Here is a 144,179-nt window from a genome sequence, read left to right as displayed (position 1 = left end):
GGGGGATGCAAAAACTTCTGAGGAGGACCTAGTTGAATGGCTAACACAGGAAACCCAATCTTCTTCAGCTTCCGCTGCTAGTCCTCCTAACCTTGACGCACCATCTAAGTCCAGCTGTGCTTTGGGCAGGTCTCAAGTGACCAGTGACACTCCGCCGCCTGTCGCCACCACCAACACTAGCACCACAGCCGCTTCACTTGATCTGTCACAGGAGTTATTGACACATCATTTTGAAGAAAGGAGTGATGCGCAACCATCATTGACAGAGGATGTAGATAATAGTGATCAGTCTCAGTCAGGCAGCATTACCGACATGGAGGTACGGTGTGATGATGATGGTGATGTTGTACCCGCTGCTGCTTCCTTTCTTGATGTTTCAGATACAAGTGAAGCGGTTGATGATGATGTGTCGGTGGATGTCACGTGGGTGCCTGCTAGAAGAGAAGAAGAAGAGGGGGAAAGTTCAGATGGGGAGACAGAGAGGAGGAGGAGACGAATTGGAAGCATGGGGAGCTCTTCTCAAGGAGCAAGTGGCACAGTTAGACAGCATGCATCGGCACTCGGGGTCAGCCAGACAGCACGCCGACGCCCATCAACGCATGCTGTTGCCACCACCAGAATGCCGTCATCGCAGAGCTCAGCAGTGTGGCATTTTTGTGTGTGTCTGCCTCTGACAACAGCGATGCCATTTGCAACCTGTGCCAAAAGAAACTGAGTCGTGGGAAGTCCAACAGCCACCTAGGTACAACTGCTTTGCGAAGGCACATGGTCTCCCATCACAAAGGCCGATGGGAAGAACACATGAGTAGAAGCAGCACACAAAGTGAAAGCCGCCCTCCTCCTCCTGCTCCAGCATCTTCAGCCACGTCAACCAGTGCTGTCCTCCTTGCCCCCTCTCAACCATCCTCCACTCAGTCTCTCTTACGTAGCAGTTCCTGGTCATCTGCTCACAGTCAGGTGTCTGTCAAGGACATGTTTGAGCGTAAGAAGCCAATTTCTCAAAGTCACCCCCTTGCCCGGCGTCTGACAGCTGGCTTGTCTGAACTCTTAGCCCGCCAGCTTTTACCATACAAGCTGGTGGAGTCTGATGCTTTCAAAAAATTTGTATCTATTGGGACACCGCAGTGGAAGGTACCTGGTAGAAATTTATTTTCACAAAAGGCAATCCCAAACCTGTACTCTGTTGTGAGAAAGGAAGTTATGGCATGTCTGGCACACAGCGTTGGGGCAAGGGTCCATATGACCACGGATAGCTGGTCTGCAAAGCATGGTCAGGGCAGGTATATCACCTACACTGCGCATTGGGTAAACCTGCTGACTTCTGACAAGCATGGAATGCGTGGCTCTGCAGAAGAGTTGGTGACACCGCCACGACTTGCAGGCAGGCCTGCTGCTACCTCCTCTACTCCTCCTACTCCATCCTCTTCCATAACCTCTTCCTCGGCTGAGTCCTCTTCAACTTCTGCGTCTTGCTCCACATCTATGGCACCCCCCCAGCTCCCCAGGTACTATGCTACATCCCGGGTACGGCAGTGTCACGCCGTCTTGGGGTTGACTTGCCTGAAAGCGGAGAGTCACACCGCACCAGCACTCCTGACCGCCCTGAACGCACAGGTGGATCAGTGGCTGACACCGCACCAACTGGAGATTGGCAAGGTTGTTTCTGACAATGGAAGTAATTTGGTGGCGGCATTGAAATTGGGCAAGTTGACACATGTGCCGTGCATGGCACATGTGTGTAATCTGATTGTACAACGATTTGTCCATAAGTACCCAGGCTTACAGGACGTCCTGAAGCAGGCCAGGAAGGTGTGTGGCCATTTCAGGCGTTCCTACACGGCCATGGTGCACTTGTCTGATATCCAGCGTCGAAACAACCTGCCAGTGAGGCGCTTGATTTGCGACAGCCCGACACGGTGGAATTCAACACTCCTAATGTTTGACCGCCTGCTCCAACAAGAAAAAGCTGTTAATGAGTATTTGTATGACCTTGTCAGTCGCACCGAAGGCACCATCATACCATTTGTTTTCTTCCTGGAGCGTGCCCTGCGAAGAGTGCTGGATCAGGCAGTAGATGAGCGTGAAGAGGAAGAGTTGTGGTGTCCATCACCCCCACAAACAGCCGAATCAGCATCGCTTGCTGGACCTGCGGCAACACAGGAAGAGGATTGTGAGGAAGAGGAGTCAGAGGAGGAATGTGGCTTTGAGGAGGAGGAGGAGGAGGAGGAAGACCGAGCACAACAGGCATCCCAGGGTGCTCGTTGTTGTCACCTCTCTGGTACCCGTGGTGTTGTACGTGGCTGGGGGGAAGAAGATACCATCAGTGAGATCAGTGAGGAGGAGGAACGCGACATGATTAGCTCAGCATCCAACCTTGTTCAAATGGGTTCTTTCACTCTGTCGTGCCTGTTGAGGGACCCTCGTATAAAAAAGCTGAAGGAGAACGACCTGTACTGGGTGTCCACGCTCCTCGACCCCCGGTATAAGCATAAAGTGCCTGAAATGTTACCAAATTCCCGCAAGTCGGAAAGGATGGAGCATTTTCATAATAAATTAAAAACTATGCTTTACACAGCGTATAAGGGTGATGTCACAGCACCACGGGAATGTAACAGGGGAAGAGATGAAATTAATCCTCCTCCTCCCACGACCATGGCGGCAAGGACCGGGCACTTTCCTGACGTCTTGTTGATGGAGGACATGCGTACCTTTTTAACTTCCATGCACCATCAGAGCCTTTCGGGATCCAGCCTTAGAGAAAGACTCAACCGACAGGTAGCAGACTACCTAGCTTTAACTGCAGATCTCGACACTCTCAGGAGCGATGGACCCCTTGACTACTGGGTGTGCAGCCTGGACTTGTGGCCTGAGCTATCCCAATTTGCAATGGAACTTCTGGCCTGCCCCGCTTCAAGTGTCCTGTCCGAAAGGACTTTTAGTGCAGCAGGAAGTTTTGTCACTGAGAAGAGAAGTCGCCTAGGTCAAAAAAGCCTTGACTATCTCACTTTTATAAAAATGAATGAGGGCTTGATCCCGAAGGGACTGACATTGGGCGATACATTTGAATAAAAAACTACTGATGATGATATGAGCTGCCTTGGGCTACAACTGGTACACAGGCTGGCCTTTTTTTTTTTGGTTATAAAGACGGAGGACTTATCCGCCAACAACTAGTGTTCAAGCCACAAGCTTTTAGGGCACTTTATAAATGTTTTACAAACATCGATTTTTCTGGCCGCTGGTACAGCAGTTGCTCCAACAATACCCCAATGTTTCAGTCATTTGTACATTCCTAATTTTTCTGGCCTCTGCTGCATCTCTGTGGGTACAAAACTCAAATAAAAAAAATAAGGCACATAACACTAGTGATTAAACTGTTACGAATTGTACAACTTTACACACCACTCATATCCGGTGGACCATTCAATTGAACGCAAAATGCAACAAATTTGAAAGAGTAGGACCGACCAAGCATCTTTATCCGTCTCTTGGTTGCTCTAAATTATCTCCGTGTTCCATCTATGACATACCTGTACTCTATTGTGCAAAAGGGTGGCATATGTTTTGTTTCATGCTGTTGTGCCTGTTGCGGGTCGTGGCCCATGATATAAAAAGGCTGAAGGAGAATGACCTGTAGTAATGGTTGCCCCATCCAGTTTTTATAAAAATGTTCCTGGTTCCTCTCAATTATCTTTGGGTTTCTAAAATGGATGCCATACCTGTTCTCGCTTGTGCAAAAGGATGGCATATGTGGTGGTGTTTCCTGCAGTTGTTTCTGTTGAGGGTGCTGGACCCTCTTATAAAAAAGCTGAAGGAGAACGACCTGGAGTGGGAGTCCAAGCATGGTTTTTGGTGCTATTTCACTTTTACAAACAATTATCTGTGGGTTTCACAAATCAATGCCGTACCAGTATTTTCTATTTCTCATTTGACCAAAATTATCTCTGGTTTTGTAAAATCAATGCCGTACCTGTACTCTATTGTTCAAAAGGATGCCATACGTCCTCTTTCCTGCTGGTGTTTTTTTTGAGTGTCCAGGACCATCTTATAAAAAGGCCTAAGGAGAAAGAGGTGTACTGTTTGGCCACTCATTTTTATTTTTCTATTTAACATTTGACCAAAATGATCTCTGGGTTTGTAAAATCAATGCTGTACCTGTACTCTATTGTTCAAAAGGATGCCATACGTCCTCTTTCCTGCTAGTGTTTTTTTTGAGGGTCCAGGACCCTCTTATAAAAAGGACTAAGGAGAAAGAGGTGTACTGGCTGTCCATCGAATCATTTTTTTTATTCAAATTTACATTTTAAAAAAAAATTCTATGGGTTTCTAAAATCTATGACTTTCCTGTACTCTATTGTTCAAAGGTATGCCATATGTCCTCTTTCCTGCTGGTTTTTTGTTTGAGGGTCCTGGACCCTCTTATAAAAAGGCCTTATGGATAAAGAATTGTACCTGGTGTCCATCCAATCATTTTTTTTAATTAAAATTCACGTTTGCAACAAATTATCCCCGGGTTTCTAAAATCAATGCCTTTCCTATAATCTTTTTTTCACAAAGGATGCCATATGTCCTCTTTCCTACTGCTGGTTTTGTTGAGTGTCCTGGAGCCTCTGCTAAAAAGGCCGAAGGATAAAGAAGTGTACTGGGTGTCTATTCAATGTTTTTTTAGATTTCCCGTTTGTAACAATTTTTTTCTGTATTTCTAAAATCAATGCCTTTCCTGTAATCTATTTTTCAAAAGGATGCCATATGTCCTCTTTCATGCTGTTCTTTCTGTTGAGGCTCCGGGACACTCTTCTAAAAAGGCCTTAGGATAAATAAGTGTACTGGGTGTATAATCTATGTTTTCTTAGATTTCACGGTTGCAACTAATGATCTCTGTGTTTCTAAAATCAATGCCTTTCCTGTAATCTAATTTTCTAAAGTATGCCATATGTCCTTCTTTCATGCTGCTGGTTTTGTGGAGGGTCCTGGAGCCTCTGCTAAAAAGGCCTAAGGATAAATAAGTGTATACTTGGTGTGTAATCGAAGTTTTTTGTGATTTCAAGGTTGCAACTAATGATCTCTGTGTTTCTAAAATCAATGCCTTTCCTGTAATCTAATTTTCTAAAGGATGCCATATGTCCTCTTTCATGCTGCTGGTTTTGTGGAGGGTCCTGGAGCCTCTGCTAAAAAGGCCTAAGGATAAATAAGTGTACTTGGTGTATAATCGAAGTTTTTTGTGATTTCACGGTTGCAACTAATGATCTCTGTGTTTCTAAAATCAATGCCTTTCCTGTAATCTAATTTTCTAAAGGATGCCATATGTCCTCTTTCAAGCTGCTGGTTTTGTGGAGGGTCCTGGAGCCTCTGCTAAAAAGGCCTAAGGATAAAGAAGTGTACTGGGTGTATAATCTATGTTTTTTTAGATTCCACGTTTGCAAAAAATTATCCACGGGTTTCTAAAATCAATGCCTTTCCAGTAATCTATTATTCACAAGGATGCCATATGTACTTTTTGATGCTGTTGTTTCGGTTGAGGCTCCGGGAGCATCTTATTAAAAAGGCCTAATGAAAAATAAGTGTACTGGGTGTCTAATCAATGTTTTTTTCGATTTACCGTTTGCAACTAATGATCTCTGTGTTTCTGAAATCAATGCCTTTCCTATAATCATTTTTTCCAAAGGATGCCATATGTCCTCTTTCCTGCTGCTGGTTTTGTCGAGGGTCCTGGAGCCTCTGCTGCGCATAATAAAGAAAAAAAAATTAATTTATCTTGACTTAATAACTGAAGCATGACTTCAGGAGTCAGGTGTGGTCGTAGGTAGTGGTTGTTGTTAGCAGATTATTTTTTATTGCAAATTGCAATTGCCACAGCGTGCATAAAATGTGCGTCACTAGTCCAAATTTTAAGTTTTTTTTTTCCATTCATGATTAGTTTGGGGTACGGCGCAATATTGGAAAGGCAAAAAACAGGTCTCGGTACCCGTTGATATAAGGGGTGACTACTAGTGCTTTTACCAGGCTCCTCTTGGATAGCCCCAGAAAGTGTGAGTATGAATCCCAAAAAGAAAATTAAATTAAGGTTGAAAAATTACTCCTAAGTAAATTGTAAGACCTGGAGCTCCTCAAACACACGTCCTACCGCAACAGGTATAGGCTCCGCCCACCCAAATCTTACCTTTTTAATGCCAATTGATATTGCCACAGCTGGAATAACAGTAACTAACATGTGCGTCACCACAGTCTCCGAATCTATTGTCGGATGTATACAAAAACAACAATAAAGAATTCCTTTTGGGGCGCAAAGAGATGGCTACCGGAACACTCCAGGAACTTCAAAAAAGTGGCTGTCTTGTGTTTCTGGTGATGTTGTAGACATCTGGGTAGTGTACAGGGAGGGCAAAAATCCTCTCCATCTCTGTGCACCACAGGACAGGACGTCCTTGTCATCCATAAGCACATGAAATTGATGGCATTTTCGTTGCTTCAAGAAGTTCAGTTTTTGTGGTGATAGTACAGAATTAAATAAACTTTGGTTTCCTACCATACTCAAGACAATCTTGTAGTTCAAGCTTCGGACTTGCTGTGGGAAACAGTGGGCTGTCCATAGCAGGAAGATGATTTAGACACAAGTAACGGGCTCTGCTTGCAGGTGACACATGTTTATCGTCAATCATCAAAGGGGTTGCGTGCAGAATATGGCTGATGGCCCCTTATTCACATGTTTGTCCAGAGCAACAACATTTGCAAACAGCCAGAAGAGAGGTCGGTTCTCACCAGCCTTGAGTTGAGCTTCAATTACCAAATGCTGATATTCAATAAATAGACAAACAGTGCCTTAAAAAACACATTTGCAATATGGATTCACCAGAGCAAGGTCATTGCTAGTATTTCCCACTATAACAAAATTAAAATGACACAACTCCGTAATCTTCCCCTTCACATTATTATTGTCACACTCCATTGTACTCCTATGCCCACCTCCCTGCTCTTGTTTTTGTTGAGGGTCCTGGAGCCTCTGCTAAAAAGGCCTAAGGATAAATAAGTGTACTTGGTGTATAATCAAAGTTTTTTGTGATTTCACGGTTGCAACTAATGATCTCTGTGTTTCTAAAATCAATGCCTTTCCTGTAATCTAATTTTCTAAAGGATGCCATATGTCCTCTTTCATGCTGCTGGTTTTGTGGAGGGTCCTGGAGCCTCTGCTAAAAAGGCCTAAGGATAAATAAGTGTACTTGGTGTATAATCGAAGTTTTTTGTGATTTCACGGTTGCAACTAATGATCTCTGTGTTTCTAAAATCAATGCCTTTCCTATAATCATTTTTTTCAAAAGGATGCCATATGTCCTCTTTCCTGCTGCTGGTTTTGTCGAGGGTCCTGGAGCCTCTGCTGCGCATAATAAAGAAAAAAAAAATAATTTAACTTGACTTAATAACTGAAGCATGACTTCAGGAGTCAGGTGTGGTCGTAGGTAGTGGTTGTTGTTAGCAGATTATTTTTATTGCAAATTGCAATTGCCACAGCGTGCATAAAATGTGCGTCACTAGTCCAAATTTTAATTTTTTTTTTTCATTCAGGATTAGTTTGGGGTACGGCGCAATATTGGAAACGCAAAAAACAGGTCTCCGTACCCGTTGATATAAGGGGTGACTACTACTGCTTTTACCAGGCTCCTCTTGGATAGCCCCAGAAAGTGTGACTATGAATCCCAAAAAGAAAATTAAATTAAGGTTGAAAACTAACTCCAAAGTAACTTGTAAGACCTGGAGCTCCTCAAACACACGTCCTACCTTAACAGCTATAGACTCCCCAACCCACAAATCTTAACTTTTTCATGCCAATTGATATTGCCACAGCTGGAACAACAGTAAATAACATGTGCGTCACCACAGTCTCCGAAGCTGTTGTGGGATGTATACAAAAACACTGATAAAGTATTCCTTTAGGAGCGCAAAGAGATGGCTACCGGAACACCAGGAACTTCACAAGAGTGGCTGTATTGTGTTTCTGGTGATGTTTGAGACATCTGGGTAGTGTACAGGGAGGGCAAAAATCGTCTCCATCTCTGTGCACCAAAGGACATGACGTCCTTGTCATCCATAAGCACATGAAATTGCTGGCATTTTTGTTGCTTCAAGAAGTTCATTTTTTGTGGTGATAGATAGTACTGAATTAAATAAACTTTGGTTTCCTACCATACTCAAGACAATCTTGTATTTCAAAATTCGTACTTGCTGTGGGAAACAGTGGCCTGTCCATACCAGGAAGAGGATTTAGACAGAAGTAACGAGCTCTGCTTGCAGGTGACACATGTTTATCGTCAATCATCAAAGGGGTTGCGTGCAGAATATGGCTGATGGCCCCTTATTCACATGTTTGTCCAGAGCCACAACATTTGCAAACAGCCAGAAGAAAGGTCGTTTCTCACCAGCCTAAGTTGAGCTTCATTTACCAAATGCTGATATTCAAAAAAATAGACAAACAGTGCCTTAAATAACACATTTGCGATATGGATTCACCAGAGCAAGGTCATTGCAAGTACTAAGTTCCCACGATAACAAAATTAAAATGCCACAACTATGCAATCTTCACCTTCAGATTATTATTGTCACACTCCATTGTACTCCTATGCCCAGCTCCCTGCTCTTGTTTTTGTTGAGGGTCCTGGAGCCTCTGCTGAAAAGGCCTATGGATAATAAAGTGTACTGGGTGTCTGTTCAATTTTTTTTTTTATTTCCCGGTTGCAAGTAATTATCTCAGTGTTTCTAAAATCAATGCCTTTCCTGTAATCTATAATTCAAAAAGATTGACATATGTCCTCTTTCATGCTGTTGTTTCAGTTGCGGCTCCGGGACCCTCGTATTAACAAGGCCTGAGGATAAATAAGTGTAACCGGTGTCTAATGAATGTTTTTTTCTATTACACGGGTCATATAAATGATCTGTGGGTTTCTAAAATCAATGCCTTTCCTGTAATCTTTTATTCAAAAGTATGACATATCTCCTCTTTCATGCTGTTGTTTCGGTTGAGGCTCCGGGACCATCGTATTAAAAAGGCCTGAGCATAAATAAGTGTCACGGGTGTGTAATCAATTTTTTTTCTAATTTCACGGTTGCAAATATTGATCTGTGGGTTTCTAAAATCAATGCCTTTCCTGTAATCTTTTATTCAAAAGGATGACATATCTCCTCTTTCATGCTGTTGTTTCGGTTGAGCCTCCGGGACCCTCGTATTAAAAAGGCCTGAGCATAAATAAGTGTCACGGCTGTGTAATCAATGTTTTTTTCTAAATTCACGGTTGCAAATAATGATCTGTGGGTTTCTAAAATCAATGCCTTTCCTATAATCATTTTTTCCAAAGGATGCCATATGTCCTCTTTCCTGCTGCTGGTTTTGTCGAGGGTCCTGGAGCCTCTGCTGCGCATAATAAAGAAAAAAAAATTTAATTTAACTTGACTTAATAACTGAAGCATGACTTCAGGAGTCAGGTGTGGTCGTAGGTAGTGGTTGTTGTTAGCAGATTATTTTTATTGCAAATTGCAATTGCCACAGCGTGCATAAAATGTGCGTCACTAGTCCAAATTTTAAGTTTTTTTTTTTTCATTCATGATTAGTTTGGGGTACGGCGCAATATTGGAAAGGCAAAAAACAGGTCTCGGTACCCGTTGATATAAGGGGTGACTACTAGTGCTTTTACCAGGCTCCTCTTGGATAGCCCCAGAAAGTGTGAGTATGAATCCCAAAAAGAAAATTAAATTAAGGTTGAAAAATTACTCCTAAGTAAATTGTAAGACCTGGAGCTCCTCAAACACACGTCCTACCGCAACAGGTATAGGCTCCGCCCACCCAAATCTTACCTTTTTAATGCCAATTGATATTGCCACAGCTGGAATAACAGTAACTAACATGTGCGTCACCACAGTCTCCGAATCTATTGTCGGATGTATACAAAAACAACAATAAAGAATTCCTTTTGGGGCGCAAAGAGATGGCTACCGGAACACTCCAGGAACTTCAAAAAAGTGGCTGTCTTGTGTTTCTGGTGATGTTGTAGACATCTGGGTAGTGTACAGGGAGGGCAAAAATCCTCTCCATCTCTGTGCACCACAGGACAGGACGTCCTTGTCATCCATAAGCACATGAAATTGATGGCATTTTCGTTGCTTCAAGAAGTTCAGTTTTTGTGGTGATAGTACAGAATTAAATAAACTTTGGTTTCCTACCATACTCAAGACAATCTTGTAGTTCAAGCTTCGGACTTGCTGTGGGAAACAGTGGGCTGTCCATAGCAGGAAGATGATTTAGACACAAGTAACGGGCTCTGCTTGCAGGTGACACATGTTTATCGTCAATCATCAAAGGGGTTGCGTGCAGAATATGGCTGATGGCCCCTTATTCACATGTTTGTCCAGAGCAACAACATTTGCAAACAGCCATAAGAGAGATCGGTTCTCACCAGCCTTAAGTTGAGCTTCAATTACCAAATGCTGATATTCAATAAATAGACAAACAGTGCCTTAAAAAACACATTTGCAATATGGATTCACCAGAGCAAGGTCATTGCTAGTATTTCCCACAATAACAAAATTAAAATGACACAACTCCGTAATCTTCCCCTTCACATTATTATTGTCACACTCCATTGTACTCCTATGCCCACCTCCCTGCTCTTGTTTTTGTTGAGGGTCCTGGAGCCTCTGCTAAAAAGGCCTAAGGATAAATAAGTGTACTTGGTGTATAATCAAAGTTTTTTGTGATTTCACGGTTGCAACTAATGATCTCTGTGTTTCTAAAATCAGTGCCTTTCCTGTAATCTAATTTTCTAAAGGATGCCATATGTCCTCTTTCATGCTGCTGGTTTTGTGTAGGGTCCTGGAGCCTCTGCTAAAAAGGCCTAAGGATAAATAAGTGTACTTGGTGTATAATCGAAGTTTTTTGTGATTTCACGGTTGCAACTAATGATCTCTGTGTTTCTAAAATCAATGCCTTTCCTATAATCATTTTTTTCAATAGGATGCCATATGTCCTCTTTCCTGCTGCTGGTTTTGTCGAGGGTCCTGGAGCCTCTGCTGCGCATAATAAAGAAAAAAAAAATAATTTAACTTGACTTAATAACTGAAGCATGACTTCAGGAGCCAGGTGTGGTCGTAGGTAGTGGTTGTTGTTAGCAGATTATTTTTATTGCAAATTGCAATTGCCACAGCGTGCATAAAATGTGCGTCACTAGTCCAAAATTTTTTTTTTTTTTTCATTCAGGATTAGTTTGGGGTACGGCGCAATATTGGAAACGCAAAAAACAGGTCTCCATACCCGTTGATATAAAGGGTGACTACTACTGCTTTTACCAGGCTCCTCTTGGATAGCCCCAGAAAGTGTGACTATGAATCCCAAAAAGAAAATTAAATTAAGGTTGAAAACTAACTCCAAAGTAACTTGTAAGACCTGGAGCTCCTCAAACACACGTCCTACCTTAACAGCTATAGGCTCCCCAACCCACAAATCTTAACTTTTTCATGCCAATTGATATTGCCACAGCTGGAACAACAGTAAATAACATGTGCGTCACCACAGTCTCCGAAGCTGTTGTCGGATGTATACAAAAACACTGATAAAGTATTCCTTTAGGAGCGCAAAGAGATGGCTACCGGAACACCAGGAACTTCACAAGAGTGGCTGTATTGTGTTTCTGGTGATGTTTGAGACATCTGGGTAGTGTACAGGGAGGGCAAAAATCGTCTCCATCTCTGTGCACCAAAGGACATGACGTCCTTGTCATCCATAAGCACATGAAATTGCTGGCATTTTTGTTGCTTCAAGAAGTTCATTTTTTGTGGTGATAGATAGTACTGAATTAAAAAAACTTTGGTTTCCTACCATACTCAAGACAATCTTGTATTTCAAAATTCGTACTTGCTGTGGGAAACAGTGGCCTGTCCATACCAGGAAGAGGATTTAGACAGAAGTAACGAGCTCTGCTTGCAGGTGACACATGTTTATCGTCAATCATCAAAGGGGTTGCGTGCAGAATATGGCTGATGGCCCCTTATTCACATGTTTGTCCAGAGCCACAACATTTGCAAACAGCCAGAAGAAAGGTCGTTTCTCACCAGCCTAAGTTGAGCTTCATTTACCAAATGCTGATATTCAAAAAAATAGACAAACAGTGCCTTAAATAACACATTTGCGATATGGATTCACCAGAGCAAGGTCATTGCAAGTACTAAGTTCCCACGATAACAAAATTAAAATGCCACAACTATGCAATCTTCACCTTCAGATTATTATTGTCACACTCCATTGTACTCCTATGCCCAGCTCCCTGCTCGTGTTTTTGTTGAGGGTCCTGGAGCCTCTGCTGAAAAGGCCTATGGATAATAAAGTGTACTGGGTGTCTGTTAAATTTTTTTTTTGATTTCCCGGTTGCAAGTAATTATCTCAGTGTTTCTAAAATCAATGCCTTTCCTGTAATCTATAATTCAAAAAGATTGACATATGTCCTCTTTCATGCTGTTGTTTCAGTTGCGGCTCCGGGACCCTCGTATTAACAAGGCCTGAGGATAAATAAGTGTAACCGGTGTCTGATGAATGTTTTTTTCTATTACACGGGTCATATAAATGATCTGTAGGTTTCTAAAATCAATGCCTTTCCTGTAATCTTTTATTCAAAAGTATGACATATCTCCTCTTTCATGCTGTTGTTTCGGTTGAGGCTCCGGGACCATCGTATTAAAAAGGCCTGAGCATAAATAAGTGTCACGGGTGTGTAATCAATTTTTTTTTCTAATTTCACGGTTGCAAATAATGATCTGTGGGTTTCTAAAATCAATGCCTTTCCTGTAATCTTTTATTCAAAAGGATGACATATCTCCTCTTTCATGCTGTTGTTTCGGTTGAGCCTCCGGGACCCTCGTATTAAAAAGGCCTGAGCATAAATAAGTGTCACGGCTGTGTAATCAATGTTTTTTTCTAAATTCACGGTTGCAAATAATGATCTGTGGGTTTCTAAAATCAATGCCTTTCCTGTAATCTTTTATTCAAAAGGATGACATATCTCCTCTTTCATGCTGTTGTTTCGGTTGAGGCTCCGGGACCTTCGTATTAAAAAGGCCTGAGCATAAATAAGTGTCACGGCTGTGTAATCAATTTTTTTTTCTAAATTCACGGTTGCAAATAATGATCTGTGGGTTTCTAAAATCAATGCCTTTCCTGTAATCTTTTATTCAAAAGGATGACATATCTCCTCTTTCATGCTGTTGTTTCGGTTGAGGCTCCGGGACCCTCGTATTAAAAAGGCCTGAGCATAAATAAGTGTCACGGCTGTGTAATCAATGTTTTTTTCTAATTTCACGATTGCAAATAATGATCTGTGGGTTTCTAAAATCAATGCCTTTCCTGTAATCTTTTATTCAAAAGGATGACATATCTCCTCTTTCATGCTGTTGTTTTGGTTGAGGCTCCGGGACCCTCGTATTAAAAAGGCCTGAGCATAAATAAGTGTCACGGCTGTGTAATCAATGTTTTTTTCTAATTTCACGGTTGCAAATAATGATCTGTGGGTTTCTAAAATCAATACCTTACCTGTAATCTTTTATTCAAAAGGATGACATATCTCCTCTTTCATGCAGTTGTTTCGGTTGAGGCTCCGGGACCCTCGTATTAAAAAGGCCTGAGCATAAATAAGTGTCACGGCTGTGTAATCAATGTTTTTTTCTAATTTCACGGTTGCAAATAATGATCTGTGGGTTTCTAAAATCAATGCCTTTCCTGTAATCTTTTATTCAAAAGGATGACATATCTCCTCTTTCATGCTGTTGTTTCGGTTGAGGCTCCGGGACCCTCGTATTAAAAAAGCCTGAGCATAAATAAGTGTCACGGCTGTGTAATCAATTTTTTTTTCTAAATTCACGGTTGCAAATAATGATCTGTGGGTTTCTAAAATCAATGCCTTTCCTATAATCTTTTATTCAAAAGGATGACATATCTCCTCTTTCATGCTGTTGTTTCGGTTGAGGCTCCGGGACCCTCGTATTAAAAAGGCCTGAGCATAAATAAGTGTCACGGCTGTCTAATCAATGTTTTTGTCTAATTTCACGGTTGCAAATAATGATCTGTGGGTTTCTAAAATCAATGCCTTTCCTGTAATCTTTTATTCAAAAGGATGACATATCTCCTCTTTCATGCTGTTGTTTCGGTTGAGGCTCCTGGACCCTCGTATTAAAAAGGCCTGAGCATAAATAAGTGTCACGGCTGTGTAATCAATGTTTTTTTCTAATTTCACGGTTGCAAATAATGATCTGTGGGTTTCTAAAATCAATGCCTTTCCTGTAATCTTTTATTCAAAAGGATGACATATCTCCTCTTTCATGCTGTTGTTTCGGTTGAGGCTCCGGGACCCTCGTATTAAAAAGGCCTGAGCAAAAATAAGTGTCACAGCTGTGTAATCAATTTTTTTTTCTAAATTCACGGTTGCAAATAATGATCTGTGGGTTTCTAAAAACAATGCCTTTACTGTAATCTTTTATTCAAAAGGATGACATATCTCCTCTTTCATGCTGTTGTTTCGGTTGAGCCTCCGGGACCCTCGTATTAAAAAGGCCTGAGCATAAATAAGTGTCACGGCTGTCTAATCAATGTTTTTGTCTAATTTCACGGTTGCAAATAATGATCTGTGGGTTTCTAAAATCAATGCCTTTCCTGTAATCTTTTATTCAAAAGGATGACATATCTCCTCTTTCATGCTGTTGTTTCGGTTGAGGCTCCGGGACCCTCGTATTAAAAAGGCCTGAGCATAAATAAGTGTGACGGGTGTGTAATCAATTTTTTTTGCTAAATTCATGGTTGCAAATAATGATCTGTGGGTTTCTAAAAGCAATGCCTTTACTGTAATATTTTATTCAAAAGGATGACAGTACTACCAAAATACAGCCAATGAAGGGCCTTAGGAAGACTGAGCCAAGGTTGGATTGTAGTATTTGGTTAGGCTAATCATGATGGCCATGTAGACCACCACCACCGAGAGTCCTGGAAGTAACAGGGATGATGAGATGAAAGAGCTAAGAATAGTAGAACTTGAAACAACAGAGTTAGCCATGGGTGTTAGTGCAAAACCGCTTGGCTTTTTTTTGGCTTTGGGTGCGGCTATTCATGCAGGCCATATATACAGCTGACAACATTCGGTGTCGTATCAGCTATTAAACTAATAAGAACAGTACTACCAAAATACAGCCAATGAAGGGCCTTAGGAAGACTGGGCCAAGGTTGGATTGTAGTATTTGGTTAGGCTAATCATGATGGCCATGTAGACCACCACCACCGAGAGTCCTGGAAGTAACAGGGATGATGAGATGAAAGAGCTAAGAATAGTAGAACTTGAAACAACAGAGTTAGCCATGGGTGTTAGTGCAAAACCGCTTGGCTTTTTTTTGGCTTTGGGTGCGGCTATTCATACAGGCCATATAGAGCTGACAACATTCGGTGTCGTATCAGCTATTAAACTAATAAGAACAGTACTACCAAAATACAGCCAATGAAGGGCCTTAGGAAGACTGGGCCAATGTTGGATTGTAGTATTTGGTTAGGCTAATCATGATGGCCATGTAGACCACCACCACCGAGAGTCCTGGAAGTAACAGGGATGATGAGATGAAAGAGCTAAGAATAGTAGAACTTGAAACAACAGAGTTAGCCATGGGTGTTAGTGCAAAACCGCTTGGCTTTTTTTTGGCTTTGGGTGCGGCTATTCATGCAGGCCATATAGAGCTGACAACATTCGGTGTCGTATCAGCTATTAAACTAATAAGAACAGTACTACCAAAATACAGCCAATGAAGGGCCTTAGGAAGACTGGGCCAAAGTTGGATTGTAGTATTTGGTTAGGCTAATCATGATGGCCATGTAGACCACCACCACCGAGAGTCCTGGAAGTAACAGGGATGATGAGATGAAAGAGCTAAGAATAGTAGAACTTGAAACAACAGAGTTAGCCATGGGTGTTAGTGCAAAACCGCTTGGCTTTTTTTTGGCTTTGGGTGCGGCTATTCATGCAGGCCATATAGAGCTGACAACATTCGGTGTCGTATCAGCTATTAAACTAATAAGAACAGTACTACCAAAATACAGCCAATGAAGGGCCTTAGGAAGACTGGGACAAGGTTGGATTGTAGTATTTGGTTAGGCTAATCATGATGGCCATGTAGACCACCATGTACAGGGAGTGCAGAATTATTAGGCAAATGAGTATTTTGACCACATCATCCTCTTTATGCATGTTGTCTTACTCCAAGCTGTATAGGCTCGAAAGCCTACTACCAATTAAGCATATTAGGTGATGTGCATCTCTGTAATGAGAAGGGGTGTGGTCTAATGACATCAACACCCTATATCAGGTGTGCATAATTATTAGGCAACTTCCTTTCCTTTGGCAAAATGGGTCAAAAGAAGGACTTGACAGGCTCAGAAAAGTCAAAAATAGTGAGATATCTTGCAGAGGGATGCAGCACTCTTAAAATTGCAAAGCTTCTGAAGCGTGATCATCGAACAATCAAGCGTTTCATTCAAAATAGTCAACAGGGTCGCAAGAAGCCTGTGGAAAAACCAAGGCGCAAAATAACTGCCCATGAACTGAGAAAAGTCAAGCGTGCAGCTGCCAAGATGCCACTTGCCACCAGTTTGGCCATATTTCAGAGCTGCAACATCACTGGAGTGCCCAAAAGCACAAGGTGTGCAATACTCAGAGACATGGCCAAGGTAAGAAAGGCTGAAAGACGACCACCACTGAACAAGACACACAAGCTGAAACGTCAAGACTGGGCCAAGAAATATCTCAAGACTGATTTTTCTAAGGTTTTATGGACTGATGAAATGAGAGTGAGTCTTGATAAGCCAGATGGATGGGCCCGTGGCTGGATTGGTAAAGGGCAGAGAGCTCCAGTCCGACTCAGACGCCAGCAAGGTGGAGGTGGAGTACTGGTTTGGGCTGGTATCATCAAAGATGAGCTTGTGGGGCCTTTTCGGGTTGAGGATGGAGTCAAGCTCAACTCCCAGTCCTACTGCGAGTTTCTGGAAGACACCTTCTTCAAGCAGTGGTACAGGAAGAAGTCTGCATCCTTCAAGAAAAACATGATTTTCATGCAGGACAATGCTCCATCACACGAGTCCAAGTACTCCACAGCGTGGCTGGCAAGAAAGGGTATAAAAGAAGAAAATCTAATGACATGGCCTCCTTGTTCACCTGATCTGAACCCCATTGAGAACCTGTGGTCCATCATCAAATGTGAGATTTACAAGGAGGGAAAACAGTAAACCTCTCTGAACAGTGTCTGGGAGGCTGTGGTTGCTGCTGCACGCAATGTTGATGGTGAACAGATCAAAACACTGACAGAATCCATGGATGGCAGGCTTTTGAGTGTCCTTGCAAAGAAAGGTGGCTATATTGGTCACTGATTTGTTTGTTTTTTTGTTTTTTGAATGTCAGAAATGTATATTTGTGAATGTTGAGATGTTATATTGGTTTCACTGGTAAAAATAATTGAAATGGGTATATATTAGTTTTTTGTTAAGTTGCCTAATAATTATGCACAGTAATAGTCACCTGCACACACAGATATCCCCCTAAAATAGCTATAACTAAAAACAAACTAAAAACTACTTCCAAAACTATTCAGCTTTGATATTAATGAGTTTTTTGGGTTCATTGAGAACATGGTTGTTGTTCAATAATAAAATTAATCCTCAAAAATACAACTTGCCTAATAATTCTGCACTCCCTGTAGTAATAAGAACAGTACTACCAAAATACAGCCAATGAAGGGCCTTAGGAAGACTGAGCCAAGGTTGGATTGTAGTATTTGGTTAGGCTAATCATGATGGCCATGTAGACCACCACCACCGAGAGTCCTGGAAGTAACAGGGATGATGAGATGAAAGTGCTAAGAATAGTACTACTTGAAACAACAGAGTTAGCCATGGGTGTTAATCCAAGACCGCTTGGATTTATTTTTGTATTGGGTGCAGCTAATCATGCAGGCCATATAGAGCTGACAACATTCGGTGTTGTATCAGCTATAAAAATAATAAGAACTGTACTATCAAAATACAGACAATGAAGGGCCTATGAAGACTGAGCAAAGGTTGGATTGTAGTATTTTGTTCGGCTAATCATGATGGCCATGTAGACCACCCGTAACAGGGATGAAAGTGCTAAGAATAGTACTAATTGAAACAACAGAGTTAGCCATGGGTGTTAGTCTAAGACCACTCGGCTTTTTTGTGGGTTTGGGTGCAGCTAATCATGAAGGACAGATAGACCTGCCACCATTTGGTGTTGTAACAGGTATGAAAATGCAAAGAACAGTACTACATAACACAACCTACTTACCATGGGTCCCAGAACATATGTTTGGTTGTTATATCTTGTAAGGGTAATCATGCAGGCCATATAGACCTCCACCGATAGGGTGAGTATGAGTAACAGCTATTAAAATGCGAAGGACATTACTAATTAACACAACATAGTTACCATGGGTCGCAGACCAAGAGCAGATGTCTTATTATTATATTTTGTATGGGTAATCATCCAGGCCGTATAGACCTCACCAAATAGGGGGAGTTACAGAGATTAAAGTGCTAAGAATGGTAGTACTTAAAACACAACCTTGTTAAAATAGGTAGCAGACCACATGTCTTATTATTATAATTTTTCAGGGTAATCTGGCAGGCCATATAGAACTCCCCCGATAGGGGGGGGGGGGGAACAGGGATTAAAGTGCTAAGAAAAGTACTAATTGACACAAGCTAGTTGGGTCCAAGAACGCATGTTTGATTATTAGAATTTATTAGGGTAATTATATATCTAACAAATCTATCTATTTCTCTTCTATCGATTCTATCTAACTATCAATCTATGTATATCTATCTATCCTATCTATCACTATCAATCTATCTTCTGTCCGGGATGTTTTGAGACAGCCACTTTGGGAATGTTAGTTGATTTAGACCCATTATGGCTTAAAAGCAGACTCTGCATCAACTATGTAATTTTCCATGGGAGTTTTGCCAGGGATCCCCCTCCAGCATGCAACAGTCCAGGTGTTAGTACCCTTGAAACAAATTTTCCATCACTATTGTGGCCAGAAAGAGTCCTTGTAGGTTTTAAAGTTCGCCTGCCTATTGAATTCAATGGCGGTTCGCGCGGTTTGCGCGTTCGCGAACAATACCGGAAGTTCGAGTCCGCGGTTTGCGAACCGAAAATTTTAGGTTCGCGACATCACTATTGGTCACACCCAAAAAATACATGAAACAGAAGTTTCTTTTCGTAAAAATAATATAATAACTATTTATTTAAAGAACAAAAAGCAACAATAATAACAATTATAACTATTTTTATCCTAATAAAACTAATAGATTTACATAACAAAAAAAGTGCAGCATTTATCTTTAGAAAGGTTACATATTAGACATACTATTCTACATTTAACTAGTGATTTTGTTACATAGTAATGGGATGAAATATAAATGAATTACAATCTTTGAGAATATATATATTAGTAGTGTTAGCTGTGCTCAACAACCTTGGATATAGTGATGTGTTAAAAAAACAATTATCCATGACGATAAGTATTTACATGTGCTCATTCATCATGCAAAATTTATCGTTCCACCAAAAATTAAATATAATTGTTGTTGGTAACGGTTAGTCAGATAAACAATATTCTTCATTTTCAATGTATTAAAAAAAAAAAAAGAATCAACCAAAAACAATGCTACATTGTAAAAATAGTCATGCGTCAATTTGATTGACAAGTATAGTTGTGACGTCAGATACTAAAATGTCGCTACCGGAGCCTTTCACTGCTAGAGAAAATAGTCATCCTGGTATATGCTATGGAACGCTATTTTCCTCATCGTATGGGAGGAGTTAGATTGGTAAAGCAGGACAGTCGTGATCATATTATATATGAAATGATAAGAAGCATGTATAGAGTATCAAAGATAAAAAGGACAAGACGTCAATACCTAAGAAAGTACAGCGATTTTAGGCATAGGGAGACTAACTATTACAATTCAATTAAACGACTAATAAGAAACTGTAAGTATAACTGTTTAGCGTTATTGATAGTAAGTTTCAATTTTAAGCGTTATTGATAGTAAACTTAATAACTGCGCCATCTTTTACCTTTCTCCCTTGATTTAATTTCAGTAATAGTAGGAACAAGGAACACAACATTTGTCTTTCCGTATTCAGATCGAACTTTACATTTTAATTAACTTTTTAATTTGTTACTATTAGCAGATTTTATTCATTCTCTTGTTAACTTTTTTGAAAAACAATTATGCAATTTTAGATGTTAGAACAATTTTGTATTACAAAATGGGTTGTCCTTGATGATTGGTGGACAAATGCATCCACCAATGAAAAACAGTTGTACAGAGGAGTGAATTAAAACAAATAGATTTATGATTTTTTTTTTCAAATAAAGATATCAAATGATAATAGGAGTTAATTAGAAAGATGTTTAAAATTCAATGTTCTATCTGAACATTGAAAGACAAAAATTCTGTTCAGTGTTCCTTTAGCTTTAATAGACTGTATATTTTATTTTTAGCACCTTGCTTAGAGTAGTATATTGTTTTTCTAAATGTATCCACCAATAAGTAAGCTATATACTTGTTGATTAACCGAGAATGGACTGTCTACTAAGCTTTAAATTAATTATATTTACATCAAGATATCACAATATCAAATTTTACATTGATAATAGCATTCGATAAGCAATTAAATCATATAATTTTATTATTATTAATCATGAAATGAAATGTTTGTGTTTAGTATACCTTCAACTTGCATATATGAAATGAAAATTAACATGTATTATTCAGTAAAACTATAAAAAGAAAGTCAATTTTTACAAACAGAAAAAATCGAAATCAAAATCCCAAAAAATTCCACGTTATTTACGAGAAATAAGGATTGAAACTCCAAATAGTGGGATCACTTCACCACCCCTTCCTTTGACACTTATGGACATACCAATGACTCCAAAAAATAACAGAGCAGTGAAAAAATTGGCTGTCAACACTCAAAAAGGTACATAACTATAGAACAGGGTTAACAAGGTTTTAGAAATTGACAATAAAATCAGTAATAATTAAATAATTGCATCACAATAATTTTAAATTCATTAAATCTGTTCTATTTAATAATCTAATGCACATGTAGATATCCCGGAATGTTCTTATGAAGAGAATCCATCCTTTGAACAACAACAAAATTATTACTTTGATCTTGAGGTAGATGACCCATGCCCAAACGATGATGATACTAATTTTGGAAGAGGTATTAGATATATTTTTTTTTACGGGAAGTGAAATATCTAAAAAATAATGTGATATTAATTTTCAATTTTTCTAAATTTATAAAAAGGTCAATTTTTTGACAAAGCGGTACAAGTGGAAATAGAATTGGATGGCATGGGATCACCAAAAAATAATATGATGGGACAAAATATGGTTCCTCCTACAAAAAATCTGATAGACAAAGGTATATTATTTAGTTACCTTTGTCAAAACTGGAAAATATTTCAAAGCAATAAATTATAACTTAAAAATTATATTTATTTATATTACTATAGCCTCTGGTTCAAGCGATGTTTACATATTAGAGGAAAAAATTGTGCAGACAGAAAATTATATGGATATCATACCTCCCAAAGAAAATGAAGGTATATACAGATATCTATATATTATTTATATTTTGTTATGTGATTAATATGTAAATTTAATCTATTTTTTATTTATTTTAAGGTATTGAAGTTTTTGAAGAAAAAATAGATGAAAGCACACAAACTTTTATGAATGATTACTTCAAAATTAAATTGGCAAAAATAAGGTCAACAATGGGAATGTTGATGGAGCAAGTTGATTTTTTGTACAAATAATATGGCATTTAGAAGTATTTTTTTAAAATAAATTTTTTAAAGTACTTTGTGAAAACATGCAAAAAATAAGTGATGTGGATTTTATTTTTGAAAAATCAAAATTTTGTTTACCATTTAATATAAAAAAAATTATTTTCACAGAAAAAAAAATTGTATTCCTTGTTTTTTTCAAATTTTATTAAAAAAAAAAGGATAATAAATGTTAATTTTTTTTTAAAGATATTGGTGGAACTCAAAAATACAAAGTTATATTGAACAAAAATATAAAATAAATTAAAAAGTGCAAAATCAAAAACAGTGTGAACTAGAGGTATAAATAAAAAAAAATGAAGTCTATCACTCATGTCCTGGCCTATTGGGTTCCGAAGGACCCTGTCTTTCACGAATAATGGACAGGAGAGCATTCATTGTTTGTTCTGCGAGGCGTAATGAACGATTTATCTGTTCGTTGTGCTCCTTGTCCATTCGCCTCTGCCAATCAAACCTCTCTCTGTCTAATTGCAATTGTCTTTCTGCTAATGATGCACTTCGGTCCAGGTGTGCGATTATAACATTTTGTAACTCTCTATGATCCACCCTATATTGTCTAGCTAGAGAGATCATTTCATTGAGACAGACATCATCAAGTTGTTGTTCAATTTCAGAGTTGCCAGGTACCACTGGTCTTTCATGAGATTGTGGTTGTGCTGGCTGTACATTTCCTTGAAGTCTTGGTTCTTGAACTTCAGATTCATCAGGGACAGGTTGATGTATTTCCATTGGTTGTGCATCCATGATTTCATCCAAATATTCTGGGGTCTCACTTCCAGGATCCTTGGATTGAAGTTCCTCCTCCTCTGGTATTTCTGGTTCTACAGCAACCATGTTTAAAATTACCTCCCTCAATGATTCTTCTGTATCTGTGACAATTACAAATGAAGAAATAAATATATATGAATATATTAAGATATTTATATATATAAATATACTGTATATATATATATATATATTATAAAAAAATAACCAAAAAAACATATATATATATATATATATATATATATATATATATATATATATATATATATATATATATATATATATATACACACACATCTAACAGAATAGCACTCTAATATGTTTGTTACAATGTTTTAAGTTTATTAGTTAACGTTTTTTTTGGTCATAAAGAACCCGTCCTCAGGCTTACACGTGCGTCTTTGTAAGTCTGTGGATGGGTAGTTTGTGACACACAAATGTCGAATAATAAGCACTTTATATAAAACCTTTGTACTGCTACTCAGTTTGGTGTTTATACTTATACTTGATCAGCACCCAAGGCATTTTAGCAACATATTATCCAGAGTGCAAATTGTCTGTATATATATATATATATATGCAAAATAGAAATGGCTGCAGCACTCCAAGTTGTTTTTTTATAACATTTTTATTACAAGCAGTGAAATACAGGCGACGTTTCGGGCTTCTGCCCTTTCTCAAGCTTGGCTTGAGAAAGGGCAGAAGCCCGAAACGTCGCCTGTATTTCACTGCTTGTAATAAAAATGTTATAAAAAAACAACTTGGAGTGCTGCAGCCATTTCTATTTTGCATATTAATACCTGTCAAGGTGAGACAGCGGCTGCTTGCACCCTTACCGAGGACAGAATTGGTGCTGGACGTTAACTTGTTTATATATATATATATATATATATATATATATATATATAAAAATAATATATATATATATATATATATATATATATATAACGAAAAGTAATGTGTAGGAATGCACACCATATATTTAGTAGCAGCTGACAGGGTGCAATGTAAAAACAGTATGTACTATGGAAAAAAGGCAGCACTCACTGGTCATTTGTAAATAAAATTTAGCTTTTCATAAGACAAAATTTAAAAATCTTTCAGGAATTTTTTTTTTTAAAACAATATTTTAAGCTTTTGTATTATTAAACGCTAAATTTTAATTACAAATGACGAGTGATTGCTGCCTTTTTTTAATCTAAAATTTTAAATATATATATCTATCTATCTATCTATATATATATATATATATAAATTTCTATATATATATTTATATATATATATATATAGATTATATATATAGAGAGAGATATATATATTTTAATTTTATTTATATAAATATAAATCTATATATATAAAAAAAATTAAAATATATTTGAATATGTTTCATTGTCGATATAGATGGCTATAAAAAAAAAAATCATTGTTATGTATTAATAGTAGAGATACTCACCATCAAACAACCTTGGAGAACTTCCCGTCATGGTCCGAAAAAGATGTCCAAGGTCAGCTGTGATTACAAATAAAATAAAAATATTTTAACATATAATTTATTTATTTTATAAAAAAAAAAAAAAACGTCTGTTATATCAATGTTATCTATATGGCCTACGTGAGCTAGCTCTACCACGCTTTAAAAAAAAAAAAATGGCCTTCAAGGAATTAGATTTTTGGAGATAAACCTTATTAGGTTTGCTTTGACCAGTATGACCAGTGGAGAATGAAAAAAAAGGTGGAATATTTTTAATAAATAAATGATAAATAAAATTAAACGTTAATTATGTTTATATAAATACAAGATTAATAAACAAATAAAATGTTAAATATTAATAGTGGTTATTGAAAGGGACAGTGTAGCACACACAAAAGTATCCAGGTTGAATAATTTGAATTTAATAATACAAAAAAGTTAATATCTTTATAGTAACCAATGTTTAATATTAAACAAACCTTAATCCAAATTTTATTTAAGGACATTAAAACATTTTAGAGACACTCAAGGTTGTTTGTATTGAAAACATTTTTAAAAGCTTGTTGACACGTCATTGAATTTATTACTTTGTTAACAATTAACTGAAAACGAAAGAGTCGTCTGCTCATTTGCTAATTAAATGACAAGTTCAAAGACTACTTATAACAGCTTATTGATACATAATTGAATTTATTCACTTCTTAGGATTCATTGTTAACCCCTTAATGACAACTGACGTACCAGGTACGTCATGCATTAACAAGCAGTTAATGACAATGGACGTACCTGGTACGTCAGTTGTCTAACAGAGTGCTGGAAGTGATCACAATCACTTCCAGCAGCTCTGAGGGTATTGCAGTGATGCCTCGATATGGAGGCATCCTGCAATACCCCTTTACAAGCCTCCAATGCAGAGAGAGCCACTCTGTGGCCCTCTCTGCACCGGTAGTGATGGTGCCGATGGTGCCTTTGTCCGGTGGGAGGAGGGAGCGTGTGCGCGCGCGTGCACGTTGGCGCCCGCGTGCACGATGCGAGCGCACGTGCACTTGTGCGCGTGTGCACGTTGGCGCGCGTGCACTAGCCACACTGACACCAATGAAGGAAGGGGGAAAAAAAAAGTTAAAAAAAAAGTTAATTTTTTTTTTTTTTTTTTTTTTTACATATAAAAGGATCTGGGAGGGGTGGGGGTATTGTGGGGGGGCTGCTACACTACAGAAATAATTAAATATACAAATAAAAGTTATAAATAAAATTTAAATAGTTTGGTTTGTGGGGCCAAACTGGGTACTGGCAGACAGCTGCCAGTACCCAAGATGGCGGTAATTAGGTAGGGGAGAGGGTTAGAGAGCTGGAGGGGGGGATCAGGGAGGTTGGTGCTAAGGCGGGGGTCCATCACAACTAAAATATTTTATAATTTTTATTTAAAAAAAAAAAAACTTTTATTTAGTACTGTCAGACTTTCTGCCAGCACTTAAGATGGCGGTAACAATTGTGGGGTGGGGGAGGGAAGAGAGCTGTTTGGGAGGGATCAGGGGGTGGGATGTGTCAGGTGGGAGTCTGATCTCTAAAATTAACCCCGCAAGCTCCCTACAAGCTACCTAATTTAACCCCTTCACTGCTGGGCATAATTCACGTGTGGTGCGCAGCAGCATTTAGCGGCCTTCTAATTACCAAAAAGCAACGCCAAAGCCATATAAGTCTGCTATTTCTGAACAAAGGGGATCCCAGAGAAGCTTTTAAAACAATTTCTGCCATAATAGCACAAGCTGTTTGTAAATAATTTCAGTGAGAAACCTAAAATTGTGAAAAATGTAAAGTTTTTTTTTTATTTGCTCGCATTTGGTGGTGAAATGGTGGCATAAAATATACCAAAATGGGCCTAGATCAATACTTGGGGTTGTCTACTACACTACACTAAAGCTAAAATTAACCCTATAGCTCCCTACAAGCTCCCTAATTAACCCCTTCACTCCTGGGCATAAAACATGTGTGGTGCGCAGCGGCATTTAGCGGCCTTCTAATTACCAAAAAGCAACCACAAAGCCATATGAGTCTGCTATTTCTGAAAAAGGGGATCCCAGAGAAGCATTTACAACCATTTGTGCCATAATTGCAGAAGCTGTTTGTAAATAATTTCAGTGAGAAACCTAAAGTTTTTGACAAAATTTGTGAAAAAGTTAACTTTTTTTTTTTTTTTTATCGCATTTGGCGGTGAAATGGTGGCATGAAATATACCAAAATGGGCCTAGATCAATACTTTGGGATGTCTTCTAAAACAAAATATATACATGTCAAGGGATATTCAGGTATTCCTGACAGATATCAGGGTTCCAAAGTAACTAGCGCCCATTTTGAAAAAAAGTGGTTTGGAAATAGCAAAGTGCTACTTGTATTTATTGCCCCATAAATTGCAAAAAAAGCAAAGAACATGTAAACATTGGGTATTTCTAAACTCAGGACAAAATTTATAAACTATTTAGCATGGGTGTTTTTTGGTGATTGTAGATGTGTAACAGATTTTGGGGGTCAAAGTTAGAAAAAGTGTGTTTTTTTCCATTTTTTCCTCATATTTTATCATTTTTTTTTTAGTAAATTATAAGATATGATGAAAATAATGGTATCTTTAGAAAGTCCATTTAATGACGAGAAAAACTGTATATAATATGTGTGGGTACAGTAAACGAGTAAGAGGAAAATTACAGCTAAACGCAAACACTGCAGAAATGTAAAAATAGCCATTGTCATTCAGGGTAAGAAAATTGAAAAATGGTCCGGTCATTAAGGGGTTAAAGAAAGAGTGATTTCTTCATGTGCTAATGAAACGACAAGTTAAAAGACAGAATTCTATTCACTAGAATTCTTTTGTTCTTTGAAAGATTACATAACCTCAGGACTATTCTTTTATGTAAAGCCAAGTCCTCAGTATTTTTTAAATAATAGCATTTAAACACTGAATAATCCACTTTCACACCAATATCAGGTTAAGTCTAGACTATTTATTTAATACTAGCATTGTAGACAAACACTCATTAATCCACTGTAAAAGCAATATCTTGATAATATTGTTATCTATGTACGACCCCCACAAAAAGTGGGTGTGTATATGCATTTATAAGTGTATGCTATGTAGTCAGTGTTTCTACATGTATAATTTTAAGATAATAATTGTGAGTATCTGCATGTATAACTGTGTATCTTCATTTATTGAGAACATCTGCATGTATAGTGTGTGTGTATATGCATGAATTAAGTATACACTACTGTTGTGTGTATCTGCATGTGTAAGTGTATGATATGTAGTGTGTGTGTATCTGCATGTATAAGTGTATATGTTGTGTGTGTATACATGCGTGTCTAATGTATACTGTAGCGTTTGTGTTTCTGCATTTGTAGGTTTATACTATGCAGGTGTATATGCATTTTATTAGCATTTTAAATAATAAATAATACTAATTAGATTAATGTATTACCTCTTAGGTCGCTATCACAATCATCTGTGATCCCGACGATTACATAACATAAGTTATTTGGTAAGCTATACAAAAATCTAGCAGTAATAGGCCTAGATTTTACATAAATCAAAATTGTCGACAATAAAAATTGATTTGCCAAAATATCTTTAAATAATAAATATTTTGATAAACCGACTCTACTGGATAATTACAATATGATCATCATTAAATTTAAAAACGTTTTACCTCTTAGGTCGCTATCACAATCATCTGTGATCCCGACGATTACTTCTGGGCCTAGACGCTGCACCAGTCTCTGCTTGTAATCATTAAGATCATCGACATAAGCTGTTCCACCTCCGGTAGCACGAGTAGCATTTTTTTCTTGGGCAATTTGGCTTTGGCAAAACTTTTTATGTCGTTGTACCGTTTTTTGATTTGGTCAACGTCCTTTTTCCCAGGTCCCTGAGCACTGACAGCATCGCTTATCCGGGTCCATATACTTTTTTTACGGATACTCGAAGTTTGCTTCGCACAACAACCAAATAAATAGTCATACGAGTCTAGAACCATATCGACAAGAACCAGGTTCTGCTGATGTGAAAAGTGTGGATTCTTCGATTTGGATTGTGACTCAGATCGAGAAGTAGCCATACTTAATTTATCAATAACAATAAAAGTCAGTAAAGCTTCAAGTTCGGGAAATATGCAGTCTGACAAAATTGATAAATTCTACTTTATATAGTGCTGCAATATGTTCCCGCGACAAATCTGACGTTTCTGACACCTTACAGTCACGTGGGACAAACATGACTGACAAGTTGTAAGCGAATAATAGTACATTCGCAAATAGCAAGGCGTCATATGTATGAATCATTCGCCAGTGCTCGATGCGGATTAGACGCACGATTTTTTGGGATAGTTTTAGTACATATGGCGGGCGGGCAACATCTCGCTAGCTGCGAGTTCAAGCGAGTCGAGCAGACACGTTGTCGGCGAGAAAATTGACGCTTTAGTACATGGAGCCCTAAGTTTTTTTTTATTCAGAACTCTGCACAGCACTTTTTTTTATTGGTGGATGAATTTATCCACCAATCAGAAAGGACAACCCAGGTTGTTCACTTAAAATGGGCCGGCATCTAAACTTACATTCTTGCATTTCAAATAAAGATAGCAAGACAATAAAGAAAATTTGATAACAGGAGTAAATTAGAAAGTTGCTTAAAATGCTCTATCTGAATCACAAAAGAAAAAAAATTGGGTTCAGTGTCCCTTTAATGTTGTTAATTAATAACTTCATATACAGCCTGATTGTTTATCACTATATTCTGACTTGCCTTACCATCTCTGTTCACATACCGGTATAAGGTGAGTATCTACTAGATACGCCATAATCCCTAAGACTTATTCCCCTGAATTATACTTTATGCCTAACTTTATAATGGATGATGCACCCAGACAGAGTAGAGGTTACTGTATATTTCCTGCAAGTTTCCCTGATATTTTCCCATTTATCATAATTTCATGATGCTCTATATCTGCAGTTGGGGCGGGTGAGACTGGCATGCCTAATTAATGGTAGTGATAATTTTCTAAATGGGATATATTCACCTCATCAATTTTTAAGGAAGACTCACATTATTGTTGATGTTTAGTAACAACACATTAATAATAGTCCCCACAGCACCCCCATGTTATCTTATACCATGTGACACATATACTAATCACTGTCACTATTAGAAGTATACTAGATATTTTTGGCCTCATGACCAGAGTGTGCCAATGCTCTGAGTCTCCCTTCTAAGAGTTTACACAACATACACTACTACTGCATACTATGTATTATAAAATGATTCAGATACTGTTGCCCAAGTGTTTGAAAATACCATCCCCATTCCAATGTTATCTTAACTATGCTTCTTAACTATTCATAGACCCCTGTGATATAATATACAGCTATTTATTTTTGAGAATTTTGTTATCTACCTACTAAATTCATCCCAGATTGTTATCTACAGTTTTGTATGTGTAGCTGACATATAATATTAACTAACAGCTAATGCATGCGCAATATCTATCTACCTCCTGAAAATAACTAACACCTAACCCATGCGCAATATCTATCTACCTGTCAACCGCAATAACTAATAAAGTATATTAACCCCTAATCAGCCATTAACCGACATCACAATAAACGTAATAAATGTATTAACCCCTAACCTGCCATTAACCCACATCGCAATAAACCTAGTAAATGTATTAACCCCTAATCCGCCATTAACCCAAAACGCAATAAACCTAATAAAACTATTAACCCCTAATTTGCCAAACCCACACAACGCAATAAACAGAATAAAACTATTAACCCCTAATCTGCCAAACCCACACAAGACAATAATCCTAATAAATCTATTCACCCCTAATCCGCCAAACCCCCACAACGCAAATAACTAATTAAATTACTAAGACCCCTAACCTTGCACCCCCTAAATTAACCCCAGTTACCAAAATTAAAAAATACTAAGTTACAATTAAAATAAAAATGCAATAAACAGAATAAAACTATTAACCCCTAATCTGCCAAACCCACACAAGACAACAATCCTAATAAATCTATTCACCCCTAATCCGCCAAACCCCCACAACGCAAATAACTAATTAAATTACTAAGACCCCTAACCTTGCACCCCCTAAATTAACCCCAGTTACCAAAAATTAAAAAATACTAAGTTACAATTAAAATAAAAATGCTAACATTACTTAAAAATAAAAAAAATCTACGATTACAAAAATAAAAAAGTCTAACATTACATAAAATAATAAACCAAATGATCAAAAATAAAAAATAAACCTAATCACTATGAAAATAACCCCCCCAAAAATAAAAACACCCCCTTATCTAATACTAAACTACCTATAGCCCTAAAAAGGGCCTTTTGTAGGGCATTATCCAAAGTTAAACAGCTCTTTTACCTTAACAAACACTAAATCCCCCCTCTAACAGTAAAACCCCCCACCTACCAAACCCCCAAAATAAAAAACCTAATAAAGGGGCATTTGTATGGGAATTGCCCTTAAAAGGACGTTCAGCCCTTTTACTGCCCATAAAGGGACATGAAACCCACATTTTTTCTTTAATGATATAGAAAGAGAATGCAGTTTTAAACATATTTCTAATTTACTTATATTATCTAATTTGTTTTATTATCTTGATATTCTTTGCTGAAAAGCATATCTAGATATGCTCAGTAGATGCTGATTGTTTGCTGCACATAGAAGACTCGTGTGATTGGCTCACCATGTGCATTGCTTTTTCTTCAACTAAGAATAGCTAAAAAATTAAGCAAAATAAATAATAGAAGTAAATTGTAATGTTGTTTAAATTTATATTCTCTATCTGAATCATGAAAGAAAGATTTTGGGTTTAGTGGCCCTTTAAAAGGGCATTCAGCTCTTTTAAGAGTGCCCAATAAATCCCTAATCTAAACCCCCCCCCCCCAAAAGAATAATTAAAAAAACCCAAACTCTAACCCCCAAATAGGTACTCACCGTTCCTGAAGTTCAGCTGAGAAGGTCCTGTTCCAGGCGGTGAAGTCTTCTTCCAAGCGGCCGATATATTCTTCCAAGAGGGGACCACTTCCTTCTTCATCCAGGACCAAGCCGGAGCAGAGATGAGCGCGGAGCAGGACCAGCGACCGCGGAGCCATGGAGCGTGGAGGATCCTCTTCATACGATCGAAGTGAATTCAAGGTACGCGTTTAAATATGGCGTCCCTTGCATTCCTATTGTTCAAATCAGCCAATAGGATTTTAGTAGCTCTCACCTTATTTGCTGATTTGAATTTGAAGAATCAAATCAGCCAATAGGAATGCAAGGGACACCATATTTAAACGCGTACCTTGAATTAATTATTCAGTGTAAGGCAGAGATCATAAGAAGAGGAACCTCCACGCTACATGGCTCTGCGGTCGCCGGTCCTGCTCTGCGCTCATCTCCGCACCGCGCTGGCTTGGTCCTTATAAAGAAGGAAGTGGTCCCAGCTTGGAAGAAGATGTTGGCCGCTTGAAAGAAGACTTCATTGCCTGGAACAGGACCTTCTCCGCTGGACTTCAGGAATGGTGAGTATCTATTTGGGGGTTAGAGTTAGAATTTTTTTATTTTGGATAAATTTGTTTATTATTTTCTGTAATGCTAGACTTTTATTTTTAGTAATTTTAGATTAATTTATTTTAATTTAATCTTAGGTTTATTTTTCTTAGTACTGTTAGTATTTTTTATTTTAATTTAGTATTTTATTATTTTATGTAATTTGGGGTTAATTAAGTGGGTGTTAGGTTAGGGGGCTTAGTAATTAAATTAGTTATTTGCGTTGTTGGGGTTTGGCGGATTAGGAGTTAATATTTTTATTAGGATTATTGCATTGTGTGGGTTTGGCGGTTTTGGTATTAATAGTTTTATTAGGATTATTGCGTTGTGTGGTTTTGACGGATTAGGGGTTAATAGTTTTAATAGGGACTTTGCGATGTGGGTGAATGGCGGATTAGGGGTTAATACATTTATTTGGTAGTTTGCGATGTTGGGGTTGGTGGATTTAGGGGTTAATACATATATTAGGGGGATCGCGATGTGGGTGAATGGCGGATTAGGGGTTAATAGTTTAATGAGACATATTGCATTGTGGGGGGTTGCCGGTTTAGGGGTTAATACTTTTATTAGTCCGGATGTGGTGTTTGATGGCGGATACAGGGGGTTTTACATGTCAGGTTTATTTTTGGGAGGCGTGTTAGACTTTTACGGGAGATTTGACATTTTCTTTATTTTCTTAGGCGCCGTCAGTTTCTAACGTGCCGTAAGTTACTGGCAACTCCATAAATTTGTATTTACACTCATTTCTGGACATTGCTAGTTTATCCGACTTACGGCAGGTGAAATTACGGGCGGCGCGGGTTTCAGCTGTTGCGCTGAAGCTTGTGCCGCATATGTAATCTCGCCCCAGGAATGTAAAGTTTAGGAGCAGGACCATTTTTGGTTGAGTATGACAATCTAGTCCATTGTGTGGCTGATCTGGAGTTTAGTGAATATGAGAATGTTCCCTTGTGTGACTGAGCTGAACTCTACTATTACAATTTGTCTTTTGACAACCATGGTGACTATAACAATCTGCCCTTGAGCAACTGAGCTGGACGTTACTGGGAATAATAATCTAATTTATTGATGATTGATTTGCACGTTTTGCTTATTAAAGTATTTATGTGACCACAATGTGATGGAGTTTATGCTCCTAGCTCAGTTACTCAATTGCATATTGTATTTAAAGGGCCATAATACCCAAATGTTTAAACACTTGAAAGTGATGCAGCATAGCTGTAAAAAAAGCTGACTAGAAATTATCACCTGAACATATCTATGTAAAAAAAGAAAGATATTTTACCCCAAAAGTTTCTCAGTAGCCACATCCCATTGTGAAGGACTTCTAAGCAACAAATCAGTATGTCTGTCCCGGGACACCGGAAGGAGCAAACATTCGTGCACACTCATCTTATTTCCCTATTCAGTGTAAGGAAGTTTACAATTAAATCTCATGAGAGTTAAGTGAAATCTCGTGAGATCACAGTAAAAGAGTTCATGACCTCAGCACTGCTGATGCTTATTGGCTGCTGTTCATTTCTTCATTTTTTTTGAGCAGCAGCTGAATTATAACTTTTTACACAGAACTTACTCTGCTGAGCTGAGGAGATTGAGGTAAAATATCTTCCTTTTTTACATAGAGATGCTCAGGTGATATTTTCCTGTCAGCTTTTTACAGTTATACTGCATCAGTTTCAAGTGATTTAGCATATGAGTATTATGCCCCTTTAATATAATGCATGATCCAATAACACCAGGATTCAGCTCAGGTTAACAGGGTAGATTGTTAGTGTCACCCTGCTGTAATCAACCCATTCACTGGGCTGTTGTCACAATATAGGCTACAGCACAGGTACCGTGACATAAAACAGAATCCAGTTCATTCACATGAATCCATATTATCTATGTATGTTTATCTATATACTACAGTCTCTCAGTAAAGGTTCGTGTGTAAAGTTTACGCTATAGCTCTCGCACCGCCGTTGCCATCGCACTATGTCACGCATGACGACAACATGTACAGGAGCAAACACAACCCCCGGCCTATACCCCAACCATAGAAGGTTTGCGACATTATACAGAGCAGTATTCAAATGTGGACATCAGAGAATGAGGGCGTGGTTTAAACGCCGATACTCGTCTGATTGGCTCATCCATCATCTCGCTGAAAGTGGTTGTTCGGCTTTAGACCCTGTGCCTCCGCCTCTTCGCTAGTATTCGTAGAATTTTCCAGAATTGTCCTTCTTACTCTCTGTCCGCCGGTGGCTTCAGTGCCTTTTCTTGTCGCTTCCCTGTCAAAGAAAATTTTCTTTTTTCCCTTTCTCACAAAGTTCCCTGACGTTCGTTCCTCATTTATAGCTCGCTTGTGTTGCTCCTATAAAAGATTCACTGGGTAAGTGTCGGTGTCGCCAGAGTTCTGTGTCTTGTTAAATATCCCCAAGTTGTGTCGCCAATAAATGAACATTTGATGTAAACTCTGTATAAATAGTGAAAAGTCAGGTTTATCTTATACTCAATTACTAGACTTTGTAGGGGCGGATAAATTACTAACTTGCTTTTGATCTTACAGATAACGTTTATAATTTAAAACCAATTGTATCGTCTTTTTTTTTACGTCACTGCCAGAAATAAATCCATTCATTAAATATATTTTTAAACTTCTAAGTCTATTTCACGTTAAATACAACTTCCAAATAGTTGACCCCACTATACTAACAGTTTGGAAGCTCATAACTGTATTCATTATTAAACAAATAGCGGTTACGTTTTTTTTTTCTTCACAGGAAGAACTATGTTTTTGTCGTTACTCTTTATTTTCTGTAGGTGTACTGTGTACATAATTAATGGTGAGGATGAGACTTTAGTGTATGTTAGGAAACAATTTTTGTTGTTTGTTTTTTAACTACTATTTAATTAGCAGGAAATAAATAGATGTGCATATAAAATATCTGTAAACTGTATGAAACGGATATTATAATGCAAAAATGCTTTTGTTTTCATGCAAATTTCAGCATTAATGAGTGTTTCAAAGCTCCAAGCAGGCCTTTGCCTATGTGTTTAACCCCATTTGCAGGGTTTAAACACACAGTTATCACTGGCCAGTAATGCAAAGTTGCTAATGGCTTACAGCATACATTTTTTTTGTATTAGACCTCCAGCTCCTTATTGATTGACAGCGACAAGCATGCCCATGCCTGAAAAACAGGTTTATGCAGAACACCTTTTTGTCTATAAAACAGATTGCTATATGTTGCACAGAAGGGGGTGCTCGCTGAGATATCTTCCTTTTTGTTAAAAGGCCACTAAAGTCAAAATTAAAGTTTCATGATTTAGATGAAACATAAAATAAAAATAAAAAAAATTCCAGTTGGTTTAACATTGAAATTTGCCAGAAATTATTCTACTGCTCATTTCAAATTCAACGTAAGTGCATTTGCATTGTCTTTTTATTGTGTATTTGTCAATTATGAAACTACTGTATTTAGCGGTCCTTTAACCCCTTAATGACCAGCAACCTACCCTGTACGTTGCTGGTCTTTGAATGGGAACTACATAAAAGGGTAATTAATTTTAAAAAAAAATAAGCGTTTCCAAAGCCTTTTTATGACTGAAAGTCCCCATCCTTTACTTTATCATTCCAAATATTGTAACTAAAAAAGTTAAAGTTTACCATCACTTTAAAGCTCGACAGATTATTTAAAAATCTGTTCTAATAACATTTAGACTCTGATATGTAAATTTATTGATTTTTTTTTTTTATAGAAAAATGTTGTAATTACAAAGTCTTTACTGTCTCTTTAACCCTCTCAAAGGGGTTAACCCTTTGATGACAGGGTTAATTTGTCTACATCGGAACAACGTTCCGATGTAAACAAATTGAAATCCTGCGATCGTGAGATTTCAATGATGTGATCGGGTCAGGGAGCGTCCCTATGATGCTAGGCTCGCCCTCCAGACCGTGATCATATTATGAAAGTGCCGTTGGCTTTAGGACAGCTAAACGGTTATGACGTTCTATTTCTTCCTAACGGCGCTAAAGCACAGCACGGTTAGGGCGGAATAAAACGCCATTAAAGGTTAATTAAGTCATGTTCAGAAGCCACAGACCAATTCTAACTGCAAGCAAGAAATAGCTGGTGTGTCAGCAGTGGCTAATTCACAACTACGCCAGTCAACGATTGTGTTCCTCTAGTCTAGGGAGTTGTAGTGTTTATATCTCATGAACATGACATAAAGTTCCATGGTATGTTTGAGAAAAAACAAGACTCCCAATTATCTAAAGGTCTCTGGGCATTACTGTGAAACCTCTGTTGGAATTATCTAAAGGCAGACCTTGTCTCCAGATAGTCTCACTCTTATCCCCTTCACTCTACTCTTGACCATCTTCTCTTGTTACCTTCTTAAACTCCCGTCTCCAAGATTTCTCCAGAATGGCGCCTATCTTATCATCACTCCACAAGAAATGCTTCTTAGAAGTACATTAAATACTAAATAAATGATAGTTAGAATGATGCATTCAAAGAAAAGACTAGTCTGAAAATAACATGTAGATGTATTTGTTAAACCTTAAATCGTTGTTTAAATATTAACAAAATAAGGGTAAAGTTTTAGGGCTAGATTACAAATGTATTGCAAAATATCGCTTTTGAAAAAGCGATATTTGTGCTCCACTGATTAATACCAGCGCATGCAAATGTTTTCTGGTATTGCAAGTTAGCCGCAATTGTTCGCATTACTGGGAAGCAGTACTCTTATAACAGCGCTTCCATAGGCTTCAAAGGGAGCCTCGTTTTCATGCAGTGATACATGTTGGTATTTATCATTGCACTAGCAGTTCTGGTGAACTGGTGCAATGCCGCCCCCTGCAGATTCGCAGCCAATTAGCCGCTAGCAGTGGGTGTCAATCCATCTGATCGTATTCGATCTGGTTGATTTCTGTCCGTGGCCTCAGAGCAGGCGGCCAAGTTATGGAGCAGCGGTCTTTAGACTGCTGCTTCATAACTTCTGTTTCTGGCGAGCCTGAAGGCTCGCCGGAAACAAGGGGCATCAAACTCCATATGTAGCTTGATAAATCGGCCCCTATGTGTCGATTATGCAATTCGACTGTATTTACTGGTCCTTTAATAAATACTACGTTTGGTTTCTTTAAATGCCATACAATTTATTTTGACCACATGTATTCTGTCTTAGAAAAATATTTTGGAATATAGTTTATATTTAAAGTGAAGGTAAAGTTTTACATCCATCAATCATATTTAGAATCCTTTTACTAAGTTAAATCCAGTCGCTAGCTTTTTTTTTTTAAAAAAAAAACATTATTGATTTATGTCATTTTATACTTATATTTTTCTTACGGTTCCCTTCCCAATCTCCTCCCATTCACCATTTCCTGGTTTCTGATACTGTGACGTATAGAGTGGTCCCACCCGCTCTATACGTCTCTACTCAGCTCGTGCACATCGAGCATCGAATAACCGTGCATGCGCATCATGTTTCCTCTTTGTTGCCGTTTTACTTCTGATGCAGTCACAACTATGCCTAAAAAATCAAGTGGATAATGTGCATACGCGAAACGTGAACGCGCGTGCTTGGCAACTGCGATGTACAAACTGTCACGCATGTGCACCTTGAAGCATCCCATGATGACGTAAATTGACGGCCGCCTAACGGCCAAAGAATCAATTGGATGGCTGAACAACGTGATCGTTGTTTATATATAAAAAAAAAAAAATATTTTACGGGTTGATTTTCGGATAGCCGAATAGATGACAATAATATACGATATCGCAGGTAATATAAATATTTAGAAATATTCATGAATGAAAGTTATATTTATTTGGCTTGATAAGTTAAAATATTTAGAATAGACCGTTTTTGTTTACCTTCACTTTAAGCTGTTAAAGGGACACTCAGGTTAAATTAACTTTTCATGATTCAGATACAACATGTAATTTTAAACAATTTTCCAATTTACTTCCATTAAAAAAATGTGCACAGTCTTTTATAGTTACAATTTTTGAGTCACCAGATCCTACTGAGCATGTGCAAGAATTCACAGACTATATGTATATGCGTTTGTGATTGGCTGATTGCTATCACATGGTACAAGGGGAGTGGAAATATACATAACTTTGAAATTTGTTATAAAAAAATCTACTACTCATTTGAAGTTCAGACTAAGTGCTATTCCATTGTCTTGCTATCTTGCATTTGTTGATTATGCAAATCTAATGTGTTGACTGGTCCTTTAAACAGACACTAAACCCTAAAGGTTGCTAGAAGTAATGATTTATTGAAAACAAAGATTACCCTGAGAATAATATGCAGATTTTTGTTTTAATTTATATTAGTTGTATAAACATTTAGGAAATTAGTGTAAAGTTTTAGTTTCATCTTAGTAATGGGTGTTATTAAAGGTTTTTAAAAAAAAATGATTTTCTGATATGATCTCTCCTGCTAAATCCAATTAGGGACATTTGTAAATGAGCTGAAATGTAACAATCTCAGAAGGTTTGTAATCCCTTTAACCATGCTGATTGAAATATACATACATAATTATATGATGTATTGTGTGCATGCACATTAGCCTAGATTCAATACAACTTCCTAAAACTAATATCTCATTTGCGTAACTTCGCCATTCAAAAATTGCAGAGCTCAATATTTGTCACCAGCCCTTGTCAGATCAGCTAGTGGCAAGTTCAGCTACGTTGAAAACAATAAAGCCTCTTCTATACTGCAACCATTTACTTATTGCCATATAGAAAGAGTTCCACTGTCTATGTATACCAGCAACACAAAAAAAAAAACAAAGCGCTAAAAAAAACCCTAATAATAATGAAGCTAGAACATATTACAATAATTCTTAGTATTTACACAAAGGACTAGATTACAAGTTGAGAGCTAAATATCTAATACGCTAAAGCGATTTTGCACTCAACTGAGTATTACTAGCTGTGTGCTGGTATTAAAAGTGAGGTGCATTGTTTGCATTGCACGGAAGCATTGCACTCACAAGAGTGTGCTTCCATAGGCTCCAATATACACACAATATATACACACTTAAACACATAAATATATGTGTGTGTGTGTGTGTGTGTGTGTATATATATATATATATATATATATATATATATACAGAAAACACACAGTTCCCATAGACTGCAATGTAAAGGCACTTTTTAGTGCCGTTTTTTTTTTTTCTAACACCCCACACCCGCCAACTTTAACCTTTAACTCCTCATAACTTCTTATTGCCATTATTATATTAAAAGATAAAGATACTACTATCTTTATCTTTTAATTAAGAACATTACACTTTATTTTAGGGGCAATTGGGGTACATTTAGAAAATTAACCCGAGATCGGATCTCTGGTTTATTTTCTGAGCTCTAATTGCTACCGCCCGAGTTTGCTCATTTACATATGCGCAATAAATTAACGCTCCACTTGTAATCTAGCCCAAAGCGTTTATTATGGAATCTGACCCCAGAATATTTTACTGAAAATAGTATCTAATAATATTTTCTTAGTTCACTAGAAAGTTTTGTTGTGCTACAAGATAGCAATAATGTGTATTGAGGTTTATTTGTAGAGCTAAGCCAGTTACTGCCAATATAGATTTACATTATGTTGGAAAAATACCAGTCCAAATTAGTAAAGGTATTTTTAAACTTCACCTCACTCTTTCTCTGACGATATATGGAATGAATAAGTAAGTTTTTAAACAGTTTTATACTGGATTTTTATATCAGTATCTGTGCATCTTATTCTTTATAGTAGTGTCTATAACATGCAGTTATATGAAAATGGGTGTATACTGTTCTTTTAAAATGATAACAACTAGGGTTGCACCGATACCATTTTTTTAAGACCGAGTACAAGTACCGATACTCTTTTTCAAATACTCACCGATACCAAGTACTGATACTTTTTTTTATGTCATGACAGTTTAACAAGCACAATACAGACTAATGATTTAAGATTGCTTTTTTATAATTATGAACTGTATCTCAAAATACATTTTGAAATAATAAAACAGTTTTATGTGCTGCTTGTCACAAAGTTTACAGAACATGTTTATAAATACAAATATTGCAATAACAAATATTAATGATAACGACAATAAATAACAGCTGCAGCAGCTGGGGCTGGAAAGCTACAATTTAAAGGGTTGATTACTGGATGCAATTGGGTTGTAGGGTGCCTATATAACTCAATCTGACATTTGTACTTATTACAAAGTAATATAATTGATTCTGAAAATATTGGGGAAGGAGTATCCCAGTAATCCCCTTTGAGAAAAAGGGGGCATTTGCATTCTACTGACTTAACAGAAAATAGGGCTGGTCTTCATATTTTTAGGGCTGCTTTTTATTCCCAGTCCAGCCCTGAGTAAGGATGTTCCTCAGAGTACAGTATGTTTTGAGCATAATTGTGCAAGATGAGAACTAGCAGTATAACAGGCAATCTAACAATTAGAATAATTTTTCAAAAGTTAGTGGCAAGTTCTTATTAAGGAACAGAAGCATCTCTGCATGTTCAACTATAAGTCTGTTTCTTCTGTCAGTAAGAACGTTTGACGCTAAGCTGGACAGTCTTTCACTTTTCACACTACTGCATGGGTCAGAAATATATTTTCGGGCCATTAAATCTCAGTTTATTAACTGCCCAGTACTTCCGGGGTTTGTCTGAATGAGGTATAGTAATCTCTCCCAGGTAGGCTTCCAGCTGTAAAGTAGAAGCTTTTGGAGCACTGCTCTGACGTACAATAATACAAATAACAGCAATTTGTATTGGCAGAACAGAAGTGAACAATTTTTAGATACGTCTCCACTCCAGCTTAAAATTAAATGGGAACATGTAGTTTGAAAAACGCCACAAGATGGCGTATGGGTAGGAATTGGAGGTATCGGTTTAAGTATCGGTGCATTTTCACGAGTACAAGTACTCATGCAAATACTTGGTATCGGCACCAATACTAGTATCGGTATCGGTGCAACCCTAATAACAACTGCAAAACAAGTTACTTTATACTAACTTTATGACCAGGACTAGCCTTGTTGTCAGCAGACTAAATCCCTGATTGGCTCCTCCAATGAAGGCAAATGGTGGGTGATGTTTGACTATTGAAAAATAATGGCAACAAAAAGGATGTTAATTTGTTTTATAAACATTAAGACTTGGGTGATATGCTATTCTTTAGCAACACAACAGAAATGTCTTGTAACTACAAGGTGTTTACTGTTCCTTTAAATGTGAAAAATAAAACATTTAATTTCATGTCCTTTTATATTTATCTGGTCCATGAATCTGCAACACTTAATAACTCCTAAAGGACCGATAAACGTAGAAGAATAGCATAATAAATAAATGCATAATAAAAACACAATGCAAATATATACGTACGCAGAGATTACAAGTCACGTGCTGACTGCAGCGTGCTTGCGATATGTTTTTTCTTTAGGCTCCCTCTCTAGCCTCACCAGCCCTTATGTTATTAAATATTATTTAATAACATAAGGACTTGTCAGGCTAGACAGGCTGAAGACGCTCGAGGGAGCCAAAAGAGCAGTGCGCGACTTGTAATCTAGCTTTAGTTTTAATTAAAAATGAGTAGTAGATTTTTCTTTCTAATGACACGGTGAGTCCACGGATCATCAGTAAGTACTATTGGGAATATCACTCCTGGCCAGGAGGAGGAGGCAAAGAGCACCACAGCAAAGCTGTTAAAGGTACATTATACACTCATTTTTTCTTTGCATAAATGTTTTGTAGATGATCTATTTATATAGCCCATAAAGTTTTTTTTTAAAATAAATGTATAGTTTTGCTTATTTTTAAATAACATTGCTCTGATTTTCAGACTCCTAACCAAGCCCCAAAGTTTTATGTGAATACGGTCAGCTACCTTCTCCAGCTTGCTGCTGTTTGTATAAAGGTTCTTTTCATATGCAAAAGAAGGGGGGGGGAGGAGTGTCTTATTTGCTACTTGCAGTGGGCTTTCCAGCTACCTTTTCAACAGAGCCAAACTGACAGCTTCTAAGTAAGTTTTTAAATAGTTTTATACTGGATTTTTATTTCAGTATCTGTGCATCTTATTCTTTATAGTAGTGTCTATTACATGCAGTTATATGAAAATGAGTGTATACTGTCCCTTTAAGTATCACTTCCCTTCCCACAACCCCCAGTCATTCCCTTTGCCTGCATTGCAAGGAGGTGGTAAAGTTTAGGTGTCTGAAAGAAGTTTCTTCAATCAAGAGTTTATTATTTTGAAGCAGAGCAGGTTTGCTCTGTCTTCCTGGGGGTTTAGCCGTAGTCCACGTCAGTCTATTCAGTAGAGCAGTGGTGGCTTTTAAGCATCTGGGAACTTGTGGGGTATAATCCTCACTGCGCCTCCCAAGCTGTTGTTGCTGGCCTATCTTGGAAACCTGAGTAGGATTATTCAGTCTTCCCTTTTTTCCACATGTCCATGTGAGGGAGGAGACCCTCTCAAACCAGGTGAGCTGCCCGGCAGATGTAAATTCAGTTAAGTGCCTAATTTTAATTTCTGGGGACTCAGGAATACATGGCACTTTAACAGTTAAGTGGGACATGGAATACCACTAATCCTATTTAGGGTTAAAGTGAATGTAAAGTTTCATCAAGTAGTGCCCGGTTTTTAAAAATACTATTAAAAACAGGGGCACTTTCATTGATGAAACTTTACATTGCACCATATTTGTAGATCTTACCTCTTTGTCCAGCCTGTCGCAAGCCTCTTCTTACGTCAGCAATGATGATTCCGTAATCCTCCAATCACGGCTCCCCCCCCGGGGGCGGGAAACCTTGCCTAAGGCAACGCTGTGATTGGAGGAAGGCCGAAATCGTCATTTCTAACGTAGGAAGAGGCTTGTGACGGGCTGGCGAATCGCTGGAGCAGCTTTCTAGACGAAGAGGTAAGAATTTATACAAATATGGTGCAATGTAAAGTTTCATCAATGAAAGTGCCCCTGTTTTTAATAGTATTTTTAAAAACCGGGCACTTCTTGATCAAACTTTACATTCACTTTAATAGGATTGACGTAGGCAGTGGATGCAGGATCTGGGGACTATTTTTTTTTTTTTTATTCCGGGTAAATGTGTGTACCATTTTATAAACATACAAGCAAGCAGGTGTTTTACATTATGGAAACCATGATATATCAGTTAGCTCTCCGGTGCGAGAAGTCCGTTGCCGGCTTCACAGTAATGGCGGCCAGGTTGCTGTTTGCGTACGCCCACGATTAGGAAGGCAGACTTTTCTGAGATGGCAAGTTAGTTTGCGCGCCTTCCGGTTTCTCTTCTTTGGTAGTTCTGGATCGGAGTAACATTGCAGCGCCGCTGAGATCGCCTGTGTGTTTGTGATTGTGGCTTTGGGAAGTCGGATCGTGTACAAATACTTTATCCGGTTACCAACAGGACAGGTAAGCACCTCAGCAAAGAGTGCTGAGGTGAAGAGGCTGCCTGAGGTTTTTTATTGTGCTGTTGCTGCGCTTAATAATAAAGATTACATTTAAAGTGACAGTAACGTTTTTGAGAATTTTTTTTTTTTAAGTAAGTTAAAGCAGTTTTTTCATTCATTTGTTGGATTATTGGGTAAGATGGACCAAGAGGCCCTGCAAAACGTTACATGTAGCTTGTGTTTTGACTCCAATGTGGAACCACCAATTTCTTTTTGTCCCTCTTGTATTGAAAGAACATTGCATTACAGGGATAGACTTTTTGATTCTGATCCACCATTAACTAAGGCGGATGCTGTTCAGGGTTCTCCTGTTCAAGTGATGCTGCAGCTTTCTCCTCAAGTGTCCCAAACATTTATCGTCCACACATGTAGTGCCCTGCGCTTTCTCTCACACTCCGGTTGGAGTTACTTTGCACGACATTGCTACCCACATATCTTCTGCGGTAACTGATGCGCTGTCTGCTTTTCCCATGCTGCAGTTAAAGTGCAAGAGGAAATCTAAGGAATCAGTGAGTAAGGTTTCTGACACAGTTGTGGCTATTCCGAATGTACCCTCCCTGAAGTCTGAGGTGGAAGATACTTCAGTAGCATCTGAGGGTGAAATATCAGACTCAGACAGTGTAATTCCTTCTTCTGATGCTGAAATTGTATCCTTCAGGTTTAAGCTGGAACACCTCCGTTTGTTTCTTAAGGAGGTTTTGGCTATCTTGGACGACTCCGACACGACTGTCGTGGTCAATCCTAAGAAGTCTAGTAAGCTAAACAAATACTTTGATATACCTTCCGCGGTGGAGGTTTTTCCTGTACCAGACCGGGCTACAGAGATTATTACTCTGGAATGGGAGAGACCTGGTATCCCTTTTTACAGTGGCAACCTGCAGTGTGTATTGCTGCCGTCACCAGCGCAGCAGCATACTGGTTTGATGCATTGTCTGATTCGATTCAGACAGATACTCCCCTTGAAGAGATCCAGGATAGGATCAAGGCTCTTAAGTTGGCCAATTCCTTTATTACGGATGTTTCCCTACAAGTTATTAAGTTGGGAGCAAAGATTTCTGGCTTTGCTGTACTGACCCTCCGAGCTTTATGGTTGAGGTCCTAGTTTGCAGATGTGTCGTCTAAGCCTTGGTGATTCCCTACAAGGGTAAGACCTTGTTTGGGCCGGGCTTGGCTGAAATTATTTCACACATTACGTTAGGAAAGGGTCATTTCCTCCATCAAAATAAGAGGAATAAGCAGAAAGGACATCAGAGTAATTTTCGTTCCTTTCGAAACTTAAAAGCACATCATGTCCGAGCGATACAAACTAGAGTTCAAGACCTTTCCTCCCAGGGGCAGGTTTCTGCTCTCAAGATTATCTGTAGACCAGCTAAAGAGAGAGGCGTTCTTAAACTGTCCGGGACCTTTCCGACCTGGGAGTAATAGTTTCTGTTCCAATGCAGGATCAGGGTCTGTGATTCTACTCCAATCTGATTGTGGTTCCCAAAAAAGAGGGAACTTTCAGACCGATTTTAGACCTTAAGAGTCTAAACAAGTTCCTCAGAGTACCATCATTCAAGATGGAAACAATTTGTTCCATTCTCCCCTTGGTTCAAGAGGGTCAATTCATGACAACAGTAGATTTTGAAGGATGCGTACCTGCATGTTCCCATCCACAGGGATCATCACAAGTTTCTGAAGTTCGCGTTTCTAGACAAACACTTTCAGTTTGTGGCTGTCCCTTTGGCCTTGCCACAGCTCCCAGAATTTTCTCAAAGGTCCTGGGAGCACTGTTGGCGGTGCTCCGGTTGCGGGACATTGCAGTGGCACCTTATCTGGACAATATTCTTGTTCAGGCGCCATTTTTTCAACAAGCAAACTCCCACACGGAGATGTTATCTTTTCTGCGCTCGCACGGATGGAAGGTGAATTTGGAAAAGAGTTCCTTGATTCCAGCTACAAGGGTAGTGTTCTTGGGAACCATAATAGATTCCTTATCAATGAAAATATTTCTGACAGAGGTTAGAAGAACAAAGCTCTTCGACACTTGCCTTGCCCTTCAGTCCTCTCCTCGGCGTCAGTGGCCCAATGTATGGAGGTAATTGGTCTGATGGTAGCTGCCATGGACATCATTACGTTTGCTCGGTTCCATCTCAGGCCTCTGCAGTTATTTATGCTCAAATAATGGAACAGGGATTATGCAGATTTGTCTCCAAGATTAGAACTGGATCAGGCGACAAGAGATTCTCTTCCTTGGTGGTTGTCTCTGGAACATCTCTCCCAGGGAACCTGCATCCGCAGACCTAAATGGGTGATTGTGACCACGGATGCCAGCCTGCTGGGATGGGGAGCAGTCTGAGGCTCGCTAAAGGCTCAGGGGATATGGACTTGGGAGGAGTTAGTTCTCCCCATAAACATCCTAGAGCTGAGGGCAATCTTCAATGCTCTTCTGGCCTCAGCTTCAGCCCGGTTTATCAGGTTCCAGTCGTACAATATAACGTCAGTGGCTTACATCAACCATCAGGGAGGAACTTGGAGTTCCTTGGCCATGACAGGTAACCAAGATTATTCAGTGGGCGGAGACCCACAACTGCTGTCTATCTGCGATCCACATTCCAGGAGTGGACAACTGGGAAGCGGATTTTCTGAGCAGACAGACCTTTCACCTGGGGGAGTGGGAACTCCAACCGGAGGTGTTTTCAAACATGATTCTCAAATGGGGACACCCGGAGCTGGATCTCATGGCATCTCGACAGAATGCCAAGCTCCCGAGGTACGGGTCAAGGTCTAGGGATCCTCAGACTGTACGGATAGATGCTCTGACGGTCCCTTGGAATTTCAGTCTAGCATACCTATTTCCTCCGTTCGCTCTCCTTCCACGGATCATTGCTCGAATCGAATAGGAGAAGGCGTCGGTGATCCTCATTGCACCGGCGTTGCCGCACAGGATTTGGTATGCAGACCTAGTGGAGATGTCTTCTCTTCCACCTTGGAGACTTCCACTGAGGAAGGACCTTCTACTTCAAGGGCCCTTACTTTATCCAAATCTCGTTTCTCTGAAACTGACTGCTTGGAGATTGAACGCTTAATTCTATCTAAGCGCGAGTTTTCGGAGTCGGTCATTGAGACCTTGATTCAGGCTCGTAAGCCTGTCACTAGAAAGATTTACCACAAGATATGGCGCAGATATCTTTTCTGGTGTAAATCCAAGGGGTTCTCGTGGAGTCAGGATTCCTAGAATTTTGTCCTTTCTCCAGGAAGGTCTGGAGAAGTGTTTGTCTGCGAGTACATTGAAGGGTTAAATATTTTGTTGCATAAACGTCTGGCGGACATTCAGATAAGGTAGTTCTGCGTACTAAGTTAGGTTTCCTTCCTAAAGTGGTTTCTTATAGGAACATTAATTAAGAAATTGTTGTTCCTTCTTTGTGTCCTAACCATTTTTCTTATAAAGAGTGTTTGCTGCACAACCTAGATGTGGTGCGTATGTTGAAATACTATTTACAGGCGACTAAGGATTTTCGCCAGTCTTCTGCTTTGTTTGTCGTTTTCTCTGGGAAACGCAAGGGTCAGAAAGCTACGGCTACTTCTCTTTGTTTGTGGCTGAAGAGTATTATTCGCTTGGTCTATGAAACTGATGGACAGCAGCCTTCTGAGAGAATCAAGGCTCATTCCACGAGGGATGTTTCTTCCTCCTGGGCTTTCAAATATGAAGCTTCTGTGGAACAGATTTGCAAGGCTGCAACTTGTCCTCTCTACACACTTTTTCAAAATTTTATAAATTTGATACTTTTGTCTCGGCTGAGGCTTCTTTTGGGAGAAAGGTTCTTCAAGCAGTGGTGCCTTCTTTTTAGGTTCCCTGTCTTGTCCCTCCCTTATCATCTGTGTCCTCTAGCTTGGGTATTGATTCCCAATAGTAATTACTGATGATCCGTGGACTCACCGTGTCATTAGAAAGAAAACAAAATTTATGCTTACCTGATAAATTTCTTTCTTTCTTGACATGGGGAGTCCACGGCCCGCCCTGTATTTTTAGACAGACAGTTGTTTTTTTGTCATATAATCCTCAGGCACCTCTGCACCTTGTGTTGCTTCCTGTCAGCCTGTGGAAGATAATCTCACCCCTGTAAAGGAGAGAGGGAATTTTTTAGGACCACAACTGCAGGCTTAGGAGTGTAGTGAAAGTATCAGTGATTCTGTGTAGGTGAGGGAAGGCAGCAAGGTTCAGAATCAATAGATACAGTTCACTTTTATTATAAGGATAGGTGTGACAATGGCTGAGACCTCAGAGCCTTAAGCCCCACTCAGTATTGTCAAACTGGTTCCCACATATAAGAACATGCAATTGCAAGTTAAAGTTTTAGACAGACCATATCTAATCTTTATTGGCAACAGACATAGTGTACAACTTTAAGGCAACAATTAAAGCTAATGAGATTTAGGCTGAAGTTAGGTATTGAGAGTGAATAATTAAGAATATAGGTAGAATAGAGCGTTTAAATATGAAGGAAACCTAACTAAGATTCTGAGGCATGTCAGGAGTTATTACTGAATAATCGTAAGTTACTGCGGTATGAGTATGAAGGAAGCGCTTTTGAGACTTACTAGTAGTAGTAATGGGTGAGGTCTGTCCGGACAGAGTGGAGTTCCCCTGCAGAGTTTGGGGAAATTGCAGCGTGTGCGATGGCGTGTGACGTCACCGCTTGCCGGTTCCGGTCCTGTGTTTGGTAGAGAGGTGAGCAGCGTCTGTCTCAAAGGTTGCAAGGAGGTTAGAGGGTGAGAAGCTGGATTCAACAATCAAGCAATTTGGTATGAGTAGGAGGGAAATTTAAACTGCTTGTTGGGGAGGAGTTATGTAAGTGTGAAAAGACACAGCTATACAAAGGATAAGGCAAAGAACTTAGGCAGTTATGACAGGACCCCCCCCCCCCCAAAGATCAACTCCGGGGATCGAGTCCAGGACGATCAGGATAACGTTCATGGAACCTGGCCACCAATCGGGGGGCAGAGAGATTGGAAGCCGGTTCCCAGGAGTCCTCCGAATCAGGGTAGCCCTTCCAATGGACCAGATACTGAAGCTGCCCACGAAAACGTCGGGAGTCCAAGACATCTTGTACCTCATACTCCAGGGTGGCATCCGGTAGATGAGGAAGTAGGGGAATAGAAGGATCATGGTGACGAAGTTGTCTATAAGGCTTGAGGAGAGACACATGAAAGGTAGGATGGGATTTCAGATTTGCTGGTAATGCGAGGGTAACAGCGTTCATATTCACAATTTTTATGATGGGAAATGGTCCAATGAAGCTGGAAGATAATTTCCTGGAAGGAAGGGGTAAATGTAGATTACGTGTTGATAACCAAACATAGTCACCTACTCTATATTTAGGCGAGGAAATCCTTTTTTTATCAAAATGGAATTTATAGCGATCCTTGGCGATGCGAATATTTTCAGCAGTTAGTGAAAAAGATTCACTAATAGTGTTGATGAGGTCATTCACAACAGGACAGCTGTTGCTGTCCATAGAATGCCATTCAAAAGAAGGATGGAAACCATAATTAATGAAGAACGGTGTGAACTTTGTAGAGGAATGGATGGAATTGTTGAAGGCGAATTCTGCGTATGGTAGTAGTTGCGTCCAGGTATCTTGTTTAGCTGAAATGAAACATCTCAAATATTGTTCAATGCACTGGTTTGTCCTTTCAGTCTGGCCATTAGTTTGGGGATGGAAAGAGGTACTGAGACGTCTAGAAATACCCAATGAGTGACAAAGTTGTTTCCAGAATTGGCTGGTGAATTGAGTTCCCCTATCTGAGGTGATACTATTCGGGAGTCCGTGATACTTGAATATATGATGTATCATTAAGGAAATGGTTTCAGAAGAAGTTGGGAGCTTATGGTAGGGCACGAAATGTGCCATTTTACTAAATAGGTCTACGACTACTAATATGGTGTTATTCCCTTCAGAAATAGGTAGGTCGACTATGTAGTCGATTGCTATGTCCTTCCAAGGACGGTCAGGAGTCGGTAATGGGATCAATTTCCCGTAAGGGGGAGTCCTCCCTTTTTTTGTAGTTTCGCAGATTAAGCAGGTTTTAACGTAATCCTCAACATCAGTGAGGCAGGTAGGCCACCAAAAGAATCTGGAGACTAATTCTTGAGTTTTCTTTATGCCCATGTGTCCAGCAGATGGAGAATCATGTAAAGTTTTTAAGACTGTTGCTCTGAGACTGTTGGGTACATAAATTTGTTGTTGATAATAATACAACCCATCCGAGTGTAAATCCAAGACCTGTAATGGTTTATTTGAGTCAGCCTGTTGTGCTGATTTGAACTGAATGTTTTGTTCTGTAGTTAAAGCTAAGAATCTGTCAAGAGGAATTAGAGGTGAAAGGTTTGGATGTGACACTTGGTCCACCAAGTGTCTTGAAAGGGCATCAGCCTTCTTGTTCTTGTTTGCAGGACGGTAGGTGATAAGATAATTAAATCTAGCCAAGAATAGGTTCCATCGGACCTGTCGTGCGCTGAGAGTCCTATTAGATTGTAGGTATTCTAGATTTTTGTGATCCGTGTAAATCAAGATTGGAAGAAGGGTCCCTTCTAGAAGGTGTCTCCATTGTTCCAATGATGTTTTGATTGCTAACAGTTCTTTATCACCTATTGGGTAGTTTATTTCAGCTGAATTAAGAATTCGTGAATAGAAGGCAACAGGATGCAGAGGATCTTTTGGAGTCTGCCTCTGTGAGAGGATTGCTCCTAAAGCATAATTAGATGCATCCACCTCCAAAATGTACTGCAACTCAGAATTAGGGAATTGGAGGATAGGGGCCGTAGTGAAAGCTTTTTTTAAGAAGTTGAATATTTCTTCTAAATCATCGTTCCATATGAAGTGTGTGTCAGATTTGGTCAGGTTAGTTAATGGTCTAGTCAAGTCAGCAAAATTTTTAATAAACTTTCTGTAGAAATTGGCGAAACCCATGAACCTTTGTATATCCTTTTTACTTTTTGGGGTAGGCCAATTTTGAATTACCGATATCTTATCATTATCCATCTGGATACCTTGGGGTGATACAATATAACCTAGGAATTTAATTTCTTTGGAGTGAAATAGGCATTTTTCTAGTTTAACATAAAGAGAATTCTCTCGTAACCGTGTTAATACTAGGGTGACATGTTTGATGTGTTCAGTAAGTGAGGTAGAGAATATGAGTATGTCATCCAAATATATTACCATAAATAAATCCAAAAAATCCTTGAAAATATCATTTATGAAGTACTGAAAGGTAGCCGGGGCATTACAGAGGCCAAATGGCATCACAGTATATTCAAAAAGGCCGTAACGTGTACGGAATGCTGTAAGCCATTCATGACCCTCCTTTATTCGTACCAAGTTGTAAGCCCCTCTTAGATCTAATTTAGTGTATATAGTAGCATTTTGTAATCTATCAAGGAGTTGAGGAATTAAAGGCAGTGGATAGCGGTTTTTTATCGTACGCTTGTTTAACTCTCTGTAATCAATAATGGGTCTTAGGGATTGATCTTTATTTTTAACAAAAAAGATACCAGCCCCAGCTGGGGAGGTGGAAGGACGTATAAAGCCTTTCTTCAAATTATCTGCCAAATAAGTTTTTAGATGTTGTAACTCAGGATCAGAGAGGGGAAATATATGGCCGTAAGGTATATCAACTCCTGGTAGGAGATCTATAGGGCAGTCATAAACCCTATGAGGGGGTAGATTCTCTGATTCTTTTTTGTCAAAGACATCAGCAAATGTTATGTATTCCTTGGGGATTTGTAAAGGAACATCAAGTAAAATTTGTTCATGATGGAGACACAAATTTTTACAATAAGGAGAATCAAAGATGACCTGTGAAGTTGACCATTGTATAGTGGGATCGTGTTGTTTAAACCAACTGATACCAAGTATAATGGGATATAGAGGTGAGGGTATAACATCAAAAGTAAGAAACTCTGTGTGTTGGTCATGTGTGGTAAGCCTTAAAGGTATGGTGTGGTATAAGATGGGTCCTGATGTAATTTCATTACCATCAATAAAACGAAGTACACTAGGCACCATTTTCTTAACTAGTGGAATTTTATTTACAATAGTGAATTGGTAATCTATATAATTGTGGCTGGCACCAGAGTCAAGGATTGCTTGTGAGTTGAGTCTTTGCTGATCCCACTGTAATAAGATAGGAAGGGAGCAATGATTAGATTGTGTTTGTTTAGCAGATAAACATATACTTGTGGTGTTCATCTTACCCTTCCTACGCTGTAATTGAGAGCAGTCCTTTACAGAGTGATCGATCCCTCCACAATACATACAGAGATCTAAAGCTTTTCTTCTTAATTTTTCCTGTAGAGTTAATGGACCTCTGATGAACCCGAGTTCCATAGGGATTTCAGAGGCTTTTGTAGTTGTCTTAGGTGGATGCATAGTAGTAACTGTTTGTTTAGTGGATGTTTCTAAGTGTGACTTTTCTGAGCGTCTCTCTCTGATGCGTCTGTCTAATGTGATGCTAGCATCTATTAGGAGTTCTAAAGTCTCTGGGAGGGGTTGTCTGGCTAGCTCATCCTTGAGAGTATCTGAGAGGCCTAGGCGGAATTGATTGCGCAAGGAGAGGTCATTCCACTGTGTATCAGGGGACCATTTCTTAAACTCTGCGATGTAGTCCTCCACAGGCCTTTTATGTTGTCTCAGAGACCTCATTGCTGTCTCAGCAGACAGCTGTTTGTAGGGGTCATCATAAAGCTGTCCCATTGCTTTAAAAAACTGATCAAATGAGTACAGCAATGGGTCATTGGTTTCAAAAAACAAATTAGCCCATATACGTGGTTCGCCACGCAGATAGGAGATTGTGGTGAGAACCTTCAAATGATCATTGAAGTATGTTTTGGGTTTTAATTGAAAATATAAGGAACATGAGTTTTTGAATTCCCTAAATTCTGAACGAATACCACTAAATGTTTGTGGGGGATTAGGTTGGGGTTCACTAGAACTAATACGTGTAGTGAGGGTATCAATTTTTTCATTGATGTATTGCTTTAGGGCAGAGTTTTCTAATTGTAGTGTATTTAACCCTGTTGTAAGGTTATCTACAGTTTGAGTTAATTTCTCTACATGAGATAATAAGGCTGCTGGGTCCATAGTATTGGCTTGATTGTTATTGTCAGCCTGTGGAAGATAATCTCACCCCTGTAAAGGAGAGAGGGAATTTTTTAGGACCACAACTGCAGGCTTAGGAGTGTAGTGAAAGTATCAGTGATTCTGTGTAGGTGAGGGAAGGCAGCAAGGTTCAGAATCAATAGATACAGTTCACTTTTATTATAAGGATAGGTGTGACAATGGCTGAGACCTCAGAGCCTTAAGCCCCACTCAGTATTGTCAAACTGGTTCCCACATATAAGAACATGCAATTGCAAGTTAAAGTTTTAGACAGACCATATCTAATCTTTATTGGCAACAGACATAGTGTACAACTTTAAGGCAACAATTAAAGCTAATGAGATTTAGGCTGAAGTTAGGTATTGAGAGTGAATAATTAAGAATATAGGTAGAATAGAGCGTTTAAATATGAAGGAAACCTAACTAAGATTCTGAGGCATGTCAGGAGTTATTACTGAATAATCGTAAGTTACTGCGGTATGAGTATGAAGGAAGCACTTTTGAGACTTACTAGTAGTAGTAATGGGTGAGGTCTGTCCGGACAGAGTGGAGTTCCCCTGCAGAGTTTGGGGAAATTGCAGCGTGTGCGGTGGCGTGTGACGTCACCGCTTGCCGGTTCCGGTCCTGTGTTTGGTAGAGAGGTGAGCAGCGTCTGTCTCAAAGGTTGCAAGGAGGTTAGAGGGTGAGAAGCTGGATTCAACAATCAAGCAATTTGGTATGAGTAGGAGGGAAATTTAAACTGCTTGTTGGGGAGAAGTTATGTAAGTGTGAAAAGACACAGCTATACAAAGGATAAGGCAAAGAACTTAGGCAGTTATGACACTTCCTTTCTCTCCTTTTCCTTTGGTCGAATGACTGGGGGTTGTGGGAAGGGAAGTGATACTTAACAGCTTTGCTGTGGTGCTCTTTGCCCCCTCCTGCTGGCCAGGAGTGATATTCCCAATAGTAATTACTGATGATCCGTGGATCAGGTAAGCATAAATTTAGTTTTTTCTGACAAATTTCAAAATTAGTTACATTTTATTTTTTGGTGCATCATGACAGCCAATCACAAAATGCATATACATATTTTATGTGAATTATTGTAATACTGGTGCCTCAGAAAATGTGCATTTAAAAAGATTGTGCACATTTAGTAATGGAAGTAACTGGTTAATTGTATAAGTGATAATTTCTACCGCGAGCTCGCGTTAGCAATAACCAGCAATTTGTAATAGCTGGTTAATTATTGCACGCCCACAAATGCCCAAATTTGTACATTTACGGGTGCGTGATAATTTAGTGCTCCACTTGTAATCCAGCCCTTGATCTCTTTCACAATGGAATTGAATGATGCAAGTAGTTGTTTTAGTATTGGCATTGGGTTTAATCCCACCATTTGAGTATGGCAGTAAGCTGCATATGAGTCATTTGATCCCACTGCATGTGAGTGCCAATGTTTATTTATAGACAAACAGCTGATGTACTTAAAATGTGCTCTTCCTTTTGCAGTGCTCATTTGCGGTTGTGTGCACTAAGAAGACTACACCAGTGACCAAAGTTACCTTATTTCCATTTTTTGTGTCTTGAGAAATAAAACTTGAAAATGTCTAACAAAGAAATGAGGTAAGTGATTGTAATTGATATGCATAACTGTTATTCATCTGCATACCCCCATAAAAAAAGTTATTAGAGAAAAAAATGTTGGTTGTATTAATTTAGCATTTTAATTATTTTTAACCACAAAGCAATTGTAGTAAAGCTTAGTATTGTAACTTCCTTTTACTGGTATATTTTTTGGGAACTAAAATTTTCTTGCAAGATTGGTTGTTGTTGTTGATTAGATGTTTTTTTGGGAAAATGTTGATAGATTATATTTACATTCTAAATATTGCTGAAATTTATAAAAAGTAATTTAAACTGTTACTGTTTTAGCCAGTCTTTTTAAGTTCAGCACCAGTTAATACATTTTAAGGTTCACTTTATCTTACAAGTGTTCATATTAATAATGCTGCATTAAACATGTAGTCACTAAAACTGGTGTTATTAAATTCATATCTTTAATATTTATTTGCAAGGTATTCCACTTATCTCAGTTTTGTAAACTTACCACTAGTATACATTTTTGTATTGAATACATTTTTGTCTAAATTTAGTAGGTAAATTAAAAGTGTTATTTATTAAGAATGACATTATGTTTTCAATATATATATATATATATATATATATATATATATATATATATATATATATATATATATATATATATATATATATATATATATATATATATATATAGCAAATGATTAATGTTTCTTATATTATTTTTTTTAAGCCTTCCTGCCAAGCTTATCAACGGAGGGATTGCAGGAATCATTGGAGTAACTTGTGTCTTTCCTATTGATTTAACTAAAACAAGACTGCAAAATCAACGAAATGGACAACAAGTTTACAAAAGCATGTATGTGTCTCTTCTTGAAATCTAAGCTATCTACTTTATTTATTAAACAGCAGATGCTGCTTCAGAGGCCCATCGTTTCAGGCTCGTCTGGAACGTAAGTTAAGAAGCAGCGGTTAAGCTCCTTAACCTGTCTGCCACTCAATCTGGATGATTGACAGCCCCTGCTAGCGGCCAATTGAGCAGGGGGCAGCATTTCACCAGAGCTGCTTGTGCAATGTTAAATGCGGACAACGTATGCTGTTCCGCATTAACCAATGTTAAGCAGGCATAATTCGCTACAGTGAATCTACCCCATGTGTGTTCTCGGTTTGTGCACTAATGACTTTAATACACACCTTTACTCATACAAATTACCATTTTTTTAATTGCAGATGGGATTGTTTGAGAAAGACTTTGCGCTCTGAAGGCTATTTTGGAATGTACAGGGGTATGTTTTGTGTTACCAATTCTGTTATAATGGTTTATTAATCAATGCATAAAAATGTTTTATGCCTTCCAATAATTGAGCTTTAGATACCTGTTCTACTAAAAATATTTTGCTGCTTTGGCTGTATGTAAATGTACACACACATTTGTCATTAATCCTTTTGGAAATGCATTAATTGTTTGAATTGCAACAATTTTTTTAGGCAGTTTACTAGAAACATTATTATTTAAATTAGTCAAGTTATGACTTTGACTTTTTATATTTCTAGTGCCTTTTTCCATCTAAAGGGGAGGAGAGTCCACTGCTTCATTCATAACTTGTGGGAATTAAGAACCTGGCCACCAGGAGGAGGCAAAGACACCCCAGCCAAACGCTTAAACACCTCCCCCACTTCCCTCATCCCCCCGTCATTCTTTGCCTTTTTTCACAGGAGGTTGGCAGAGAAGTGTCTGAAGATTCAGAGTAGTCTCTTATGGACGGTAGTACTCTTCGCAATGGGACTGGAGTTTTAAGTAGTCCTGTCAGCCTCTCAGTGAGAGCATGGGGGAAAGTCCGGAGATGCAGGGGGAGTTCTTCTGTGAAACCATCCCGACTCATATTAACAGCTCCTTAAGCAATCAGCGTTGACGAGTTTCGCTGCCTGCTTTTATTCTATCAAGTCCATGTCAGGAGCGACGCTTCTAACCTGTCACACTTGAAGGGTCGTGTTCCTGTTCCACGGCGTTGATTCTGGTAAGATTGTTTCATTATATATATATATATATATATATATATATATATATATATATATATATATATATATGGGATAATGCAAGAAGACAGGGTCACAGTGTGACTCCTTTTATCTGTATAGAATCTAGGGTAATACCCTCGGAAGGTGGTTATTGAACAGGGGGGGATTTTAATATACATAATTTTTATTGTGTTTTTTCTGCACTTGTGTGAGATGAGGCTCTGTCAATGTGGAACAGTTAGAGCGAGATTGAGGCAGGCTTTTTGGCGTGTCTTTCGCTCAGTGCAGGGGCGGTTCTGCATGGCATTCCATGTGATTGGGTGTGGCCTCAGTAACTTCCTCTTTCTCAATCTGTGTTCGGTGGAGACGAAAGCTGTTTCTTGTAGTCCGGGTCATAGGAGGGTCGTAATAAAGGCACAAGCTAAGGAGAACTCTGATATGTTGGAGGATACTCTTTCTTTACCTAAAACTACTAACTGTGTATACTGTGAGGAGGTTCCGATGGATCCGCCGTTACAGCTCTGTTCCACATGTTGTGACAATATTACTACTTCTAAAAAGAATAAAGTATTTAGTACAACTGAGCCGTCCCGCGAGGTGCGTTCCCTACAAGCATCTACGATTACTCAAGCAGTTCCCCAGGGCACTACTAACCCTCCCGCAGGAGGGTCCCTTTGGCCTCCAGACTTCAATCAATTGCAGACGGCGGTTTCTGCAGCCATAAATGCGATGCTTCATGCGATGCAAACCGAAGTTACGGCACTGCTTTCTGTCTCACGGGTCTTCGATTCCGCTGGATATCTCGGACAGGATGTCGCTTCTGAGTCGGAATCGGCTACTTCTACGTCTGCGGAGTAACCAGATTTTAAATTTAAGATGGAGCATTTGCGTTTCCTGCTGAAGGAAGTGCTTGCTACACTAGAGGTTCCGAAACTACCGAAGTAACCTTCGATCCCTAAACTGGATAGGGTTTACAAGGACAGGGTAGTGCCTCAGACCTTCCTGGTTCCTATCAAAATGGCGAACATTATTAAAAATGAATGGGAGCAACTAGGTTCGCCCTTTTCTCCCTTGTCTTCTTTTAAGAAGCTTTTCCCTGTTCCGGACGCGCAGCTTGAATTGTGGGGAACTGTCCCTAAGGATGGTGCTATCTCCACGTTGCTAAGAGAACAACCATTTCGCTTGAGGATAGCTCCTCTTTTAAAGTTAAGGTCAATTTTCATCAATGAGTGTCCAGTTTTTAAAAATACTTTTAAAAACAGGGGCACTTTCATTGATGAAAATTAACATTGCGCTGGATTTGCAGAAATAATTACCTTTTACTTCTGCAAAGCCGGTTCGACGATCCCCCTCCTTTCTGCTGTAGACCACAGCAATGACGAAACTGGCTTCCTCCAATCACAGCCAGGCATCATGAGCTGGACGCTCTGGGGTGCAAGCCATGATTGGAGGAAGCCGGTTTTCGTCATTTCTGACGTCAGTACAGAGGAACTGAGGCTGAGATCGGCGATCCGATTTTGCAGGAGTAAAAGGTAAGTATTTCTTCAAATCCAGTGCAATGTTAATTTTCATCAATGAAAGTATTTTTAAAAACCGAGCACTCATTTATGAAAATTGACCTTCACTTTAAGGAACCCATTGATAAAAAGATGGAGTCCATGTTACGGAAGATGTTCCAACTGACGGGGTTCATTTTCCAACCGGCGGGGTTCATTTTCCAACTGACGGAGGTTGTCGCTGCGGTGGCTGGTGCGGCTACCTATTGGTGTGACGCACTATCAGCAATGGTCGAGGTGGAAACCCTCCCTCAAGGAGATTTTGGATTGAATCAAAGCCTTAAGGGTAGAGCATTCGTTCATTTGTGATGCTAACATGCAGATTATTTGTCTAAACGCTAAGATGTCAGGGTTTTCTGTTTTAGTTTGCAGGGCTCTGTGGCTAAAATTGTGGTCTGCTGACATGACGTCTAAGTCTTGCTTGCTTTCTCTACCATTCAAGGGAAGGTTTTGTTTGTCACGGGTCTGGATTCTATCATATCTATGGGTCATGGGTGGCAAGGGCGCCTTCTTACCTCAGGATAAGAAAGCCAAACCTAAGGGATCTACTTTTCGTCCCTTTTGTGCAGACAAGTCTCAGTGCCAGCAGCCTTCTGCAAAATCTGAGCAATCCAAGGGATCTTGGAAGCCAGCAAACTCTTGGAATAAGTCCAAGCAGAACAAGAAGCCTGCCGAGTCAAAATCAGCATGAAGGGGCGGCCCCTGACCCGTACTTGGACCAGGTAGGGGGCATACTATCTTTTTGCGGGGTCCTTTAGGGGAGACGTTACAGACCCTTGGGTCCTGGAGGTCGTCGCCCAGGGGTACAAGATAGGTTTCAAATTGTATCCGCCCAAAGGCAGATTCCTCCTGTCAAACATCTCTTTGAAAACAGAAAAGAGAGACGCCTTCCTGATATTTGTGAGGGATCTCTCATCTCTCGGGGTAATCGTCCCAGTTCCTCCGGCAGAAAGAGGTCTGGGGTATTATTCAAACCTTTTCATGGTCCCAAAGAAGGAAGGCACGTTTCGTCCAATTCTGGACCTAAAAGCCATAAACAAGTTTTTGTCAGTCCCATCGTTCAAGATGGAGACGATCAGGTCAATTTTTCCCCTGGTTCAGGAGGGGCAATTCATGACGACTATAGACCTGAAGGATGCATACCTTCATGTTCCAATCCACAAGGATCATTTCAAATTTCTAAGGTTCGCCTTTCTGGACCAGCACTTCTGTTTGGTCTGGCGACGGCCCCAATAATCTTTACAAAGGTTCTGGGAGCTCTTCTCACATTAGCAAGAGCCAGAGGGATTGCTGTGGCTCCGTATCTGGACGATATCCTGGTCCAGGCTCTGTCCTACAATCTGGCGGAGGATCATTCGAGAGCTCTCCACCTTCTACTTCGATCCCACGGGTGGAAGATAAATGAAGGAAAGAGTTCATTGGTCCCCAGCAACAGGGTGGAGTTCCTGGGTACGATACTAGATTCTTCTGCGATGAAGATATTTCTAACAGACCAGAGACGTTACAAGCTTGCATCCAACTGTCTAGCCCTGCAGATATCCTCCAGGACATATGTGGCCAAGTCTATGGAGGTAATCGGGCTCATGGTATCCAGCATAGATGTCATTCCATTCGCTAGGTTTCATCTCAAAACTCTGCAGCTGTGCATGTTGAGACAATGGAACGGCGATCATTCAGATTTGTCCCAACAGATATCTCTGGACAGACCGTAGAGGGAGTCCCTGTCCTGGTGGACCCGACCGGGCCAGTCGTCCTAGGGGACTTCCTTCCTGAGACCATCCTGGGATATTGTAACCACAGATGCGAGTCTATCAGGATGGGGAGAGCCGTTTGGGGTGCCGGAAAGGCACAAGGCAGATGGACTCGAGAGGAATCGAGTCTACCTATAAATATTCTGGAACTTCGAGCAATATTCAACGCTCTGAAGGATTCCCCCCCTGGGGTCGTCCCAATTCAACAGATTCCACTTGGACAGCATCACCTCGGTGGCTTACATAAACCACCAGGGGGGGACGAGAAGCTCTCTAGTAATGAGGGAAGTATCTCAGATTCTGGAGTGGACAGAGACTCACAATTCCGCTCTCAGCGATCCACATTCCGGGTGTGGACAACTGGGAAGCCGATTTTCTGAGCAGACAAGTTTCATCCAGGGGAATGGTCTCTCCACCCTGAGATGTTTGCAGAGATCTGCACCAGATGGGGGACGCTGGAAATAGATCTGATGGCGTCCAGACTCATTTGCAAGCTACCCAGATACGGGTCGCGATCCAGGGATCCCCAGGCGGAACTAATATACGCCATGGAGGTACCCTGCGACTTCAACCTTATCTACATATTTCCACCGTTGCCTCTTCTACCTCAAGTAGTGGCCCGTATCAAGCAGGAGCAAGCTTTGGCTATTCTGATTGCTCCGTTGTGGCCGCGGAGGACGTGTTTTGCGGATCTAGTGGCGATGTCGTCATATACGCAGTCAAAGTTACCTTGTCGCAAGGATCTGCTAGTTCAAGGTCCTTTTCTACATCAAAATCTCGATTCTCTGAGGGTGACTGCGTGGAGATTGAACGCCTAGTCTTAGCCAAAAGAAGTTTTTCAGAGAGAGTGATCAACACTCTCGTCCAGGCCAGGAAGCCAGGTCACTAGACGCATATACTACAAGGTGTGGAGGACCTACGTCCTGGTGTGAGGAACGAGGATACCCATGGCATAAGATCAAGGTATCCAGGAATTTGGCCTTTCTCCAGGATGGTCTGGATAAGGGTCTTGCTGCCAGTTCCCTAAGGGGACAGATCTCTGCTTTGTCGGTACTGTTGCATAAGAAGCTTGCGGAGCTTCCTGACATTCAGTCCTTTGTTCAGGCTCTGGCTAGGATTAGACCGGTTTTCAGGAATCCGCTCCTCCCTGGAGTTTAAACTTGGTGCTTAAGGTCTTGCAGAGGGCTTCATTTGAGCCTATGCATGCCCTGGACATTTAAATTCTCTTATGGAAGGTCCTGTTGTTATTGGCTATTGCATCGGCACGCAGAGTATCTGAATTGGCGGCCTTACAATTTGAGCCTCCTTGTCTTTTTATGCTGACAAAGCCGTTCTGCGAACCAGTTTGGGTTTTCTTCCCAAGGTATTGTCGAGTCATAACATTAACCAGAAAATAGTGGTTCCTTCCTTGTGTCCTAACCCGTCCTCTTCAAAGGAGAGGTTACTTCATAATCTGGATGTGGTTCGGGCCTTGAAGTTTTAGACAGACGTTGTCCTTATTTTTTGTGTATTCTGGAAGACGCAGAGGGCCTCTGCAACTTATATATCTTTTTGGTTGAGGAGTATCATCCGTCTGGCTTATGAGACAGCGGGATACAAGCCTCCTCAGATGATTATGGCTCACTTGACTAGAGCTGTGGTCTCTTCTGGGGCCTTTAAGAATGAGGCTTCTATGGAACAGATTTGTAAGGCGGCAACCTGGTCATCCTTACATACTTTTGCAAAATTTTACAAATGTTACTTTTTTGCTTCGGCGGAAGCAGCTTTTGGGAGAAAGGTTCTGCAGTGTGTGGTGCCCTCAGTATAGGGTCCGCCTCTTTAACCTTCCCGTTTTTTTCATTCAGTGTCCTCTAGAGCTTGGGTATTTGTTCCCACAAGTGATGAATGAAGCAGTGGACTCTCCTCCCCTTTAGATGGAAAACATAAATTTTGCTTACCTGATAATTTCATTTCCATTGTGGGGAGGAGAGTCCACTGCACCCGCCCGTTCTCCGGTGGGCGGACCTCAATTTATTTTTTGTTCTTCTGGCACCATTTATACCCTGATATTTCTCCTACTGTTCCTTGCTCCATTGGCAGAATGACTGGGGGATGAAGGCAGTGGGGGAGGTGTTTAAGTTTTTGGCTGTGGTGTCTTTGCCTTCTCTTGGTGGCCAGGTTCTTAATTCCCACAAGTAGTGGACTCTTCTCCCCACGATAGAAATTAAATTATCAGGTAAGCATAATTTATGTTTTACCTTGTTTGGTCCGTTAGCAAGGAGATGCATGCTCTAGTCCTATTCAGTTTATTTTAAAAACATTCTCAATAGAAGGTGACATCTATTTCTGAGACCAGACATCTAATGCACATTTTCATTGCTGATTTTACAACATATTTTCATATTATTGTAAATAAAAACAATTTTGACAGTGCCTTATCATATAGCAATTACATAAAATGACATTTTACATACAATTACATTTTTTTGTGTTTGAAAATTGAATTCTATATAATATAATTGTAACATTCTTTTTATACATGCACAAAATATTGCAATTTTTACCTTTTATATGCACTGTTAAACCCAAAATAATAAAGATAAGAATACATCAAGATTAAACCTTCATAGTAGCACAATCAAAAGTAAAAAGTTGTCTTCAACATTTTACAATTAAATACAATGCCCATTTTTTTCTTAAGCATATGCTAGTCTCTGTTGTATTAGAAGAATGTTGTTTGTTGCATCTGTGTTTTTCATATTGCAGACCTTTCGCCGTGGATTTTGAGGGCTAGCCGATGTGGCGAAGCCACGATGGATCATTAAAATGGTTCTTACAGTACTACTTGCAATTGTAATTAGGCAAAACGTTGTTTTTTTTTTTTTTTTCCTTTTTTAAAAAAATCTCAATTGTGGGTGTTTATGCACCCTTTCTCCATTTTATAGCATGTCTTTGTCCTTTTGCTTTCTTCTTGAATGTTGGCATTTTCCTATACTTCTGCAAGACATTCATTTGAAAAATTATGCAAGAATATTTAAAAAAAAATATCTGCATCCATTTTAAACGTCTCAATTTTATTAAGTACTATTGTTGCTTGGACCCCATACTATTGCTTATTTATTTTAAATAGATTACAGCCCATAAAATACCTTGCATCAGGAATACAAAAAATGTCTTGTCAAAAGTAAATAGCCTTTTTTTGTGTTCTTTTTTATTTTATTTATTTATTAATTTGCATGACACATTCTTTTTATGGTTTATTGCAGTTCTTTCCGTTCTTCTAACAAGTGTCCTGTTTGTTCAAAGTCTTATAACACTGTATTAGAATTGTCTTGCTTTGCTACTTTCCCCAGTTTTCCACATATTACCACATACAATAAAAATAATTAATTTAGAGATAATTAGATCCTAATTTTGGTTACAGTGTACATAAATAAGTTGGTGATTATTTCACACATCGCTTATACACATACTGAATTCTTTCCTTAAGTAAATATATTGTTTAAATACTTTTTTCATATTCCATTGGAAAGATTAATATTAGAGGGTTTTTGACATTATTAAAGACATTTTAATATGGCACTTTAATACATTACCTAGAAATGCTATAAAATAACTGCAGTATCAAATTTTACAACTTACACACATTTTAATACAAGAAGGAAGTTTAAAGCCCAATTTTCTTCTAAAAGTAATCAATTATATCAAAGCAAAACATATTTTTAAACTGTTAATTTGAAATCAAACTAGCAATTAACCTTATAGTAACAATGTGCCACTCATTCTACAGTAACATTCTCTTTTGCTTTAGCACTTCTGGACTATGGGCTATACTCTACTAATTATCTTATGCATATTAATTTGTATTGCTTAATTTCAACTCTTTAACACACTATTCTGGGGGGACTTTTATGTATATCTATATATTTTCTATATATTCTTTGCTCTGTTATGTACACAGTCTTGTAGTTATTACTTGAAATACCTAGTGTCCAATATAACCTTATATTTGTGGAAAATATTTTTAAAAAAAATCAATTTGACTTGTTACTAAATTGAGCTGTTAATTTTTAGGTGCGGCGGTAAACTTGACCCTTGTTACCCCGGAAAAGGCAATTAAGCTAGCTGCAAATGACTTTTTTAGACACCACTTGGGGAAAGATGGGTAAGCATTAAAATATACAATTTCATGTTTTATAATAGATACCACAAATATTATATATAACATATTTTTGGGGTCATTTATTCCACTATAACTTACACTTGCTTTATTTTGTTTCCTTGACTTTGCTACATGCAGTGAAGCCTCCATCAGTGATTAGAATTGTTTCAGTGATAACTTTTACTATCCACAAACCTGCAGAACATCCATCCATATTTGGGTTTAGAAATTAATTGCAAAAAATGCTGTATTTAGAAGTTTGTTATTAGATAAATGAATTGCATAGAACATAAACAGATATACTATCAATAACAAAGGACATATTAGTTTAATTAATCAACCTTTCTTTCCTAAGACATGGAGAGTCCACAACGTCATTCCAATTACTAGCGGGATATTCAACTCCTGGCCAGCAGGAGGAGGCAAAGCTGTTAAGTGTAACTACCTTACCCATAACCACCAGTAATTCTGTTTGTTTCTTTCAATGGAGGATGTGCAAAATTGGTGTCTGAAGATATTAATCCTTTCATGGGTACTCTTTCCTGCATGGAAGGATTGGGGTCTAGCTGTGTCCGTGTCAATCTCTTTAGTAAGAGTAGTGGTTGCTTTTAAGCAGTTAAAAGGCGGCGAGGTAGTGTTTGCTTTACTTTTAACATTTTGTTTCCCCTTTGCAGAAAGCCAGAGTTAGTTACTCTGTTCTTCCTTTTACTACAAGTCCATGACAGGGAGTGCAGTGCCTGTCACACCTACGTAGCAGCATCTTTCCTACAGCTGGATCTCAGGTAAGTGCCTTTACCTTCTAGGTATTTAAGGACAGCAGCACAGGTCAAGTCTAATGCAACTGGACTGCATCAATGTAAAGATTAACATATGTCAATTCAAGTTGCTAAGTTATTTTTCCACAATCTTATTTTACTTTTTGTATAACTTAAAAAATATATATATAATACCTCCCTTTTTTATTGTGACTCCTCCCCTCCACCACTTACTTATTCTGCACTAGTGACGTAGCGAGCGGTTCCACACGTTCACTACATCACTCAAATGCTCGTGCACAATACCTCAAGGCCAATGCGCATGCGTATGTTCACTGCAATTGCACATGTGTAACAATTTTACAGCCCATACAGGTGATACATAGTATTCAATGAATCAAAACATACCTCACTATACCTTGGTGAAAACTCAAAGCGCTTTTTATTTCACAGGCTGCACAACAATTATTTCCAAAGATGTAAATTCAATCTATTGCAGCATTGATACTAAGGACATAACTTTATCTATGTGATTATAATAGAAAAGAAAGTTCAAACTATCCTTTTTTGAAAGTTATAGATATGGAAGTTTAAAATGTGTGTGTCAGATGGATTTTCTATCTATTGTAGCATTGATGCTACGGACATAACTTTATAAATGTGTTTATAATAGCAAAAAAAAAAAATTAAGTGAAATCTTCAAAATCTAAAGAAGTTAATTTTAGATTTAAACTTGAACATCTTTGGTTACTTCTGAAGGTGTTTCTAGCTAAGCTGGATAGTTTATGATTCTCCTTATGTTTTTCCTGTTCCTAGGAAAATTTCAGAAGTTATAGCACAGGAATGGAATAAGCCAGGGGTCCCGTTTCCCCTTCCCCTGTTTTTAAAAATATGTTTCCTGTTGCTGACTCTATTAGAGACTCATGGCGCACCTTTCCTAAGGTAGAAGGTGCTATTTCTACTCTAGCTAAGAGAACTTCCATTCCTATAGAGGATAGGTGTTCTTTTAAGGATCCTATGGATAAAAAGCTGGAGGCTTATTTAAAAAAGATGTATGTCCATCAGGGATTACAATGGCAACCCGCAGCAGGTATGGTGTGATGCCCTGTCTGATCTAATTTCAGAAGACACTACAGTAGAGGAGATCCAAGACAGGATCAAGGCTCTTAAACTGGCTAATACCTTTATCTGTGATGCCAACATGCAGGTAATTAGACTGGAAGCTAAGATTTCTAGCTTCACTGTTTTACCTCGCAGAGCTCTGTGGTTAAAATCTTGGTCAGCTGATGTTTCTTCAAAGGCCAAGCTTTTGGCTTTGTCTTATAAGGGCAAAACTTTGTTTGAACCTGGTCTGGCGGAGATCATTTCAGAGATTATGGGTGGAAAGGGATCTTTCCTACCTCAGGACAAGAAGAATAGACCTAAGGGTCGTTAGTCTTCTAATTTTTGTTCCTTTCAGAACTTTAAGGGACAAAGGTCCTCCTCTTCCAAATCAGACCAATCCAGGTCCACTTAGAAGTCCAGCCAGCCCTGGAATAAGGGAAAACGAAACAAAAAGCCTTACGCTGACTCTAAATCAGCATTTTCAACAGGCTTGGATACGCGATGTCCCAGATCCTTGTGCTGTGGCCATAGTATCCCAGGGTTACAAGATAGGATTCAAGTCTCGCCCTCCAAGGGGCAGATTTCTCCTGTCAAGACTATCCTCCAGGTAAAGAGGGAGGCCTTCTTAATTTGCGTAAAGGACCTATCCTCCCTGGGAGTTATTGTTCCAGTCCCTCTAGAGGAACAAGGTCTAGGATTCTATTCAAATCTATTTGTGGTTCCCAAAAAGGAGGGAACTTTTCCCATTCTAGATCTAAAGTGCCTCAACAAATTTCTCAGGTTTCCGTCCTTCAAGATGCAAACTATTTGTTCCATTGGTGCAGGAAGGTCAATTCATGACGACCATAGACCTGAAGGACGCGTACTTACACATTCCCATTCACAGGGATCATTACCAGTTTCTAAGGTTTGCCTTTCTGGACAAGCATTTCCAGTTTATTGCTCTTCCGTTTGGTCTTGCCACAGCTCCCAGAGTATTCTCAAAGGTTCTGGGAGCTCTATTGGCAGTGATCAGATCTCAGGGAATTGCAGTGGCGCCTCATTTAGACAACTTCTTGGTTCAGGCGTCATCTTTTCAGCTAGCAAAATCTCATACAGAGATGTTGTCTTTTCTACGTTCCCACGTGTGGAAAGTGAATCTGGGAAAGAGTTCTCTAGTTCCATCTACAAGAGTGACTTTCCTAGGGACAATCATAGATTTCCTGACTGAAGATTTTCCTGACGGACGTCAGAAAATCCAAACTTCTGGCTTCTTGTCTTTCCCTCCAGTCTGCCTTTCGTCCATCAGCGACTCAGTGCATGGAGGTTATTGGTCTGATGATAGCTTCCATGGACATCATTCCTTTTGCTCGGTTCCATCTGTGACCATTACGACTGTGCATGCTCCGTCAATGGAACGGAGACCATTCAGATTTATCGCAGAGTATAAATCTGGACAAACGTCTGGTAGATTCACTAGATGTTCAAGCTTTTGTTCAGGCCCTGTTCAGAATAATGCCTGTGTTTAAACCTGTTGCTCCTCTTTGAAACCTTAGCCTAGTTCCTAAAGTTCTGCAGCAGGCTCCGTTTGAGCTGATGCGTGTTGTTGATATAAAATTGTTATCTTGGAAAGTTTTGTTTCTCCTTACTATTTCTTCCGGTCGCAGAGTTTCTGAGCTTTCAGCTCTGCAGTGTGATTCCCCCGTACCTTATTTTTCATGCAGATAAGGCGGTCCTTCGTACTAATTTGGGGTTTCTCCCTAAGGTAGTGTCGGATCGAAACATTATTAAGGAAATTGTTGTTACTTCTTTTTGTCCTAATCCTTCCTCTCATAAGGAACGTCTACTGCATAACTTGGATGTTGTGCATGCTCTAAAATTTTACTTACAAGCTACTAAAGATTTTCTGCAATCCTCTGTTTGTTGTTTTCTCTGGAAAACGTAAGGGTCAGAAGGCCGCTTCTACTACTCTTTCCCTCTGGTTAAGAAGTTTGATTAGTTTTGCTCATGAGACTTCTGGACAGCAGCCTACTGAGAGAATTATGGCTCATACCACTAGGGCTGTCTCTTCTTGGGCTTTCAAAAATGAAGCTTCTGTGGAACAGATTTGCAAGGTTCCAACATGGTCCTCTTTGCATACTTTTTCCAAATTCTACAAATTTGATACTTTTGCTTCGGATGAGGCTTATTTTGGGAGAAAGTTTCTTCAAGCGGTGGTGCCTTCTGTTTAGGTACTCCTGCCTTTTTTCTCCCTCCCTATTCATTCTGTGTGCTCTAGCTTGGGTATTGGTTCCCACTAGTAAATGGAATGACGTTGTGGATTCTCCATGTCTTAGGAAAGAAAACAAAATTTATGCTTTTCTGATAAATTTCCGGACATGGAGTGTCCACGACCCCACCCTCTTTTTAATTATAATTTGGCAGATTTTTTTGAGTATTACCTCAGGCACCTTTTTCACCCTTGTGTTTCTTCTTTTTCCATTTCCTTCGGCTGAATGACTGGGAGTTATGGGTAAGGTAGTCACACTTAACAGCTTTGCTGGGTGCTCTTTGCCTCCTCCTGGCCAGGAGTTGAATATCCCACTAGGAATTGGAATGACGTTGTGAACTCGCCATGTCCGGAAAGAAATTCATCAGGTAAGCATAAATTTAGTTTTTTCATTTTTCAGGAAGGGTCTTACTCTGTCCAAAGAGATGCTGGCAGGATGTGGGGCTGGAACATGTCAGGTTGTTATTACCACTCCAATGGAGATGTTAAAAATTCAGCTGCAAGATGCTGGGAGGATAGGTATGTATCTTATCAACAAGTATATTTTCTTTTTTCTCACAATTCTATTGCATTGCTCTTTAAGCTGACTTTGTACATAATAATAATATCATGCATATGAAAGAGCTGTAGTTATGTACTGTAAATATTAAAATATATGCAAATATTAATAGGATATTTACTCAAAAAAGTAGAATATGTTTGAATTGAAACTAATAATAATAAAGTACTTCCTACTAATCCTCACTGGCTGATATGAACAGCTTCCTCTGCTTAAAAAAAAACCAAAACACTAAAATACATTTTGGAATTCCCATTTCAGAAGCATCAAAAGGTAAAGCCGACCTCTCATGTTCCTTATGGAAATCAAATCTTTGTAAATTTATATTAAAGCTAGCAAGAAATACACTACCCATGCCAATGTATGTGGTCGAAAGTATTGGTACCCTTGCATTTTTTTAGGAAAAGACATAATTTTCTCTGAACCACGTAAAATTTGACAAAAAGCATTTGGTTTCCACCATTCTTTATTTCAAATGTAATTGAACAGAAACTTCACTTTTGATTTATGACTTCACAAATGAGATTGTCACAGACAAAAGTTGTGTTGTTTTCTTTGAAAGCTTCTTTTTTCCTTCTGTAAACATGGAGTTGTGATTTGCCGAAACGCTCTACTTTTGTTTTGTCTGTCCAAAATACATTCTCCCAGAAGGACTGTAGCTTGCCAACATGCATTTTGGCACACTCCAGTCAGGCTTTTTTTCTTTTTAGTCGTGTTTCTCTTAATATGCAAAGTATCAATACTTTAAAATGCAAGGGTACTGATACTTGACCACATCTGTAGGTATTTATTGCTCACAGACTGATATGGACTATTTTTCTACTTGTATTGTTGGGCAGTGACACTCATTTGCATGTTTTGTCAAGACAAAAATAAATATATATATATATATATATATATATATAATTTTTTTAACTACTTATAATGTGTTCTATATTTAAGACAGGGAGTCTGCGGGACTTGTATTAAAGGGACACTAAACACAATTTGTACACTACGTGACTATAAGCCTTAATATATAAGAATTATTTTTTATTGAGAACAGCAGCTTTATTTTGTCAAATTAATATATTGTTTTATGTTTATTCTTTTCACTGATTTCTCTGTCCCCCAGAACAAAAGAGCTCTTGCTAACCAATCACAAACTAATATTCAGATATAGCACAAAACAGACTGGGGTAGCTTGCACTCTTGTATTTCCCTAAGGGGTTTTAGCACTGATTCAACTTGGTTACTATTGCAAAGAATGATTTGCCTATCATGATTGTTGATGCAAAACTGATAATCCACCTTTTAAAAGCATTTGACACCATAGAAGCTTAGGGATGGAGGGAAAAGTAAACAAAAGCTTGCATAAATTATCTTAAAGTATTAACTCAAGCCTCCCTGGAAGAAAGTTAAACAAGCATACTTTTAAGATGTATTTTACAACAAAAGGCTGCCTTTAATGGGTGTGAAAATTAGGGTTGCACCGATACCATTTTTTTATGACCGAGTACAAGTACCGATACTTGTTTTCAAATACTCGCCGATACCAATTACCAATAATTTTTTTTTTTAAATGTCATGTGACAGTTTACCAAGCACAATACAGATTATTTAAGATTCCTTCCTTATAATTTTAAAGGACTGTAATTCAAAAGACGTTATGAAATAATAAAACAGTTTTATTTGTTACAAAGTTCACTGAACATGTTTATAAATAAAAACTATTACAATAAAATATTAAATTTAAAGGGGTGATGCAATTGGGTTGTTATATAACATCAATCTGACATTTGTATGGAGGTCCGACTCCAAGTTGAACAGTCTTTCACTTTCCACACTACTGCATGGGGCAGAAAGATATTTTTGGCCATTTTAGCCAAAGCTGGAAATCTGTTTATTAACTGCCCAGTACTTCAGGGGTTTGTCTGAACGAGGTACAGTCAGTGATCTCTCCTACAATAATACAAATAACAGCAATTTGTATTGGCAGAACAGTAGTAAACAATTTTTAGTTTAGTCTCCACTCCAGTTTAAAATGAAATGGGAGCATGCAGTTTGAAAAAACGCCACAAGATAGCATATGGGTAGGAAGTGGAGGTATCGGTTTAAGTATCGGTGCATTTGCACGAGTACAAGTACTCATGCAAATACTTGGTATCGATACCGATACTAGTATCGGTATCGGTGCAACCCTAGTGAAAATAGTTTAGCAAAGAGGTGGGGTATGTGTTGAACCACAGTAAGCAGATAGGGAATATCCTATATAATAAAAGGCCAAGTGTGTTTGTCCGAAGCTGTCATGCACAGTAGAGACTGCGCGCAAGGACAAACACACCTGGCGTGTGGTGGAGTTGGCGGACGGACACAATGTGGGCGGCGCCGGGCATGACATGGGTCGGGCGTAACGTGGGCGGGTTGGACGTGACGTGGGGGGGAGAGCACAAAATAGAGGGGGGAGAGAGCACAAAAGAGAGGGGGAAAGCACAAAATAGAGGGGGGAGAGAACACAAAATAGAGGCGGGGGAGCACAAAAGAGGGGGAGAGAGCACAAAAGAGGGGGGGAGAGAGCGCAAAAGAGAGGGGGAGAGAGCACAAAAGAGAGGGGGAGAGAGCACAAAAGAGAGGGGGAGAGAGCGCAAAAGAGAGGGGGAGAGAGCGCAAAAGAGAGTGGGGGAGAGCGCAAAAGAGGGGGAGAGAGCACAAAAGAGGGGGGGAGAGAGCACAAAAGAGGGGGGGAGAGAGCGCAAAAGAGAGGGGGAGAGAGCGCAAAAGAGAGGGGGAGAGAGCGCAAAAGAGAGGGGGAGAGAGCGCAAAAGAGAGTGGGGGAGAGCGCAAAAGAGGGGGAGAGAGCACAAAAGAGGGGGGAGAGAGCACAAAAGAGGGGGGGGGAGAGAGCGCAAAACAGGGGGAGAGAGAGCAAACGAGAGGGGGGGAAGAGAGAGAGCAAAAGAGGGGGAGAGAGAGCAAAATAGAGGGGAGAGAGAGAGCAAAAGAGAGGGGGGAGAGAGCAAAAGAGAGGGGGGATAGAGAGAGAGCAAGTGGTGGGAGCGCTGTACTGCAAAAAATTGCCCGTGTACACAGGCTTTAGGACTAGTTAATTTATATTTAGAAAGGATTATTTGTATGTGCTGCTATTGATAGTTAAGTTTATTCTATAGTTTACTGACCATGACAAATGTTCTTCCTCCAGCTGCTACTCAAAAGGCTATACCTGTTATGCAGTGCCACATGCCTGGCACCAAATACCTAAATGTAATTCCTGTACTCACACGGTCATATAATGCGGGGCCAACTATGGTTGCAAGAAAGATGTCAGCTATGCAAATTGCCAGTGAACTTCTTCGCACAGAAGGTGTCAGAGGCCTTTACAAAGGACTGGGAGCTACACTCTTAAGGTATATTTTCTGTCTCTCTTCTTTTTTATTTAGATGTTTTTTTCTTATTTGAGTAATAGCACATAGAATATCCAAAGTAAAGTGTACAGCTCCTAGGGTTAATCTGATGCACGTGGAAACAGGGTGACTGCAATCCATCTACAGATCCACAAATGAAATCCACAGCACCATATAAATATTGCAGTTTATTAAAACAAGCAAGTACATAAGCAACATTTCAGGAAGCAGGAAATGTTGCTTGCATTTCTTGTACCTGCTTGTGAGAAGATGTTTTAATAAACTGCAATATTTATCTGGCACTGTGGATTTTGTTTGAGTAATAGCACATGGTAAATAACTAGTTGTTACTTCACATTATTCAACCAAGGAAAGGAATTCTCAAAACCACAAAATCTATTGGGTATATGGTCCGATTCTGAAAAACTCTCCGGCATGGAGAGAAATCATCATCTTATTTTACTGATCATTATATTGTAAAAGAAAGCATATAAGTGAACTCACCTTAATGTGATACACAGTTGCTAAGGTAAAAATTCCCGTTAAAACAGTTTTATACTTCATGACTGAAAGTCCCCTTTATTTGTGCCACTGGTAAATCCTAGTGTTTCACAAACGCTAGGATATACCATCCCTTCAAACTTAAAAATGTATTGCAACCCTAATTCCACAAGTAAAAGTATTATACATTTTCTTCGTTCTCTTGGTATCTTTATTTGAAAAGACAGAAATGTAAACTTAGGATCCAGACTTTTTTGCTTCAGCACCCTGGGTAGCGCTTGCTGATTGATGGCAACATTTATCTACCAACCAGCAAGCGATATCCATGTTCTGAACCAAAAATGGGCCGACTCCTAAGCTACATTCATGCTTTTCAAATAAAGATACCAAGAGAACGAAGAAAATTTGATAATAGGAATAAATTATACATTTTCTTAAAACTTCATGCTCTATCTGAATCATGAAAGAAAAAAAATTGGGTTTCATATCCCTTTAACGAAACTTATCAAACAGTCATGCCTTCATCAGCAAGGAGATGGTGGATAGTGCACTTTGTCTATTGCCCTTACCCGGTCATGTTCCCTTGTTAGCAAATTTTACATGATGTCCAGGGACACCACAAGGTAGGAGATGCACTGGCTTTTTAGCACTTTAAGGAAAACCAGAAACAAATAGAGGATATAACCTACTATTACATTACTGAAAAGTTCCCACAGTGGTAACACACACTGCCTTACATGTTTCCCTCAGAAAACTGTGCTTTATCAAAGATTGTTATATGTACAACTTTATCTGGATGATATAACATCTTGTTAGGAAGAATCTAGGCCACTCAAGTGTTAGAAAGGACCAAAATAACTACTTAGCACTTGGATCAATAAGGTTAAAGGGTAGATTTACCATAAGTCGAGGGGACATAATTCGCTGTAGCTATCTGATTTAACATTGCACAAGCAAGCAGGGGTGTCAATCATCCTAAAAGGTGGCGGAGAAGTTAAGGAACAGCGGTCTTACGACTGCTGCTTCTTCCATTTCAGGCGATGGGCGTAGAAAGCAGCATATGCTGCTTAATAAATTTACCCCAAGGGGCATATGTATCAATGTGCGAGCGGACATGATACGAAGTAGCTTATCAAGTCCGCTCAACATCGCTACACATCGATAAATGTCCGCCACCTCAGAGCAGGCGGACAAGTCTTTAGACCGCTGCTTCATAACTTCTGTTTCTGGCGAGCCTGAAGTCTCGCCGGAAACAAGGGGCCTCAAGCTCCATACGGAGCTTTGTAAATATGCCCCCAAATGTCTGGTTCGACTTAAAGGGATAGTAAACCCAATTTATTTTTCTTTTATGATTCAGATAGAGCATGCAATTTTAAGCAACTTTCTAATTTTACTCCTATTACAAATTTTCTTTTTTCTCTTGGTATCTTTATTTGAAAAGGCAGAAATGAAAGCTTTGGAGAATGCCTATTTCCTTCTTAATATAAGGAGAGTCCATAGCTTCATTCCTTACTGTTGGGAAATACTGAACCTGGCCACCAGGAGGAAGCAAAGACACCCCAGCCTAAGGCTTAAATACATCTCCCACTCCCCCCATCCACAGTCATGCTTTGCCTTTCGTCACAGGGATAGAATTGGATCTTCCTTTTCCCCTTCGTCTGCCGGTCCCAGACTCTCAGCTGGAGTTGTGGAGTTCCGTCCCTAAGGTGGATGGCGCTATCTCCACGTTAGCTAAGCGTACTACTATCCCTCTTGAGCATAGTTCGTCTTTCAGAGAGCCGATGGATAAGAAGATGGAAACTTTTCTCAGGAAAATGTTTCAGCATACAGGATATTTATTTCAACCGGCAGCTGCTGTTGCCTCGGTTGCTGGAGCTGAGGCCTACTGGTGCAACTCCTTAACGGTTTTGATCGAGGTGGAGGGTTCCCTTGATGTTATCCAAAAAAAAAAAAAAAAAAGTTTTAAGAATTGCTAATTCTTTTATCTGTGATGCAAACATGCAGATTATTCGCCTGAATGCTAAAGTATCTTGTTTCTCAGTACAGAAGTCTAGACTACTTTCCCTCCCCTTTTAAGGGAAATATTTATTTTGGTCCAGGCCTGGACTCCATTATCTCCACGGTTACAGGGGGCAAGAGTGCCTTCCTACCGCAGGATAAAAAGAACAAATCTAAGGGACAAGGTTCTAATTTTCATTCCTTTCGTTCTGAAAAATGTCAGCAGGCCTTCTCTAAGCCTTCGCAAAGAGCACTTGGAAGCCGGCTCAATCCTGGAATAAATCCAAGCAGAACAAGAAGCCCGCAGAGAACAAGATGGCATGAAGGGGCGGCCCCTGATCCGGCACTGGATGGTGTAGGGGGCAGACTGTTGCTGTTTTCAGACGCTTGGTTCAGGGAACTGCAGGATCCGTGGGTCCTGGAGGTCGTAGCTCAGGGATACAGGATAGGATTCAAATCTCATTCACCCAAGGGCAGATTTCTCATCTCAAGCCTGTCTTCAAAACCAGAAGTGAGGGAAGCATTTCTAGAGTGGGTACAGGATCTGGCCTCCTTAGGGGTAATTGTCCCGGTTTCTATCACAGATACTATTCAAACTTGTTTGTGGTCCCAAAGAAAGAGGGAACTTTCCGCCCGATTCTGGACCTAAAGTGCTTAAACAAGTTTCTAAATTTCCCCTCGTTCAAGATGGAGACAATAAGGTCCATCTTTCCTCTAGTTCAGAAAGGGCAGTTTATGACCACTATAGATCTGAAGGATGTCTATCTTCACATTCCAATCCACAGGGACCATTTCCAGTTCCTAAGGTTTGCGTTCCTAGATCAGCACTTCCAGTTCATTGCACTTCTGTTTGTTTGGTCTAGCTACTGCTCCAAGAATCTTTACATAGGTTCTAGGGGCTCTCCTGGCCGTCGCCAGAACCCAGGATATAGCAGTAGCTCCCTACTTGGACAACATTCTGGTTCAAGCAACATCCTTTCGTCTGGCAGAGGACCATTCGGTATCTCTTCTCTCCCTTCTTCGATCACATGGATGGAAGATAAACTTAGAGAATAGTTCTTTTATTCCAAGCACCAGGGTAGAAATCCTGGGTACTATAATAGACTCAATATCCATGAGGATATTTCTAAACGACCAGAGACGTTGCAAGCTAGCTTCGGCATGTCTTGCCCTCCGGACCTCCTTAAGGCCATCTGTGGCTCAGTGTATGAAGGTAATTGGTCTCATGGTGTCCAGCATGGACATAATTCCCTTTGCCAGGTTCCGTCTCAGACCATTACAACTGTGCATGCTGAGACAGGGGAACGGCGATCATTCGGATCTGTCTCAACAGATTTCCCTGGACAGCCGGTCGAGAAAATCGCTCTCTTGGTGTCTCTGTCCAGATCATCTGTCCCGAGGGATATCCTTTCTAAGACCATCCTGGGAGATTGTGACTGCGGACACAAATCTCTCAGGATGTGGAGCTGTTTGGGGTGCCAAGAAGGCACAGGGCCGGTGGTCTCAGGAGGAACGCTCCCTCCCAATCAACATTCTGGAACGTCAAGCAATCTACAATGCTCTGAAGGCTTGGCCTCTTCTGAGTTCGTCCCGGTTTATCAGATTCCAATCAGACAATATAACCTCAGTGGCTTACATCAACCATCGGGGGGGAAACGAGAAGCTCTCTAGAAATAGTGGAAGTATCTCAGATTCTGGAGTGGGTGGAGGCCCACAGCTTTTCGCTGTCGGCAATCCACATTCCGGTGTGGACAACTGGGAAGCGGTTCAGTCTAATCTATCTTTTTCCGCCGTTACCACTTCTTCCTCAGGTAGTGGCCCGCATTAAGCAGGAGCAGACGTCAGTAATACTGATTGCTCCATCATGGCCGCGAAGGACGTGGTTTGCAGATCTAGTGAGGATGTCATCTTCTCCTCCATGGAAGTTACTTTGTCGCAGGGATCTGCTGGAACAAGGTCCTTTTGTTCATCAAAAACTAGATTATCTGAGGCTGACTGCGTGGAGATTGAACGCTTAGTTCTTGCCAAGAGAGGGTTTCCTGAGAGAGTTATTGATACTCTCATTCTAGCTCGTAAGCCGGTTACTCGTCGCATCTATCATAAGGTGTCGAGAACCTACTTATTCTGATGTGAAGAGCGTGGTTTTCCCTGGCATAAAGTTAAGGTTGCCAGGATTCTATTGTTTCTCCAGGATGGACTGGAGAAGGGTCTTTCGGCCAGTTACCTCAGGGGACAGATTTCGGCCTTGTCTGTTTTACGGAGCAAGAGGCTTTTTGAGCTTCCAGATGTTCAGTTTTTTGTTAAGGCTCTGATTAGGATCAGACCTGCGTTCAGAACTTCGGCTCCCCCTTGGAGTCTGAATCTGGTTCTTAAGGTTTTGCAGTGGACTCCCCTTTGAACCTATGCATGAAATTGCCATTAAGTTTTTTTCTTGGAAGGTTCTTTTTCTACTGGCCATTGCTTAGGCGCATAGAGTATCTGAGATTGCTGCCTTGCAATGTGAGCCTTCTTATCTGGTGTTCCATTTGGATAAGGCCGTCCTGCGTACTAAGTTAGGGTTTCTCCCTAAAGTTGTGTCAGACCACAGACATCAAGCAAGAGATTGTGGTCCCATCTTTGTGTCCTAATCCTTCTTCTTCAAAGGAACGTTTACTTCATAATTTGGATGTGGTTCATGCCTTTAAGTTTTATCTTCAGGCTACTAAGTATTTTAGACAAACTTCTTCCTTGTTTGTGGCATATTCTGGGAAGCGTAGGGTTCAGAAGGTCTCTTCCTTATCTTTTTGGTTGAGGAGTCTAATCCGCTTAGCGTATGAGACAACGGGACACAGACCTCCTCAGAGAGTTACGTCTCATTCTTCCGTTTGTTTGGTCTAGCTACTGCTCCAAGAATCTTTACATAGGTTCTAGGGGCTCTCCTGGCCGTCGCCAGAACCCAGGATATAGCAGTAGCTCCCTACTTAGACAACATTCTGGTTCAAGCAACATCCTTTCGTCTGGCAGAGGACCATTCGGTATCTCTTCTCTACCTTCTTCGATCACATGGATGGAAGATAAACTTAGAGAAGAGTTCTTTTATTCCAAGCACCAGGGTAGAAATCCTGGGTACTTTAATAGACTCAATATCCATGAGGATATTTCTAAACGACCAGAGACGTTGCAAGCTAGCTTCTGCATGTCTTGCCCTCCGGACCACCTTAAGGCCATCTGTGGCTCAGTGTATGAAGGTAATTGGTCTCATGGTGTCCAGCATGGACATAATTCCCTTTGCCAGGTTCCGTCTCAGACCATTACAACTGTTCATGCTGAGACAGGGGAACGGCGATCATTCGGATCTGTCTCAACAGATTTCCCTGGACAGCCGGTCGAGAGAATCGCTCTCTTGGTGTCTCTGTCCAGATCATCTGTCCCGAGGGACATCCTTTCTAAGACCATCCTGGGAGATTGTGACTGCGGACGCAAATCTCTCAGGATGTGGAGCTGTTTGGGGTGCCAAGAAGGCACAGGGCCGGTGGTCTCAGGAGAAACGCTCCCTCCCGATCAACATTCTGGAACATCAAGCAATCTACAATGCTCTGAAGGCTTGGCCTCTTCTGAGTTCGTCCCGGTTTATCAGATTCCAATCAGACAATATAACCTCAGTGGCTTACATCAACCATCGGGGGGAAACGAGAAGCTCTCTAGAAATAGTGGAAGTATCTCAGATTCTGGAGTGGGTGGAGGCCCACAGCTTTTCGCTGTCGGCAATCCACATTCCGGTGTGGACAACTGGGAAGCGGATTTTCTCAGCAGACAATCCTTTCATACAGAGGAATGCTCTCTCCATCCCGAAGTGTTTGCGGAGATTTGCAATATGTGGGGGATGCCGGAGATAGATCTAATGGTGTCGCGTCTCAATTCCCAGCTACCCAGATATGGATCGAAGAATCCAGGAATCCTCATGCAGCGTTAATAGATGCATTAGCAGTGCCTTCAAGGTTCAGTCTAATCTATCTTTTTCCGCCGTTACCACTTCTTCCTCAGGTAGTGGCCCGCATTAAGCAGGAGCAGACGTCAGTAATACTGATTGCTCCATCATGGCCGCGAAGGACGTGGTTTGCAGATCTAGTGAGGATGTCATCTTCTCCTCCATGGAAGTTACTTTGTCGCAGGGCTCTGCTGGAACAAGGTCCTTTTGTTCATCAAAAACTAGATTATCTGAGGCTGACTGCGTGGAGATTGAACGCTTAGTTCTTGCCAAGAGAGGGTTTCCTGAGAGAGTTATTGATACTCTCATTCTAGCTCGTAAGCCGGTTACTCGTCGCATCTATCATAAAGTGTCGAGAACCTACTTATTCTGATGTGAAGAGCGTGGCTTTCCCTGGCATAAAGTTAAGGTTGCCAGGATTCTATTGATTCTCCAGGATGGACTGGAGAAGGGTCTTTCGGCCAGTTACCTGAGGGGACAGATTTCGGCCTTGTCTGTTTTACGGAGCAAGAGGCTTTTTGAGCTTCCAGATGTTCAGTTTTTTGTTAAGGCTCTGATCTGGTTCTTAAGGTTTTGCAGTGGGCTCCCCTTTGAACCTATGCATGAAATTGTCATTAAGTTGTTTTCTTGGAAGGTTCTTTTTCTACTGGCCATTGCTTAGGCGCATAGAGTATATGAGATTGCTGCCTTGCAATGTGAGCCTTCTTATCTGGTGTTCCATTTGGATAAGGCCGTCCTGCGTACTAAGTTAGGGTTTCTCCCTAAAGTTGTGTCAGACCGCAAGAGATTGTGGTCCCAACTTTGTGTCCTAATCCTTCTTCTTCAAAGGAACGTTTACTTCATAATTTGGATGTGGTTCATGCCTTTAAGTTTTATCTGCAGGCTACTAAGGATTTTAGACAAACTTCTTCCTTGTTTGTGGCATATTCTGGGAAGCGTAGGGGTCAGAAGGTCTCTTCCTTATCTTTTTGGTTGAGGAGTCTAATCCGCTTAGCGTATGAGACAACGGGACACAGACCTCCTCAGAGAGTTACGTCTCATTCTACTAGAGCAGTGGCTTCCTCTTGGGCTTTTGAGAACGAGTCCTCTATGGATCAGATTTGTAAGGCGGCTACCTGGTCCTCCTTACACACTTTTTCTAAATTCTACAAGTTTGATGTTTTTGCTTCAGCTGAAGCAGCCTTCATGAGAAAGATCTTGTAGGCTGTGGTGCCCTCAGATTAGGGTCCGCCTCTTTTTTGTCCCTCCTGTTATCATTCCGTGTCCTCTAAAGCTTGGGTATGTTTCCCAACAGTAAGGAATGAAGCAGTGGACTCTCCTTATATTAAGAAGGAAAACATAAATTATGCTTACCAGATAATTTAATTTCCTTCTGTATAAGGAGAGTCCACGGCCCCCTCCCATGTTCTCCGATGGGTGGCCCCCTAAATTATATGTTTCTTCTGGCACCTTTTATAGCCTGATATTTTTCCTTGTTCCCTTGGCAGAATGACTGGGGAATGGGGGGAGTGGAAGAGGACCAGTCAACACTGTAGATTTGCATAATCAACAAATGCATGATAAGAAGACAATGCAATATCACTTAGTCTGAACTTCAAATGAGTAGTAGATTTTTGTTAATTAAATTGCAAAGTTATGTCTATTTCCACTCCCCCCCCCCGTATCATGTGACAGCCATCATAAATGCATATATGTATATGCTGTGAATTCTTGCACATGCTCAGTAGGAGTTGGTGACTCAAAAAGTGTAAATATAAAAAGACTGTGCACATTTTGTTAATGGAGGTAAATTGGAAAGTTGTTTAAAATTGCATGCTGTATCTGAATCATGAAGTTTAATTTTGACTTGAGTGTCCCTTTAAGCCTTTGGCTGGGGTGTCTTTGCCTCCTCCTGGTGGCAAGGTTCAGTATTTCCCAACAGTAAGGAATAAAGCCGTGGGCTCTCCTTATACAGAAGGAAATGAAATTATCTTGTAAGCATAATTTATGTTTTTTGTTTCAGTACCCTGGATAGGACTTGCTGATTGGTGGCTACATTTAGCGATCCAATCAGCAAGCGCAACCCAGGTTCACGACCTAAAAAGGGCGGGCTCCAACGCTTTTATTCCTGCTTTTTCAAAAAAAGATACCAAGTGAACAAAGAAAAATTGATAATATGAATAAATTAGAAAGTTGCATGCTCTATCTGAATCATGAAAGAAAAAAATTAGGCTTTAGTATCCTTTTAATGGGCAGGGAGAAAACCATGGAAAATTGGCAAATTATCTGAATTTGCTTTTTACTCAGAATAACCATATAATGGAGCACAAGAATCTGGTTTTGCCTCCTCTTCAAGCATGTTAAAATGTAAGTTAGCAATGGGGGAAGTGATAAAATTCGATGCAAGGAGCCAAAGGCAGTTATACCTTTTGGAATATGAACGGAAAAGTAACACATCAGTAATGGATGATTGCCATTTCCTGCCGTGACAAAATATGAAATAGATATTTCTTTTCTATGACATGGAGTGTCCTCAACGTCATTCCAATTACTAGTGGGATATTCAACTCCTGGCCAGCAGGAGGAAGCAAAGAGCACCCCAGCAAAGCTGATAAGTGTAACTGCCTTACGCATAACCCCCAGTCATTCTCTTTGCCTCTGTCATGCGAAGGATGTGCAAAGTTGATGTCTGAAGAAATTAATCCTTTATGGGTACTTTTCCCTGCAAACAAGGATTGAGGTCTAGTTGTGTCCACGTCAATCTCTTGAGTAAGAGTAGTAGTGGCCTTTAGCAGTTAAAAGGTAGCAAGGAAGTCTTTGCTTTACTTTTAACACTTTGCTACCCCTTTGTGGAAAGCCAGAGTTGGTTACTCTGTTCTTTCTTTTCCTACAGGTCTATGACAAGGAACGTAGTGCCTGCCACACCTTGAGGATCAGCAGCTATTATGCAGTTGGATCTGAGGTAAGTCCTTTTGCCTTCTAGGTACAGAAGGACAGCAGCACTTATGAGGTTAACCCTCCTTCCAGATACCTTTTTGTTATCTATGACACATAATAATCCTTGTTTATTAATAGGATTCATATGTGGACATTTTTTTTTGGCACATGATATATGAAATCAGTTTATTTTATATTTATGATGTATGAGATTTGAGGGACAGAGTTCTCTCATTTGGCTGGGATGTGAGATTTTATCGTAAGGGACAATCTTTATTAATTACATTAAGGCAATGTGTGAGGCTTTGGGATGTTTAGGACTTAGTAGGATGCTTTTGTTTGTGGCAGCCCTGGTTCTTGGAAACGGTAATGCTGTTTTTAGCTGTATTTTAAACTAGCGCCTTTTTCTCTGCAGACAAATGTTGCACAGTTTATTTAAGTCCCTGTCATGTGACACCCACACTTCCGGTTTAGCGGAGCGGTGCCGTTGCAACCTCAGTTGCTACGCCGAAGAATTTCAGCTCTTCAAGTTGCAGCTGCATTTGGCAATTCTACCAAAACTGATCGTTTGCTGAGCAAGTCTCTTCAAGGACACAGCTTTCCTATTACTAGTGGGTTATTACTTTTGGCTGTAGGAACCTCAGGCAATCTGAGGTATATTTTTGTCTAAAAGTATTTTTCCTCATATGTTCAAAAATAAAATTTATTATATTTCTCTTGTTAAGTGTATTCAGTCCACGGATCATCCATTACTTATGGGATATATTCCCTTCCCAACAGGAAGTTGCAAGAGGATCACCCAAAGCAGAGCTGCTATATAGCTCCTCCCCTCACATGTCATATCCAGTCATTCTCTTGCAACTCTCAACATAGCTGGAGGTCGTGAGAGGAGAGTGGTGTTTTATACTTAATTATTTCTTCAATCAAGAGTTTGTTATTTTTAAATGGCACCGGAGTGTGCTGTTTTTTTCTCAGGCAGTATTTAGAAGAAGAATCTGCCTGTGTTTTCTATGATCTTAGCAGAAGTAACTAAGATCCACTGGCTGTTCTCGCACATTCTGAGGAGTGGGGTAACTTCAGAAAGGGAATAGCGTGCGGGGTCCCCTGCAAATAAGGTATGTGCAGTAAAATATTTTTCTAAGGAATGGAATTGACTAAGAAAATACTGCTGATACCGATATTATGTAAGTACAGCCTTAAATGCAGTGGAAGTGACTGGTATCAGGCTGATTAATGTATATACAGTAAAGTAATTTTCTAGGAATGGAATTTGACTAAGAAAATGCTGCTATTACTGAAGTAATATAATAAGTCTTAAATGCAGTAGAAGGACTGGTATCAGGCTTATCAATAGAGATACATACTCTTTAAAAAATAAAAGAAAAAGATGTTTAAAACGGTTGCTGGCATGTTTAATCGTTTTTGTGAGGTACTTTGGATTTGGTTGCTATAACTGATTTGGTTCATTGTTATTTCAACTGTGACAATTTTTTGTGCTTCTTAAAGGCGCAGTAGCGTTTTATTTAGTGCTTGTAAACTTATTTCAAAGTGTTTTCCAAGCTTGCTAGTCTCATTGCTAGTCTGTTTAAACATGTCTGACACAGATGAATCTGTTAGTTCATTATGTTTGAAGGCCAGTGTGGAGCCCCATAGAAATATGTGTACTAAATGTATTGATTTCACTTTAAATAATAAAGGTCAGTCTTTATCTATAAAAGAATTATCACCAGACGACGAGGGGGAAGTTATGCCGACTAACTCTCCTCACGTGTCAGTACCTTCGCCTCCCGCTCAGGAGGCGCGTGATATTGTGGCGCCAAGTACATCAGAGACGCCCATACAAATCACTTTACAAGACATGGCCACTATTATGAATAATACCCTGACAGAAGTATTATCTAAATTGCCAGAATTAAGAGGCAAGCGCGATAGCTCTGGGATAAGGACAGAGCGCGCTGGTGCTGTGAGAGCCATGTCTGATACTGCGTCACAGTTTGCAGAACATGAGGACGGAGAGCTTCATTCTGTGGGTGACAGATTTGATTCAGGGAAACCGGATTCAGAGATTTATAATTTTTAAATTTAAGCTTGAGAACCTCAGTGTATTGCTAGGGGAGGTTTTAGCGGCTCTGAATGACTAATACAGTTGCAATTCCAGAGAAATTATGTAGGCTGGATAGATACTATGCGGTGCCGGTGTGTACTGACGTTTTTCCTATACCTAAAAGGCTTACAGAAATTATTAGCAAGGAGTGGGATAGACCTGGTGTGCCCTTTTCCCCACCTCCTATATTTAGGAAAATGTTTCCAATAGACGCCACTACACGGGACTTATGGCAAACGGTCCCCAAGGTGGAGGGAGCAGTTTCTACTTTAGCTAAGCGTACCACTATCCCGGTGGAGGATAGTTGTGCTTTTTCTGATCCAATGGATAAAAAATTAGGTTACCTTAAGAAAATGTTTGTTCAACAAGGTTTTATCTTACAGCCCCTTGCATGCATTGCGCCTGTCACTGCTGCTGCGGCATTCTGGTTTGAGTCTCTAGAAGAGGCCATTCACTCAGCTCCATTGGATGAAATTATGGGTCAGCTGACATGACTTCTAAATCTAAATTGCTTAATATTCCTTTCAAGGGGCAAACCTTATTCGGGCCCGGCTTGAAAGAAATTATTGCTGACATTACTGGAGGTAAGGGTCATACCCTTCCTCAGGACAGGGCCAAATCAAAGGCCAAACAGTCTAATTTTCGTGCCTTTCGAAACTTCAAGGCAGGAGCAGCATCAACTTCCTCCGCTCCAAAGCGGGAAGGAACTGTTGCTTGTTACAGACAGGCCTGGAAAACTAACCAGTCCTGGAACAAGGGCAAGCAGGCCAGAAAACCTACTACTGCCCCTAAGACAGCATGAAGGGATTGCCCCCTATCCGGAAACGGATCTAGTGGGGGGCAGACTTCCTCTCTTCGCCCAGGCGTGGGCAAGAGATGTCCAGGATCCCTGGGCGTTGGAGATCATATCCCAGGGATATCTTCTGGATTTCAAAGCTTCTCCTCCACAAGGGAGATTTCATCTTTCAAGGTTATCAGCAAACCAAATAAAGAAAGAGGCATTTCTACGCTGTGTACAAGACCTCCTTGTAATGGGGGTGATCCACCCAGTTCCGCGGACGGAACAAGGGCAAGGATTTTACTCAAATCTGTTTGTGGTTCCCAAGAAAGAGGGAACCTTCAGACCAATCTTGGACCTAAAGATCTTAAACAAATTCCTAAGAGTTCCATCATTCAAAATGGAAACTATTCGAACCATCCTACCCATGATCCAAGAGGGTCAGTACATGACCACAGTGGACGTAAAGGATGCCTACCTTCACATACCGATTCACAAAGATCATTATCGGTACCTAAGATTTGCCTTCCTAGACAGGCATTACCAGTTTGTAGCTCTTCCCTTCGGTTCTGGGCTCGCTTCTGGCGGTTCTACGACCGCGAGGCATAGCGGTGGCTCCGTATCTAGACGACATCCTGATACAGGCATCAAGCTTTCAAATTGCCAAGTCTCATACAGAGATAGTTCTGGCATTTCTGAGGTCGCATGGGTGGAAGGTGAACGTGGAAAAGAGTTCTCTATCACCACTCACAAGAGTCTCCTTCCTAGGGACTCTTATAGATTCGGTAGAGATGAAAATTTACCTGACGGAGTCCAGGTTGTCAAAACTTATAAATGCTTGCCGTGTCCTTCATTCCATTCCACGCCCGTCAGTGGCTCAGTGCATGGAAGTAATTGGCTTAATGGTAGCGGCAATGGACATAGTGCCATTTGCGCGCCTGCATCTCAGACCGCTGCAATTATGCATGCTAGGTCAGTGGAATGGGGATTACTCAGATTTGTCCCCTCTACTAAATCTGGATCAAGAGACCAGAGATTCTCTTCTCTGGTGGCTTTCTCTGGTCCATCTGTCCAAGGGCATGACCTTTCGCAGGCCAGACTGGACGATTGTAACAACAGATGCCAGCCTTCTAGGTTGGGGCGCAGTCTGGAACTCCCTGAAGGCTCAGGGATCGTGGACTAAGGAGGAGAAACTCCTCCCAATAAATATTCTGGAATTAAGAGCAATATTCAAGGCTCTTCTAGCTTGGCCTCAGTTAGCAACACTGAGGTTCATCAGATTTCAGTCGGACAAGATCACGACTGTGGCTTACATCAACCATCAAGGGGGAACCAGGAGTTCCCTAGCGATGTTAGAAGTCTCAAATATAATTCGCTGGGCAGAGTTTTACTCTTGCCACCTGTCAGCGATCCACATCCCAGGCGTGGAGAACTGGGAGGCGGACTTTCTAAGTCGCCAGACTTTTCATCCGGGGGAGTGGGAACTTCATCCGGAGGTGTTCGCTCAACTGATTCGTCGTTGGGGCAAACCAGAACTGGATCTCATGGTGTCTCGCCAGAACGCCAAGCTTCCTCGTTACGGATCCAGGTCCAGGGACCCGGGAGCGGCGCTGATAGATGCTCTAGCAGCCCCTTGGGTCTTCAACATGGCTTATGTGTTTCCACCGTTTCCGCTGCTGCCTCGACTGATTGCCAAGGTCAAACAGGAGACAGCATCGGTGATTCTGATAGCGCCTGCGTGGCCACGCAGGACCTGGTATGCAGACCTAGTGGACATGTTGTCCTGTCCACCATGGTCTCTACCTCTGACGCAGGACCTTCTAATTCAAGGTCCTTTCAACCATCCAAATCTAATTTCTCTGAGGCTGACTGCATGGAGATTGAACGCTTGATCATATCCAAGCGTGGCTTCTCGGAGTCAGTTATTGATACCTTAATACAGGCTCGGAAGCCTGTTACCAGAAAAATCTATCATTAGATATGGCGTAAATACTTATATTGGTGCGAATCCAAGAGTTACTCATGGAGTAAGGTTAGGATTCCTAGGATATTGTCCTTTCTACAAGAGGGTTTGGAAAAGGGCTTATCTGCTAGTTCGTTGAAGGGACAGATTTCTGCTCTGTCTATTCTTTTGCACAAGCGTCTGGCAGAAGTCCCAGACGTCCAGGCTTTTTGTCAGGCTTTGGCTAGGATTAAGCCTGTGTTTAAAACTATTGCTCCTCCGTGGAGCTTAAACTTGGTTCTTAAAGTTCTTCAGGGTGTTCCGTTTGAACCCCTTCATTCCATTGATATTAAGCTTTTATCTTGGAAAGTTCTGTTTTTGATGGCTATTTCCTCGGCTCGAAGAGTCTCTGAGTTATCTGCTTTACATTGTGATTCTCCTTATCTGGTTTTCCATTCAGACAAGGTAGTTCTGCGTACTAAACCTGGGTTTTTACCTAAGGTAGTTTCTAACAGGAATATCAATCAAGAGATTGTTGTCCCATCATTGTGCCCTAATCCTTCTTCAAAGAAGGAACGTCTTTTGCATAATCTGGACGTAGTCCGTGCCCTGAAGTTCTATTTACAGGCAACTAAAGATTTTCGTCAAACTTCTTCCCTGTTTGTCGTTTATTCTGGACAGAGGAGAGGTCAAAAAGCTTCGGCAACCTCTCTCTCTTTTTGGCTTCGTAGTATAATACGTTTAGCCTATGAGACTGCTGGACAGCAGCCTCCTGAAAGAATTACAGCCCATTCTACTAGAGCTGTGGCTTCCACCTGGGCCTTTAAGAATGAGGCCTCTGTTGAACAGATTTGCAAGGCTGCGACTTGGTCTTCGCTTCACACCTTTTCAAAATTTTACAAATTTGACACTTTTGCTTCTTCGGAGGCTGTTTTTGGGAGAAAGGTTCTACAGGCAGTGCTTCCTTCCGTTTAAGTTCCTGCCTTGTCCCTCCCATCATCCGTGTACTTTAGCTTTGGTATTGGTATCCAATAAGTAATGGATGATCCGTGGACTGAATACACTTAACAAGAGAAAACAAAATTTATGCTTACCTGATAAATTTATTTCTCTTGTAGTGTATTCAGTCCACGGCCCGCCCTGTCTTTTTTAAGGCAGATCTAAATTTTAATTAAAACTTCAGTCACCACTGCACCCTATGGTTTCTCCTTTCTTGTCTTGTTTCGGTCGAATGACTGGATATGACATGTGAGGGGAGGAGCTATATAGCAGCTCTGCTTTGGGTGATCCTCTTGCAACTTCCTGTTGGGAAGGGAATATATCCCATAAGTAATGGATGATCCGTGGACTGAATACACTACAAGAGAAATAAATTTATCAGGTAAGCATAAATTATGTTTTTATTTCTAATTTTATTTTTATTTGATTGCATTTACTTGTGGGTATTGTTTCTTCTTAAAGGGACACTGAATCCAAATTTTTTCTTTCATGATTCAGATAGAGCATGCAATTTTAAGCAACTTTCTAATTTACTCCTATTATCAATTTTTCTTCGTTCTCTTGCTATCTTTATTTGAAAAAGAAGACATCTAAGCTTTTTTTGGTTTAGTACTCTGGACAGCACTTTTTTTATTGGATGAATTTATCCACCAATCAGCAAGAACAACCCAGGTTGTTCACCAAAAATGGGCCGGCATCTAAACTTAGATTCTTGCATTCCAAATAAAGATACGAAGAGAATGAGGAAAATTTGATAATAGGAGTAACTTAGAAAGTTGCTTAAAATGTTAGGCTGTATCGGAATCACGAAAAAAAAAATTGAGTTCAGTGTCCCTTAACTATGGACTTAGAACAGGATCAGACCATCTCCATGGATAAATGTTTACTTTGTTTAGAGGCCCAAATTTTTTTGCCTATGCAATTTTGTTCCTCTTGTTTATCTAAGACTTTAAAGTTTAAAGACAAATTACTCCATTCTGAGCCTACTGTCTCTCAGGATATGCTGTGCGTGACATGCCTCAGCTTTCTCCTTCTGCGTCCTCTCATCCTCCGGGGGGTGTTTATTTACCTGGGAATTTTACAGCTCAGGTTTCTTTTGCAGGTGATAATCACATAGGCCTAGATTTAGAGTTTGGCGGTAGCCGTGAAAACCAGCGTTAGAGGCTCCTAACGCTGGTTTTAGGCTACCTCCGGTATTTGGAGTCACTCAAAAAAGGGTCTAACGCTCACTTTTCAGCCGCGACTTTTCCATACCGCAGATCCCCTTACGTCAGTTGCGTATCCTATCTTTTCAATGGGATTTTTCTAACTCCGGTATTTAGAGTCGTGTCTGAAGTGAGCGTTAGAAATCTAACGACAAAACTCTAGCCGCAGAAAAAAGTCAGTAGTTAAGAGCTTTCTGGGCTAACGCCGGTTCATAAAGCTCTTAACTACTGTACTCTAAAGTACACTAACACCCATAAACTACCTATGTACCCCTAAACCGAGGCCCCCCCACATCGCCGCCACTCAATTTAATTTTTTTAACCCCTAATCTGCCGACCGCCACCTACGTTATCCTTATGTACCCCTAATCTGCTGCCCCTAACACCGCCGACCCCTATATTATATTTATTAACCCCTAACCTGCCCCCCACAACGTCGCAGCCAGCTACCTACAATAATTAACCCCTAATCTGCCGACCGCAAAGCGCCGCTACTTAAGTTATCCTTATGTACCCCTAATCTGCTGTCCCTAACACCGCCGACCCCTATATTATATTTATTAACCCCTAATCTGCCCCCCTCAACGTCGCCTCCACCTGCCTACACTTATTAACCCCTAATCTGCCGAGCGGACCGCACCGCTACTATAATAAAGTTATTAAACCCTAATCCGCCTCACTAACCCTATAATAAATAGTATTAACCCCTAATCTGCCCTCCCTAACATCGCCGACACCTAACTTCAATTATTAACCCCTAAACTGCCAACCGGAGCTCACCGCTATTCTAATAAATGTATCAACCCCTAAAGCTAAGTCTAACCCTAACACTAACACCCCCCTAACTTAAATATAATTTAAATCTAACAAAATTAATTAACTCTTATTAAATAAATTATTCCTATTTAAAGCTAAATACTTACCTGTAAAATAAATCCTAATATAGCTACAATATAAATTATAATTATATTATAGCTATTTTAGGATTAATATTTATTTTACAGGTAACTTTGTATTTATTTTAACCAGGTACAATAGCTATTAAATAGTTAAGAACTATTTAATAGCTAAAATAGTTAAAATAATTACAAAATTACCTGTAAAATAAATCCTAACCTAAGTTACAATTAAACCTAACACTATACTATCATTAAATTAATTAAATAAAATACCTACAATTACCTACAATTAAACCTAACACTACACTATCAATAAATTAATTAAATACAATACCTACAAATAAATACAATGAAATAAACTAACTAAAGTACAAAAAATAAAAAAGAACTAAGTTACAAAAAATAAAAAAATATTTACAAACATAAGAAAAATATTACAACAATTTTAAACTAATTACACCTACTCTAAGCCCCCTAATAAAATAACAAAGACCCCCAAAATAAAAAATGCCCTACCCTATTCTAAATTACTAAAGTTCAAAGCTCTTTTACCTTACCAGCCCTGAACAGGGCCCTTTGCGGGGCATGCCCCAAGAAGTTCAGCTCTTTTGCCTGTAAAAAAAAACCACATACAATACCCCCCCCCCCCCCCCCCCAACATTACAACCCACCACCTAACACTAAGCCCCTGAAGATCATCCTACCTTGTCTTCACCTCACCGGGTATCACTGATCGGTCCTGGCTCCAAAATCTTCATCCAACCCAAGCGGGGGCTGGCGATCCATCATCCGGTGGCTGAAGAGGTCCAGAAGAGGCTCCAAAGTCTTCATCCTATCCGGGAAGAAGAGTAGATCCGGACCGGCAACCATCATCTTCCAAGCGGCATCTTCTATCTTCATCCGATGAGGACCGGCTCCATCCTGAAGACCTCCACCGCGGACCCATCTTCATCCGGCGACGTCCAACTGAAGAATGACGGTTCCTTTAAATGACGTTATCCAAGATGGCGTCCCTCGAATTCCGATTGGCTGATAGGATTCTATCAGCCAATCGGAATTAAGGTAGGAATATTCTGATTGGCTGATGGAATCAGCCAAGCAGAATCAAGTTCAATCCGATTTGCTGATCGGAACAGCCAATAGAATGCGAGCTCAATCTGATTGGCTGATTGGATCAGCCAATCGGATTGAACTTGATTCAGTGGGAATATAAAAAACAACAAAAATGTATGAATGGTGAGTGAACTCTCAAAAAATTATTAAAATAATCAATAGTACATATTTTTAAATAACTTGTAAGATACATAAGTATTGGCTTGTGACCAATGTTGATGGTTAAATAACCTTAGTAAATGGTGTCCATATTGTCAAAGTTCAAAAAATAAGAATCCAATTCTGGAAAATATGAGGCAGCTCCACTTGGGGGAATGATCTCTGTTCATCTTGATGATCCAGCTACGGCTGCACAGGAAGTAAATGGGAGGGGACCAAATGTCAGTACTGCCTTTCTCTCCAGTCTGCCTTTCGTCCATCTGTGGCCCAATGCATGGAGGTGATTGGTCTGATGGTGGCATCCATGGACATCATTCCTTTTGTTTGGGTCCATCTACGACCGCTGCAGCTTTGTAATAAATCTGGACCCTCTAACAAGAGACTCTCGTGGTGGGTGTCACAGGAACATCTGTCTCAGGGCACTTTTTTTTCTGAGACGTTCTTGGGAAATTGTAACTACGGACGCCAGCCTATCAGGGGACCCTCTAAAGGCTCAGGGCCTGTAGTCTCGGGAAGAGTCCTCTCTTCCCATATACATCTTGGAGTTGAGAGCTATTTTCAATGCTCTTTCAGCGTGGCCTCAACTGTCGTTGGTCCGGTTTATAAGATTAAAATCGGACAACATCACCTCAGTGGCTTACATCGACCACCAGTTTGTCTCCTATCTGCCATCCACATTCCATGAGTGGGCAACTGGGAAGCAGATTTCTCCAACATAGGTGTGTCCGGTCCACGGCGTCATCCTTACTTGTGGGATATTCTCTTCCCCAACAGGAAATGGCAAAGAGCCCAGCAAAGCTGGTCACATGATCCCTCCTAGGCTCCGCCTACCCCAGTCATTCTCTTTGCCGTTGTACAGGCAACATCTCCACGGAGATGGCTTAGAGTTTTTTAGTGTTTAACTGTAGTTTTTATTATTCAATCAAGAGTTTGTTATTTTAAAATAGTGCTGGTATGTACTATTTACTCAGAAACAGAAAAGAGATGAAGATTTCTGTTTGTATGAGGAAAATGATTTTAGCAACCGTTACTAAAATCCATGGCTGTTCCACACAGGACTGTTGAGAGGAATTAACTTCAGTTGGGGGAACAGTGAGCAGTCTCTTGCTGCTTGAGGTATGACACATTCTAACAAGACGATGTAATGCTGGAAGCTGTCATTTTCCCTATGGGATCCGGTAAGCCATGTTTATTAAGATAGTAAATAAGGACTTCACAAGGGCTTATTAAGACTGTAGACTTTTTCTGGGCTAAATCGATTCATTATTAACACATATTTAGCCTTGAGGAATCATTTAATCTGGGTATTTTGATAAGATTATATCGGCAGGCACTTTTTTAGACACCTTATTCTTTAGGGGCTTTCCCAAATCATAGGCAGAGCCTCATTTTCGCGCCGGTGTTGCGCACTTGTTTTTGAGAGGCATGACATGCAGTCGCATGTGTGAGGAGCTCTGATACATAGAAAAGACTTTCTGAAGGCGTCATTTGGTATCGTATTCCCCTTTGGGCTTGGTTGGGTCTCAGCAAAGCAGATACCAGGGACTGTAAAGGGGTTAAAGTTAAAAACGGCTCCGGTTCCGTTATTTTAAGGGTTAAAGCTTCCAAAATTGGTGTGCAATACTTTTAAGGCTTTAAGACACTGTGGTGAAATTTTGGTGAATTTTGAACAATTCCTTCATATTTTTTCGCAATTGCAGTAATAAAGTGTGTTCAGTTTAAAATTTAAAGTGACAGTAACGGTTTTATTTTAAAACGTTTTTTGTACTTTGTTATCAAGTTTATGCCTGTTTAACATGTCTGAACTACCAGATAGACTGTGTTCTGAATGTGGGGAAGCCAGAGTTCCTTCTCATTTAAATAAATGTGATTTATGTGACAATGACAATGATGCCCAAGATGATTCCTCAAGTGAGGGGAGTAAGCATGGTACTGCATCATTCCCTCCTTCGTCTACACGAGTCTTGCCCACTCAGGAGGCCCCTAGTACATCTAGCGCGCCAATACTCCTTACTATGCAACAATTAACGGCTGTAATGGATAATTCTGTCAAAAACATTTTAGCCAAAATGCACACTTATCAGCGTAAGCGCGACTGCTCTGTTTTAGATACTGAAGAGCATGACGACGCTGATAATAATGGTTCTGAAGGGCCCCTAAACCAGTCTGATGGGGCCAGGGAGGTTTTGTCTGAGGGAGAAATTACAGATTCAGGGAACATTTCTCAACAAGCTGAACCTGATGTGATTACGTTTAAATTTAAGTTGGAACATCTCCGCGCTCTGCTTAAGGAGGTATTATTCACTCTGGATGATTGTGACAATTTGGTCATCCCAGAGAAGCTATGTAAAATGGACAAGTTCCTAGAGGTCCCGGGGCTCCCAGAAGCTTTTCCTATACCCAAGCGGGTGGCGGACATTGTAAATAAAGAATGGGAAAGGCCCGGTATTCCTTTCGTCCCTCCCCCCATATTTAAAAAATTGTTTCCTATGGTCGACCCCAGAAAGGACTTATGGCAGACAGTCCCCAAGGTCGAGGGAGCGGTTTCCACTTTAAACAAACGCACCACTATACCCATAGAAGATAGTTGTGCTTTCAAAGATCCTATGGATAAAAAATTAGAAGGTTTACTTAAAAAGATGTTTGTTCAGCAGGGTTACCTTCTACAACCAATTTCATGCATTGTCCCTGTCGCTACAGCCGCATGTTTCTGGTTCGATGAGCTGGTAAAGGCGGTCGATAGTGATTCTCCTCCTTATGAGGAGATTATGGACAGAATCAATGCTCTCAAATTGGCTAATTCTTTCACCCTAGACGCCACTTTGCAATTGGCTAGGTTAGCGGCTAAGAATTCTGGGTTTGCTATTGTGGCGCGCAGAGCGCTTTGGTTGAAATCTTGGTCAGCTGATGCGTCTTCCAAGAACAAGCTACTTAACATTCCTTTCAAGGGGAAAACGCTGTTTGGCCCTGACTTGAAAGAGATTATCTCTGATATCACTGGGGGTAAGGGCCATGCCCTTCCTCAGGATCGGCCTTTCAAGGCCAAAAATAAACCTAATTTTCGTCCCTTTCGTAGAAACGGACCAGCCCAAAGTGCTACGTCCTCTAAGCAAGAGGGTAATACTTCTCAAGCCAAGCAAGCTTGGAGACCAATGCAAGGCTGGAACAAGGGAAAGCAGGCCAAGAAACCTGCCACTGCTACCAAGACAGCATGAAATGTTGGCCCCCGATCCGGGACCGGATCTGGTGGGGGGCAGACTCTCTCTCTTCGCTCAGGCTTGGGCAAGAGATGTTCTGGATCCTTGGACACTAGAAATAGACTCCCAAGGTTATCTTCTGGAATTCAAGGGGCTTCCCCCAAGGGGGAGGTTCCACAGGTCTCAGTTGTCTTCAGACCACATAAAAAGACAGGCATTCTTACATTGTGTAGAAGACCTGTTAACAATGGGAGTGATTCATCCTGTTCCATTAGGAGAACAAGGGATGGGGTTCTACTCCAATCTGTTCATAGTTCCCAAAAAAGAGGGAACGTTCAGACCAATCTTAGATCTCAAGATCTTAAACAAGTTTCTCAAGGTTCCATCGTTCAAGATGGAAACCATTCGAACAATTCTTCCTTCCATCCAGGAAGGTCAATTCATGACCACGGTGGATTTAAAGGATGCGTATCTACATATTCCTATCCACAAGGAACATCATCGGTTCCTAAGGTTCGCATTCCTGGACAAGCATTACCAGTTCGTGGCGCTTCCTTTCGGATTAGCCACTGCTCCAAGGATTTTCACAAAGGTACTAGGGTCCCTTCTAGCTGTGCTAAGACCAAGGGGCATTGCAGTAGTACCTTACTTGGACGACATTCTGATTCAAGCGTCGTCCCTTCCTCAAGCAAAGGCTCACACGGACATCGTCCTGGCCTTTCTCAGATCTCACGGATGGAAAGTGAACGTGGAAAAGAGTTCTCTATCTCCGTCGACAAGGGTTCCCTTCTTGGGAACAATAATAGACTCCTTAGAAATGAGGATTTTTCTGACAGAGGCCAGAAAAACAAGACTTCTAGACTCTTGTCGGATACTTCATTCCGTTCCTCTTCCTTCCATAGCGCAGTGCATGGAAGTGATAGGTTTGATGGTAGCGGCAATGGACATAGTTCCTTTTGCGCGCATTCATCTAAGACCATTACAACTGTGCATGCTCAGTCAGTGGAATGGGGACTATACAGACTTGTCTCCGAGGATACAAGTAAATCAGAGGACCAGAGACTCACTCCGTTGGTGGCTGTCCCTGGACAACCTGTCACAAGGGATGACCTTCCGCAGACCAGAGTGGGTCATTGTCACGACCGACGCCAGTCTGATGGGCTGGGGCGCGGTCTGGGGATCCCTGAAAGCTCAGGGTCTTTGGTCTCGGGAAGAATCTCTTCTACCGATAAATATTCTGGAACTGAGAGCGATATTCAATGCTCTCAAGGCTTGGCCTCAGCTAGCGAGGGCCAAGTTCATACGGTTTCAATCAGACAACATGACAACTGTTGCGTACATCAACCATCAGGGGGGAACAAGGAGTTCCCTGGCGATGGAAGAAGTGACCAAAATCATTCAATGGGCGGAGTCTCACTCCTGCCACCTGTCTGCAATCCACATCCCAGGAGTGGAAAATTGGGAAGCGGATTTTCTGAGTCGTCAGACATTGCATCCGGGGGAGTGGGAACTCCATCCGGAAATCTTTGTCCAAATCACTCAACTGTGGGGCATTCCAGACATGGATCTGATGGCCTCTCGTCAGAACTTCAAAGTTCCTTGCTACGGGTCCAGATCCAGGGATCCCAAGGCGGCTCTAGTGGATGCACTAGTAGCACCTTGGACCTTCAAACTAGCTTATGTATTCCCGCCGTTTCCTCTCATCCCCAGGCTGGTAGCCAGGATCAATCAGGAGAGGGCGTCGGTGATCTTGATAGCTCCTGCGTGGCCACGCAGGACTTGGTATGCAGATCTGGTGAATATGTCATCGGCTCCACCATGGAAGCTACCTTTGAGACGAGACCTTCTTGTTCAAGGTCCGTTCGAACATCCGAATCTGGTCTCACTCCAGCTGACTGCTTGGAGATTGAACGCTTGATCTTATCGAAGCGAGGGTTCTCAGATTCTGTTATCGATACTCTTGTTCAGGCCAGAAAGCCTGTAACTAGAAAGATTTACCACAAAATTTGGAAAAAATATATCTGTTGGTGTGAATCTAAAGGATTCCCTTGGGACAAGGTTAAGATTCCTAAGATTCTATCCTTCCTTCAAGAAGGATTGGAAAAAGGATTATCTGCAAGTTCCCTGAAGGGACAGATTTCTGCCTTGTCTGTGTTACTTCACAAAAAGCTGGCAGCTGTGCCAGATGTTCAAGCCTTTGTTCAGGCTCTGGTTAGAATCAAGCCTGTTTACAAACCTTTGACTCCTCCTTGGAGTCTCAACTTAGTTCTTTCAGTTCTTCAGGGGGTTCCGTTTGAACCCTTACATTCCGTTGATATTAAGTTATTATCTTGGAAAGTTTTGTTTTTGGTTGCAATTTCTTCTGCTAGAAGAGTTTCAGAATTATCTGCTCTGCAGTGTTCTCCTCCTTATCTGGTGTTCCATGCAGATAAGGTGGTTTTACGTACTAAACCTGGTTTTCTTCCAAAAGTTGTTTCTAACAAAAACATTAACCAGGAGATTATCGTACCTTCTCTGTGCCCGAAACCAGTTTCAAAGAAGGAACGTTTGTTGCACAATTTGGATGTTGTTCGCGCTCTAAAATTCTATTTAGACGCTACAAAGGATTTTAGACAAACATCTTCCTTGTTTGTTGTTTATTCCGGTAAAAGGAGAGGTCAAAAAGCAACTTCTACCTCTCTCTCTTTTTGGATTAAAAGCATCATCAGATTGGCTTACGAGACTGCCGGACGGCAGCCTCCCGAAAGAATCACAGCTCATTCCACTAGGGCTGTGGCTTCCACATGGGCCTTCAAGAACGAGGCTTCTGTTGATCAGATATGTAGGGCAGCGACTTGGTCTTCACTGCACACTTTTACCAAATTTTACAAGTTTGATACTTTTGCTTCTTCTGAGGCTATTTTTGGGAGAAAGGTTTTGCAAGCCGTGGTGCCTTCCATCTAGGTGACCTGATTTGCTCCCTCCCATCATCCGTGTCCTAAAGCTTTGGTATTGGTTCCCACAAGTAAGGATGACGCCGTGGACCGGACACACCTATGTTGGAGAAAACAGAATTTATGTTTACCTGATAAATTACTTTCTCCAACGGTGTGTCCGGTCCACGGCCCGCCCTGGTTTTTTAATCAGGTCTGATAATTTATTTTCTTTAACTACAGTCACCACGGTATCATATGGTTTCTCCTATGCAAATATTCCTCCTTAACGTCGGTCGAATGACTGGGGTAGGCGGAGCCTAGGAGGGATCATGTGACCAGCTTTGCTGGGCTCTTTGCCATTTCCTGATGGGGAAGAGAATATCCCACAAGTAAGGATGACGCCGTGGACCGGACACACCGTTGGAGAAAGTAATTTATCAGGTAAACATAAATTCTGTTTTTCTGAGCAGACAGACCTTTCATCCAGGGGAGTGGGCTCTCAATCCGGAAGTGTTCTCTCAGATATCCCTCAAGTGGGGGGTTCCAGCGTTAGATCTGATGGCGTCCCGCCAAAACTCCAAGGTTCCAAAGTACAGTTCAAGGTCAAGAGATGCTCAGGCCGTTGTGATAGATGCTCTAGCGGTTCCTTGGAGGTTTTGTCTGGCTTATCTGTTTCCTCCCTTTTCTCTCCTTCCACGAGTGATTGCTCGTATCAAATAGGAGAGAGCATCGGTGATACTTATAGCTCCTGCATGGCCTCACAGAATCTGGTTCGTGGATCTAGTGAGGATGTCATCTCTATCTCCTTGGAGGTTACCTCAGAGGAAAGACCTTCTACTTCAGGGTCCCTTCCTCCATTCAAACCTAGATTATCTGAAGCTAACTGCTTGGAGATTGAACTTGAATTCCTAGTTCTGTCTAAACGTGGATTTTCTGAAGCGGTCATTGAAACTATGACTCAGGCTCAAAAACCGGTTACTCACAATATTTACCATAAGATATGGCGTAAATATCTTTATTGGTGCGAATCTAAGGGGTTCTCCTGGAGCCGGGTGAGGATTCCCCGGATTTTGTCTTTTCTTCAGGATGGACTGGATAAGGGTTTATCGGTCAGTACTCTAAAGGGTCAGATTTCTGCATTATCTATCCTTTTGCACAAACGTCTGGCAGACCTACCAGATGTTCAAGCCTTTGTACAGGCACTGGTTAGAATCAGACCTGTGTTTAAACCTGTTGCTCCCCCGTGCCTTAATTTATTTAATTTAGTTGATATTAAACTATTATCTTGGAAAGTTTTTTTTCTTGTTGCCATTTCTTCCGCTCGCAGAGTGTCTGAGCTTTCAGCTCTGCAGTGTGATTCCCCCTACCTTATTTTTCATGCTGATAAGGTGGTCCTTCGTACTAAATTCGGGTTTCTCCCTAAGGTGGTATCGGATCGAAACATTAATCAGGAAATTGTTGTTCCTTCTTTTTGTCATAATCCTTCATCTCAAAAGGAACGTCTTTAACATATCTTAGATGTTATGCGGGCTCTAAAATTTTACTTACAAGCTACTAAAGATTTTTAGCAATCTTCTGCCCTGTTTGTTGTTTTCTCTGGAAAGCGTAAGGGTCAGAAGGCCACTTCTACTTATCTGCCTCTCTGGTTAAGAAATTTAATTCTTTTGGCTTAAAAAGACTGCTGGACAGCAGCCTCCTGAGAGAATTGCAGCTCATTCCACTAGGCTGTTTTGAACAGCCAATAGGATTTCAGAATGGGAACCGTATGAAGAGGATGCTCCGCGCTGGATGTCTTCGCTGCTCCGTTGGGATAAAGATAGAAGACGCCCCCGCGATAGGCAAAGATGTCGCCTCCTGGATGGAGATGGCATGTCCGCACTTCAGGAACCGTGAGTAGATATTCTGGGTTAGTTTTAGGGTTTTTAATTTTTGGGGTGTTTTTTTTCTACAGATTAGGGTTTGGACAAGTTGAAAAAGAGCTAAATGCTCTTTTAAGAGAAATGCCCATACAAATGCCCGTTTAGGGGCAATGGGTAGCTTAGTTTTTTTTTTAGAGTTAGGTTTTTTTTATTTTGGGGGGTTGGTTGGGTGGTGGGTTTTACTGTTGGGGGACATTGTATTTTTTTACAGGTAAAAGGGCTGTTTAACTTAGGACAATGCCCTACAAAAGGCCCTTTTAAGGACTATTGGTAGTTCATTGTAGGCTATGGGTGTTTTTATTTTGGGGGGCGTTTTTATTTTTATAGTGCTATTAGGTGTAATTATTTTTATTTTTGATAATTTCGTTTATCATTTTTTGTAAGCTTAGTGTTTTTTATTTTTCATAATTTAGTATTTATTATTTTTTGTAATTTTAGATTTTTTTATTTTTCTCATAGTGTTAGTTTTTTTTAAATTTGTAATTTAGATTTTTTAATTGGTAGTTTTGTTAAAAAATTTATTAGAATAGTAATGTTAGGTTAATTTATAGTTTAATGTTAGGTTTATTTTTATTTCAGGGGTAAATTTTTATTTATTAAATATAGTTATATTGTTTATGGTTTAGGGGTTAATAGTTTAATTTAGTGTTTTACCATGTGGGGGGATGGCGGTTCAGGGGTTCATAGGTTTATTTAGTGGCAGTGAAGTGGGAGAATGGAGGTTTAGGGGTTAATAACTTTATTATAGTGTCAGCGATGTCGGGGAGCGGCAAATAAGGGGTTAATAGCTTTATTATAGTGTCGGCGATGTCGGGGCGGCAGATTAGGGGTTAATAAATGTATTTAATAGTCGCGATGTGGGTGGGCGGCGGATTAGTGGTTAATAAGTTTAATATAGTGTTTGCGATGCATGAGGGTGGTGGTTTAGGGATTAATAGGTAGTTTATGGGTGTTAGTGTACTTTGTAACAATTTAATGAGTTTTGTGAAACATTTTTGTTACACAAAATTCATAACTACTGCTCTCAGATGGCGGCATGGATCGTGTCGGTATAAGCTGTAACGCAAGCATTTAAGCCGGACCGCACAACCTGTAATACCGGCGCTATGAAAATCCAACACAAAAACGTTGTTTTTTTAGTGCGGCATGGACGTTGTGTTACAAACTAAAATGCTTGTAGTATAGCTATACCGACACGACTCGTAATAGTGCGTTACTGCCATTACGCTGAAATTGACATTTATTCAGCGTTAAAGGAACAGTAAACCTTAAAAATAATGTTATATAATTCTGCACATAGTGCAGAATTATATAACATTATATTAGCCAAACTTTATAAAACCTAATGTACCCTTTTAATTTTTTTTAAAAAAACGCTGTTTTACAGACCCGCTCTCTGTACTCTGCTGAGCGGGTCTGTTATATTCACACAGCACATCGGGCCAGCTGTAAAGTCACAGCCCAGCCCGACCGCGCCATAAGACTAAGTGCAGCTCGCTCCTGCTGTCAGACAGAGCAGGAGCGAGCTGCACTTAGTCTTATGGCGTGGTCGGGCCGGGCTGTGACTATACAGCTGGCCCGATACGCTGTGTGAATATAACAGACCTGCTCAGCAGAGTACAGAGAGCGGGTCTGTAAAACAGCGTTTTTTAAAAAAAATTAAAAGGTACATTAGGTTTTATAAAGTTTGGCTAATATAATGTTATATAATTCTGCACTATTTGCAGAATTATATAACATTATTTTTAAGGTTTACTGACACTTTAAAAGCCATAACGCAAAACTCATAATCTACCTGACAGATTTTTTTTTTGTATTCTTAGAGACACCATAACATAATTGATAAAGTTATTTAGTACTTGACTTTTGACTACAACCACTTTTTCTTGTTTGTTTTGTTTAACAGGGATGTTCCATTTTCTGTCATCTACTTCCCATTATTTTCTAATTTGAACAAACTTGGCCAAGTTTCTCCAGAAGAGAGAGCTCCATTTATTCACTCTTTTATGGCAGGCTGTATAGCTGGTTCAACAGCAGCTGTAGCTGTTAACCCATGCGATGGTAAATATGTTTTTTCAATTCTGTATTACTAACACATTTTACTTTTTGATTCCCATGTTTTGAATACCATGCTAAATATTTATGTATGTATAGAGCATGGATCAAGGCCTAGTAAACAGAATGTGTTCCTCTACTACTATTACCTATATAGTAACTGCTAGGAGTAAAATTATGTAATATCGTTTTTTGTCCATATTAATTTATTGTCACCCGCACTTTTTTACATGGAGGGCCAATCATTAATTGAAAGAGTGACCATGAGATGCATTTATATTACACTCACGCTTGCCCTAAAGATAATGGGGCCGATTTAACAATCCCTGTATTGACCTGTTTCCGCGTGAGCCTTCAGGCTCGCCGGAAACACGAGTTAAGAAACAGTGGAAAAAATCAAAAAACTAAAAAATTAAAAAACGTTCAGCCAGGTATATATGTCTTAATATAGGCCTAAGTGATATATAAATAATCCTGATACGTCTGAAAAAGACTTTCATAAAGTGCACAAGTGTAGAAGATGATCCAAACAGGTATATATATCTTAATATATGCCTATGTATAATACTGATGCGTTTAAAAATACTTTCATAAAGTGCACAAGTGTAGAAATGGTCCTCTGACCAAAGTGCGTGTAGAAGCCAGAACGGTAATTACAAAGATAATTATCTAAAATAATGCAAGTGTGGAATATACATGAAAATGTATTAATACATGGCCAAATATGCAAACATTATATGCAATAAAAATGAAATATAAAAACGGACGTCTCCGTATAAAAGTTAGGTTGCCACCACACAAATTAAATGTGTATAGTCAGTTGAAAAAGCTTTCAGTTTTAGTACAAAAGCCACTTTTCTTAATAGATAGTTTTTCTTTTTTTGAAGGGAAATCCTTTTAGCTTACCCCCAGCAGTTCAGTCAGACCAGTCCGTCGGTTTGGAATTACCGCCGTGGCGGAGTGACGTCACTCTTATAGGCGTTGTCCTCAATCTGTGATCCGATTGGTCCTTAGATCCCGGCTCAAGTTTCTAAGCTGCCGTGTTCCGTAAACTATAGTATCCGCTCTTTAGTATGCAGACAGTTGAATAAGTGCTGGAACTCCTGATTTCACCTTAGAGTTCAATGGGCACTATATCGGTGCATAAGCGCAAGTTCCAATAGGTTTGTAAATATTCGCCTGTCAGGGTATTAGTATGACAGGAATAGGTCTCATCTTGAAAAAGCTCTGTATAGGGAGAAACGCGTTGATGTTATGTACTGTTGTTGCTGAATTCGCTTTTGAAGCTTTTGTTTAAAGGTGTAAACTTTTCATATTAGATATGAAGTTAAATATTTTAACCCAATTTTTGTTTCAGTGATAAAAACACGTCTTCAGTCATTACACAAAGGAGCAAATGAAGAGACCTACCAAGGCATTGTAGACTGTGCAAGGTAAGACTATAGTTTTAATAATATGCTTTGTTGGTTAAAATATTTTAGAGTGCGAACATAACCAAATAATTTTTGCTTTAGTAACAATTTATTTGCATACACATAAAGAACAGAATTCTAGCTCCTAAAGTGTTCTCCTCAGAAAAGTTTGCCAGCCATGTAGCATTATGAAGTAGCTGGGTGGGGGCAGTGTAATACTTCGCAATAATATATCATTTTCTGATATTTATAAATGTTACTTAAACTATCCAAAGCACAAATGAATTACATAATTTATCATAAATTGATTCAATGATAATTTGTACAGCAAATATTGAAAAATGTAATATTAGTTCATGTTAGCTTAATATTGACTTTAAATGTATCCAGGTAGTAAATAAAATAAAAAAATAGGAACTTTATTAATTTCTCACAGGGTCCACAGTCATACCAACAAAGTTTCAGGCCTACTTTAGGCCCTTAGTCATGACTGAGGGCCTATAGTAGCCCCAACATGTTGCTTGTATGCCTGTGGACCATGTGAGAAATTAAGGTCCTATTTCTTTCCAATGGCATGGAGAGTCCACAAATCCATTCTATTTACTAGTGGCAATTCAACTCCTGGCCACCAGGAGGCAAAGAACACCCCAGCAAAGCTTTTACGTATCACTCCCACTTCCCATAAACCCTAAGTCATTCTTTGCCGTGTACATCAAGAGAATGTGAGAGGATGGTGTCTGAGGATATAATCCTTTAATGGGTACTTTTCCCTGCAAGCAAGGATCGGGGCTATGTTGTGTCCATGTAATTCTCTTTAGAAAGAGTAATAGTGGCTTTTAGCGGTTAGAAGACGGTAGGGTAGTCCTTGCTTACCTTCCAACATTTATGTTACCTCTATATAGAAAACCAGGGTTGGTTACTCTGCTTTTCTTTTTCTACAGGTCCCTGTCTGAGGTCGTCTGAGTCTGTCATACCTAAGGAGCTGTTTCCTACCCTGCAGCTGGATCCACAGGTAAGTGCTCTTGCCTTCTAGAGTTGGAAAGACTCAGCACTTTGGAGGTTAATCCCTCTGTGGATAACATGTCGGACATATTTATCCTTTTATTATGGGATACATTAGGGCAGCACTGAAATTGCTTTAATGGAGCTTAAGGGGTTAATGGATTTTTCCCTTTTGATTGAGGCTGGCCATGAGAGGGATACTGTAACTTTTGGGCTGAGTTTTTTTTTTGCCCTTATATTTGTGTATGTGTTTTTTTCTCATTGCTGTTTCTCTGTGGCGGTCATAGTAAGTAAACTCAGAGTAAAAAGGACTCATAAAGTATTATATTTATTGTTGGCAGCATCTACCTTCCGTGTGAGGAATCAGTACATCAATATGACTGTATTAGCGTCGCAAAACTCACACGCTTTTTTGCTGTGGCGCAGCAAGTTATTCCTCTTCGATCGCGTGATCGCTCTTCCGCTCTACGGCTTCTCTACACTGCCGACTGCGGAGCATCGCTGCGGCTTCCAGCATCGTCTGTGAGTGTTTTTGGCAGTCATAGATTGCATCCTTAGTTTATTCTACTGATCTATTTGTGCCTTAGATCTAAAATGGGTTTCCTGGTCACCGAAGTGGTAAGTCTCCTCGGCAAGGCTGAGGTATAGCAGTGCCTTTTCTCTTAGGGTCTTATTGCCAACTTTTTTCTTTATCAGTAAAGCTGACCTAAGAAAGTTATTATTAGTTAGGTTTAATAAATATTTTATATTTTTGCTCTTGGGAATCTCTAACAAGATGGACTCTGATAATAACCTTGCTCTGTTATTTGACAAATATTTATATTGCTTGGAGGCTCAGATTATTCCTCCTGTGCAGTTTTGTTTTACATGTTTAAATAAAACGTTAATGTCTAAAAATACAGATACATTCTCAGAGCCATCTGTCTCTCAGGATAATGTTGTTCGTACCATGCCTCAGCTTTCTCTTCAAACGTCCCAAACTTTAGCAGTTTCACAAGCAGTGCCCTGCGTTCCTCTCAACCTGTTCCTGGGGCTGTATACTTACCAGGTGATTTTGCTGCACAACTGACTTCTGCAGTCTCTGCAGCTTTGAGTGCTTTGAGCTTTGAGAGAATATCTAAGAACATCTCTAAACCTAAGAGTTCTGACTCCGCCAAGGCTGTGTTAGTCAGTCTTTCTCAGTTGTCTGAGGAGGAGCAAACCTCAGAGGCTTCTAAAGGTAAGATCTCTGATTCTGAATCTGCTGTTGCTAGTACAGCGGACCAAGAGGAGGTCAATTCTAGATTTTAGCTTGAACACCTTCGTTTATTTTTGAAAGAGGTTCTAGCTATGTTGGAGGACACTAAAACTACAGTCACAGAGACCCCTAAAATGACTAATAAACATAACAGAGTTTTTGATGTCAAACCAACATCTGTGGAAGTATTTCCTATTCCAGATCGCATGTCTGACATTATAGCTCAGGAATGGGAGAATCCGGGGATTCCATTTTCCCCATCTCCTGTTTTTAAAAAGATGTTTCCTGTTGCTGACTCTGTGCGTGATCTTTGGCGCACTGTGCCTAAGGTAAAGGGCGCTATGTCCACTTTAGCCAAGAGAACCTCTTGAGGATAGTTCCTCCTTTAAGGACCCTATGTATAGGAAACTGGAAGGTTACTCAAGAAAAATGTTTCTACACCAGGGTCTGCAATGGCAACCGGTTACTAGTTTTGCGACTGTTGCCGGTGCGGCCTCTTATTGGTGTGACTTCTTGTTGGATCTGATTTCAGAGGAGACTACAATAGAGGAGATCCAGGATAGGATCAAGGGTTTATAGCTGGCTAATACCTTTATCTGTGATGCCAGCATGCAAGTAGTTTGTTTGGGACAAAGAATTCTAGCTCTGCCGTACTTTCTCGCAGTGCCCTGTGCTAAAGTCTTGGTCTGCTGATGTAACTTCAAAGTCTAAACTGCTGTCTGATTTTATTTGGTCCTGGTCTGGCTGAAATCATTTTCACAGTTAGTGGTGAAAAGGGAGCCTTTCTGCCACAGGACAAGAAAGGGTAGACCCAAGGGTCGCCTAAATTCTAATTTTCGATTCTTTCGCAACTTTATGGGACAAAAATCATCCTCTTCTTCCTCCAAGCCTAAGCAAGCTAAGACTTCATGGAGGTCTAGCTAGCCATGGAATAAAGGGAAGCAATCCAAGAAGCCTTCCTCTGAGAGTAAATCAGCATGAAGGGTCCGTCCCATATACAGTCATGGATCAGGTGGGGGGCAGGCTTTCCTTCTTTCAGCAGGCTTGGATTTGCGATGTCCCAGATCCTTGGGCAGTGGAAGTAGTCTCCCAGGGATACAGGATAGGATTCAAATATTGTCCTCCCAGAGGCAGGTTTCTCCTGTCACTATTATCTGCAAACAAGATAAGGAGAGAGGCATTCTTAAACTGTGTAAAAGATCTTGCTTCTCTAGGAGTGATTGTCCCAGTTCCTCTGGCTGAACAGGGCCAAGGATTCTATTCCAATCTGTTTGTGGTTCCCAAGAAAGAGGGACATTTTTGACCCATTCTAGACCTCAAGTGTCTCAACACATTTCTTAAGGTCCCTGTCCTTCAAAATGGAGACTGTCCATTCTATTCTCCCTTTAGTTCAGGAGGGTCAGTTTATGACAACCATAGACCTGAAGGACGCGTATCTTCATGTTCCTATCCACTTGGAACATTTCCAATTCCTGCGGTTTGCCTTTTTGGGCAAACACTTCCAATTTGTAGCCCTACCTTTCAGCATAGCTACTGCCCCTCAAATCTTTACGAAGTTTCTAGGGGCTCTGTTGGCAGTGGCCAGATCTCAAGGAATTGTGGTGGCTCCTTACCTGGGCGATATCTTGGTTCAGGCGCCATTTTTCATTTAGCAAGATCCCATAAAGATTCTCTGCTGTCGATTGTTCGCTCTCACGGGTGGAAGGTGAATCTGTAAAAGAGTCCCTTGGTACCAAATACCAGGGTGATTTCTGGGGACGATCATAGACTCGATCTCCATGAAGATTTTCTTGACGGAGGTCAGAAAATCCGAACTTCTTGCTGCCTGTCTTTCTCTTCAGTTCTCTATCCATCCATCAGTGGCAATGTGTATGCAAGTAATTAGTCTCATGGTGGCTTCCATGGACATTATTCCATTTGCTTGTTTCCATCTGAGACCTCTACAGTTATGCATGTTCAGACAATGAAATAGAGACCACTCGGACCTCTCTCAGAAGATAGTCTTAGACACTCGGATAAGAGATTCTCTGTCCTGGTGGCTCTCTCAGGACAGTCTGTCCCAGGGCACATGCTTCCTGAGACCATCTTAGGAGATTGTGACCACAGACGCCAGCCTTTCTGGCTGGGGAGCAGTTTGGGGTTCCTTAAGAGCTCAGGGACTTTGCACTCAGGAGGAGTCTGCCCTCCCAATAAATATTCTAGAGTTGAGAACAATCTTCAATGCACTTAGCTTGGCCTCAACTGAGTTTGGTTCGGTTTATCAGTTTCCAATCGGACAACATTACCTTGGTGGCGTACATCAACCACCAGGGAGGTGACTTGCATACTTCAGTGGGTGGAGTTTCACAATTCTCACCTTTCTGCCATCCACATCCCAGGGGTGGACAACTGGGAAGCGGATTATCTGAGCAGGCAGACCTTTCATCCCGGGGAGTGGGCACTTCATCCGGAAGTATTCTTGATGATAACCCTCAGGTGGAGAGTTCCGGAGTTTGATCTGATAGTGTCTCATCTAAACGCCAAACTTCCAAAATACAGGTCAAGATCAAGAGATCCGCAAGCAGCTCTGGTCGACGCTCCCGACTCATATTAACAGCTCCATAAGCAATTAGCGTTGATGAGTTTCATCGCCTGCTTTCTTCACTCAAGTCATGTCAGAAGCGACGCTACTATCCCATTCCACGGCGTAGATTCCGTCCGGTAAGATCGTTTCATTTTATTTTCAATATGGAAATGTAATGTATGAAGAAGAAGTCAGGGTCCCAGTGGGACTCCTTTTATCTTATGGAATCAAGGGTTAATATCTTCTGGAGGGAGTTATTGAACAGGGGGGGACTTTAATCATGTTTGTTATGTGATTCGTCTGTTAATGTGTAGTGATACTTGGGCTCGTGGCTTTTTTGAAACATAGGCCTTTATTGAAGGCTGCGTGGTCTTTACGGACTGCCGCGCTTTTTCTTAGACTGCACGGTGCACCTCGTGACCAGGCATGGTCACGCTCCTGACCTCCATTTCCGTATCCCTGACCGTGTGACGACGAAGATATTCTGTTTCGCTAGAGTCTGGGTCATAGGAAGTGGTGAGTGCCCCAGCCATTGGGGGTGTAAAAGGTGTCGTTTCTTTTTTGTCCATATTTATAATTTCCAAGTTATGGAGGATTCAGATTTTTTGGAGACGGATGTCTCTGATTCAGATTCTACTTCTTGCGAAGAATATGAAAGGGCCCGGGTGATCCATGCCCATGAGTTATGTTCTGAATGCCGCTTTTTAGTGCTCTGCTCTCCGGAATCGGGGATCTTAGAGTCCGCTGAGCCATTTGCCCCTGGGGATTCCGTTTCCCGCAAAACGTGTGCCCAAGAACCTTCCTTTGCTACACAGGCAGGTGTCCCGAACGCCGTTTATCCTTCTCTGGAAGGTGGCTTGTTTCCTCCAAAGGTTACGGCACGGTTCCGCAACCTTGTCCATGTTCTGGTAACCAGGGCTCGTCAGGCGTGGGATCGTCTGGTTCAGAGCAGCCCTATGGGGAAGCGATTTCCTCTGAAGCTTCAGGGGTTCAATCCTCGGGTCCAGGGTCGTTAGTTGCCTCGGCGGAGGTAAGTCTTGCCTTTCGTTATAATCTGGCGCGCCTTAGTGCCCTGCTGAGGCATGTTTTGGCAGTGCTGGAGGATACAAGTCCTAATGGGTTTGTGGATCCTCGGTTTTCCATTCCAGACGGCATTCTTCTTGTTGTCTATCTTTATTTATTTTTACCCCTCTGAGGAAGCGTATGGTGAAACGCGACCGCACCAGGAGCATTCTCTTTAACCCTTTGAGTGCTAAGCACTTTCCCACCTGGGTGCTTAGCTTGATTTGAGGGGTTTTTATTTTTTTACTTTTTTATTTTCAAATTCCCAAGACCGTTGGAAAGGTTAGGCGATTACCTTTTCAACGGAGGGTCTTGGGGGTCTGTAGCGGCTTAGATGCCTGAGAAACAGGCTTCTAAGCAGCATGCCCAATTTCCCTATACTGTCTATTGTATTTTTCAAATAAAGTTGTGTGGTGATGTCATTGCACGTGACGTCACTACACAAAACGTGAAGCCCCGTCGATGCCTGTCACTATACAGGCCCGATCGCTGGGGTGGGAGTCGATGGGAGCCCCCAGATTGCCCTCAAGATGGGTGAGTGCTAACGACGGCTCTGAACCGTCGTCAGCACTTGACTGGGAAAATTTGCGACGGCTCAGAGCCGTCGTTAGCACTCAAAGGGTTAATTTTTAAGTAGCACTCTGTTGTTGTAAACTCAAACAAAACATTTAGCTTTAAAAATTGTGGCTCTAAATACTGCAGTCTTGGAATGGGGGTAAGGATGGGAAGGGGTTTATAACAATATTATTTAAGAAATGGCTACTCTACCCCAATATAGAGGATACAGGGCATTTATCCCAATTAGAGGTTTCTCTTTAATAAAGCACTTTTATCTTAACCTCCTATTACACTATCCCTCCGGACCTAAGCAGAGTTTAGCAACATTGCAAAACTAAAATCTAGTATCAAGCTTCTACAGGGTGTTTTTTCTGGCACCCTACAATAGCCTATTTGTACTATTATTATTGAAGCTGTCATTTTAAAGAACTTTAAGTAAAAGTTATATTTGAATGTGTACTTATTAACCTATGTGCTATAAGAGCATTCTTTTTCCCTATCTCACTGATAAAGAAAAAAGTTTTTTTCCGATAAAATTTATTGTTAGATGCTCAAAACACACTCCTGACAGTTTACCTCTCTTACAAAATAACTCCAAGGTCAGTCAGGAGATATTTTTTTATTTTTCTTCTTTGCCTTGTAAAGACTGTTTCAGTTCCTTTTACATAAACGTCTGGCATACTTGCCGGATGTTCAATCCTTTGTTCAGGCCTTGGTCAGAATCAGGCCTGTGTTTAATTCTGTTGCTCCTCCATGGAGCCTTAATCTTGTTCTTAGAGTTCTGGAGCAGGCTTCGTTTGAGCCTATGCACTCTGTTGATATTAAACTGTTATCCTTGAAAGTTTTGTTTCTTCTCGATATTACTTCTGCCTGTAGGGTCTCAGAGCTTTCAGTTCTGCAATGTGACCCCCCCTTACCTTATTTTTCATGTGGATAAGGCGGTCCTTCGTACCAAGTTGGGATTTCTTCCTAAGGTGGTGTCGGACCGCAATATCAATCAGGAAATTGTCATTCCTTTTTTCTGTCCTAATCCTTCTTCTAAGAAGGAACGTCTGTTGCATAACCTGGATGTTGTGCCTGCTCTGAAGTTCTATCTGCAGGCAACTAGAGACTTTCGACAATCTACTGCTCTTTTTGTTGTGTTCTCTGGTAAACATAAAGAAGTGTTATTCGGTTGGCTTATCAGACAGCTTGACAACATCCTCCTGAGAGGATTACGGCTCATTCAACTAGAGCTGTGTCTTCTTCCTGGGCCTTTCAAAATGAGTCTTCTGTGGAACAAATCTGCAAGGCGGCCACTTAGTCGTCGTTGCATACTTTTCTCCAACATAGGTGTGTCCGGTCCACGGCGTCATCCTTACTTGTGGGATATTCTCTTCCCCAACAGGAAATGGCAAAGAGCCCAGCAAAGCTGGTCACATGATCCCTCCTAGGCTCCGCCTACCCCAGTCATTCTCTTTGCCGTTGTACAGGCAACATCTCCACGGAGATGGCTTAGAGTTTTTTAGTGTTTAACTGTAGTTTTTCATTATTCAATCAAGAGTTTGTTATTTTCAAATAGTGCTGGTACGTACTATTTACTCAGAAACAGAAAAGAGATGAAGAATTCTGTTTGTATGAGGAAAATGATTTTAGCAACCGTAACTAAAATCCATGGCTGTTCCACACAGGACTGTTGAGAGCAATTAACTTCAGTTGGGGGAACAGTTTGCAGTCTCTTGCTGCTTGAGGTATGACACATTCTAACAAGACGATGTAATGCTGGAAGCTGTCATTTTCCCTATGGGATCCGGTAAGCCATGTTTATTACGATTGTAAATAAGGGCTTCACAAGGGCTTATTTAAACTGTAGACTTTTTTTGGGCTAAATCGATTGATATTAACACTTATTTAGCCTTGAGGAATCATTTATTCTGGGTATTTTGATTTAATAATATCGGCAGGCACTGTTTTAGACACCTTATTCTTTAGGGGCTTTCCCAAAGCATAGGCAGAGTCTCATTTTCGCGCCGGTGTTGCGCACTTGTTTTTGAGAGGCATGGCATGCAGTCGCATGTGAGAGGAGCTCTGATACTTATAAAAGACTTCTGAAGGCGTCATTTGGTATCGTATTCCCCTTTGGGTTTGGTTGGGTCTCAGCAAAGCAGATACCAGGGACTGTAAAGGGGTTTAAAGCTTAAAACGGCTCCGGTTCCGTTATTTTAAGGGTTAAAGCTTCCAAAATTGGTGTGCAATATTTTCAAGGCTTTAAGACGCTGTGGTGAAAATTTGGTGAATTTTGAACAATTCCTTCATGTTTTTTCGCAATTGCAGTAATAAAGTGTGTTCAGTTTAAAATTTAAAGTGACAGTAACGGTTTTATTTTAAAACGTTTTTTGTACTTTCTGATCAAGTTTATGCCTGTTTAACATGTCTGAACTACCAGATAGACTGTGTTCTGAATGTGGGGAAGCCAGAATTCCTATTCATTTAAATAAATGTGATTTATGTGATAATGACAATGATGCCCAAGATGATTCCTCAAGTGAGGGGAGTAAGCATGGTACTGCATCATTCCCTCCTTCGTCTACACGAGTCTTGCCCACTCAGGAGGCCCCTAGTACATCTAGCGCGCCAATACTCCTTACTATGCAACAATTAACGGCTGTAATGGATAATTCTGTCAAAAACATTTTAGCCAAAATGAACCCTTGTCAGCGTAAGCGTGGCTGCTCTGTTTTAGTTACTGAAGAGCATGACGACGCTGATATTAATATCTCTGAAGGGCCCCTAACCCAATCTGAGGGGGCCAGGGAGGTTTTGTCTGAGGGAGAAATTACTGATTTAGGGAACATTTCTCAGCAGGCTGAATCTGATGTGATTACATTTAAATTTAAATTGGAACATCTCCGCATTTTGCTTAAGGAGGTATTATCCACTCTGGATGATTGTGAAAATTTAGTCATCCCAGAGAAACTATGTAAAATGGACAAGTTCCTAGAGGTGCCGGGGCTCCCAGAAGCTTTTCCTATACCCAAGCGGGTGGCGGACATTGTTAATAAAGAATGGGAAAGGCCCGGTATTCCTTTCGTCCCTCCCCCCATATTTAAAAAATTGTTTCCTATGGTCGACCCCAGAAAGGACTTATGGCAGTCAGTCCCCAAGGTCGAGGGAGCGGTTTCTACTTTAAACAAACGCACCACTATTCCCATAGAGGATAGTTGTGCTTTCAAAGATCCTATGGATAAAAAATTAGAAGGTTTGCTTAAAAAGATGTTTGTTCAGCAGGGTTACCTTCTACAACCCATTTCATGCATTGTCCCTGTCACTACAGCCGCATATTTCTGGTTTGATGAACTGCTTAAGGTGCTCGATAGTGACTCTCCTCCTTATGAGGAGATTATGGACAGAATCAATGCTCTCAAATTGGCTAATTCTTTCACTCTAGACGCCTCTTTGCAATTGGCTAAGTTAGCGGCTAAGAACTCTGGGTTTGCTATTGTGGCGCGCAGAGCGCTTTGGTTGAAATCTTGGTCGGCTGATGCGTCTTCCAAGAACAAGCTACTAAACATTCCTTTCAAGGGGAAAACGCTGTTTGGTCCTGACTTGGAAGAGATTATCTCTGATATCACTGGGGGTAAGGGCCACGCCCTTCCTCAGGATCGGCCCTTCAAGGCAAAAAATAGACCTAATTTTCGTCCCTTTCGTAAAAACGGACCAGCCCAAGGTGCTACGTCCTCTAAGCAAGAGGGTAATACTTCTCAGGCCAAGCCAGCTTGGAGACCAATGCAAGGCTGGAACAAGGGAAAGCAGGCTAAGAAACCTGCCACTGCTACCAAGACAGCATGAAATATTGGCCCCCGATCCGGGACCGGATCTGGTGGGGGGCAGACTCTCTCTCTTCGCTCAGGCTTGGGCAAGAGATGTTCTGGATCCTTGGGCGCTAGAAATAGTCTCCCAGGGTTATCTTCTGGAATTCAAGGGACTTCCCCCAAGGGGGAGGTTCCACAAGTCGCAGTTGTCTTCAGACCACATAAAAAGACAGGCGTTCTTACATTGTGTAGAAGACCTGTTAAAAATGGGAGTGATTCATCCTGTTCCATTAAGAGAACAAGGGATGGGGTTCTACTCCAATCTGTTCATAGTTCCCAAAAAAGAGGGAACGTTCAGACCAATCCTAGATCTCAAGATCTTAAACAAATTTCTCAAGGTCCCATCGTTCAAGATGGAAACCATTCGAACTATCCTTCCTTCCATCCAGGAAGGTCAATTTATGACCACGGTGGATTTAAAGGATGCGTATCTACATATTCCTATCCACAAGGAACATCATCGGTTCCTAAGGTTTGCATTCCTGGACAAACATTACCAGTTCGTGGCGCTTCCTTTCGGATTAGCCACTGCTCCAAGGATTTTCACAAAGGTACTAGGGTCCCTTCTAGCGGTGCTAAGACCAAGGGGCATTGCAGTAGTACCTTACCTGGACGACATTCTGATTCAAGCGTCGTCCCTTCCTCAAGCAAAGGCTCACACGGACATTGTCCTGGCCTTTCTCAGATCTCACGGCTGGAAAGTGAACGTGGAAAAGAGTTCTCTATCCCCGTCAACAAGGGTTCCCTTCTTGGGAACAATTATAGACTCCTTAGAAATGAGGATCTTTCTAACAGAGGCCAGAAAAACAAAGCTTCTGGACTCTTGTCGGATACTTCATTCCGTTCCTCTTCCTTCCATAGCTCAGTGCATGGAAGTGATCGGGTTGAGGGTGGCGGCGATGGACATAGTTCCTTTTGCGCGCATTCATCTAAGACCATTACAACTGTGCATGCTCAGTCAGTGGAATGGGGACTATACAGACTTGTCTCCGAAGATACAAGTAAATCAGAGGACCAGAGACTCACTCCGTTGGTGGCTGTCCCTGGACAATCTGTCTCAAGGGATGATGTTCCACAGACCAGAGTGGGTCATTGTCACGACCGACGCCAGTCTGATAGGCTGGGGCGCGGTCTGGGGATCCCTGAAAGCTCAGGGTCTTTGGTCTCGGGAAGAATCTCTTCTACCGATAAATATTCTGGAACTGAGAGCGATATTCAATGCGCTCCAGGCCTGGCCCCAGCTTGCGAGGAGCAGGTTCATACGGTTTCAATCAGACAACATGACGACTGTTGCGTACATCAACCATCAGGGGGGAACAAGGAGTTCCCTAGCGATGGAAGAAGTAACCAAAATTATTCTTTGGGCGGAGTCTCACTCCTGCCACCTGTCTGCTATCCACATCCCAGGAGTGGAAAATTGGGAAGCGGATTTTCTGAGTCGTCAGACATTGCATCCGGGGGAGTGGGAACTCCATCCGGAAATCTTTGCCCAAGTCACTCACCTGTGGGGCATTCCAGACATGGATCTGATGGCCTCTCGTCAGAACTTCAAAGTTCCTTGCTACGGGGCCAGATCCAGGGATCCCAAGGCGGCTCTAGTGGATGCACTAGTAGCACCTTGGACCTTCAAACTAGCTTATGTGTTCCCGCCATTTCCTCTCATCCCCAGGCTGATAGCCAGGATCAAGCAGGAGAGGGCGTCGGTGATCTTGATAGCTCCTGCGTGGCCACGCAGGACTTGGTATGCAGATCTGGTGAATATGTCATCGGCTCCACCTTGGAAGCTACCTTTGAGACGAGACCTTCTTGTTCAGGGTCCGTTCGAACATCCGAATCTGGTTTCACTCCAGCTGACTGCTTGGAGATTGAACGCTTGATTTTATCGAAGCGAGGATTCTCAGATTCTGTGATCGATACTCTTGTTCAGGCCAGAAAGCCTGTGACTAGAAAGATTTACCACAAAATTTGGAAAAAATATATCTGTTGGTGTGAATCTAAAGGATTCCCTTGGGACAAGGTTAAGATTCCTAGGATTCTATCCTTCCTTCAAGAAGGATTGGAAAAAGGATTATCTGCAAGTTCCCTGAAGGGACAGATTTCTGCCTTGTCGGTATTACTTCACAAAAAGCTGGCAGCTGTGCCAGATGTTCAAGCCTTTGTTCAGGCTCTGGTTAGAATCAAGCCTGTTTACAAACCTTTGACTCCTCCTTGGAGTCTCAATTTAGTTCTTTCAGTTCTTCAGGGGGTTCCGTTTGAACCCTTACATTCCGTTGATATTAAGTTATTATCTTGGAAAGTTTTGTTTTTAGTTGCGATTTCTTCTGCTAGAAGAGTCTCAGAATTATCTGCTCTGCAGTGTTCTCCTCCTTATCTGGTGTTCCATGCAGATAAGGTGGTTTTACGTACTAAACCTGGTTTTCTTCCAAAAGTTGTTTCTAACAAAAACATTAACCAGGAGATTATCGTACCTTCTCTGTGTCCAAAACCAGTTTCAAAGAAGGAACGTTTGTTGCACAATTTGGATGTTGTTCGCGCTCTAAAATTCTATTTAGATGCTACAAAGGATTTTAGACAAACATCTTCCTTGTTTGTTGTTTATTCAGGTAAAAGGAGAGGTCAAAAAGCAACTTCTACCTCTCTCTCTTTTTGGATTAAAAGCATCATCAGATTGGCTTACGAGACTGCCGGACGGCAGCCTCCCGAAAGAATCACAGCTCATTCCACTAGGGCTGTGGCTTCCACATGGGCCTTCAAGAACGAGGCTTCTGTTGATCAGATATGTAGGGCAGCGACTTGGTCTTCACTGCACACTTTTACCAAATTTTACAAGTTTGATACTTTTGCTTCTTCTGAGGCTATTTTTGGGAGAAAGGTTTTGCAAGCCGTGGTGCCTTCCATTTAGGTGACCTGATTTGCTCCCTCCCTTCATCCGTGTCCTAAAGCTTTGGTATTGGTTCCCACAAGTAAGGATGACGCCGTGGACCGGACACACCTATGTTGGAGAAAACAGAATTTATGTTTACCTGATAAATTTCTTTCTCCAACGGTGTGTCCGGTCCACGGCCCGCCCTGGTTTTTTTAATCAGGTCTGATATTTTATTTTCTTTAACTACAGTCACCACGGTACCATATGGTTTCTCCTATGCAAATATTCCTCCTTAACGTCGGTCGAATGACTGGGGTAGGCGGAGCCTAGGAGGGATCATGTGACCAGCTTTGCTGGGCTCTTTGCCATTTCCTGTTGGGGAAGAGAATATCCCACAAGTAAGGATGACGCCGTGGACCGGACACACCGTTGGAGAAAGAAATTTATCAGGTAAACATAAATTCTGTTTTTTTCTAAATTCTACAAATTATATGTTTTTGCCTCGGCTGAGGCTTCTTTTGGGAGGAAAGTTCTCCAAGCCGTGGTGCCTTCTGTTTAGGTCTGCCTGTCTTGTTCTCCCTCCCTACTATTCTGTGTCTTCTAGCTTGGGTATTGGTTCCCACTAGTAATTAGAATGGGTTAGTGGATTCTCCATGCCATTGAAAAGAAAACAAAATTTATGCTTACCTGATAAATTATTTTCTTTCCTGGCATGGAGAGTTCACGACCCGCCCTCAATTTGTTTTAAGACGGCTATTGTCATTTTCTAAACCTCAGACACCTCTATACCTTTGTGTCTCTTCTCTTTTCGTATTCCCTCGGCTGAATGACTAGTGGTTTATGGAAAGTGGGAGTGATACTTACAGCTTTGCTGGGGTGTTCTTTGACTGCTCTTGGTGGCCAGGAGTTGAATTCCCACTAGTAATTAGAATGGATTTGTAGAATGAAAATAATTTATCAGGTAAGCATACATTTTGTTTTTAATAAGCTTGGATTCACACTGTGTTATTTTAAATTCTGAATTCTGTGCCTTTGCTGGTTGTGTGCTGACTTCCAAACCTGTTGACTTTATTGAATAGTTAGAAAAAAAGGTCTGGAGAGAACACTTGATAGAGAACTCTTACTCCTAATGAGCAGTAGCATAACATTAATTTTTCTCCTTATGCAGCCCTTTATCTGTATTACTATATAAAATATACGGTAAAACACTCATTGGCTTTAATAATAGATGACCCGACAGATCACTCATGTAAATGTAATTTATTTTTTATTTCTTCTACAGAAAAATTTGGATGAAGGAGGGGCCATCTGCTTTTTTTAAAGGATCAGCATGCCGAGCATTAGTAATTGCTCCCTTGTTTGGAATAGCCCAAGTTGTATATTTTTTTGGAGTGGGGGAAACCATTGTGGAGTTTGTACAATTCAGTCAGTTAAGAGTCTAATTATAAGCATTCCACAGACTTAACATAGCACCTATTATGAAGTGGAACAACGCAAATGATCCCTATTAGACTCAAATTCAAACTTGTGTGTGTCATCAAACTCTACTTCTGAGCTATAAAGGCCAAATGTTTTTCATGCAATGGATTTTTTTTTATTTTTTTTGTATTGGTTTTATAGTTCTTGTAATACATTTTTTTATTAAAATTTGTGATTCTTTTTTACTTGCACCTGGGTACAATTTAGAAACCAGCACTCCTTAGTAATATATGTGAATTTTACCAGTTTTGAAATCATTCCCTTTTTTGGGTCTTCTAAGGGGTCACATTTTATGAATTTGTAGGTATATGTAGTGCAACGCACTTTTGTTTACATCACTTTTTTTCAAAGCACTTATCTGTAAAAATAATGAGCCACTGGACATGAAAGTGAAAGGGACAATGGTTTGCCTGGGCTACATCTGTTTTGTCTGAAATTCCTGACAGGGCAGATACTGTATGTCATACAACTTGAACATCTGTTTTTTGTGCAGCTACACAGTCCAGTAAAAATGTATTAAAAAGAAAGTATTATGGTTACAATTGTTTCCAGAGAAATGTGTAAATATGTTTATGTTTCAAAGCATACTCTGTAATAACTAGTTATTTTATTTTAAAACTGGTTGTAGTCTTTTATATCCCAGTAACTGGTTATTTTCAGGGATTTTGGTTGCAAATTGTTTGCTTGTTGGCATAAAATTAAGCACTTCAATCCAAAATTTGAAAACAACACAGCAAAAGTTTAACACATCAATGTGTTTCTTGTGCCAGCATGTAAAGCATACATTTGACTTTTGCTACTGTTGCTGTATTTCATCACCTTCCTAAATTGCAAATGTTTTACTTGTGTTTAATGCATATTGGTAGGGTGACCATGTTGCCGCTTTAAAAATACATATGTCAGGGCTGTTTAAAGAAATATTTTGTATAAGAACCCCGACATATATATTTTTTTATATGTGTCCCTTCTTAAAGCAGCAATATGGTCAGCCTACATATGGGTATATATTCTAAAACACTAGCTTGTTATAAATGCTTTAAATGTTATTTCTATGTCCTCATAGTTTGAAAAAAAAAAAAAAAAATACATATATATATATATATATATATATAAAATTCTATGGGTTATTAATAAGATAAGGGCCATTTCTTCACTGCTAGACACCTCTTTCCTTCATATGTTCTAGGTATTGCAAAGTGTGTAAATTCAGTAGACAAAACCCCATTGATATTGGAGTGTTTTTATGAATAGAAAGAATGTGCCCATCTTAGTAAATCTAACCGCATATTTTGTTGTCTCCAATTTAAATTTTGTTTGTGAACAATTAATCACTCAAAACTAATAGTAAAGAGTTGAATTTTATTAACTAGAAAAAAACCTTTGTAGTATTTTTTCAAATTGCATTACTTTAATTGGCCTAGTATTCTCTTGGTTTATTCTGGTTTTTAATGATATTCTGTTAATAGGTGACAATAAAATACTTGAAAATAAAATTGTTAACGCATTGTTATTTCAGTGAAACACAATAAAACATGTAAACTGTTATTGGAAACAATATATTGACTTCATCAAGATACTGGTTAATTCTGTTGTCTAATTTTTTAACATTATACTAAAACTGCAGAAGGATTAGAGCAGCAATGTAGTGAAATAGTTCAAATTAACATCTTAATACTCTTACACGCAATGTCCAACATTCTAATTTTATCCTATGTGTAAGGCCACTGAGACAATAACATTGCTGCTGATTCTCATTTGATCTGAGAATTCATCTTTTTTTTCTAATGGTAGTGAGAGTCCACAATCCTAATTCATTCAACTATTCCTCCCACTTCATCTACCCTCCCAGTAGTTCTTTGCCTCATCAAGGAGGCAGGCAGAGATTAGGGGTGCTCTTCAACAATCTGTTTTAGGGTTACCCTAAGTGTATTGTTTCCTTTCAAGAGAGGGTCAGGGGTGTACTAGATTATCCATGTGAACTTCTTAGTAGAGTTTTAGTTTCCTCTGCTCAGGGATGTTGTAGGGAAATTCCCATGCCTCGCCCTGTGGCCAGTATTAGTTACGCTGGATATTTTTCAGGGCTACAGCATATGGAAGATGTCCCTATTGATTCCCCCTGTCCCTCTTGACGGCTAGTTGCCTTTCTCCTGGGATGTGTATGGCCTATTCTTCTCTGTGGTCACAGGAGAGTGTGTGTAACGGGCTGAAATTTTAGTCTGAAAGGGGAACTAATGTGTTGTACTCTGGATAGAGTAACTGGATTCAAATCTGGAGTCTTAGGTTCATCCTGGGCACGATTGGTCAGTGTACATGTCAACCCTGCATATAAATTTACATGGCACACAGCAGCAGTGCAGTGGTAAAGCATCCACCTAAGAAGATTATTATTCTCCATCCCTGTGTTGTTTCAGTAAAGGATATAGGGTCTGACAGACGGCCGATTGAGTGCAGTCAGTGGCGCTACAGCAGATCACATACATATTGGGCCGTTTCACCACCACAACAGTTCTAGTATCGGCAGTCCTGCAGCGGTATTGGGGTTAAAAAAACGTTACAGCTACAGGACATTCCTACCGGATGTTGAGATTTTCTCGTTCTGGATCGCTGTTCAGCTGCGTCTAACTGTGCACTTTGCAAGAGCCAGCACACTATCGGATCTCAGGAGGTGGCGAACCACTGCAAACGTAGCTTTCCCTGTCCTGTGAGATAAGTAGTACCACTACGTTATTTTGCTTCTTTGCTAGTAGCAATATTGGGGTTTTAGATTTGTGAGGCTTGGCAATGTTTTAATGATTAGACACTGTTTAATTTCATAGGGTCTATTATAGTCTCACACATCTGTCCCATATCATGACTAAATTTGTCTCCTCTATAATGGTTATTATGGATGGGATTGCAGATCAAAGTAGTCTTTTTCTTCTTAAACGCGGAGAGGCCACAACTGCATTTATTACTTTTGGGAAATACAGAACCTAGCCAACATGAGGAGGCAAAGACACCCCAGCCAAAGGCTTAAATACCTCCCCCACTTCCCTCATCCCCCAGTCATTCTTTGCCTTTCGTCTCAGAAGGTTGGCAGAGAAGTGTCTGAAGATTTCAGAGTAGTCTCTTATGGAGGGTAGTACTCTTCAAGATGGGACTGGAGTTTTAAGTAGTCCTGTCAGCCTCTCAGTGAGACCTTGGACGAAAATTAGAGTCCGGAGATGCAGGGAGAGTCTTTCTGTGAAACCATCCCGACTCCATAAGCAATCAGCGTTGACAAGTTTCGCTGCCTGCTTTCTTCACTCAAGTCCATGTTAGAAGCGATGCTACTATCTGTCACACTTGAAGGGCTGTGCAACTGTTCCACAGCATAGATTATGGTAAGATCGTTTCATTTTTTTATACATGTATGATAACGCAAGAAGAGAGGGTCACAGTGTGACTCCTTTTATCTGTATAGAATCAAGGTTTAATATCTCCTGAGGGGGATTATTGAACAGTGGGGAATAATCTTATATGTTTATTTGATTTTATGCTGCATTTATGTGTGAGATGTTATGGGTAGAAAATTGAGGACAAAAAAATGGCACTGTGTCTAATGTAAAGCTATAAGGTGTCTGTTAAACCTTGGTGCTGCCCCTTAAAGTGCTATTCACAGTGTGGGAAGGGGAGAGATATGGGGAATTAAGATTGGATTATTAGCACTCAAACTCCTAATATTGGTACATGCTGTATTGAAACAGCTAATACTGAGTGTCTCTATAGGTATTAAAACATATGAATTTTATTATCATTAATTAAAATAAATTCTATAAGTAGTGATAAATATCACCCACCTCCACACCATTTAAGAAATAAGTATATGATAAAGCCAATCAACTAATGCTATTTACATACACACCTTACAAAATACACAAGCCATAGGATGAGAGCCCCCCTGTATTCCTGGCCGATAACCGGATACTTCGGCTTCTGGTGACAGAGGCAAACCTCTAAGGCTTATAGTGTAATTGAACATGTAAGGGTGAGAAAAGAAGAATTTAACTGGGTTCTAAGAACCTCACAAACGCGTTTCGGCCGTAATACTGGCCTTTCTCCTACATTGGTGTGTCCGGTCCATGGCTTCATCCTTACTTGTGGGATATTCTCTTCCCCTACAGGAAATGGCAGAGAGCACACAGCAAAAGCTGTCCATATAGCCCCCCCTCTAGCTCCGCCCCCCAGTCATTCTCTTTGCCGCTCTGAACAAGTAGCATCTCCATGGGATGGTAAAGAGTTTGTGGTGTTAGTTGTAGTTTTATTTCTTCTATCAAGAGTTTGTTATTTTAAAATAGTGCCGGTTTGTACTATTTACTCTACAACAGAAAGTGATGAAGATTTCTGTTAAAAGAGGAGTATGATTTTAGCACCAGTAACTAAAATCCATTGCTGTTCCCACGCAGGACTGTTGAAACCAGAGAACTTCAGTTGGGGGTAACAGTTTGCAGACTTATCTGCTTCAGGTATGACCAGTCTCTTTTCTAACAAGACCCAATATTGCTAGAAGACTGTCAGTTTTCCCTTATGGGACCGGTAAGCCATTTTCTTAGACTCAGTAACAGAATTAAGGCTTATAAATTGGGCTCTATGCTGGTTGACACTTTTGTGGGCTAAATCGATTAGTTTTTTATCATATTATATGACAATTGGAGTGTTTTTGTGAACTTTGAAACACTTTTGGGAACGTTTATTTGCGCCTGGCAGTTGTTTAGACGCCTAATCTAGTCAGAAAGGCCCCTTCACTCTGGTATGCAGAGGGAGGAGGCCTCATTTTCGCGCCTCAGTTGCGCAGTTACTTCCATAGGCAGTGCATGCAGCTTCATGTGAGAGGGTCCTGTGGCTGAGAAAAGGACTCAGGGAGGCTTAATTCTGTGTTGAATCACCCCTAAGGAAGGTAAAAGCCGCAGCAAAGTCTGTGGCAGGGACTGTAGTGTGTTTAAACCGGTAAATTGAACTATTAGCTCTGGTTTGCTCATTTAAGGGTTTAGAGACTTGAAATTTGGTGTGCAATACTTTCAAAGCATTAATACACTGGGGTGTAAATTTCAGAAAGATCGGATATTTCTTTGATAGTTTTTTGAACATTCAGAAATAGTGTGCTGTTTTTATTATTTAAAGAGACAGTAACGGTTTTGTTTAAAATTGTTTTTATTGCATTAATAGCCTGCCTAAATCTGTCTTAACATGTCTGTACCTTCAGATAGCATATGTTCTGTGTGTATGGAGGCCAAGGTGGTTCCCTTTAAATGTATGTGCAAATTGTGCCATGGCGTCCAAACAAAGTAAGGACAGTACTGTCACATTTAATAAAGTTGCCCAAGATGATTCTTCTAATGAAGGTAGTGGGGATAGTTCATCCTCTCCTTCTGTGTGAACACCAGTTTTGCCCGCGCAGGCGATACCTAGTGCATCTAGCGCGCCAATTCTTGTTACTATGCAGCAATTAACAGCAGTAATGGATAATTATATAGCAGCTCTTTTATCCAAACTGCCAGCATTTCCCAGAAAGCGTGATTGCTCAGTTCTAAATACAGAGGATGAGCAAGTAGGCGCTGACGATAATTTATCTGTTATACCCTCACATCGATCTGAGTTGGCAGTGAGGGAGGGTCTGTCTGAGGGAGAAATTTCTGATTCAGGAAAAATTTCTCAGCAGGCAGAACCTGATATCGTGGCATTTAAATTTAAGCTAGAACATCTCCGCGCCCTGCTTACGGAGGTGCTAGCTACTCTTGATGATTGTGATTAATTGGTAATTCCAGAGAAGTTGTGCAAAATGACAAATTCTTAGAGGTCCCAGTGCACGTTGATGCTTTTCCGATACCCAAGACATAGTGACTAAGGAGTGGGAGAAGCCAGGTGTACCTTTTGTTCCACCTCCTATATTTAAGAAAATGTTCCCCATTGTCGACCCCAGAAGGGACGCATGGCAAACGGTCCCTAAGGTAGAGGGGGCAGTTTCAACGCTAGCCAAGCGCATAACTATTCCTATAGAGGACAGTTGTGCTTTCAAAGATCCTATGGATAAAAAATTGGAAGGATTGCTTAAAAAGATTTTTGTTCAGCAGGGTTTCCTTATTCAACCAATTTCGTGCATTATTCCTGTCACCACGGCGGCGTCTTTTTGGTTCGAGGAACTAGAAAATTCGCTCCAAAAGGAGACTCCATATGATGAAGTCATGGACAGAATTCACGCACTAAAGTTGGCTAATTCCTTTATTTTGGATGCCGCCTTTCAATTGGCAAAATTAGCGGCAATAGTGGCACGCAGGGCGCTTTGGCTAAAATCTTGGTCGGCGGATGTGTCGTCCAAAACAAAATTACTTAATATTCCTTTCAAAGGTAAGACCCTTTTCGGGCCAGAATTGAAGGAGATTATTTCAGACATCACTGGGGGAAAGGGCCATGCCCTCCCACAGGATAGGCCTTTCAAGGCTAAGAACAAGTCTAATTTTCGTTCCTTTCGCAATTTCAGGAACGGACCGGCTTCTAACTCTGCAGCCTCTAGACAAGAGGGTAACGCTTCCCTGCCTAAACCAGCATGGAAACCAATGCAAGGCTGGAACAAGGGTAAACAGGCCAAGAAGCCTGCTGCTGCTACCAAGACAACATGAAGGGGTAGCCCCCGATCCGGGACCGGATCTAGTAGGGGGCAGACTTTCTCTCTTTGCTCAGGCCTGGGCAAGAGATGTTCCGGATCCCTGGGAACTAGAAAGTCTCTCAGGGGTATCTTCTAGAGTTCAAGGAACTTCCTCCAAGGGGAAGGTTCCACATGTCTCGCTTATCTTCAGACCAGATAAAGAGACAGGCATTCTTACATTGCGTAGGAGACCTATTAAAGATGGGAGTGATAAACCCAGTTCCAACAGCGGAACAAGGTCTGGGTTTTTACTCAAACCTGTTTGTAGTTCCCAAAAAAGAGGGAACTTTCAGGCCAATTCTGGATTTAAAAATTCTAAACAAATTCCTCAGAGTTCCATCATTCAAAATGGAAACCATTCGGACGATTTTACCAACAATCCAGGAGGGTCAATATATGACTACCCTGGACTTAAAGGATGCGTACCTGCATATTCCTATCCACAAAGATCATCATCAGTTTCTGAGGTTCGCCTTTCTGGACAAACATTACCAGTTCGTGGCTCTTCCGTTCGGTTTAGCCACCGCTCCCAGAATTTTCACAAAGGTGCTAGGGTCCCTTCTAGCGGTCCTAAGGCCGAGGGGCATTGCTGTAGCACCTTACCTAGACGACATTCTAATCCAAGCGTCGTCCCTTTCCAAAGCAAGGGCTAATACAGACATTGTTTTAGCCTTTCTCAGGTCTCACGGGTGGAAGGTGAACATAGAAAAGAGTTCCCTGTCCCCGTCCACAAGGGTTCCTTTTCTGGGAACAATAATAGATTCTGTGGAAATGAAGATTTTCCTGACAGAGGTCAGAAAGTTAAAACTTCTAAAAGCTTGTCGAGTTCTTCAATGTATTCCTCAGCCTTCCATAGCTCAGTGCATGGAAGTAATAGGACTAATGGTTGCAGCAATGGACGTGGTTCCTTTTGCTCAAATTCATTTAAGACCATTGCAACTGTGTATGCTCAAACAGTGGAATGGGGATTATGCAGACTTGTCTCCCCAGATTCAAGTAGACCAGGTAACCAGAGACTCACTCCTCTGGTGGTTGACTCAGGATCACCTGTCTCAGGGAATGAGTTTCCGCAGACCAGAGTGGGTCATTGTCACGACCGACGCCAGTCTGTTGGGCTGGGGCACGGTCTGGGACTCTCTGAAAGCTCAGGATCTATGGTCTCGGGGAGAGTCTCTTCTCCCCATAAACATTTTGGAACTGAGGGCGATATTCAATGCGCTCCTGGCTTGGCCTCAACTAGCGAAGGCCAGATTCATAAGATTTCAGTCGGACAACATGACGACTGTAGCGTACATCAATCATCAGGGGGGAACAAAGAGTTCCTTGGCGATGAGAGAGGTATCCAAGATCATCAAATGGGCGGAGGATCACTCCTGCCATCTATCTGCAATTCACATCCCAGGAGTAGACAACTGGGAGGCGGATTATTTGAGTCGGCAGACTTTCCAACCGGGGGAGTGGGAACTTCACCCGGATGTCTTTGCCCAGTTAACTCAACTATGGGGCACTCCAGATATGGATCTGATGGCGTCTCGTCAGAACTCCAAGGTTCCTCGCTACGGGTCCAGATCCAGGGATCCCAAGGCGACACTAGTGGATGCATTGGTGGCGCCCTGGTCGTTCAATCTGGCTTATGTGTTTCCACCGTTCCCTCTCCTTCCCAGGCTTGTAGCCAGGATCAAACAGGAGAAGGCCTCAGTGATTCTAATAGCTCCTGCATGGCCACGCAGGACTTGGTATGCAGACCTGGTGAATATGTCATCGGCTCCACCATGGAAGCTACCTTTGAGGCAGGATCTTCTAGTACAAGGTCCATTCGAACATCCAAATCTAGTCTCTCTGCAACTGACTGCTTGGAAATTGAACGCTTGATTCTATCTAAGCGTGGGTTTTCAGATTCGGTTATAGATTCTCTGGTTCAAGCCAGAAAACCGGTGACTAGGAAAATTTACCATAAGATATGGCAACAATATATCCGTTGGTGCGAATCCAAGGGATTCTCTTGGAGTAAAATTAAAATTCCTAGGATACTTTCCTTTCTCCAAGAGGGTTTGGATAAAGGTTTGTCAGCTAGTTCTTTAAAAGGACAGATATCTGCTCTGTCTGTTTTGTTGCATAAACGTCTGGCAGCCGTGCCAGATGTACAGGCGTTAGTCAGAATCAAGCCTGTCTACAGACCTATGACTCCTCCATGGAGTCTAAACTTAGTTCTTTCAGTTCTTCAAGGGGTTCCGTTTGAACCCTTACATTCCATAGATATTAAGTTACTATCTTGGAAAGTTCTGTTTTTGGTTGCTATTTCTTCTGCTAGAAGAGTTTCTGAATTGTCTGCTTTGCAGTGTACTTCACCCTATCTGGTATTCCATACTGATAAGGTAGTTTTACGTACCAAGCCTGGTTTTCTTCCAAAAGTGGTTTCCAACAGGAATATTAACCAGGAAATAGTTGTTCCTTCTCTGTGTCCGAATCCAGTTTCGAAGAAGGAACGTTTGTTACACAACCTAGATGTGGTCCGTGCTTTAAAATTCTATTTAGAAGCAACAAAGGATTTCAGACAGACATCATCCTTGTTTGTCGTTTATTCTGGTAAGAGGAGAGGGCAGAAAGCAACTGCTACCTCTCTTTCCTTTTGGCTGAAAAGCATCATCCGATTGGCTTATGAGACTGCCGGACGGCAGCCTCCTGAACGAATTACAGCTCACTCTACTAGAGCTGTGGCTTCCACATGGGCCTTCAAGAACGAGGCTTCTGTTGATCAGATCTGTAAGGCAGCGACTTGGTCTTCTCTGCATACTTTTGCCAAATTTTACAAATTCGATACTTATGCTTCTTCGGAGGCTGTTTTTGGGAGAAAGGTTTTGCAAGCTGTGGTGCCTTCCGTTTAGGTTACCTGACTTGTTCCCTCCCTTCATCCGTGTCCTAAAGCTTTGGTATTGGTTCCCACAAGTAAGGATGAAGCCGTGGACCGGACACACCAATGTAGGAGAAAACAGAATTTATGTTTACCTGATAAATTTCTTTCTCCTACGGTGTGTCCGGTCCACGGCCCGCCCTGGCTTTTAGTCAGGTTTAAAATTTTTATTTCTATACACTACAGTCACCACGGCACCCTATGGTTTCTCCTTTTTCTCCTAACCGTCGGTCGAATGACTGGGGGGCGGAGCTAGAGGGGGGGCTATATGGACAGCTTTTGCTGTGTGCTCTCTTTGCCATTTCCTGTAGGGGAAGAGAATATCCCACAAGTAAGGATGAAGCCGTGGATCGGACACACCGGAGGAGAAAGAAATTTATCAGGTAAACATAAATTCTGTTTTTTCAATGTGTACTGATTCAAAAATGACAAGCCGAATGTCCTAAGCGGCTTCTTTATAAACCTGCCCCTATACGTGTGATAGCCAATCACTAGCGCATATCATCCACACCCTCCTTCCCAGCCTATCAGATGTTACTTGTCAGATCAAACTCCCTGTACATACGTGGCGGCGTCGGATTGGATGGATATCTCCTGATTTAATTAACACGCCCTCTTCATTCACGCCCCCCTGTCAAGCATCCTTGAATCATTAAGCGTAATAGAGACAATCCTCATGCCGTAATATTGCCTTAGATTGTCATATTAATGTGAAATAGATCACTGCTTTACCTCTCACTATATATAGGTAGAGCGACGGTCGCGAACCAATCCGATGCCGCCACATATGTACAGGGAGTTTGATCCGACAAGTAGCATCTGATAGTAACATCTATCTGATTTTTGAATCAGTACACATTGAAAAAGGCCAGTATTACGGCCGAAACTCGTTTGTGAGGTTCTTAGAACCCAGTTCAATTCTTTTCTCACCCTTACATGTTCAATTACACTATAAGCCTTAGGGGTTTGCCTCTGTCACCTGAAGCTGAAGTATCCGGTTATCGGCCAGGAATACAGGGGGGCTCTCATCCTATGGTTTGTGTATTTTGTAAGGTGTGTATGTAAATAACATTAGTTGATTGGTTTTATCAAATACTTATTTCTTAAATGGTGTGGAGGTGGGTGATATTTATCACTACTTATAGAATTTATTTTAATTAATGATAATAAAATTCATGTTTTAATACCTATAGAGACACTCAGTATTAGCTGTTTCAATACAGCATGTACCAATATTAGAAGTTTGAGTGCTAATAATCCCCTCTTAATTCCCCATATCTCTCCTCTTCCCACACTGTGAGATGTTATGGGCTCATAGGCTGTTATGGAATATACAGGTTTTACTTTGAGAGCCATGCAGCTTACAAGCTTGGCGCGCTTTTTCTCATAGCAGGGATGGTCCGGCATTGTGCACCATGTGATTCTTTCCATCTTTCCTGACCGGGTGTCTATCAGAGAGGAGTCCTAAATCTCTGTACTGTCTGGGTCATGGGAGGTGGTGAGTGCCCCAGTACTGTGCAGTTCAGACGGCGGTGTTTGTGGCCTTTAATCGCCCTGCTAAGCACAAGCGAAAGGTTACATATTGCACTCCTTCCCAGAGTACATCAGATAATTTATTGGATTTAACTGATAGGGTTATCCGAGGATGAAGTTCCTTCTGAGACTTCAGAGTGTGAACATTCTGGGTCGGAGTCTGCTGCCTCTAAACTTCCGGCTGCGGAGGAACCAGACTTTAGTTTTAGGAATTTGCGCTTTATTCTAAAGGAAGTTTTTGGCAAATTCAGAGGTTCCAGAGGCCAAATTGCCTGATAAACCTTTGATTCCTAAATTGGATAGAGTTTGAGGATAGGGTGGTACCTTATCCTTCCCTGCTCATGTTAAATGGTGAACATTATTGAGAATGAATGGGACAGGATTGGATTCCTTTTCCCCTCTTCTCCCTTTAACAAAATGTTTCCGGTCCTGGACTCTTAATGGAGTTGTAAGGTTCTGTCCCTAAAAGGGATAGCGCTATCTTCACCCTTGCTAAACGCACTACTATCCCGCTTGAGGATAGCCCTTCGCTTAAAGAGCCCATGGATAAAAGATGGAAACTCTGTTAAGAAAGATGTTTCAACATACGGGTTATTTGTTTCAACCGGCAGCAGCTGTTGCTGTGGTTGCTGGAGCAGCTACCTACGGGTGTAACTCCTTACAGGATTTGATCGAGGGGGATGGTCCCCTCGATGTTATTCAGGAAAGAATTAAGGCCTTGAGGGTTGCTAATTATTTTATCTGTAATGCTAATAAGCAGATTAGTCACCTGAATGCTATGGCTTCAGCTTTTTCTGTTCAGACCCATCGGACTCTGGCTGAAGTCATGGTCTGCGGATATGACTTCTAAGTCTAGACTTCTTTCCCTCCCCTTTAAGGGAATGATTTTGTTTGGTCCAGGCCTGGACTTAATTATCTCCATGGTCTCAGGGGGCAAGGGTGCCCTCATACCGCAAGAGAATATAAACTAGTCTAAGGGACAGTTCATATTCTAAGCTAAGCCAGAGAAAAAGAGCTCTTAGAAGCTGCCTCAGTCCTAGAATAAATCCAAGCAGAGCAAGAGGCCCGCCAAGTCTATGTCGGCATGAATGGGTGGTCCTTGGTCCTCTCTGGATCGTGTAGGGGGCAGTCTGTTGCTCTTTTCAGTCGCTTGGTTCAGGGATGTGCAAGATCCATAGGTCCTGGAGGTCATAGCTCAGGGTTACAAGATAGGTTTCTAGTCTCAGCCACCCAAGGGCAGATTCCTTCCTCTCTCTCCTGTCTTCCTGACCAGAGAGGAGGGAAGTCTTTCTGGGGTGCGTACGGGATCTGTCCTCCTAGGAGTTATTGTCCCGGTGCCTATCGGAGTGAGTGGTTTGTTATACTATTTAAACCTTTTCGTGGTCCCAAAGAAGGAGGGAACTTCTGTCCGATTCTGGCCCTAAAGTGCTTGAACAAGTTTTTATATGTTCCTTCGTTCAAGATGGAGGCAATAAGGTCCATCCTTCCCCTCATTCGAGAAGGGCAGGTTCATGACCACAATAGATCTGAAGGATGCTCCCTTCACGTAACAATCCTCAAGGACCACTTGCAGTTCCTAAAGTTTGCGTTCCTGGAACAGCACTTCCAGTTTATTGCACTTCTGTTGGGTCTAGCTACGGCTCCAAGAAATTTTTTCTAAGAGTGGACAATTTGGAATCTCTCCTCTGTCTTCATCGATTCCATGGATGGCAGATAAATCTAGAGAGAGTTCTCTTGTATCAAGTATCAGGGTAGAATTTGCGGGTACTATAATAGACTCCATGGACATGAGAATATTTCTAACAGACAAGAGACGTTGCAAGCTAGCTTCAACATGTCTTGCTCTCCAGACCTCCTTAAGGCCATCTGTGGCTTTGTGTATGGAGGTGATTGGTCTCATGGTGTCCAGCAAGGACATCATTTCCTTTGCCAGGTTTCACCTCAGACTGTTGCAACTGGGCATGCTGAAGCAGTGGAACGGCGATCATTCGGATCTGTCTCAACAGATTTCTCTGGACAACCGATCGAATCGCTCTCTTGGTATTTTTGTCTGGATCACTTCTCCCAAGGGACGTCCATCTCAAGACCATCCTGGGTGATTGTGCCTACGTTTGTGAGTCTGTCAGGATGGGGAGCTGTTTGGGGTGCCAGGAAGGCACAGGGCCTATGGACTCTAAAGGCTTGGCCTCTGCTGGGTTTGTCTCAGTTTATCAAATTCCAATCAGTTAATATATCCTCGGTGGCTTACATCAACCATCAGGGGGAACGAGAAGCTCCCTAGCTATGAGGGAAGTATCTCAGATTCTGGAGTGGGACGGAGACTCACATTTGTTTGCTGTCAGCAATCCACATTCCGGGTGTGGACAACTGGGAAGCGGATTTCCTCAGCAGACAATCCTTTCATCCGGGGCAATGGTCTTTCCATCCCGAGTGTTTGCAGAGATTTGCAAGAGGTGGATCTTATGACGTCTCAATACCAAACTACCCAGATATGGGTCGAGGTACAGGGCTCCTCAGATGGAGCTAACAGATGCATTAGCGGTGCCTTGCAGGTTCAATATAATTTATATTTTCCGGCCATTACCACTACTTTCTAGTGTAGTGGCTCGAATCAAGCAGGCGTCAGTGATACTGATTGCTCCGTCTTGGCCGTGAAGGGATCTGCTGACCAAGGTCTCTTTGTTCATCTATGTCTAGATTCTCTGAGACTGTGTGGAGATTGAACGCTTAGTCCTATCCAAGAGAGTGTTTTCTGTGAGTGTTATTTTTACTCTCATTCAAGCTTGTAGCTGGTTGCTCGTCGTATCTATCAAGGTGTGGAGGACCTAATTATTATGTTCTCCAGGATGAACTGGAGAACAGCTTTTCTGCAAGTTCCCTGAGGGGACAGATTTCGGCCCTGTCTGTGTTACTGCACAAGAGGTTCGCTGAGCTTCCTGATGTGCAGTCATTTGTTAAGGCTCTGCTAGGATCAGACCTGTGTTTAGATCTATTGCTCCTCCTTGGAGTTTGAATCTTGTTCTTTAAGTTTTGCACAGACTCTGTTGGAGCCTATGCATGAAGTAGACATTAAATTATTGTCTTGGAAGGTTCCTTTTCTATGGGCTATTGCTTCTGCGTGAGTATCTGTGATTGCTGCCTTGCAATGTGTCCCTCCTTATCTGGCTTTCCATGCTGATAAGGCTATTCTACGAATCAATTTATGTTTTCTTCGTATGGTTGTGTCAATTTGCAACATCAATCAAGAGATTGTGGTTCCTTTCTTATGTCCTTCCTCGTCGAAGGAATGTTTTCAACGTAATGCTGGATGTGGTTTGTGCCTTGAAGTTCTATCTTCAGGCCGCAAAGGAATTTAGAAGAACTTCTTTCTCTGTTCTGTTTTCCGGGAAGCGTGGGGGTCAGAGGGCCTCTTCGACTTCCTTATCTTTTTGGTTGAGGAGTGTCCTCCGTTTAGCATTGAGACAGTGGGATATAAGCCTCCTCTGAGGATTACGGCTCATTCTACGGGAGCAGTGGTTTCCTCTTGGGCCTTCAAGACTGAGGCCTCTATGGATCAGATTTGTAAGGCGGCTGCCTGGTCCTCGTTACATACTTTTTTCAGACTTTACAACTTTGATGTTTTTTGCTTCTGCTGAAGCAGCCTTAGGGAGAAAGGTTTTGCAGGCTGTGGTGCCCTCAGATTAGAGTCCGCCTCTCTTTTTTCCCTCCCGTTTTACATTCAGTGTCCTTTATAGCTTGGGTATTGATTTCCCAAAAGTAATGAATGCAGCTGTGGCAGCTGCATAAGAAAAACTTAAATTATTCTTACCAGATAATTTTCTTTTTTTCTGATGGGGAGAGGCCACAGCTCCCCACCGTTTTTATTCTATAGGGCGGCCTTATATTTTATTTGTTCTTCTGGCACCCTTTTCACCCTGATATTTCTCCTACTGTTCCTTGCTCCTTCGTCATAATGACTGGGGGATGAGGGAAGTGGGGGAGGTATTTAAGCCTTTTGGCTGGGGTGTCTTTGCTTCCTCCTGGTGGCCAGTTTTTGTATTTTCCAAAAGTAATGAATGCAGCTGTGGCCTCTCCCCGTCAGAAGAAAAGAAAATGATCTGCTATGCATAATTTAAGTTTTTCCTGAAGAAGCCTCTCCCAAATTGATTTTTGATTTAAAAAAATGCATGCTTTGTAAGCTTAATATGGTTTGCCCTCCAGCTCAATTATGCAGCTCCTGCCTGTCATCTGTTCTTCAGTCTCATTCTAGGGGCCCTAGTACTCAGTTGGATCGCCTGCGGTAGTTCTTGAAGTGACTCTCAGTTCTCAGGCTACTGTACCCTTTCCGCGGACTGACTTATCACCCTTCTCTCCTGATTTTGCCACACAGTTGCAATCAGCGGTGTCTGCGGCCCTAAGTGCTATGATATCATCAGTTAAACGAAAGAGAAAGGTTAAGCACTGCTCTTCTGAATCTAGAACTAATAGCTCTGTTGAGGCTTCTGTGATCAAGCATTTACGGGTTTCTGATCAGGATGATTACTTGCCTTGCAAGGAGGGTGAGCTTTCTTCCTCACTCTTTTAAGGATTCTGTGAAAGATGCTGAATAAATTACCTTTAGGTTAAAAATGGAACATATTAGGTATTTACTAAAGGAGAGTTGTGAGAACCTCAGATGTACAAGAACTCAAGATGGTGGAGGAGTCTCCGGTTCATAAATTAGACATTATATTCAAGCCTAAAATAAAGACTCCTGAGGTTTTTCCTGTCCCTTCCTTGGTTTCTGATATAATATCTAAGGAGTTGGAGAAACCTGGGATTCCATTTTCACCTAACTTTAAAAGATTGCTTCCCTTTCCTGATAATCAATATGATTTTAGAACACTGTGCCCAAGGTAAATAGAGCTAATTCTACCTTAGTTAAGCGTACAACTATACCACTGGAGGACAGTACCTCCTTTATGGATCCCATGGATAGAAAGCTGGAGGGATATCTCTGGAAGATTTTTCTTCAAGGAGACCTTCTCTTCAAACCTGCAGTAAGTATCGCAGCTGTCGCAGGTGCTGCAGCTTTCTGGTGTTATTCCATATCAGAATTGAAAACAGTGGAATCTTCTCTAGAGGTAATTCAGGACCGTATTCAGGCCTTTAAAACAGCAAATCTGTTTATTTGCGATGCCATTATTGAAATTGTTTGCATTAAAGAGACATTAAACACTAAATAGAATGATGCATTCAAAGTAAAGATTAGTCTAAGAATAACATGTAGATGTTTTTTTTAAAGTTTAATTAGCTGTTTAAATATTGACAAAATAAGTGTAAAGTTTTAGTGTCTATAAAACAATCGGAGCTGCCATGTTGTAACTTAGGTTACCTTCTCTGCTGTGGCCAATTAGAGACAGTTATAAATAGGTCACTGAAGTGTGCAACCAATGGTTGTGTGGAATAAAACAGTGTTCTGCACTTCCATTTCTAACAGGAACTGAAAAGCTCATAATTTCAGAATGGAATTACAGGAAAAGGGGACAAAATACAAAATGAAAGTATTTTGCAGAGTTTTATATACAGTATCTCACAAAAGTGAGTACACCCTTCACATTTTTCTAAATATTTTATTACATCTTTTCATGTGACAACACTGAAGAAATGACACTTTGCTACAATGTAAAGTAGTGAGTGTACAGTCTGTATAATAGTGTAAATTTGCTGTCCCCTCAAAATATCTCAACACACAGCCATTAATGTCTAAAGCATTGGCAACAAAAGTGAGTACACACCTAAGTGGAAATGTCCAAATTAGGCCCAATTAGCCATTTTCCCTCACCGGTGTCATGTGACTCGTTAGTGTTACAAGGTTTCAGGTATGAATGGGGAGCAGGTGTGTTAAATTTGGTGTTATCGCTCTCACACTCTCATATTGGTCACTGGAAGTTCAATATGGCACCTCATGGCAAAGAACTCTGAGGATCTGAAAAAAGAATTGTTGCTCTACATAACGATGGCCTAGGCTATAAGAAGATTGTTCTTATAGACAGCTCCTGCCTGTCATCTGTTCTTCAGTCTCATTCTAGGGGCCCTAGTACTCAGTTGGATCGCCTGCGGTAGTTCTTGAAGTGACTCTCAGTTCTCAGGCTACTGTACCCTTTCCGCGGACTGACTTATCACCCTTCTCTCCTGATTTTGCCACACAGTTGCAATCAGCGGTGTCTGCGGCCCTAAGTGCTATGATATCATCAGTTAAACGAAAGAGAAAGGTTAAGCACTGCTCTTCTGAATCTAGAACTAATAGCTCTGTTGAGGCTTCTGTGATCAAGCATTTACGGGTTTCTGATCAGGATGATTACTTGCCTTGCAAGGAGGGTGAGCTTTCTTCCTCACTCTTTTAAGGATTCTGTGAAAGATGCTGAATAAATTACCTTTAGGTTAAAAATGGAACATATTAGGTATTTACTAAAGGAGAGTTGTGAGAACCTCAGATGTACAAGAACTCAAGATGGTGGAGGAGTCTCCGGTTCATAAATTAGACATTATATTCAAGCCTAAAATAAAGACTCCTGAGGTTTTTCCTGTCCCTTCCTTGGTTTCTGATATAATATCTAAGGAGTTGGAGAAACCTGGGATTCCATTTTCACCTAACTTTAAAAGATTGCTTCCCTTTCCTGATAATCAATATGATTTTAGAACACTGTGCCCAAGGTAAATAGAGCTAATTCTACCTTAGTTAAGCGTACAACTATACCACTGGAGGACAGTACCTCCTTTATGGATCCCATGGATAGAAAGCTGGAGGGATATCTCTGGAAGATTTTTCTTCAAGGAGACCTTCTCTTCAAACCTGCAGTAAGTATCGCAGCTGTCGCAGGTGCTGCAGCTTTCTGGTGTTATTCCATATCAGAATTGAAAACAGTGGAATCTTCTCTAGAGGTAATTCAGGACCGTATTCAGGCCTTTAAAACAGCAAATCTGTTTATTTGCGATGCCATTATTGAAATTGTTTGCATTAAAGAGACATTAAACACTAAATAGAATGATGCATTCAAAGTAAAGATTAGTCTAAGAATAACATGTAGATGTTTTTTTTAAAGTTTAATTAGCTGTTTAAATATTGACAAAATAAGTGTAAAGTTTTAGTGTCTATAAAACAATCGGAGCTGCCATGTTGTAACTTAGGTTACCTTCTCTGCTGTGGCCAATTAGAGACAGTTATAAATAGGTCACTGAAGTGTGCAACCAATGGTTGTGTGGAATAAAACAGTGTTCTGCACTTCCATTTCTAACAGGAACTGAAAAGCTCATAATTTCAGAATGGAATTACAGGAAAAGGGGACAAAATACAAAATGAAAGTATTTTGCAGAGTTTTATATACAGTATCTCACAAAAGTGAGTACACCCTTCACATTTTTCTAAATATTTTATTACATCTTTTCATGTGACAACACTGAAGAAATGACACTTTGCTACAATGTAAAGTAGTGAGTGTACAGTCTGTATAATAGTGTAAATTTGCTGTCCCCTCAAAATATCTCAACACACAGCCATTAATGTCTAAAGCATTGGCAACAAAAGTGAGTACACACCTAAGTGGAAATGTCCAAATTAGGCCCAATTAGCCATTTTCCCTCACCGGTGTCATGTGACTCGTTAGTGTTACAAGGTTTCAGATATGAATGGGGAGCAGGTGTGTTAAATTTGGTGTTATCGCTCTCACACTCTCATATTGGTCACTGGAAGTTCAATATGGCACCTCATGGCAAAGAACTCTGAGGATCTGAAAAAAGAATTGTTGCTCTACATAACGATGGCCTAGGCTATAAGAAGATTGTTAAGAACCTGAAACTGAGCTGCAGCACGGTGGGCAAGACCATACAGCGGTTTCACAGGACAGGTTCCACTCAGAACATACCTCGCCATAGTCGACCAAAGAAGTTGAGTGCACGTGCTCAGCGTCATATCCAGAGGTTGTCTTTGGAAAATAGACATATGAATGTTGCCAGCATTCCTGCAGAGGTTGAAGGGATGGGGGGCAGTCTGTCAGTGCTAAGACCATATACGCCGCACACTGCATCAAATTGGTCTGCACAATGCACAAGAAAGTCCGCAAACAGTTTGCTGAAGACAAGCAGACTAAGGACATGGATAACTAGAACCATGTTCTGTGGTCCGATGAGACAAAGATAAACTTATTTGGTTCATATGGTGTCAAGCGTGTGTGGCGGTAACCAGGTGAGGAGTACAAAGACAAGTGTGTCTTGCCTACAGTCAAGCATGGTGGTGGAAGTTTCATGGTCTGGGCATGCATGAGTGCTGCCAGCACTGGGGAGCTACAGTTCATTGGGGGAACCAAGAATGCCAACATGCCCTCTCTTCGGAGACTGGGCCGTAGGGCAGTATTCTAACATGATAACAACTCCAAACACACCTCCAAGACGACCACTGCCTTGCTAAAGAAGCTGAGGGTAAAGGTGATGGACTGGCATGTCTCCAGCGCTAAACCCTATTGAGCATCTGTGGGGCACCCTCAAACGGAAGGTAGGGGAGCACAAGGTGTCTAACATCCACAAGCTCAGTTATGTCTTCATGGAGGAGTGGAAGATTACTCCAGTGGCAACCTGTAAAACTGGTGAACTCCATGCCCAAGAGGGTTAAGGCAGTGCTGGAAAATAATGGTGGCCACAGAAAATATTGATACTTTGGGCCCAATTTGGACATTACCACTTAGGGGTGTACTCACTTTTGTTGCCCATGGTTTAGATATTAATGGCTGTGTGTTAAGTTATTTTGAGGGGACAGCAAATTTACACTGTTATACAGGCTGTACACTCACTACTTTACATTGAAGCAAAGTGTAATTTCTTCAGTGTTGTCACATGAAAAGATATAATAAAATATTTTTAAAAATGTGAGGGGTGTACTCACTTTTGTGAGATACTGTATATGTACGATTTATCATTTTATATAACCATCTCAAAGTGTTTAATGTCCCTTTAATGCTAAAACCTCCGGCTTTGCTGTGTTAGCCAGAAGAGTTTTAAGGCTAAAGTATTGGTCAGCGGATATGTTTTAAAAATTTAGATTGCTCTTGATGGCTTTTAAGGGTAAGACTCTGTTTGCTCCTGGTCTGGATTTCATCATCTTAACAGTCACAGGTGGAAAAGGTGCTTTCATTCCTCAAGATAAAAAGTCTGGACCTTAGGGAAGAGTATTTGGGCGTTTTCATTCCTTATATCAGAACACATCACAGAGAGCCTCTTCTTTCAATAAATATGAGCCTTCCAGAAACACTTGGAAGCCAAACCTTGACTGGAACAAGAACAAGTAGTCCAAGAAGTCGATTCCCGAATCCAAGACCGCATGAAGTGGCAGCCCCCATCCGGGAGATGACTCCAGTAGGGGGCAGATTAAGCTTATTTCAAGAGGTTTGGGCTCAGTCTGTTCAGGAATCTTGGGTTCAAGATATTGTATCTCAGGGGTACAGAATAGGTTTTCTTTTGTCTTCCCCCATGGGGCAGGTTCTTTTTGTCTTGGATTTCAGGAAAACCAGAAAAGAAATCTGCTTACCTGCGTGGTATACAGGACCTGGAATCAATTTCAAAACCTTAGATATAACCTTCTTCCTTAATTTAAAGGTCTTAAGTAGTGCAATAGTGACTATTCAAAATACATTAGTGGAACAGTGACTTATAGTTAAAACACTCTGAGATTTAATTGGTTAATAACCAAAATATCATTAACCTGTGCCTGTACTTTATAAAACTCCAAATACAAAATGGTGAAAAAAATGTGAATTTATTTAATACAAAATTACCTAAATACCTTACGTTCACATAAAATTATAACTACCTATCGGCTAGATTACGAGTTTTGCGGTAAGAGCGGCTCGGTACTAACTTGCAAGTTATTTCCACCGCTCACCTCCCTATAGCGCCGCTATTACAGGTTTTCATAAACCCGGCGTTAGCAGGCAATATGTGAGCGTTGAGCAAAATTGAACTCCATACCGCACACAAATACCAGCGCTGCTTTGAGCTGGTTTTACGTGCTCGTGCACGATTTCCCCATAGACATCAATGGGGAGAGATGGCTAAAAAAACACCTGCAATGAAGGAGCGTAAAGCTCCGTAACGCAGCCCCATTGATTCCTATGGGGAAACAAAAGTTATGTTTACACCTAACACCCTAATATAAACCCGAGTCTAAACACCCCTAATCTGCCGCCCCCGACGTTGCCAACACCTACATTACACCTATTAACCCCTAATCTGCCGCCCCGACATCGCTGCCACCTACCTACGCTTATTAACCCCTATTCTGCCGCCCCAACATCGCCGCCACCTACCTACACTTATTAACCCCTAATCTGCCACCCCCAATGTCGCTGCCACCTACCTACACTTATTAACCCCTAATCTTCCGCCACCAACGTCACCGCCACTATACTAAAGTTATAAACCCCTAAACCTAACCCTAAGTCTAACCCTAACATCCACTAACTTTAACATAATTAAAATAAATCTAAATAAAAATTACAATTAATACCTAAATAATTCCTATTTAAAACTAAATGCCTATAAAATAAACCCTAAGCTAGCTACAATATAACTAATAGTTACATTGTATCTATCTTAGGTTTTATTTTTATTTCACAGGCAACTTTGTATTTATTTTAACTAGGTAGACTAGTTAGTAAATAGTTATTAACTATTTACTAGCTACCTAGTTAAAATAAATACAGTCACCTGTAAAATAAAAATAAAACCTAACCTGAGTTACAATTAACTAAATTACAAAGACAAACAAACACTTAATTACACAAAATAAAAAATAAATTATCAAATATTTAAACTAATTAAACCCCCCCCCCCAAATAAAAAACCCCCTAGCCTAAACTAAACTGCCAATCGCCTTTAAAAGGGCCTTTTAGTTGGGCATTGCCCCAAAGAAATCAGCTCTTTTACCTGTAAAAAAAAATACAAACAACCCCCCAACAGTAAAACCCACCACCCACACAACCAACCTCCCAAATAAAAACCTATCTAAAAAACCTAAGATCCCCATTGCCCTGAAAAGGGCATTTGGATAGGCATTGTCCTTAAAAGGGCATTTAGCTCTTTTTCATTGCCCAAACCCTAACCTAAAAATAAAACCCACCCAATAAACCCTTAAAAAAAACTAACACTAACCCCCGAAGATCCACTTACAGTTTTTGAAGACTGGACATCCATCATCAACGAAGCGGCAGATGTCCTCAGAGAGGCCGGCAGAAGTCTTCATCCAAGCAGGCCAAAGTCTTCATCCAAGCCGGCAGAAGTCTTCATCCAGACGGCATCTTCTATCTTCATCCATCCGGCGCGGAGCGGTTCCATCTTCAAGACATCCGGCGCGGAGCATCCTCTTCTGACGACGGCTAACGAAGAATGAAGGTTCCTTTAAGGGACGTCATCCAAGATGACGTCCCTTGAATTCCGATTGGCTGATCCAATCAGCCAATAGAATGTGAGCTCAATCCAATTGGCTGATTGGTCAGCCAATAGAATTGAAGCTCATTCCTATTGGCTCATTGCATCAGCCAATAGGATTTTTTCACCTTTAATTCCGATTGGCTGACCATCTTGGATGACGTCATTTAAAGGAACCTTCATTCTTCAGCGACCATCAAAAGAAGAGGATGCTATGCGCCAGATGTCTTGAAGATTGAGCCGCTCCGTGCCGGATGGTTGAAGATAGAAGATGCCGTCTGGATGAAGACTTCTGCCGGCTTGAATGAAGACTTCTGCCTGCTTGGATGAAGACTTCGGCCCACTTTGATAAGACTTCTGCCGGCTTCACTGAGGACTTCTGCCACTTCGTTGAGGATGGATGTCCGGTCTTCAAAAACTGTAAGTGGATCTTCGGGGGTTAGTGTTATTTTTTTTAAGGGTTTATTGGGTGGGTTTTATTTTTAGCTTAGGGACTTTGGGCGGAAAAAGAGCTAAATACCCTTTTAAGGGCAATGCCCATCCAAATGCCTTTTTCAGGGCAATGGGGAGCTTAGGTTTTTTAGATAGGTTTTTATAAGAAGACAGAGAAGGTGCCACATAGCTTAATTCTGTGTGATATGTCAGAATATTAGTTGAAACTCTGATACACTCACGTTTTGTGAAGCACCAAGATGTAGTGCAAGTTGGGCAGACCGGAACCTCAGAGTTGTCCGGTATAACTCTCCTCTCAAGCTCAGACTCCCAGGAACCAATTTTCAATTTCACTGTTTCACCTCCAGTGATTAGAGGGTTAAACAGGCAGGGAAGTCCAAAAGAGGCAAAGTAGCAAGTTGTATATATATAAAAAGTGTTTTATTAACACATTAAAAACACAGCAACGCGTTTCTCAGTAACCAGTACTGTTTCCTCAGGTTTTTATTTGGGGAGTTGGTTGTGGGGGTTGTGGGTTTTACTGTTGGGGGGTTGTTTGTATTTTTTTTTTACAGGTAAAAGAGCTGATTTCTTTGGGGCAATGCCCCGCAAAAGGCCCTTTTAAGGGCTATTGGCAGTTTAGTTTAGGCTAGGTTTTTTTATTTTGGGGGGCTTTTTTATTTTGATAGGGCTATTAGATTAGGTGTAATTAGTTTAAATATTTGATAATTTATTTTTTATTTTGTGTAATTTAGTGGGGGTTTTTTGTAATTTAGTTAATTGTATTTAATTAATATATTTATTTAATTGTAGTGTAAGGTTAGGTGTTAGTGTAAGACAAGTTAGGTTTTATTTTACAGGTAAATTTGTATTTATTTTAGCTAGGTAGCTAGTAAATAGTTAATAACTATTTACTAACTAGTCTACCTAGTTAAAATAAATACAAACTTGCCTGTGAAATAAAAATAAAATCTAAGCTAGCTACAATGTAACTATTAGTTATATTGTAGCTAGCTTAGGTTTTATTTCACAGGTAAGTATTTACTTTTAAATAGGTATTATTTAGTTATTAATAGTAATTTTTAATTAGATTTATTTTAATTATATTAAAGTTAGGGGTGTTAGGGTTAGATTTAGGGTTAGCTTTATGGGTGAATAACTTTAGTATAGTGGCGGCGATGTTAGGGACAGCAGATTAGGGGTTAATAACAGTAATATAGGTTGCAGTGATGTGAGGGACAGCAGATTAGGGGTTAATAATATTTAACTAGTGTTTACGATGCAGGAGTGCAGCGGTTTAGGGGTTAATATGTTTATTATAGTGGTGGTGATGTCCGGAGCGGCAGATTAGGGGTTAATAATTTGATTTTGATGTTTGCAATGCGGGAGGGCCTCAATTTAGGGGTTAATAGGTAGTTTATGGGTGTTAGTGTACTTTTTAGCACTTAAGTTATGAGTTTTATGTTACGGCTTTGTAACATAAAAGCCATAACTACTGACTTTCAGTTTACGGTATGGATCTTGACGGTATAGGCTGTACCACTCACTTTTTGGCCGGACAGGAAACTTGTTATACCGGCGCTGTGGAAGTCCCATTGAAAAAGGACTTTTTGAAAGCTGTGGTAGTTACGTTGCGTTACGGCCAAAAAAGTGTGCGGTACAGCTGTAAAAAAAACTCGTAATACCAGCGGTAGTGAAAAATAGCCATAACGATGCTTTTTCACTCATACCGCAAAACTCGTAATCTAGCCGTATATTTGTTCCTTACTTTTAATATAGTTAGGGTTTTTTTTAGCCCGCTCTCCCCATTGATGTCTAGGGGGAAATCGTGCACGAGCACATAAAACCAGCTCAAAGCAGCGCTGGTATTTGTGTGCAGTATGTAGCTCAACGCTGCCATATTGCCTGCTAACGACGTGTTTTTGCAAACCTGTAATAGCAGCGCTATAGGGAGGTGAGTCAAGGAAATAACTTGCAAATTATTACCGAGCTGCTCATAACGCAAAACTCGTAAACTGGCCATGTGATAGCTTGGGGCAATGCCCCGCAAAAGGCCCTTTTAAGGGCTATTGGCAGGTTAGTTTAGGCTAGGGTTTTTTATATTTTTTGGGGGGGCTTTTTTTATTTTGATAGGGCTATTAGATTAGGTGTAATTAGTTTAAATATTTGATCATTTATTTTTTTATTTTGTGTAATTTAGTGTTTATTTTTTTGTAATTTAGTTACTTGTATTTAATTAATGTAATTGATTTAATTGTAGTGTAAGGTGTTAGTGTAAGACAGGTTAGGTTTTATTTTACAGGTACATTTGTATTTATTTTAGCTAGGTAGCTAGTAAATAGTTAATAACTATTTACTAACTAGTCTACCTAGTTAAAATAAATACAAACTTACCTGTGAAATAAAAAATAAAACCTAAGCTAGCTACAATGTAACTATTGCTATATTGTAGCTAGTTTAGGGTTTATTTTACAGGTAAGTATTTAGTTTTAAAGGGACAGTAAAGTAAAAAAAAATATTTCATGATTTAAATAGGGCATGTAATTTTAAACAACTTTCCAATTTACTTTTATTACCAATTTTGCTTTGTTCTCCTGGTATTCTTAGTTGAAAGCTAAATCTAGGAGGTTCATGTGCTAATTTCTTAGACCTTGAAGACTGCCTCTAATCGTAAAGCATTTTGACAGTTTTTAACCACTAGAGGGTGTTAGTTCATGTTTTTGATTTAGATAACATTGAGCTCAGGCACATGAAGCTCCTAGGAGTCAGCACTGACTGGCTAAAAATGCAAGTCTGTCAAAAGAACTAAAATAAGGGGGCAGTTTGCAGAGGAATAGATACAAGGTAATCACAGAGGTAAAAAGTATATTATTAAAACTGTGTTGGTTATGCAAAATTGGGAAATGGGTAATAAAGGGATTATCTACCTTTTTAAACAACAAAAATTCTGGAGTTTACTGTCCCTTTAAATAGGAATTATTTAGTTAATGATAGTAATTTTTATTTAGATTTATTTTAATTATATTAAAGTTAGTGGGTGTTAGGTTTAGGGATTAATAACTTTAGTATAGTGTCGGCGACGTTGGGGGCAGCAGATTAGGGGTTAATAAGTGAAGGTAGGTAGCGACGACATTGGGGGCGGCAGATTAGGGGTTAATAAGTGTAATGTAGGTAGAGACGACATTGGGGGCAGCAGATTAGGGGTTAATAAATGTATGTAGGTGTCGGCGATGTCGGGGGCGGCAGATTAGGGATTAATATGTGTAATGTAGGTAGCAGCGATGTCAGGGGCAACAGATTAGGGGTTAATAACTGTAATGTAGGTGGCGGCGATGTTAGGGGCAGCAGATTAGGGGTTAATAAGTATAATGTTGGTGTCGGCGATGTCGGGGGCGGCAGAATGTTTAGACTTGGGGTTTATGTTAGGGTGTTAGGTATAAACATAACTTTTCTTTCCCCATAGGAATCAATGGGGCTGCGTTATGGAGCTTTACGCTCCTTTATTGCAGGTTTTAGGCTTTTTTTTAGCCCGCTCTCCCCATTGATGTCTATGGGGAAATTGTGCACAAGCACATAAAACCAGCTCAAAGCAGCGCTGGTATTTGTGTGCGGTATGGAGCTCAACGCTGCAATATTGCCTGCTAACGCCGGGTTTTTGCAAACCTGTAATAGCAGCGCTATAGGGAGGTGAGCGGTGGAAATAACTTGCAAATTATTACCGAGCCGCTCATAACGCAAAACTCGTAATCTGGCTGTGTGATAGCTTTAGTATTATCAATCTTTCTAAACATGCTTTAATTAAAGAAGAAACTAGTGTACTATCTAAAGGATTAGGATTTGCCCTTTTCAGTAATTTCTCAAATTTTAATACATTATTGGACATTAGTGATGTCCCGAACTGTTCGCCCGCGAACGGTTCACAGCGAACATAGCTTGTTCGCGTTCGCGTTTGTGGGCGAACACATGGCGATGTTCGATCCGCCCCTATGTGTCATCATTGTGGAAACTTTGACCCTTTATGTCACAGCCGCCTGACACATTAGAGCCAATCAACATCAGACACTCCCTCACAGACACTCCCAGCTACTCGGAATCCGCCATTTTAGACTCATAACGACCTTGCTTTTTTAATGAGAGGACGTGTTGTGTTTTCGCTCCTGACATTAATAGTAAAAACATAGCTAGGCTAGTGTATTTACTGTCCAGAAGGACTCCACTCATCTCTGCTGCAAGCACAGCACCCCAAAAAGCCCTTTTCTCCAACATAGGTGTGTCCGGTCCACGGCGTCATCCTTACTTGTGGGATATTCTCTTCCCCAACAGGAAATGGCAAAGAGCCCAGCAAAGCTGGTCACATGATCCCTCCTAGGCTCCGCCTACCCCAGTCATTCTCTTTGCCGTTGTACAGGCAACATCTCCACGGAGATGGCTTAGAGTTTTTTAGTGTTTAACTGTAGTTTTTCATTATTCAATCAAGAGTTTGTTATTTTCAAATAGTGCTGGTACGTACTATTTACTCAGAAACAGAAAAGAGATGAAGAATTCTGTTTGTATGAGGAAAATGATTTTAGCAACCGTAACTAAAATCCATGGCTGTTCCACACAGGACTGTTGAGAGCAATTAACTTCAGTTGGGGGAACAGTTTGCAGTCCCTTGCTGCTTGAGGTATGACACATTCTAACAAGACGATGTAATGCTGGAAGCTGTCATTTTCCCTATGGGATCCGGTAAGCCATGTTTATTACGATTGTAAATAAGGGCTTCACAAGGGCTTATTTAAACTGTAGACTTTTTTTGGGCTAAATCGATTGATATTAACACTTATTTAGCCTTGAGGAATCATTTATTCTGGGTATTTTGATTTAATAATATCGGCACAAAATTTGGAAAAAATATATCTGTTGGTGTGAATCTAAAGGATTCCCTTGGGACAAGGTTAAGATTCCTAGGATTCTATCCTTCCTTCAAGAAGGATTGGAAAGAGGATTATCTGCAAGTTCCCTGAAGGGACAGATTTCTGCCTTG

General features: G+C 40.7%; 1 protein-coding gene across 1 annotated transcript; it reads left to right on the top strand.

Moving 5' to 3' along the window:
* Nucleotides 1-34,001: 34,001 nt before the first annotated feature.
* LOC128653317 (mitochondrial glutamate carrier 1) lies at nucleotides 34,002-117,673 on the top strand. Its single transcript, XM_053706531.1, has 10 exons — nucleotides 34,002-34,156; nucleotides 53,881-53,994; nucleotides 54,704-54,829; nucleotides 55,201-55,256; nucleotides 63,350-63,440; nucleotides 67,945-68,063; nucleotides 71,282-71,486; nucleotides 100,002-100,156; nucleotides 101,508-101,583; nucleotides 115,984-117,673. The coding sequence occupies exons 2-10, from the start codon at nucleotides 53,975-53,977 to the stop codon at nucleotides 116,141-116,143; spliced, it is 1,008 nt and encodes a 335-aa protein (XP_053562506.1). The 5' UTR covers nucleotides 34,002-34,156; nucleotides 53,881-53,974; the 3' UTR covers nucleotides 116,144-117,673.
* Nucleotides 117,674-144,179: the final 26,506 nt, after the last annotated feature.

Source organism: Bombina bombina, chromosome 3 (assembly GCF_027579735.1).
Source record: "Bombina bombina isolate aBomBom1 chromosome 3, aBomBom1.pri, whole genome shotgun sequence".
NCBI classification, from domain to species: Eukaryota; Metazoa; Chordata; class Amphibia; order Anura; family Bombinatoridae; genus Bombina; species Bombina bombina.
Note: the sequence above shows the minus strand (reverse complement) of the source record. Positions and strands in the feature narration are given on the sequence as shown.

Coding starts and splice junctions, on each gene's coding strand:
- LOC128653317 (XM_053706531.1), top strand. CDS start 53,975: ATGTCTAACAAAGAAATGAG. Junction 54,830..55,200: donor CAACAAGTTTACAAAAGCAT/GTATGTGTCTCT, acceptor TTTTAATTGCAG/ATGGGATTGTTTGAGAAAGA. Junction 100,157..101,507: donor AGCTGTTAACCCATGCGATG/GTAAATATGTTT, acceptor TTTTTGTTTCAG/TGATAAAAACACGTCTTCAG.